Source organism: Ochlerotatus camptorhynchus, unplaced genomic scaffold (genome assembly GCF_037179485.1).
Source record: "Ochlerotatus camptorhynchus isolate MF236.1 unplaced genomic scaffold, CSIRO-AGI_Acam_v1.1 ptg000208l, whole genome shotgun sequence".
NCBI lineage: Eukaryota > Metazoa > Arthropoda > Insecta > Diptera > Culicidae > Ochlerotatus > Ochlerotatus camptorhynchus.
The window spans coordinates 78,338-222,516 of NW_027040698.1; the positions used below are offsets into that span (position 1 = coordinate 78,338).

General features: G+C 38.7%; 7 protein-coding genes and 1 pseudogene across 10 annotated transcripts; 3 read left to right on the forward strand and 5 right to left on the reverse strand.

The window, feature by feature from the left end:
- Window positions 1–8,634: 8,634 nt before the first annotated feature.
- On the reverse strand, window positions 8,635–9,713 carry LOC135703051 (farnesol dehydrogenase-like). Its single transcript, XM_065224158.1, has 3 exons — window positions 9,118–9,713; window positions 8,904–9,038; window positions 8,635–8,830 (listed from the first exon to the last, which is right to left on the reverse strand). Exons 1-3 carry the CDS (start codon window positions 9,691–9,693, stop codon window positions 8,789–8,791), a joined length of 753 nt encoding a protein of 250 aa, XP_065080230.1. The 5' UTR covers window positions 9,694–9,713; the 3' UTR covers window positions 8,635–8,788.
- Window positions 9,714–15,288: 5,575 nt separating this feature from the next.
- On the forward strand, window positions 15,289–16,684 carry LOC135703053 (farnesol dehydrogenase-like). Its single transcript, XM_065224161.1, has 3 exons — window positions 15,289–15,944; window positions 16,017–16,142; window positions 16,289–16,684. The coding sequence occupies exons 1-3, from the start codon at window positions 15,366–15,368 to the stop codon at window positions 16,328–16,330; spliced, it is 747 nt and encodes a 248-aa protein (XP_065080233.1). The 5' UTR covers window positions 15,289–15,365; the 3' UTR covers window positions 16,331–16,684.
- On the reverse strand, window positions 16,458–21,591 carry LOC135703052 (spermidine synthase-like). 2 transcript variants are annotated; one of them, XM_065224160.1, is made up of 4 exons: window positions 21,485–21,591; window positions 21,283–21,421; window positions 16,792–17,389; window positions 16,458–16,728 (listed from the first exon to the last, which is right to left on the reverse strand). In XM_065224160.1, exons 2-4 carry the CDS (start codon window positions 21,408–21,410, stop codon window positions 16,594–16,596), a joined length of 861 nt encoding a protein of 286 aa, XP_065080232.1. In that variant the 5' UTR covers window positions 21,411–21,421; window positions 21,485–21,591; the 3' UTR covers window positions 16,458–16,593. The 2 variants fall into 2 exon arrangements, with proteins under 2 accessions (XP_065080232.1, XP_065080231.1); XM_065224159.1 differs by having other exon boundaries at window positions 21,481–21,585.
- Window positions 21,592–23,793: 2,202 nt separating this feature from the next.
- On the forward strand, window positions 23,794–31,693 carry LOC135703054 (probable pre-mRNA-splicing factor ATP-dependent RNA helicase mog-4; annotated as a pseudogene).
- Window positions 31,694–31,780: 87 nt separating this feature from the next.
- Window positions 31,781–32,745, reverse strand: LOC135703057 (cysteine desulfurase-like). The gene has a single exon (XM_065224164.1). It carries the CDS (start codon window positions 32,728–32,730, stop codon window positions 32,110–32,112), a length of 621 nt encoding a protein of 206 aa, XP_065080236.1. The 5' UTR covers window positions 32,731–32,745; the 3' UTR covers window positions 31,781–32,109.
- Window positions 32,746–34,411: 1,666 nt separating this feature from the next.
- Window positions 34,412–36,503, forward strand: LOC135703056 (GPN-loop GTPase 1-like). The gene is made up of 3 exons (XM_065224163.1): window positions 34,412–34,680; window positions 34,736–35,560; window positions 36,400–36,503. Exons 1-3 carry the CDS (start codon window positions 34,476–34,478, stop codon window positions 36,495–36,497), a joined length of 1,128 nt encoding a protein of 375 aa, XP_065080235.1. The 5' UTR covers window positions 34,412–34,475; the 3' UTR covers window positions 36,498–36,503.
- A 45-nt stretch (window positions 36,504–36,548) lies between these two features.
- Window positions 36,549–87,386, reverse strand: LOC135703059 (nardilysin-like). Of its 2 annotated transcripts, none has more exons than XM_065224168.1 (11): window positions 87,231–87,386; window positions 63,110–63,353; window positions 41,576–41,921; window positions 40,922–41,503; window positions 40,778–40,863; window positions 40,253–40,719; window positions 38,179–38,449; window positions 37,997–38,120; window positions 37,772–37,932; window positions 37,486–37,705; window positions 36,549–37,419 (listed from the first exon to the last, which is right to left on the reverse strand). In XM_065224168.1, the coding sequence occupies exons 2-11, from the start codon at window positions 63,334–63,336 to the stop codon at window positions 36,616–36,618; spliced, it is 3,288 nt and encodes a 1,095-aa protein (XP_065080240.1). In that variant the 5' UTR covers window positions 63,337–63,353; window positions 87,231–87,386; the 3' UTR covers window positions 36,549–36,615. The 2 variants fall into 2 exon arrangements, with proteins under 2 accessions (XP_065080240.1, XP_065080239.1); XM_065224167.1 differs by lacking the exon at window positions 87,231–87,386 and adding an exon at window positions 63,557–63,596.
- A 7,951-nt stretch (window positions 87,387–95,337) lies between these two features.
- LOC135703058 (protein suppressor of sable-like) lies at window positions 95,338–112,134 on the reverse strand. Of its 2 annotated transcripts, none has more exons than XM_065224165.1 (6): window positions 112,045–112,134; window positions 99,660–100,017; window positions 99,438–99,583; window positions 99,074–99,379; window positions 97,165–99,006; window positions 95,338–97,105 (listed from the first exon to the last, which is right to left on the reverse strand). In XM_065224165.1, exons 2-6 carry the CDS (start codon window positions 99,925–99,927, stop codon window positions 96,056–96,058), a joined length of 3,612 nt encoding a protein of 1,203 aa, XP_065080237.1. In that variant the 5' UTR covers window positions 99,928–100,017; window positions 112,045–112,134; the 3' UTR covers window positions 95,338–96,055. The 2 variants fall into 2 exon arrangements, with proteins under 2 accessions (XP_065080237.1, XP_065080238.1); XM_065224166.1 differs by lacking the exon at window positions 112,045–112,134 and adding an exon at window positions 111,532–112,022.
- Window positions 112,135–144,179: the final 32,045 nt, after the last annotated feature.

A 144,179-nucleotide genomic window follows, 5' to 3' on the forward strand; every position in this document is an offset into this window, starting at 1 on the left:
TGTCTATATTTGCTGGAAGAGCAAAATTTTCGACGGTGCCGTCAACGCCAATTGCTCTCAAACACAAACAAACACTATCATGTGCCACTCCTGTATGTATATCTCATTGAGGTCAAATGATACCCTGATGCTCCCCAACCCAGTATTTATTTATATAATGAAAATATATGTAGTGGAGAAATGGATATATAAATATCAAAACATTAAATATGAAATAATGAATAAAAATGTATATAGATAAAATAGTTGATATTCTGCAATGAAAATAATAATTATTTTACATATAATAAGATGCAGCACTGTGTTTCCTCAGCTCACAATATCAAGTGGATGTAACACTGAAATTTCAAGGTTATATTAAGCAAATATATATTTTTATCTCTAATTACTAATAATGTAAGGATGTAAATGTGTAAAGTGTGATGTATAACTAAAATGACTAACAATAAAATGGGATTACGAGAAAAATAAAGGAAAGATCTCACCCGATATGTTGCAAAGGAATCCATGACATCACGATGATTTCGAAGAGCTCCAATAGATATGCTGCCGCTACTTCTTCAACCGGTTCTCACACAGCAGAGCAAACCCCATCAACCACGAAATACACTCTAGAGGGATCTCAGCAGAGAAAAAAAAGGACTGCATCCACTTTCCATCACCAATCACCGGCCGAATCAACTCGCGACCAACGCCGAAATCAGAACCAAACCAGGGATTGTAGGGTACGGTTGAATCCAATAATAAAATAAATAAGTCTAAAACTATTGAATTACAAATTCATCATTCGATTAATAAAAGAAAAAGGGAAAGAAGCTGTTCTATATCACTGAGAATATTTTCTCCTCTGATAGATTGCCAGTACGGTTCTATAACACTGGGAAGTTGCTCTCCTCTGATTGGTTGGAAGTACAGATCGTTTAGGTATTTAAGCGATATTCGTTGCTCGAGTCAATCATTCTATTCTCGGACGCCGAACAGAGCGCACCTCGCAGAGCTACCCATAGCAGAGCGCACCCCGCAGAGCTAACCCTAGCAGAGCGCCACAGACCAGTCGTCAAGTCGGAGTCCATCTATATAGGACGGGCTACCGGTCTCATTCCGTCATTCTATTCTCGGACGCCGAACTGAGCGCACCTCGCAGAGCTACCCATAGCAGAGCGCACCCCGCAGAGCTAAGCCTAGCAGAGCGCACCCCGCAGAGCTAACCCTAGCAGAGCGCCACAGACCAGTCGTCAAGTCGGAGTCCATCTATATAGGACGGGCTACCGGTCTCATTCCGTCATTCTATTCTCGGACGCCGAACTGAGCGCACCTCGCAGAGCTACCCATAGCAGAGCGCACCCCGCAGAGCTAATCCTAGCAGAGCGCACCCCGCAGAGCTAACCCTAGCAGAGCGCACCCCGCAGAGCTAACCCTAGCAGAGCGCACCCCGCAGAGCTAACCCTAGCAGAGCGCACCCCGCAGAGCTAACCCTAGCAGAGCGCACCCCGCAGAGCTAACCCTAGCAGAGCGCACCCCGCAGAGCTAACCCTAGCAGAGAACCACAAACCAGCCGATACCAGTCATGGAATCTGGCAGATCGATGCCAAATCACGACAATGGCGCAGACGGTAGCAAAGTCAAGCCTCCCGACAGAAGGTGAGTTCAAAAGAGCTATATTATAATGTTGAGATCTTATAGGAAAGGAGGATCTTAACTTAAAGTATATTCCAATTGAAATGGTGGAATATATGCATGATATTCTTATGGAAAAGGAAGAATTACATGCTTAATAAAGGACTCCGATAGAAATGGCGGAGAACCTTAAAAGAATAAATGACGAAACTATGATTGAAAAGACGTAGTGACGTAAACAGATAGCTTTATGATGGAACTAATGCTTATTATTAATAATCATACTTACAGACAGACTAAAGGAAAGGCCACGAAGAAACTGATGGACGAGTTATTTAAGGTGGATCCGGTGAAGCCTCCGAAGAAACAGGACGAGCCATCTAAAGTGGAATTGGAGAAAGGAAAAGTTGCGAAAAAACTGAAGAACGAATTGTCGAAGATGAAAGCTGAATTGGAAAAGACACGATTGGAAAAAGAGGAGTTAAGTCGTACACTGGCTGCAATGAGCCCGAGAATGAGTGATGATTTTGGCCAAGCAAGATCGAGTACGATGCGTGAGGAGCAGATCACTGGAAATGAGACACTACTAATGACGATGAACAAAATGTCTCTGGGTGGTCTGAACATTCCGGAGTGTATGCCTGCTGCGGGTGATACCGAGCTAAGCAAGAGAGCTTACGATCACTGGAAAAACGTCTTAAACGCTTCAATGAATCTTGTGCAAGCTGTAGATGAATCGAATAAGATTGATTTGTTCCGTATTAAGGCGGGTCCATTGCTCCTCGAATTGCTTGATGGCATCACCACGCAGCCAGGAATGCCAGACGAAAATATGCTTCCATATTCAAACGTTATTGCTCGATTGGACGCGTATTTCGGTTCACGAGCATATATCCTTTCTCAACGGAGTAAGCTGGCGAACACGGTTCAGAGGAACGATGAACTTAACATCCAATTCGTGAAGAGAGTGGCAGCAGCATCAAAACTATGTAACTATAAATCGGACGAAGAATTCGAAGCCATCTCCCGAACTGTTACCAGAGGATCAACGGACAGCCGTGTGAGAACCCTTGCTTACCGGGTGCTCACTGACGGAGGAACCCTCAACGAGTTGATTGACCTTGTACGGATTCGAGAAGTAGAGCTTGAAAATGAAGAAGACTATCAAAGGCTTCATCAGAAAAGGTCGGCCACAGTAGCAGCAATTACACATCGACCGACCGACTATGAACAGCGACGTCACTATGAACCGTCCAAGGGAAGCGGGAGCCGTGGTAGAGGAAATTTTTTTCGAGGATCAGCAAGAAATCAAAAGCCAGTGCAATCATGCTGGAGGTGTTTGAGCAGCTACCACACCCCAGCAGATTGTTTTCATAGTGATAAGGTATGTCGCAACTGCAACCGCCGAGGACATATCGCAAGAGCATGCTCGATGCAAGTGAAGCAGGAACATCATAAACGCCGATGGACAGGAGAGGAAACTGAGCCTCCGAGCAAGATTGCTGTTATTGAGAAAAAGGAAAATGAAAACGAGCAATCAAAGGTAACAGAACATGATAATTAGTGATAACTTGCATTTTACTATTCATTTAAATGTAACTTTCTTTTAAAAATAATAATAAAAAAAAAAAAAAATAATAATAAGAATATTAAAATAAGAATTTATATACGTATACATGGCAAATGATTTACGGGAATAAATTATATGTTACAGGAAATCCCAACTCAATCAACAGATATGGAAAAGGCAAATATTAACAGAGTAGGATCTTGGGTACCAGAAGAAAAAGCAGCATATGTTGTGGCATATGTCGCAGGAATTAAAATTCAGTTTTTCATAGATTCTGGTGCACAAGTCAATACAATCACTCTGGAATCATTTGACGCTATCCTCCGAGATGAAACAGCTAAGCGTAATTTGCATGAGCTATGTTTTGAATCAGATAAAGTTCTTAAGGCATATGCATCAGAAGGAATTATTGACGTAGTAGCCACTTTTTCGGCGGAGCTCTTCGTTTCGAATGAAAGACCCGTTACTGTAGAAAAATTCTATGTAGTACGTGAAACAAGAGCCCTTCTAAGCTTCAATACTGCTATCAGATATAGTTTGTTATCAGTAGGACTAGATGTACCAGTGGAAGGATTTTCGGATACAGCCTGGCGATGTGAATTTGTTACCGTACACAGCATTCAAGAAACACAATTACAAGAGTTTCCAAAGTTCAACATACCACCAGTAACATTGAGCTATGATGTTTCGATGCCACCTTCAAGAAACGTTTATACGCACATTCCAGCTGCATTTAAGGAGTTGACAAAGCAAAAGCTATTTGAGTTACGTGAATCTGGAATAATCGAAAAAGTGACGATGTATATGGACAAAAGTTTTTGTTCTTCCTTATTAGTGATTCCTAAAGGAAAATCGGACATTCGACTTGTCGTCGATCTACGAGGACCCAATAAATGTATTCACAGAACTCCATTCAAGATGCCAACATTCGAATCCATATTACTGGAGCTACATGGAGCAAAGTATTTTTCCACGATCGACTTAACTAGCGCTTTTTTTCATATTGAACTAGATGAAAAATCAAGGCATCTGACGAATTTTTTCGCTGGTGAGGCGCTCTACAGATGCTGTCGGTTGCCTTTCGGATTAACAAATGCACCTGATATATTCCAAGAGGTTATGCAAACCGTAATACTTACAGAATGTGAAGGCACTGTAAATTACCTAGATGACATCTTGGTTTTTGGACGAACACAGGAAGAACACGATCAAAATCTACAAAAAGTCCTCAACAAACTGGAAGAACATAACGTCAAAATAAACCAAGAAAAATGCACTTTTGGACAGCGGGAAGTAAAATTCTTGGGCTTCAAGCTGTCAGCTAATGGATGGCAAGTCGAAGATGAGAAAATCGGAGCAATAAAAAATGCGCGACCACCAGAATCACAAGCAGAGGCAAAAAGTTTTCTAGGTTTAATAACATTTATTGAACGATTCATTCCTCAACGAGCAGACAAAACCCGTTATTTGCGAGAGTTGGCAAATGCAACTAATTTTTACTGGAATCAGGATTTGGAGGACGAGTTTAACCACTTAAAAGATACGGCGTGGAATCTCATAAAAACTTTGGGATACTTCTGCCGTGATGATGAAACGGAGTTATTCGTGGATGCTTCACCACAGGGACTAGGAGCAATGTTGGTTCAGTATGACGCTTGTTCCAAACCTCGAATAATTGCATGTGCATCTAAGGCTTTGACACTTTCTGAAAAGAAATACCCCCATACTCAAAAGGAAGCGCTGGCAATGGTATGGGCCGTTGAACGTTTTTCAGTGTACCTTTTGAGCATAACCTTTACAATACGCACGGATGCGGAATCAAACGAATTCATTTTTGGTGGACAACACAGGATAGGCAAGAGAGCAGTATCACGAGCTGAAGCATGGGCACTACGACTGCAACCATATAATTTCAAGGTATATGAGAAACTATTGCCGATTGATTTACATTAATTGTTTTTTTTGGTGCACAGGTAACTCGAGTATCAGGAGAGATGAACGTTGCTGATGCATTATCCCGATTAGTTACGGAATCGCAATCACTTCAACCATTCGATGAGTCTGCTGAAAAACATCTTTTGTACTTTTTGGATACCGGCTCGATTGAATTCACGTGGGAAGATATCGAGATTGAAGCGGAAAAAGATGATGAGCTATTACAAGTGTGTGAAGCAATTAAAACTGGTCACTGGGGTAAAGATTTGAGACGATACGAATCTGAAGCGAAACATCTAAGAGCACTAGGAGCTTTAGTTTTTACGAAAGATCGAGTGATATTACCTTACGCGCTGCGGAACAGAGCACTCAGCTCAGCTCATAAAGGACATATGGGTGCAGCTTCCATGAAAAAGATTTTGAGGACTTATTTCTGGTGGCCCGGAATGGCAAAGCAAGTAGAAATATTCGTCAAAGGCTGTGAAACTTGCTTTCGGCTCTCGAAGAAAAATCCTCCTATTCCTCTAACCAGCCGTGAATTACCGGAAGGACCTTGGGAAATTCTTCAGATTGATTTCTTTTCGTTCAAAGGCTGTGGATCGGGAGAATTTCTGGTTATTGTTGATACCTACTCACGATACCTACATGTAATTGAAATGCGAAACACAGATGCCGGCAGTACCAACGAGGCGCTGAACAGAATCTTCGAGGTATGGGGATACCCCCTTGCAATTCATAGTGATAACGGTCCACCGTTTCAAGGAGACAAATTCATCAAAACATGGGAGGACAGAGGTGTCAAAATTCGTAAATCAATTCCTCTAAGCGCCCAATCCAATGGAGCTGTGGAACGCCAAAATAAAGGGTTGAAAGACGCTTTAACAGCTGCGAGACTTGACAACATTAATTGGAAATTGGCTTTGGAAAAGTATTTGCATATGCATAATAAAGTTCGTCCCCTCTCACGACTTGGTGTCACGCCATTTGAACTACTTGTCGGCTGGAGATTTAGAGGAACTTTCCCGTTTCTTTGGGAAACACTAGCTTCGGATCAAGTCGATCGTACAGACATACGTGAAAAAGATGCTGCATCTAAGCTTGAAAGCAAAAGATATACTGATTCTGTCAGAGGAGCAAAGGACTCTGAAGTTACTGTTGGAGATAAGGTGGTTTTGACTCAAAATATAAGGCAAAAAGGTGACCCTACGTTTTCAGAAGATCGCTTTACGGTTTTGGCCAGAGACGGTGCAAAAGTGATTGTCCAAAGTGACAGAGGGGTACAATATTCCAGAAACGTCCAGGATGTGAAGAAAGTTCCTATACTGCTTCAAGGTGATCGGGATCAAGATAATACGGACTCAATGATTGCAAGTGAGTATTCGCCAGCAGCTCAACTCCCGGAGCTGATCACAGAAGAATTACGTAGGGGTAGTGATGTCGTGGATAGACCCAAACGAACGGCGAAGAAACCTTCTCGTTTCAATGACATGGTTTTATATTGCATATTTGATTAAAGAGTACAGAAGCATGGCATTGTAGGGTACGGTTGAATCCAATAATAAAATAAATAAGTCTAAAACTATTGAATTACAAATTCATCATTCGATTAATAAAAGAAAAAGGGAAAGAAGCTGTTCTATATCACTGAGAATATTTTCTCCTCTGATAGATTGCCAGTACGGTTCTATAACACTGGGAAGTTGCTCTCCTCTGATTGGTTGGAAGTACAGATCGTTTAGGTATTTAAGCGATATTCGTTGCTCGAGTCAATCATTCTATTCTCGGACGCCGAACTGAGCGCACCTCGCAGAGCTACCCATAGCAGAGCGCACCCCGCAGAGCTAATCCTAGCAGAGCGCACCCCGCAGAGCTAACCCTAGCAGAGCGCACCCCGCAGAGCTAACCCTAGCAGAGCGCACCCCGCAGAGCTAACCCTAGCAGAGCGCACCCCGCAGAGCTAACCCTAGCAGAGAACCACAAACCAGCCGATACCAGTCATGGAATCTGGCAGATCGATGCCAAATCACGACAGGGATGTGTTCATAATTTATTATATAAATAATGCTCATGTTTAAAGTTTGCCACACAAGTGTATCCGCGGCATTACACTGACCAGCAGACGATCACTTTTGTAAGCCGTAAACTCGCTGATTCACGGTAACGTCGACCACCGAAAAAAACATTGTGTCACATAAGAAACCAATGCAATGACCATGAGCTGCTGAAGGAATATTAACGATAAGTTATAGGAAGCTACTGATAGACCTTATCTTATGTTTCAGACAACATTTTTGACATTTTGAGCTAGTCTAACATTTTTCGAATATTCGCACTAGAGAAAAATATTTTTTTAGACTAAAATAAAATGGACAGTTCAAGTAAGCTTCAAGCATTAAGCCTGCAGCAGATTTTATGTAAAATATGTTAAATAAGATGATTCTTAAGCGAGTGGTCATATAGCCAAATTATGTTCGGAGCGGTAAGTTTCCCGTTAAGACGCATCCTGGCGCACCTATTGATAAAAAACGAGTTTTTTCAATACCTTATTTTGTTCAGTAATGTAAATCGTTTTTTTTTTCTTTGATTTGTTTTCCGTCGATCTTGTTTTTCGTGCTGAGCACCAATGCTACCGACGCCAGAGAGGCAGCTCCCACACCTGGACCCTACCTATCGACCCATCAACTCATGAACCGGGGACCAACGGCTTTACTTCCCTTCCGAAGGAAGGCGTGATCAGAGATGCTATGCCTCAGAAAATCCCGGCGGCGCCGACTGGGATTGAACCCAGGCCTGCTGGGGTGAGAGGTAATCACGCTTACCACTACACCACCGGCGCCGCTATGTACATCGTTAATGAGCATTTCTAGATAGAGCTGGAATTAGGGCGTAACAGCTTTTGTAAACAATGACTTCTCTCGAGAATTTCTATAAATTCAAGACACGCCCACGCAAACCAACATAACCGTTGGATAGAGGAAGTCTTCCCCTACGCGATGGTGATGTTGATTTGCATTGGGGAGCTTTGATTTTCTAGAAATCATCGGAATAAGTCATTGTTTACAAAAGCTGTTACGCCCTAATTCCAGCTCTATCTAGATTTATTTTAATTTCTGGTGATGTGTTCCTGCGTACATAAACCTATCTAATATTGATGTTCTTCATTTGCTAAAAATTCTATACACGACGAAAGTGTATCCAAATCAATTCTTATTTTGTATAAAACATGATTATGGTCATCTTTATTATATAGATTTTCAGTCGTATGCTGGTTCATGTTTTTTTTTGTATAAAACAAAATGAAATGATTATGTTTGTTGTTTGTCCAGTCCAAATTCTGTGCTAAAGTTTTAAGTTACTTAAACGTATATATTTACGACGCTTCATGCTTAAGGTTCAGATTGTTCAAAGGTCACGGGGCAACCTTAAAGTGCTAAGGGCCTGTGAATATACGTAGTACATAACCTAAGGTGGATGTACCGATAGTTGGGAATATTGTTGTAAGTAGTTAAACTAAATTGTGACTGTAGAAACGTATCTCAACTATCAGGGAACTCACTCATTTCTTGTTTTCGCGCAATCATCATTATTGCCGTTTATTTATTTATTTGCGATGCTTCAATCCTATGGCACTTATATACCTAATCGCCTTCATTTTCTCTCTCAGCATTAGAATCGCTCTCCAAGCGGCTTGATGGTAAGCTCTTTGATCTGTAAATAACAACAAAACGTGATTAGTGATTGACAGAGTAGTGATTATATTCTCGAACTAATGTTCGCTAACCTCAACGTGCTTTGGAGTAGAAATCACATGCACTACGCTATTTGCAATGTCATCGGGTTCCAGAAATGGTATTGGCTTCTTCAATAAGTCTGGATCATTAAATATATCCGTCCGTACAGCTCCAGGACTAATGCTCTAAATTAAAAAAAATATTCAAGTTTTATTTAGAGCGCTACATACCAATCGACTATTAAATTTTATTTTTTATTTGTACCGTCAATTTAACTCTGCTGTTTTCATTCAACAACTCAATGCGGAATGTTTCAGTAAGTGCTGTTACTGCATGTTTTGTTGCCGGGTAGACGTTGTATGTGGTCAAAGTACCAACTCCGACCGGGACTCCATGACCTACTACACTATTCATGTTAACAATATGACCATCAACGTTTCGTCTCTTCATTGATTGATAAGCTTCCCGTGCACATACGATCAAACCTATAATGTTCGTTTCAACAACATCGCGGATAATCTGAGTATTACCGGGTTCGATGAGTAGTGCCGTTTTAAGCACCCCCGCATTATTCACCAGCACATCTGCGCCACCAAGTTTATCATCTATCCACTTGAAGGCCGATACTATTTCCTTTTCATTACTAACATCACACTTACAAGCATGGAATCTTCCTTTCAAATTTTCGGCAAGCGTTGATTTGAGTTCTTCCATTCTATCAACACGTCTTGCCATGCCAACCACAATCATTCCAGATTGAAGAAGTCCTTTAGCTATGGCCCATCCTATACCAGCACTAGCTCCGGTTACTGCAGCCACACGGTTCTGCCAACGATCCATTACTACTGGGTAAATTACACTTCGCCACAACTACAGTCTTGGTAATGACGCATAGCTATCGAAGTGCAACTAATTTATAGTTGAATTCCTTATCATTGTTTTTAATAGCCGTTAAATATAGCGCTACTGATTAGAACAATACCAATGCAGCAAAGAGCACTGATATAAATCAGTTGTTGGTCAAGTAGCATCACTGGCAGTATTATCTCATTAATCATTTAAGCTAAAAGTTTTGATGACGATGGTCTCACACCGCTTACCCCTACAAATGTTTGAGCTGGACGATTTATCTTTAAGATAATTAAGTATAACATCTTAAGCAGATCAGCAAACGAAAACAAACTGGTTACAGCTACAGACGTAAGATTCCTCTACAGTTCATAGTTGCTTCACAGCGATATAAATGTGAAAAAGCTTAGGCGTTCACCCTTTTTCCACCTCAAATCTTCATAGCATTCCCAAGCAATCAAGAGTTCATGAATAATCAATAAAGTATCTTATTACACAAGCAACCCCGCAATCTCATGCTATCGTAATTTTCATCAACGTAAGGAATGCTCACAAACCCCCGACATTCAGCCAGAAAACTTACTATTAATTCAAGGCATCTTCCAAATAAGCTTCAACGATCCACTTTTGTTTTCAAATGTTGAATTCAATCCTCCATATCCGTAACGATGCTCAAACTTTTGTAGACTACTCCAAATTACCTTTTTATTTTTGTTAACTACTACTATTAAATCAAATATCCCCTCGCGCTGGTTCATGGCATTGACGGTTCTAATTCAGTTTTAATTCTTTATCATCTTATCTAGGTATTAACTCAATTTTTTTTTTTTTTTTTTTCATTAAAATATTCATATATTTATTCATTTATATTTACATAAAACTATGTTCAACTTCTTCTTCTTGTTCGCATTTCAAGCTTATTGCTTAGCACATATTAGCTTATTGCGTGCTCTCAACTTAGTGTTTTAAATGCACTTCCACAGTTATTAATTGAGAGCTTTCGATGCCAATACCAATGCATGAATTTGTATATTGTGTGGCAAGCACAATGATACTCTATGCCCAGGGCAGTCGAGAAAATTTCCAACCCGAAAGATTCCCTCGACCGGACTGGGAATCGAACCCGCCGCCTCCTGCTTGGTAATACCGTGCCTTTACTGACTAGGCTATGAGGCCCCAAAAACTATGTTCAACTTAATATTGATTGTCATTGTTAGCATATCAGGCATAACATTTGATAACGGCACAAAAGCATTTGTAAACAAACTTTCTAAGGCCCTTTACACGCGAACCAAAGTACACTCACGCAAACCAACAACATCATCGGATAGGAGCAACTATCACCTTTCCAAAAGTGGTATTGGTTTGCGTGGGCGTACTTTGATTCGCGTGTAAAGGGCCTTAGAAAGTTTGTTTACAAATGCTTTTGTGCCGTTATCAAATGTTATGCCTGATATATTCATTAACTTGTTTGCCTGTCTATAGATCTTAATTGTTAAATATTTTTCTTTTTTGTATAACGGCAATCTAGACATATATTTTAGAACGCCTCCAACGTTCATTAAGATGACATGCATGAATGACGTAGAGTATTTTTGGACATGGCTGGTTACCCTAAAATGATACATCATTTATGGATCTTCCTAAATGAGCGGTCGTTGAGAGGTGCATTTTTTTATCATTATTATTTTTATTTTAGCGGTTTATTATTTAATATAAAACAGCAAAACAGGTTATCTTCCATTTAATTCCTCTTAATTAATTTTGGCATCCATGACAGATACGTATTTCGACTACAATGTGCAGTCGATCACAATCATCATCAGGGGTTGAAACAGTTGACGTTTTTTACTACACTCGCTTCGTTGTCGTGAGCGACAGTCTGTTTGTATTCGAACACTCATGCTCTACCGTCGTCTCTCTCACACAACACGAGCGGTAGAATGACATTCGAACTAAAAGAAAATTATCAAAATAGCTATCATATGACATGTGTGATTTCGTTGTAATTCCTCAATTTGGTGTAAATCAAACCATTTCTGATAAGAAATATTGTTACTAGGACATCATTGCTTGCTATTTTCAGAATTCACACAAGCACACCATCAGCAGCTCTTATTATGAGAAAAACTAAAATAAATACATTCGTGACGGTCTTCGGAGACAGTGTCGTATGACAGAGCCTGTCATACGACATTTTAGTTTGGTACTGTACTATTATAGCTTGTTTTGCAAGTGTCGGAGGCAAAGGCAGTCATTTATCACAGAAAATATGTCGACTACCGTGACCGCTTACAAGACTGATCATCATCAGTGTCATTCCCACTAAAAAACTTATCAAAATCTAAACCCCTTAAGTACTCATCCCTAGGTAAAAAAAGTCAAGATCACAGGTATAAAAATGAAACTACAATGTGTTGAATCTGAACCTACCTAACTAATAAAAACCAAAGATTTAAGTAAATTAAAGGAGAAAAATCTATACAACTCTCTAATAAGTTTATTATTATCTCTTTATACTAACAGCTCCTCTCGACGAACTAAGTAGTTTCTTAACAATCCGAATACGATGCCTAAAAAAAAACGTGTAACGGCCAGTTCGCAATGGCATGCCCGGAAAAATTAACCATACAATTGGGTTGTGGGACCATCCTCCGAAAGATCAAAATAATCTACAGACCCTAGGAATTCTAGAAGTACCACAATTTTTGAAATTCATCAAGAAATGGCTAAGCTACCCGACGGTGGTGACGTATTGTACATCTATTGTAATAGTATGTTAAAATTTCGTGTAATTGTATTTTATTTTATGGTAATTGGGTTGTTTAACTTCGAGAAAAATATCTATTTTTATACATCATCTGATAGAGCTTCGTTTTCTGAGCACAACGATATTTTTATCGATCCCGTAGACATTCATCTCGATTCTTAAATCAAGATTTAAATTTTTGATCGTTGACACTAAATCTATTCGTTGACAGCTCACGCCCATACAACGTCCCACCAAGGGTGATGTTTGCTAATGTAATCGTGCTCATTAAAAATAGTTCCAGTGATGAAATTTTGGATTTCGGTTCCATTTTTAATGCAGATAACTTCTTCTTCTTCTTCTTCTTTCTTTTTTGAACCGTCTTCTTGAAAGCTCAAGTGATTTGGGCTAGTGGCTACGACTATATGCCCAAATGCAGATAACGAATATGTATTTATCTCAATACCCCTAAACAACAAAAATTGGCGCTCTTTTTTTATCAAAACAATCACACCAAAATCAGAGATGTCCCATTTTGTAATTACTCGATTAACAACTAATCGATTTGTTTTTGTTCACTGTGCTGTCATTTTTCCACCAATGAGAGTGCAGCACATGTTTGAAACGATGGATGATGATCCTCTGGAGAAGTTAATGCTTATATCGGCATGATATAACCAATTACAAATATTTTACTTTTCAGTTCGTTAATCGATTAATCAACTATTCGAAATGAAAATCGGCCATCACTAGATTAATGTGAAACGTCATTCCAAATATAAGGACCATACATAAATAATGATACAATTTGAAAGGGACCGGGACTAATCACAAATTACGTCCCCACAGTAAACTGAAATAAACACGAGTGCTGACCGGTTGCTTTTATTGTCGGATTCTACTGACACTTTTATCAACAATCAATACGAAACTAACGATTTTAAATTGGCTCACTACTTGAATAGCCTATTTGTCCCAAGCAAATCGATTAACGTACCCCATTCTAGTCGAAATTCTAGTACTACACTATGTTTGTTTTGATTCGCTATGAAAGTTTGACAGATAAAATGAGGGGTTCGTGGATTTTCCTATGTTTCGAGGGGTGCATCGATTAGTTTAGGACCGAAGAGAGTACCAGAGCTGCGGCAAAAAGTTGAGCACGTTTCTTCGGGACCTTCTAGCACAAACGAAGTGACAGACGACTAACTGGCAAAGAAATCAATTAAAATAATGTGGTTCTATGTAATAGAACTTTCTTAAAAGCTTGTGCCATCAGCCACCAGATGGGCTAGTATTTTTTATGTGCAATCAATTGGCGATCTAACGATAGCGCTCGTGGCGAATAGGAGAAATAGAAAAATGATGATGGTCTTAAAATTTTGCACGTTGAGGTATAGGAAAGAAATTTTGAAAAGCATTTATTAACCTCAAAAGCTACAAGGTAGACGTATAATTTCAATTTTTTTTTCTTCTTAGTTTTCGTTTAGATCTTTAGATTTAAACTTTTCTAAGCTCGTATGCACAACCAAATTTATAGAAAATACTTTATTCGTTAAATAAAAGCGTTTTTAAAATATTCTCCCATACCTCGCCGTGCAAAATTATGATACCATCATCATTTTTCTAGTTCTCCTATTTGCCAAAAGTGGCCCTTTAGCTGAAAAACATGGTAGTCTAATCTAGTCTGGGAGTATTGTGGAAAACCCCAAAACTTGATAATTTCACAAATATATAACACAAAACCGAAAAAACACATCGCTGATTTTTTGATATATTATGTAAAAGAGCCTAAATTTTCAAGGAAAAAATATAAACAATATATTGCACCCTCTGTCTACAAACCATGAAAATCATAAAAAAAATACAATCAATGCTTTTCAATACCAAATCCCATTATTTAATATCCTTGTATCTTTCCTAAAAACTATTTTTATTACCTATCATTTGATATTTTGATCCTTGAAATCGGCCCAGTGGCCTATGAATTATAAAAAAAAATTGAAAAAAAATAGATTTGTTGGAAAAACTCTAACATGGTCACCCTAATGACAAAATAAAAAAAAATAAGGAACAAAATGCGATAAGGAACAAATTTTTACGATATTTTGAGAACCACTTTATTGTTTTGCTACATGTGTCTAGTTAAACGTTACTTCACATGAGAATCCAAGCGTATGTAGCATCGCAGTTTAAAGAAGCAAAGATGTCTAATAAACGCTGAATAATCAAATATTTGATCGAATAAGCTCTGTTACAACTCAAGTAAGTCTAATAAAAGCTTCTCGAAACACCTTATACAACAACAAGCAGTTTAATGTAGTGGTTGAATAAATTCTCCAGATTTGTGTGAACAAAGCCTGAACAGAAGTTATTATTTAAAATAGTACAAGTATTATAAAGCATGCAGTTGAATAAAATCGTTAAGAAGTCGTTCTGGGAGGCCGAGAATAATGTATTTTCAAAGAACATGAAGGTGACCCTATAAACAAATTGATATTTAACGATAATGTGAACGAAGTGCGCGGTTAGAATAAAGCTAATAATCGATGCATGTTTTAAGTACCTACCTAACTCTGTACTCATACTTGAACGTTATCACGCTTCTCGATATTTGAATAATAACACACACTTCATCATCGTTGATCACTGTACCGTGCCGCTGTTCTAGTGTTTGCAAATACGTACCTAGCACCTAGCAGCACATTAATATCAAATGTTTGATGACTTATTTGCTTTTTATTCGTTGGTAATGAAGAGAATCTAATGTGTTCGTTCATTGATAGTTCCTACCTAGTTATTCATAAATAAAAGATGACAGATAGTTGATGTGTGGAAATGAATATAAGCCGATTGCGCAAGGTTTCATGATATAGTTGCGGTTTGCAGTATCGTTTGAGGACAGTTGAAATCAAGGATGGAACAGTGGCGTGGAAAGATTGCCGTGGTTACAGGATCCAGTGCAGGCATCGGTGCAACCATAGCTATTCAGCTAACTAACGCCGGGATGATTGTGGTTGGATTGGCCAGGCGTACTGAGCGTACGGAAGCTTTGAAAAAACAAGTGTCACCAAGCTTAAGGAATAACTTGCATGCCGCACGTTGCGATGTGAGCAAGGAGAACGAGATAGTTTCCATCTTCAAATGGATCGACGAAAAGTTTGGTGGTGTGGATGTTATAATCAATAATGCCGGCGTTGTTCGTGACACCAAATTGATAGATTTGAACAATACGCAATCTATACGTGACACATGGGAAACTAATGTCATGGGCTTAGTGCTGTGCAGCCGAGAAGCCTACCAGTCGATGAAACGAAGATCTGTTGCGGGACATATTATCAACATTAACAGCATTGTTGGCCACAGTGTTCCCTATTCAGTAGAAGCTATACTTTCATCTTACAATATGTATGCTCCTTCGAAGTATGCTGTAACTGCAATTACAGAAGTAACCCGCCAAGAGCTTCTGGGAGAAAAATCTAAAGTGAAAATTACTGTATGTTTGTTCGATTAACTGGTATAACAACAAATGGTAAACACCCTTACTATTAAATTAATCAATTTTCAGAGCATAAGTCCTGGAGCAGTGAAAACGGAGATAGCTGATTTCAGTAATGTTGAACTTCCACTACTCAATCCAGAAGACATTGCGCAAGCTGTGTTGTATGCATTATCTACCCCACCACATGTCCAGGTATCTATTTTCTTTCGCTAGGTACATTTATAGAGTTTTGAGCTTACTTACGTTCTCAAAAACGGATTAGTTTTAAGCATACTAAAAGCATTACTTGCTGTTTTCGACAAATCATGTTGCTAAGCTTTGTATTTTGTCTTATTTAGGTTCATGAGCTGATTATCAAACCAGTAGGAGAGCGATTCTAAGTAACCAGATATTGCTGCAGAATATTTGAACTACAAGTTCCAAACACCGACATAACTCAACGAACCGCCAAATTCCGCCCATTTGGATATAATTGTGATATTTTTCAAAAACATAAAAACAAAACTATAACGTTTTGATTAGGTATATTATAAAATATGTAAAACTTGCATAAGACGAGCAAGAATAAAAAGATTCCGAGGTGCATACATTTAAATTGTACCATGTTGGAAATGCTGGTCAACTACCACCCAAGAGCAGCTGTCTAGGACAGATGCTTAGCAGCGTATCTTGGTAAGGTAAATGCAGCTCGATGTACATCCGTAGTGTAGTACCGCATCTTCATCTCGTCGATCTCGTCGTCAGTAAAAATTCTAGTTGGTTCATTCAACTTGGAATTCTGAAAAAATAACAAAGAATCCTCTGATTTATGAAAATTGTGCACATTTTACTCATACTGTACCTCATTCAGACTGGCAATGAAGAATCCTATTTGACCTGTTGGATACGACGGTACCGATGCCAATCCATATCCTACCACCGGGAAATGTTTCCTGCAGTGATCCAGTGTACTTTTAATATGTTCCATATCAATCCAGAAAGTACCTCCTTGAGAGCAGATTATTCCATTCGGTCGCAACGCTTTTTTAGCCAGAGCGAAATATGATTCTTGGAACAGGGACTCGGCTGGACCAATAGGATCACTGCTATCTGTGATGATGACATCGAATTCACCCTCTCGTTGTTTCATATACTCGAATCCATCTCCGATCGTCAGCTTCAATTTAGGCGAATCAAAGCCACATGCCATAAAAGGTAGATATTTCTTGGATAATTCCACGACACGGTCATCAATTTCTACCTGGTGCACTTCCTCCACTAGTGGATGTTTCACAACTTCTCGAGCTACTCCACCATCACCACCCCCAACGATGAGAACCTTCTTGGGGTTCGGATGGCAGCATAGTGGAAGAAATGAAATCATTTCCTGGTAGGCAAACTCATCACGCTCCGTACACTGGATGATTCCGTCCAGTACCAAAACGGTTCCATGCGAATAACTGGAAATGAATTAACAATGAATCTTTGAGCTTTTGTATAATACGCAAGGAATCAAAAATATCTCCAAATTAAAAAAATGGCAAGCGATCAACTAGCCGAAATATAACGCTCTTTGTCAGAAATGGAAATCAATAATGAGATAATATTCTTTTTTTTTCATGACAACCTACCTTTGCCTTTGAAAATCACAAAATAAATATTGAAGCTCATTATAATTAGATTGTGGATAAAATATAAAACATCCAAAACAATACAGTTAAAATAGATTTCGAGACATATAACTACTGGCCCCATTCACCGCTCATGTCGTAGTGAAGATGTTATCTTTTTGAATTGTCTTTCTTTTCTGACCATTTAACAAATAATATTTATGGTTTGTAAGATATTAAGGTATTAGATATTGATTAAAAACACGCCTTTGTTATGAACTATTGGTAGTAATGTATATTTTAAGTTTATTTTTGGAGTGAGCGGTAAAGCGAACCCTTGATAGTTGTGGGTTCTTCATTCACCACTCATATGGATGTGAACAATTTTTTTTATCGGAAATAAGCTGTGAAATAAAAGTGCCGAAGGTTAAATATGATCAGCAGGCATTTTAAACGAGTGTATTAGTCGGTTAAACGCATGTTTAGAACTCATTTTGAGAATTTTTTCAACAAATTTTGACAAAATGAACAACGAATGGAGGTCAAGCTGTGAAGGGGTACCACACGGTAGTAGCAAGCGTTTTGTCTTTATCGTTGGCTGCTTTGCGTGTTTGGATTCCCTGGTAATACATTAAATTAAAATAATATACCTGTGACTGCTTTATGAATTATTTTCCATAAGCAAAAGCTTAGCCAAGAATTCTTATATTCACTTACCATGCCAGTACCATATTTGACGTGGTTCCTAATGGTTACGCACTTGTCTATTTTTAATCGCATTTCAAAAATATTAATGGAAAATAGTCTAAAATGATTGAATGCGTCAAATATGGTGCCTTCACGGTAGTGCCAAAAAGTACTACTTTTCGAAACTCTTTTGAGTGCAATAAATGTTGTATGCAAGTCGTTGCAAAATTCATTTATGAGTAGCTGTAAATCACAAATTAATAATCTTTACTGTTTTATGTAGTAACAGTTATTCATGTACGGGTAAAATTTTACTTTTTAATGGGTAGTCCAATCTTCTCTCAAAAGTGCATACTTTATAGTCATTATTGAGTATTATGCGACTACTGTGTATAATGATATTTTGTACTTGTAAGTTACAAGAAGAGGTTATAAAGTATGTGTTTGACAAATCAAACCTCTCAATTTCGCTTTCAGAGAGTCACAATTTTACTTACAAAATACTCTTACCACAGACAAACAGACATAACGCATTGTGTACTTTTCACTGTAAAACATCGTCACTAAAACACTACCGTCATTTGTTGAATACACTGTAGTGGCACTACTTTGAATAGATGGCGGTAGTGTGAAACGTCAAACGCAAGAAAATTGACTATGCGCGCCACATGTGGTGGCACTACCAACTAACAAACATTTAAATTGACCGTTAAATGCGTGTTTGATAAAAAACATACAAGTGTTATGTCTGTTAGTCTGTTCTCTTACCTTACGAGTGATGTAAAGGTGGTCAAGAACCAGGACTGCTTCCACTCATTTGCTACAAAAAAATGATTTTCTGAATTTTTGAATCATTATAAAGCCTAATGATTTCATAATTCCGAAAAACAATTTTTTATAGCAAGTGATGTGAAGCAACCCTGCAAGTTCACAAATGCCTCCCCAAATTGATTTCATACGCAAGTGATCTGAATTTCGCGAATAAACACGAGGAGGATTTATTTATAACAAAACTTGCCATATACAATCGTCATGGCGTGCAATTTATATACAAGACTATGCTGGAGGTGGCTGGGTTCGATTCCCGGTCCGGTTTACGAATTGTTTCGGGTTGGAAAACTTGTCGACTTTCCTGGGCATAGAGTATGATTGTGCCACACAAAATACTAATGCAAAAATGGTACTGGCATCGAAAGCTCTCAATTTAACTGTGGAAGTGCATCTAGAACACTAACTTGAGAGCACGCAATAAGCTAATATGCGATAAGCAATATAATAAGTTTTAAATGCGACGAACGAGAAGAAGAAGAAGTTACCGAAATTCCTTCTGTATTATTTGCAACAATTGTTTTTTGTTTGTTGGGCCTGTCTCAACTACCTGTTTTGCCGGAGGACCATCGTGCATAGTTCTGTCTATAGTTCCACACTGGCACGAGGACGATGATCAGCCGCCCCTAACATGGAGAACAGACACTGTTTTGAGTTGCCTCTAACATCGAGAACAGGCGCTCGGATCAAGCTGCACACTCCGGAGAAGGATTTTTTTTTCGATTTAGTTGCCACAAAATTTTGTCTAGCACTGAAGGTTATGGTATGGTGGCATTATTTTTAAGGGTAGTTTTTATGTGTTCACTCCCTTCGATTTTTTTTAGCAATCAGGAAAAATGTTTAAAATATTTGAATATTCAACATAAACGTATCAAATTTTCACAGCTCAAAACTTTGAATAAGTAAATCAAATATTGTATTTTGCATTTCTAACTGGACTCGTCAAAGTCGCTTATAAAAGTACGCTTTTACGTTGCATTATTTTGGTGTCTTCTGTGCACTTATTCCTTATGAACCAAGGAAAAGTGCACGGACACCAATACGATTTTACGTAAAAACGAACTTTTATTGGTGCTATTTCGTTTGAACTTTTGTTCAGTTTGATTTTAAGTTGAAATCTCAGTTAAGGGACACTTTTTTCCCTTGATTTGTTTTCCGTGCTTAGCACCAATGCTATCGACGCCAGGGAGGCAGCCCAGACACTTGGACCCTACCTATCGACCCATCAACTCATGAACCGGAGACCAACGGCTTTACTTCCCTTCCGAAGGAAGGCGTGATCAGATATGTTATGCCTCAGAAACATCCCGGCGGCGCCGACTGGGATTGAGTATGAAAACCCGAAATTAGCTAACCATAACGAAATCTTCGCCTCCTTAACATCTATAAAGAAAAAATCTCATAATTTAGAAAAACGTGTGGTTCTGTAAGACTTCTGAATTCAAAATTTCGCTTAATGTTAGAACTATCCATAATCATAAATTTAGTTCTGACCAATGTTTGTCTTGTCCTGATAAAGGGTTCATGTACATGTTTGACTAAATAAATTACAATTACAATCAGATTCAGTGAATACTGTATTCAACAGAAGGATCTGGAAAACAAAAACGTGTTTAATTTTCATAATGCTGTTAAGAGCCAAAACATAAAAGTTTTGTGAAATTTCGAAAAATTCCGTCTTTACCCTTAATATATTACCAAAGTAACCTCACCGAGAGTTAAAGTTTGCTCTGTCCCACTTCTTCCTATGTGATCTTGTTCAGTGGGGATACGCAAAAGACCAGTTTGTCCTAACACTCACTATCAGGCACCCTAGAACGCCGAAAACCATCTACACAAACCCATACAAAGCTTGATAACTGGAAAGGTTCATGTAAAAGTTTTAGTTGGAAGAAAGATTTTTGATATTGTGATCTACAAATGCTCAACGTCAATGAACAAAATAAAATAATGATATCGTCCAACTCTCTGATTTTTGTCTAAAATTACGGATAACTTAGGAAAAATTGGAAATAAGCCCCATTGTTTTATTTGAAGCTGAAATAAGTACCTATACATATTTAATAAAATTTACTACTTTTCAATCTCAATGTAAATGTGTACAACCCGGCACTATCACTCATTATAGCAGCTTATCAAAAAATAATGTCAGTACTTGACCCACAAAATATAGAGCCACGTGTTTCCAAAACTCCTTATAAAAAGAATCAAACAAAAGAAATACTTACGTGTCAAGCAGCTTGATGTCCTGGAATCGGGAGCGTTCTTCGTGGAGAACTTTTTTCACCTTCAGAGAAAAACATTGATTTGGCCATAGCTGTTCAGATATTTCGCTGAACCATTCGGAAGGATTCATTTTGCAGGGAGCTGTATAAACATAGGAAAACATTTAAATTTATTGCAATTAAGCGGTGATCTTCTTTTACTCACGTAATTAAGATAATTATGGGATGAGCAAAAACAGGAATCGCTGGTAAACACGAAATTGACAACTACAGAGCACTGATAGTGAACAAGAACAGCGCTAATCAATCGTTGAAACAGGTTGAAAGTAAACTGGCGACTGGCGATGCGAACCGAACTAACTCGGTTTCAGTTCGATGCAGTGATATGTCAGTGCTCGTGCTTGTTGTTCTTGATGTAATCAAAATCACTGAACTCACCCAAGGCGGGTAATAAAGGTGTCACAGTAGGAAGAAGTGTTAGTTCGTTTACTAAAATGAACAGTGTCTTTACTTATAGCAAAAAAATGAACAAATGTAATTGTGTATAGCAAAATTATGAACATCCTTCTTTGTCTTATACCAAGAAAATGAATACAAGTAATATTGCATAGAAAATAACATGAAGCCATCTAGATTTCTTATAGTAAGAAAATGAACATCTCGGAACATCATGGAAGACTTCCATGATGTTATAACTTATAGCGAATTCGTTTATTATCGGTACGCCATGTGGTACAATCCAGTAGTAATGGTGTTGCCATGTGGTACACTGAAAAATTGCAATAGCAGGTTAGTCACCAAAGTTTTCGAGCCGCTCCGTCTGTCACTTCGTTTGTGCTAGAAGGTCCCGAAATAACGTGCTCAACTTTTTGGCTCAGCTCTGGTACTCTCTTCGGTCCCAAGCTAATCGATTCACCCCTCGAAACATAGGAAAAATCAATAACCCCTCATTTTATCTGTCAAACTTTCATAGCGAATCAAAACAAACATTGTGTAGTACTAGAATTTCGACTAGAATGGGGTACGTTAATCGATTTGCTTGGGACCAATAGGCTAGTCAAGTAGTGAGCCAATTTAAAATCGTTAGTTTCGTATTGATTGTTGGTTGTATCGTCTTGACGCCTTCTGCGCACTTATTCTTCATTCACCAAGGAATATGTGCGATGAAGACACAACAACAATTTAACGTAAAACCGCACTTTTATTAGTGTTTCCGCATTCATAATCTCATAAATGTGCCCAATGCGCGATCCTCGACGCAATCATATAAAATAGCACATTGCGATTACAAGGTAGAGCTTACCACCATTAACTCTTGCACGACTGACATAGCCTCAAATCACTGAAAGAAGTTTTGGCATGCCCTGTGGGCAATGTTTATTTGTATGTAAAACAATGCCCTGGTGACGTTACAGTGCAAGAGTTAATTAGTGTTTTAATTGATTATTATCGTTTCAATTGAAAACCGATTTTACTCTTGTTCTGTACGTTAAACATAACGTCGGCTATAGTGTGCTGTACACGCTAACTTGAAAGTACCTATTAATGGTTGAAAAAGACCCATTTTGAAGAAAAGTGGCTTAACTCATTAAATGAGTAAATTTTTTACCCATTAATGAGTATCTGTTACCCATTAATGAGTAATTGTTAATCATTAATGGGTAACAGATACTCATTAATGGGTAAAATTGTTTAATCATCAATGAGTTAAACCACTTTTCTTCAAAATGGGTCTTTTTTTACTCATTAATGAGTACTTTCAAGTTAGCGTGTATACCGCATCCGTGTATACCGCATCCGTGTATACGAATACACTTACTACCCCTGTTGGGTGGTTTTGCTCCTCCGTTTTTGACAACATTAGAAGGAGAAAAGGAGACAAACTAGTCAAAAGTAGGTAAAAGTGAACTGGCCGTTGGGTACTTTTTTCTTACCGTGTACGAATACAGCACCCCACACGAATAAAGCCCTACAGTAAAAGTATGGACGACTGACACCACAAAACTGAAAAAAGCTGTTCCAATCCAATGACGTTTATATAAGGTCTGGGCCAAAGGGCTTATTGGTGTTAGTGAAATGTGCAAATGGTTAGTGGTGTTCGTATTATATTGCAATGTTTATCTTTTTACACGAAACAGCTGTTGGCAGTGACGTATTTCTATATTCTCTTCTCAGTATGTTGGCAGTGACGTATTTCTATCTGTTCGGAGATGTTCAGCAATGTTTACAACATTTTTGTTTCTAACACCAGCAAGCTGCCTGTTGGCCCAGACCTTATATAAATGTCATTGGTTCCAATCGAGCAAAGCGGTGCATTTTGACGGTTCGATTGGAACAACTTTTGACAGACGTCCATACTTTTACTGTAGGGCTTTACACACGAATTGCCGGCGACAAAGTGACGTCATTTGACATTGGGCGACTTAAAGACTGACGTTTTTAAATTGGTGTGTGTTTTTTTTTGTCGTGCGCTCAGCCATCTTGTCTGGTTTGTTTATAAACAAACTAGACAAGATGGCTGAGTGCACGGAGCGCACCGCAAATTCCTTCACCCGAGCCGCGAAGGAAAGTAGCAACTTTAACAGTAAGTATTCAAATATTTGTTATATTTAGTGTTATTATTTGTAATTTCTCATCAACTAGCATTTTCACCAAATATACTAGAATGTTTTGGTTCTATCTCTTTCACTCTACTCAAAACTGAAATGCATAAAAAAATGACAAAATGATACGCACTCTTTGCACACTGTCAAAGAATCATTGTACACAAAATCAACTTTGTTCAAATCAAAACAAAAAAACTAACCCATCTGGTGGATGATGGCACAAGCTTCCAAGAAAATTCTATTACAGTGAACCACATTATTTAAATGTATTTCTTCGCCAGTTAGTCGTCTGTCACTTCGTTTGTGCTCGATAGGATGCATCCATTTAGCCATCGGCATAAGGACAATAAGATCGAGATGAGCAGGAGTCTAGATGGTTTTATCATTTTATTATTGATGAAGCTCCTATAGAGCTGGAGTGTAGCAAGAAAGTTGATTGCATAATTTACCAAACAAACCCGTAACGTACTTTACTCAGCTGGCTGGCATGCCGCCATGTTATTGAAACCAACATCTGAAACGTCACAATTCCAGTGTGAACTGCAAAAATGGCGTGACTGAATTGTCTTATTTTTATCAAATGAAATTATTTTCCCTTTTATGCCATATAAATGGTTGACTTCGTGGAAGAAAATCAGAAAATAATATTTTATGAGTCCTAAGTTTATTTTTCACAAAATGTAAGCAAAAATATTAAGAATATCCATAATATCAGTCACGCCTTTTTTGAAATTCTGGCTTGAATCTTCTATTTGTTTACAAATTATGAGCTGTCAGTGGGGCCCGCAATTCGCGGGTCCGCAGCGATGTTAGCTCTTTTCAAGGCAAGGCAAACAAGATAGGGATGCCAGCTAGCTGACTTTACTACACTAAAAAAAATGCTAAACGTTGTTCTTATTGTGTTGCACTTGACATGCACTTTTAGGGGGGAGGAGGGTTTTGGAAACTGTGACTACACTCAAAAATATAACTAATCGAATAAAGATTAAAATTTAAACATGTTATGGTTAAGCAATGTTTATGCATAGATCGGCTTAAAATTTGATCCCATAATTCAGTGCCAACATTTCAAAGGGGCGTAATTGCATTTGTAAACAATGACTTTCGTCGTTGATTTTTCGGGAATTAAAGCTCACTCATGGAATTGAATGACACCAGCTGGTAGATGAATGTTTCCTGTCTCAGCTAGCATTGGTAATTTGGAGGGGTGGGCTTTTATTTGCGAAAAATCGACGACTAAAGCCATTGTTTACAAAAGCAATTACGCCCCTTTGAAATGTTGTCACTGAATTATACTAAGTTCGAATAATGGCGAGGAATTCATCCAATGTTTATTAAATTGCAACGTTGACAGGATGACGCTTGCAATTGTTCGGTTAGTTTTTAAGATTACAATTCAGTTTATTTTTTATTTTTAGCAAGGTTCTTAATTTTAGATACTCAGGATCGCTGACATCACCGTGGATTTTATTTCCGCTGGCCAGCCAGTTGCATGCATCGGAAGCATTGAAGAGCTGGATAAGAACTCATGTGTGCGAATGAGCGTTCGCCATACACACTTAATCTAGCTCGGTAAAATCTCCAACAGCCGATTACCTCGGCATTTGCTTTTGCTGATATCACAAACGAAGTGACAGACGACTAACTGGCGAAGAAATCCATTAAAATAATGTGGATCACAGTAATAGAATTTTCTTCGAAGCTTATGCCATCATCCACCAGATGGGCTAGTTTTTTTGTTTTGATTTGAACAATGTTGATTTTGTGTACAATGATTCTTTGACAGTGTGTAAAGAGTGTATCATTTTGTCATTTTTTTTATGCATTTCAGTTTTGAGTAGAGTGAAAGAGATAGAACCAAAACATTCTAATACATTTGGTGAAAATGCTAGTACAATCCAGTAGTAGTGTTGCCATGTGGTACAATCTAGTAGTAGTGGTGTTGCCGTGTGGTACACTGAAAAATTGAAATAGCAGGTTAGTCACCAAAGTTTTCGAGCCGCTCCGTCTGTCACTTCGTTTGTGCTGATATCTCTGCAAAATATCTGTTTGTTAGCTGATATCTCAGCAAAATGTTATTTGTTAGCTGAGTTTCGGCAATTGTTTTACTGAATCTCAGCAAAATAAATTGCAGAATCACTCGGCTGTTGGAATCTCGGCGAAAAAAAATAAGTGTGTAGAGCCATCGACCACTTTGAAATCCCGTCGAATTTCCTGGGAAATTCTCAGCAGTGATTGCTGGTTCGATGTCCTTCACACAGAATCACTATCCGTTTGAGAATGCTGCGAATTTCCTAAGCAACAGCTTACCGGCTGACTTCATTGGCGAGGGAATCGATAAGACGCGTGACTGTTGGTCATTTTAACGGCTTTGTTCAACAAGCCCCCGTTCTAGAACCTGTACTGCACCGGACTAATTAGTGCTGACTAGTATTTTAAAGGTGGTGGTCCACAAGTGCGATGCGGCGATGCGGCTAAACTTGATTAACTCGGTACCATGTCCGGTAGTGAACCGGATTCTAACTCGAGCGGTTTTGTACGGCGCAGGGATCAGAACAATTTATAAATAAATACCCGCATAAGCGCGAACCATAAATTGACCTTACCTAAAATGGTTATAAATTGTTTATAATCCCTGCTAAACTTCAACTGAAATGGTTATGGAACTTTACACGAACGTTTAATGATAAAGTTTTAACCTTAAGTATTATAGTTTTTTGGAAGTGGACCTTACAAATAATGGGTTGTTAAGAACCATTACCATTCAAAATTCTTGTTTTCTCCATACATTTTCGGAAAGAAAACTATACTAAAACCTTTTAACTTATGGTTTGAGAACATTAATGGTAATGGTTATGGTAACCAGTAAGGTCCATGAATGGTTTTGTAACATCGATCAAGTTTATGTGGAATATATCACGAATTGGTTGCCTTTAAATTACTGATTACCAATTCACGATATATTTCACGTAAAGTTGAGCGATAATACAAAACCATTAATGGACCTTACTGACTACCATAACCATAACCATTAATGTTCTCAAACCATAAGTAAAAACGTTCTAATATAGTTCTCTTTCCGAAAATGTATGGAGAAAACAAGAATTTGGAATTGTAATGGTTCTTAACAACCCATTATTTGTAAGGTCCGCTTCCAAAAAACCATAATACAGAAGGTTAAAACTTTATTACACAAACGTTCATGTAAAGTTCCATAACCATTTCTGTTGAAGTTTAGCAGGGATTATAAACAATTTATAACCATTATCGGTAAGGTCATGTGATGGTTCGCGTTTATGCGGGTATCCTTATTTATTTCTATGTTGATAGGTACCTACCGTGGAAGCACCATATTTGACGCGGGTCCAAACTTGACGCACTTTCCAATCAATTCGATCATAACTCCTGTTTCGGTTTGAATTGCACCGAAATTGTAATTTTCTGTCCTTTGTTTACACTCATGCCACCCATTCATAACAAAAAACCTACTTTGTTTATTGCTAATAAGAGCAATCAAAATCAAAACGAAAAAGCCATCTGTCAAATGCGTCATTTTTTTCTCATCGTAGCAACAACGCTAAGGAGCAAGTTTAATGTTTATTGTTAGTTTTCACGCAGAAAATCAGTTTTCGTGTAATAATATGTTACTAACTATTAAACTGTAAGTATTTTTAACGTTTAACAGCTGATTCAGCAATATATAGTATGTTAGAGCACATTATTTAACGAAAATGTTTTGCGTCAATTTAGGCTCACAGTGGCCCTTATTATTTTCTATGTGAAACATGGAGCCCAAGATGCCGAAAGCTTCACGTAGGCGAGCTAATCCTCCTGCTGTCGCTACAAGCGACGAGTATAGAGCGTGGTTTGAAAGGATGGAAGCAGACAAACAGAAGGAAGAACAAATTCGAGCGGAGAAAAAGGCAGCCAGAGAAGCGAAGAAATTGACCACAGCAAAACGTCTTGAAAATAAACCTAAATCTGCTCCAAAGAAGATGAAATTGATTGTTTGATCTTTAATGATTTGTATATTTACCATATTTCATCAACCATTCAATAAACACTTGTTTTTTGTTGAAATTAAGCTATTTTTTTAAGTGCGTCAAATAAAGAACACCTTGCGTCAAATAAGGCACATTACAGATTCTATGCGTCAAGTTAGGAACCCAAAGTACCAAACAGAAATTTATTATAACATCAAGAAATTAACAGATATTTACGTTTTATTTATTTTTCCTACATTCTGTATTTACTGAACTATTACCAACAATCAATACGAAACTAACGATTTTAAATTGGCTCACCACTTTAGGAGCCTATTGGTCCCAAGTAAACGATTAACGTACCCTATTCTAGCCGAAATTCTAGTACTACGCAATGTTTGTTTTGATTCGCTATGAAAGTTTGATAGATAAAATGAGGGGTTATTGGTTTTTCTATGTTTCGAGGGGTGAATCGATTAGCTTGGGACCAAAGAGAGTACCAGAGCTGAGCCAAAAAGTTGAGCACGTTATTTCGGGACCTTCTAGTCTTAGAGTTACCTCTATGCTATTACCATAGAGGTAACTCTAAGACTAGTAGGTCCCGAAGAAAATCATTATTATTTTTGGCTCACTCAGTACCAGAACAACGGTCTCAAGCAGTCCCAAGCTATTTCACTCACCCCTGCATGTTCTGCATGAATCCACACACCCCTGATGTTATCTGTCAAACTTTCATAGCGAATCAAAACAAACATAGTGTAGTAATAGAATTTCAACTAGAATAGGGTACGTTAATCGTTTGCTAGGGACCAATAGGCTACTAAAGTGGTGAGCCAATTTAAAATCGTTAGTTTCGTATTGATTGTTGCTATTACCACAAACGAAGTGACAGACGGAGCGGCTCGAAAACTTTGGTGACTAACCTGCTATTTCAATTTTTCAGTGTACCTCACGGCAACACTATCTACTCATATGTACTAGCTTAAAATATATAGTTGATGCTATTGGCCTTGACGGCGAATCTATAGCTCTTTACTCCTATGGTAAAATCCGTAAGCAAACGTCAGACTGTGCGTGAAATTTACTTTCAAAAACGAAGAGGTTCGCAAGTGGTGCTGGTGCTGAAGAGTATGAACTGCTGTTGGATGATCAGATTGATTTCGTCCAGGCACTCCGACTGGATGGAACTAAAGAAAAGGACCGGAAAGCACCGGTATCTGAGGCGGAAAGGAAGAAGATGGACATTGAGGAAACGAAGAAATCACTTCCAGTTTTTCCATTCAAGGAGGATCTCATAGCCGCTATAAAAGAACACCAGATTCTTATTATCGAAGGAGAAACGGGTTCGGGAAAAACGACACAGATTCCACAGTATCTCTATGAAGCTGGGTTTACAAACGACGGCAAGAAGATTGGATGTACTCAGCCTCGTCGCGTGGCAGCGATGTCCGTGGCGGCACGTGTTGCACAGGAAATGGGCGTCAAGTTGGGCAACGAAGTTGGTTATAGTATTCGTTTCGAGGATTGCACATCCGAGCGGACTGTCATTAAATACATGACAGATGGTACGTTGCACAGGGAGTTTCTTTCGGAACCGGACCTAGCTTCGTATAGTGTGATGATTATCGATGAAGCTCACGAGCGTACGTTGCACACGGACATTCTGTTTGGATTGGTGAAGGACATTGCGCGGTTTCGGTTGGATTTGAAACTACTGATTTCCAGTGCCACGTTGGATGCGGAAAAGTTTTCGGATTTCTTCGATGATGCGAACATATTCCGTATTCCTGGTCGTCGTTTTCCGGTACGTAGTTAGATTTGACTTGCTTTGTGTTTTGCTGTAAAATCTAACTTTTTCTCTTCTAGGTTGATGTCTTCTACACCAAAGCACCGGAAGCAGATTATATCGATGCATGTGTGGTGTCGGTTCTACAGATTCATGCCACTCAGCCTCTTGGAGACATTCTTGTATTTTTAACTGGTAAGTGGGTCTATTTCTATGCGATGTTAAAAAATTACATTTTTTTTTCGTTCCAGGACAAGAGGAAATCGAAGCCTGCCAGGAGATGCTCCAGGATCGCGTCAAGCGGTTGGGTTCCAAACTCAAGGAACTACTCATCCTTCCCATTTATGCCAATCTGCCTTCGGTCATGCAGGCGAAAATTTTCGATCCAACTCCACCGAACGCCCGGAAAGTCGTACTGGCCACCAACATCGCCGAGACATCACTAACCATCGATAATATAATGTACGTGATCGATCCGGGCTTTGCAAAGCAAAATAATTTTAACTCCAGAACCGGGATGGAGACCCTGATGGTCGTGCCCATTTCGAAAGCGTCTGCCAATCAACGTGCAGGTCGAGCAGGGCGCGTTGCCCCTGGCAAGTGCTTTCGTCTGTACATAGCCTGGGCATACAAACACGAGCTGGAAGACAACACCGTCCCGGAAATTCAGCGCATAAACCTGGGCAATGCCGTGCTAATGCTCAAAGCTCTTGGAATCAACGATTTGCTTCATTTCGATTTCCTCGATCCTCCACCACATGAAACGTTGGTTTTGGCATTGGAGCAACTTTACGCCCTAGGGGCATTGAATCACCACGGTGAATTGACCAAACTTGGACGGCGGATGGCGGAATTTCCGGTCGATCCCATGATGGCAAAAATGCTGCTTGCTAGTGAAAAGTACAAATGTTCCGAGGAGGTGGTGGCCATCGCTGCAATTCTATCGGTGAATGGAGCCATCTTCTACCGACCGAAAGATAAAATCATCCACGCAGATACGGCCCGGAAGAACTTCAACCACATGCACGGGGACCACTTGAGTTTGCTGCAGGTCTACAATCAATGGGCCGAATCGGACTACAGCACTCAGTGGTGTTACGAAAATTTCATTCAGTTCCGTTCGATGAAACGAGCTCGCGATGTCCGGGAGCAGCTGGTTGGGTTAATGCAGCGAGTCGAAATCGAAATGGTTTCCAGTCTGCCGGAAACGACCAACATCCGGAAGGCTATTACAGCCGGGTACTTTTATCACGTCGCTCGGCTCTCCAAGGGGGGGTCACTACAAAACGGCCAAGCACAATCAGACGGTGATGATCCATCCGAATTCGGCACTGTTCGAAGAACTGCCTCGTTGGGTGCTGTACCACGAGCTGGTGTTTACGACGAAGGAGTACATGCGGTCGGTGATTGAAATCGAAAGCAAGTGGCTGCTGGAGGCGGCACCGCATTACTACAAACCGAAGGAGCTCGAGGATTCCACCAATAAAAAGATGCCGAAAACGATCGGTCGGGCCACGCTGACCGAGGCGTAGGTTGTGATGAGACGGTTTGGGGTAATTCAAGCGCATTTTTCGCACTATGTATTCAACGGGAATTGTTGTTATTTGCGATGACATTATCCTACCTAGGGTGTCGGGTGTAAATTAGTGATCTTTAGGGACAAATAGGTGAAATATAAGGTTGCTGCAACCATGCTATATTGTATGTCAGTAGAGAGCTTCATAAGGCTAGCCCGTCTAATCCCAGTCGCGCTCCTTTCCGTTTCTTCAGGTCCGGTTAGGTGGATTAGGTATTCTCTGGCACGCCGAAGCCAACTGCAGGGCTGTTACAAGTGTCGCAAATTTTGTGCGGTTTTATAGCTTTTGAAGTGCGGATTTTGCGGAAAGCTTATCGACATTGAACACATTTTTTTAAATGATATTTTAGCTTGCCCAACCAACTATTAATAACTTTACTGCTTTACTTCTTTATTAAATAATAGAAGGTCTTTCTAAACGTAGATTTTCCTGGAGTCTTCAAATAATTAGAATCGAAACTTAGTTGAATTAACCCTAAGTGGAACTAATCCGTGCCAAAGCAAATCTGAGATAGCAGTCCACGAATACCTCAGATTTGCGAATTTAGCGTAGTCGTAACAACGCCGTCCTTGACGGGAACTAACAAAGTTTATACTATTTCAAACAATCGCTGATAGGAAGTTTTTTCGCCAAGTGAATGATGAAATACTCACAATGATTTCACTGTCTTAAGATTTATTGCTGTCTCTAATAGCATATGTAGCAAAGCTATACATTATTTTTCTCTCGTCTCAATACCTACTTACTACCAAAAGTGGATGTGTTAATAACACAATCAATGATTAACAATTAAAAAAAAACCCTCACTGAATTCAACCATACACAGCAGAACATACAAAATCAAATCTCTCTTTAAAATATGCCCCGACCCGTCCGCTCTAATGCTGCGACCACTGGATCGACTTGATGTCGATACCTTCCTGGACCATCTCCCACAGCGGGGACATCTCTCGGAGTCGAGTCACGTGCTTGATGCACTTTTCAGCTATGTAGTCGATTTCCTCGATGGTGGTAAACCGTCCGATGCCAAAGCGAATCGAGCTGTGAGCCAGATCTTCGTCGTTACCAATCGCACGCAGCACATACGACGGTTCCAGCGAAGCCGAAGTGCAAGCCGACCCACTCGAGAGGGCAACGTCTTTCAGCGCCATCAACAGCGATTCACCCTCAACGTATGCAAACGACAGATTGATACATCCGGGATAAGAATGAACTGGATCGCCATTGCGGATGACTTTCGGTAGCGATGCGAAGATTTGGTCCATCAGGCGTTTCGAGAGGAACTCCATCCATTTGTGATCGTACTCCATTTCACGGCTAGCGATTTCACAGGCTTCCCCCAATCCAACGACCAGTGGAGTCGGAACGGTTCCACTTCGAATGCCACGCTCCTGGCCACCTCCGCTCTGAATGGCTTCCACACGAACTCGAGGACGAATGCGAGTTGAATGCAAGAGGCTCCCAAACATACAAACTTTGCTCACGACGTTCTTATGCATAATCTAGTGTGACGTAACGTTGGATCATGCGTAAGAACACCGTGAGAACGAAGGAGTCGACTACATTCTTTCTGCCGCACCTATAGTACCGCACACGGTTCCCGCGCTGACTGTTCCTTACTTTCTCACTCTAATCAAAATTTCCTTCGATGAGTGAGAAAACAGGACCCCGTCAACGCGAGTGAGAACGCGAGTTGCCAGATCATTGCACACAAAACCAACTTGAATTAATTCAAATCAAAAATACTAGCGAACCTGGCGGTGAGCGGCGGAAAGTGGTCTAAAATTCTATTACAGAGAACCACCTTATTTTAATTAATTTCTTCGGAGAAAGTCGTCTGTAACTTCGTTTGTGCTATTACTGTGTAAAATATTGATTGAATTGGTAAGACTCTCATTTTTTAGAACATGTTTGAATTTGAAATTGTCTTAACTGCGTCAAGTATGGTGCTTCCACGGTAGTACCAAGAAAATAAAACATATTTTTGTTAGTTTTTGCAGCATTTTTGATTTGCATTAAAAAACAAAGCAAATGAAACTGACAGAAAAGCATACTCTAAATACAAATAAAATAGCGGTTATGAATCGAATAAATACATTCACTTTATTCTATCTATGCATAAACCATTTTTATACTAAGTTCGTATTCTCTCACTTTATACCAAGCTATGCGTCGGTCAGGAGAGTTGCGATTTAGCGTAACTTTTAATCTATTTTATGTTTGAAAATCTTTTGAGTGTAGTTTTCCATCTCGGAACTCACCGACATTAAAGAGCCTGAATTTATAAAGAGACGACATCTTATCCATTTGACAGGTCTTCTGCTCGATTGGAATCAATGACGTTTATATAAGGTCTGGGCCAAAGGGCTTATTGGTGTTAGTGAAATGTGCAAATGGTTAGTGGTGTTCGTATTGTATTGCAATGTTTATCTTTTTACACGAAACAGCTGTTGGCAGTGACGTATTTCTATCTGTTCTCAGTATGTCGGCAGTGACGTATATCTATCTGTTCGCAGATGTTCAGCAATGTTTACAACATTTTTGCTTCTAACACCAGCAAGCTGCCTGTTGGCCCAGACCTTATATAAATGTCATTGGATTGGAATGACTTTTCCTATGACTTTGACAGACAATCGATTGTTCCAATTTTGACATTTCGCCTCTTTATAAATTTAGGCTCTTTAACCGACATCATCAACAGTTTGCTGATAGATCAGTGCACGGTCCCTAACCTCACTTTTTGCTTCCTATCATTTTGTCTGTGAGTAAAAGAGATGGCAACGAATGGGAGCCAAAACAAACCACCCAAAACTGTCAAAATTTACGGGAGAGGGAAGAGTGCGGCAAATCTTCGTGCACTGATCTATAGCCACAAAACATAGAACGGTGAATTCAAATTTACTTTTTCCAATTATACAGGCTTCCCTAATAAAAATTGTATGGTTAATTTGCTTAACGACGTGTTTTGGGTATCATCCAAACCATTTATGGAATAGTTCAATGATTTGGGTTATCGTTCGTGTATGGTTATTTTTTATTAGGGTTTTTAGTTCTAACCATAAACGAACTCAGCCATATTATGCGGTGTAAATGACTGCGCAGTCGGTAAAATCGGTTTGACATTCAACTTTTTCTTTTAGTTTTAACCTGTTTTAACTTGTAGGTTTGTGAGTAAACATTCCAGTGTGACTGACTCGGGACCATATTTTTGCTGGAAAAATCTTAATTATTATCTTAATCAACAATGTCTAGTGTTAGCGAGAAAATGGATACCGACACAACTGCTACCGTTAAACGTAAGCCAATTTGTATGATAGTTCTTGGTATGGCGGGTTCCGGCAAAACGACATTTGTACGCAAGTTGGCCCAGTACAAACATGACGAACACAATCCGTATCTCATCAATTTAGATCCAGCATGTCGCGAAGTTCCGTACCCTGCAAATATCGGTAGGTTCTCAGCAGATATACGTACTATATAATTTAATTTTGAACTTCCTGCTAGACGTTCGCGATACTATCAACTACAAAGAGGTTATGAAGCAGTACAATCTCGGACCCAACGGAGGAATTGTAACCGCTTTGAATTTGTTCTCCACGAAGTTTGGTAAAGTGATAGAATTAGTTGAGCGAACGCAGGATAAACACAAATATTGTGTCATAGACACACCTGGGCAGATTGAGGTGTTTACCTGGTCTGCATCCGGCACAATTATAACGGAAGCTTTGGCAACAGCATTCCCTACAGTCGTTGTATATGTAATGGATATTGTACGTTCAGCGAGCCCTACCACCTTCATGTCAAACATGTTGTACGCTTGTTCTATTCTCTACAAAGCCCGCTTACCCTTCATAATTGTACTCAACAAGATTGATGTGCAAGAATTTGATTTTGCCATCGAGTGGATGCAAGACTTTGAATCATTCCAGGAAGCACTTGAGAATGAAACAACCTACGTCAGTAATCTGACGCGAACAATGTCCCTGACATTGGACGAGTTTTATCGAGATCTAAAAGCTTGTGGCGTGTCGTCCAAATCTGGGATTGGGTTCGGGAAATTTTTCGAACTTGTCGAAGAAGCGGCAAAAGAATACGAAACCGATTATAAAGCAGAATACGATAAGCTACGGGTAGAAAAGATGGCAGAACGAAAAACGAAGGAAGAAGAACAGCTAACGAAGATAACCCAACAAGGCAAAGGACAGGAAGTACCTCTGATAAATGAGCTGAGCAGTGGCCGTGAAAGGGCGGATATCTATTTGAAACATCCGGGTAACGAAAGCTCCGAGGACGAGGAAGGCCATGAAGACGACGCTTCGGTATGCCCAGGTTAGTGATTTTTTGACTTTGCACCTATGATCAAATACTAATCCGTTATTGAATCCGCATCTAAACATTTCCAGAAATGGAAAATTAAAAAAAAAAACGATGCTCCTTGTTCCAAATATCAAGCAATATTAGTCTACAGTAATTCAATAAACTATTCGAAGAATAACTTTCATCAGTGATGCCACGTATACAGATTTATCTGTAATGGTACAGTTTTTTTTTTAAATTTTCGATGCAGAAATCTGTAATACAGATACAGATTTTCGAAAAACTATGCAAAGTACAGTTTTGGCAGTTAGATATAAATCACTTCGATTGAACTTGGGACATCTGACTAAAATGCTGGCCAGACTGAGCAATTGACATGTTATAAGCCTATTTTTGTTGCCGATAATTCAAACTGAACAGGTTCTAAGTAACATTGATCGATTCTCTTCATCCATTTTCTCTTTCGTTAATAACATGGGTATTGCACCGTTTCTTGTCGTATTAGAAGATAGATAATAGGTTATTTCACCGATCGGTGTGCTGAAAAAAGTGGGGAATAACAACATGGCCAACATGGCTGTGAAAAGACCAATATAATCTGTCAATGTTGTTTAGTTCCTAATGCATTATTCAGCTTGAATTATTATAACACCCTTGTAACATGTTATAATGCTGTAGGCATAAGGGCGGTATCCCTTATGGTTCTTAAATTCCAATCGTCTAAGTAAAACTCAAATCGCCGGTCCTAGTCATATACGTATACGCTTGAAAATGACTCTTGTTTCTGCTATTCATCGAAAATAGCTATACAGACTGCTAAACAGTAATTATCGCTTTGCTTCTTTTTACAGGTGATGACGAAGCCGAGGAAACCAACTTCACCTCATTTGTTCGAAAGCATAAAGAGCTTCAGCAGGAAGCGGCGAAAAACCAATCAGCTAACAAATAAAAGTAAATAAAACTACATTGCGTAACATTCATTGAAGTGAAAAATGTTTACAACAATTTTATTTCAACATTTAACACCAATTAGCAAAACCAGAGGAACAATAATCACAGGCAAAAATTCACGAAAACTGTATCTTCGTTACGGGGTACACTTTGAGTGTCTTTCCAAAGCGTTCGATATCTGTTATGTAGTTGCGCCCTGTATCGTCTGTGGTCAAGTAGTGAATTGAAAATTCCCTGTCCAGATCTTCGGTTTCCGCCTCATCCACTTTTTCGGAGTCCTCACTGTTACAATGAATCGACTTGTCGCTGCATCCAACTACTTGAACGGAAAACTTTCGTCGATATCGGTTATCAAATACAAGCTGATTATAGAAATCTACAATGTTCTGCTTGCTCAAATGATCTATGTGTTCCATTTCCAGCTTGTTTCGGTTGAAAACATACTCCTCGGTAGTAATCTCGGCCCAGTTTCGGTTTACTTCATTCTTCAATTCAGTGTCAACTATTTGCTTGCGTTTCAGGAGTGAACTCTTCACCAATTGAAAATCTTCTTCCGGCATATCCTTCAAAATTTGTACAAATCTTTCGTTGAAGTCTTCGATCCTCTCGTCAATGTGCTGGTACGTGAATTTGTCTTCTTGCGAGTGAATCGTTACCGAATATCCTAATATACCAAAGTTATCCCGGATTGTTATGGACACATCATAGCCGAGCTGTTCTTTGGTCCGTAGTATGTCGAAGAGTGGTTCTTCGATTAACATCACCAGCAATTCCAATTGTGAATTGATCGCTGGAGTCACAGGTCCAGCTTGGTAGAAGGAGGTCGTTACCGTGTTGACGTCTTTCTCACGGAAGGATTTCACCGTCAGATAGTTGTTTCCTAGCGGAATTTCTCGTGCTTTTGATTCAGTGAGAGATTTCTAAAAAAAAAAAGAACATACCATTAGCTTCCTCAAAGTATCTTAATTTTGTGATAATTAACTAACATCGAGTATTTCACCAGTCTCAAGGTTGCTTAACACTTTCGACATAACATCCAAAGCATCCTGCTTCCGAGTGTTTCCCTGTATCAGCGATTGAATTTTCACTTGGCGGAAATATTTTTTGGAAAATTGACTGAGATTGTCAATGGTTAAGTTTTTCAATAAATTGAACCGCTCTAGAGTAGTCCAGAATGTGTCCTGTACCACCTTCAAACGAATATCCCTACAATTAAAAGAATAAATTATTATTTATGTCCTTCAACTATACGGCAGTATGCTGCATTATTACCTGTTTAGTTTACTGGCTTTTATGATTTCATTGTAGTATGCTTTAGCCAGTTTTTTCTTAATGACATCAAACACTTCGGAGTTCATGTTTTGATCAAAATCTCGCATTGCCTTGGTAATTTCATCGACAATGATTGGTAGTTTCTGATTGTACCCATCAACCTGTGGGGACATAAAATAATTGAATTTAATTACGGAGTTACAGATGCATTATTGCATGCATTACCTTCAAAATAATTCCCTTCTCAGAAGCGTAAATTTCATAATTCAGCCCTGCAACCGTGGCGGGATAAAGATCTTCAGCAATTTGAAATTTCAACATCGAAGTGTACAGACTCATAAGAGTAGCGCTGAAATTGTATAATGTCTTGATTATTAGTTCACCAATTAGTGTCACACATCACATACCATTGTGGGTCATGCATTGGTAGTGGCGAAATGAAATAGAAGTACATAAGCGACATAGGCAGGTTGAACTTGTTATCCTGTCGATACCATAGCTCCCTATTTTCGGTCTCCATTATCCTCTCGGGAAAGGGCGAAATAAGGGCCGCATCAGCATCGTCTTGGCTCGCAAAGATAGTGAAGTCCGTACTTATGTACTGATTGCGCTCTTGCAGCCTTAGCTCTGGGATGATAGTGGCATTAGCCCATAAGTTTTTCCATTCTTGTGGAATGTCTGAAATTGGAAATCATATTATTAGGTACCGTAAAATGGGCTGACTACTGGTACTGTGTTGGTGACATCGGATATTATGCAGCAGATAAATTTGGAAACTCATTTTTACGTACTCCACACGACCTTAAGGTCTGGGAAATTTCGCCTACATAGAAGTGTACCATGTACAACACGTTGATAAGACCGGTAGTTCTCTAGGGACATGAGCCGTGGACTATGCTCGAGGAGCACCTGCAAGTAATGGAAGTTTCTAAACGGCTTAGGTCAGGTGGCGCAACTCTACGTCGAGCCCAGTTTACAGAAATTCGCTTAAGCTGGAACGATATAATGGGCGGGAAACGTTGTAAGAATGCCGGAAAACAATCCCACCAAAAATGTGTTTGCTCAAATCTGGTCGGTACAAATCGCAATGGAGCGTAGCGAGCTAGGTGGTTTGATCAAGTGGTGCAAGATCTAGGAAGTGTGGGACGCTTAAGAAACTAGAGACAAGTAGTTCCGAACCGAGACAGTTGACGTTACATTGTACAGTATAAAAGAAAGACGTTTGACCGCTATTACAGTTAATGGACGCGCTTTTCATGCTTTTCCTCATGTAGTGGTGTAAAGCGCTAGTTCGTCGTAGTCGCCCATTTCCGTTCTATCGAGCACAAAACATCAATAATGATTTCAACGTGCACAATCAATAATACGTTGGTTCCTATGCGTTACACTGAACAAACGGGAAACGTAATTTTAACCTGAAAATTCAGGTAACCTCTACAAAATAGCGATCCAATCAGATTAACGTGCCACACATAACATTCAATAGCATGTGAATAAATTCCACTGGAGTTAAGTTTAGTAATGTTAATAAATTATAATAATTTATAAATTAAATCTTCAATTGACGAACTACAATCTACAGTCCTACGGAAAACGGGCGTTAACTTAAAGATCAACAGGTAAATTAGTTAGTTATATTGTTTTCTAGACTGCCTGAGTAAAAAAATAACATTTCTCAAGAATGCATTGCTCTCATTCATTTAATGAAACAAATAACTTGAAATATTTATACATCTAATCTATCATCAATTCACTTAACCATCGAGCATAAATGCGAACCATTACTTGACCTTCCCGAAAATGGTTAAAAATCATAAATAAAATGTTTCCAATATAATTCCTTTCCCAAAAATGTATGGACAAAACAACTATTTTGAATGGTAATGGTTCTTAACAAACCATTATTTGTAAGGTTCACTTCCAAAGAACCATAATACAAAAAGGTTAAAATTTTATCACACAAACGTTCATGTAAAGTTCCATCACCATTTCAGTTTAAGTTTAGCAGGGATTATAAACAATGTTTAACCATTTTCGGTAACGTCAAGTTATGGTTCGCGTTTATGCGGGATTACTACACAATCCAGTAACATGTAGTTGCAATTTTTCGTAATTTTTAAGTGACGCGAACTTCAACGATAAAATTTACGTGAAAATCACTTGATTTCTATGTGAATCACTTAACTGTAATCTCTCCCTCAAAATACGTAATATTCACCTGAATAGTACGATGAAAAATATCTACGTGCCATTTCAGGTGGATATAACGTGAATTTTATTTGCAGTACAGTTTACGAAGATTTACCGCACCTTTCTTTCACCCGTAAATTTGGACAGTTTTGGGTGGTTTGTTTTGACTCTTATTCGTTACATCTATTAAAATTACTAAACTATTTGTGACTCTTTATCCAAATCGAAAAAGAGAGGTAAGGCGCGGGTTGTGCTTACTAGCATGGAAATTAGATCAAAAACGCTACATACCTCGCTCTGTGTATTCCGTGCCGAACCATTTCTCCTTCTTGTCATACACGATTCCATTGTACGGCTTAGATGACGATATCATTATGTTGAAATTAGGCTGATTTAGACTATCGATAACCTTCTGAATTTCATCAGCATCATAGTGGTCGTAAAGCTCGGAACCCGTGATGATGTCCTTTGACGGATAGTACCGCATATTGACTACCAGCTCTTCTACGTTGTCACTGGCCTCTTTTTCCTTGCGATAACGGAACGAGGTGTCTTCTATCTCCTTCAGTTCATCAAACAACCATTCTACTGGTCCACTTTCCTTTAGGAGTCGCATATACGAGTAGATAGCTTTCAAAATCTCTTCGACGTTTTCCAATCCTTTGTCAGTCATTGTCACGGATACAGCGAAAAGAGTATAGAGGGAGTTCTTCTCGAAACCATAGCTTGATCCAGTTTGTACATCAAGTGCAAGGGTTCTGAAAAAGTTTGGATTTTACGTTAACTGAAAATTAATTCTACAGCTGTTTTAATTACCTGTTCCTTAGATAGCTGGTTAAACTATATTTTCCTTCATATCCAAGAAGGTAGGATAAATAATCCACTGGTTTCACCTTGTAATCCTAAAAGTGACATACGTTTGAAATTTTGATACTACATAAGAATTCTTTCGGTAATTACCTCAACGCTGGGTGGCAAACACCAAGTCACGTCCAACCTACAGATGTTCGATTTGGGTTTGACATAGTACACTTTATTAAAGAAATCCGGTTTGAATGCGTTCATGTCATTAAAGGCAGAAAAGTCTTCTACAGGCAGGCTGTTGTTTGGGATATTGTTCAAATACTTCACCGTTAGCTTCTCAAGCTCATCCAGACTCATTCTTGCTTGTACAGCGAAATGCATCCGATGGGCTGAATAATGCCGCTTTTGAAATTGGTGCAAAATTTCATGCAATTCATCTTGTGTCACATTGTCCTTCAGAGTCCGCAGATTGCCCCACGAGAACAAACTACTCGGATGATGCTCTTGACCCAATGAAGCTAGAAGTTGTTCTCGCATTGAAGAGAAACTATTAATGTTGGTTTGAAATTCCGATTCAACGGCATCTCTTTCACGCCCGATGGAATCTCGCAGCATCAGTGGTGAAGCGAAAAGGCTAGAAAATCGATCCAAAGCACCGTCCAAGTATTCCTCATCGATCTCGAAATAGAACGTCGTTTCTTCCAGATCAGTTACAGCATTGTCAAACCCACCACATTTCTGTTTAAAAATAAAACTATTCTCAAATCCACCTCAAACACAATTAACTGATAAATATATTAAACTACTTACGCTAATGTATGCATCATACTCATTCTCGGTTGGATACTTTTTGCTGCCCATAAAGATCATATGTTCGAGAAAGTGTGCCAATCCCTGTACTGAACGAGGGTCGCTGAACGAGCCAACACCGATGCACAATGCGGCAGCCGCTAGCTTTTCTCCGACCTCTTCTCCTCCTGTCTCGCTTGCGTCATCCTCGCTTTCACTGTCGCTTGGCTCCTCTGTAGCCGATGTTACACTGGCCCCATCATCACTCTGGTCCTCTTCTTTACCTGTGGTGTTCTGTTGTGCCTGTGATCGTTCCGTTGGGTCGGATATCAACAAAGCATGCAGGCCATTTGGTAGCACAAGTGACCTAAACGTTGATGAAAGTGAAATTTATTTTCTAGGTGCCACATATGTCTTATTATGTTTGAAGATAAACCCCGATCTGTCCATTACATCGCTCACCGTCGTTCAGCCGCTTGGGGCCGAGGCAGCAGCAGACTTTTGCCTCAAATATAGTAAAAAAAAAGTTAGATTATCGAACGGAGCAATCATTCGATCTTGGAAATTTTCATCGAGAGAAGTTCGACATTTGGATAATTGGCGAAAATGACCAGACGGGTGCACAAGCATACCGCAACTTTCATAAAAGCACTTTCCATTCGCTTCAGGACGCCCGATTCACCAAATCCCTAGGAACACGTTACAGACGATTAAACCGAGCACAGCACGAAGAAATAACTCCAGTTTCGGGTAGTGAACGATTGGACATAGACATTGATTTGAAAACCAGAGACAAAATTTGGAGCACGAACATAGAAAAACTCATAGGATTAAAGATTTAAAAAAAGTTCAATAGACAAAAACGATCATCAAAAATTCATTTTAATTCGGATATTTTTGAAACTCTCAGGGAATAAATAAACACATATTAGCTATGTTTTTGCAAAGTTGGTTTATTCAACCTCTTCTCCTTGCCCGCACCTTGGACTTAACACTACCCAGCAAATCCTGTGCAACACTTGCGCCATCTTTCTTGCACACTTTCATCCACTCTTGCTTAAAATCCTTGTCGTTTTTGAAGGTCTTCCCTGTTTTCCGGAGCTTGTCCTCATAATAGCGAAGTTCTGCCAAGTTTGGTGGATTTACCTCCTTCGGCACAAAAACAACATCGTTGGCATCACCGGTTTCGCGTAATTGCACGATGCCAGATCCGGCCAAAACAGAATGTCACCTTAGTGGGACCGGAGGAAGGACAGCAGGTGCTTCTGGAGGCATTCTTCTTTATATATTTGGCCGTTGATGGTGCCGGTCGTTATGTATGGCTTGCAGAATTTGTCGCATCCATAGATCGCCTGCCACACTAAGTACTTCTTGGCAAATTTGTCGATCTTCTTCTTCCGGAACTTCTCCGGAACATCCAGGCGTGACTTGCCGACGAAAAACTCCAGGTCGGGGATCTGCTTAGCGTCCGCTTTAATGTACGTCTCGTCGTCCATTACGATGCATTTCGGCTGCACCAATCACTCGCGGTACAGCTTCCTGGCTATCTGTTCGGTTAGGCGCCTTACCTTCAGGACATGTAGTCCAGCCCGCTTCATTGTCTGCTGGACGAACCAGACGGTAGAATTGACCTTTTTGGCCACGTCCCGAATCGAAAGGTTCGGATTGCGCTTGAAGTAATCCCTCACCTTCCTTGCGTTCAAGAGGTCGGTCGTTTTCGCTTCGAATAAATTGGCTCACACTGGACCATCCTATTGGTCCCAAGTACATCGATGAACGTATCCCATTTTTGTCGAAATTCTAGTACTACACTACGTTTGTTTTGATTCGCTATGAAAGTTTGACAGATAAAATGAGGGGTTCGTTCGTGGATTTTCCTATGTTTCGAGGGGTACATCGATTAGCTTGGGACCGAAGAGAGTACTAGAGCTGAGCCAAAAAGTTGAGCACGTTTCTTCGGGACCTTAGAGTTCCCTCTATGGTGTTAGCGCAGAACAAACTAAAAAACCCGAATTTATCCACCTATTGTGTGATCAGACCCTTCTTACTTATTCAAGTTTATTTATTTTATTGTCATTATCAGTGACCAAGCCCCCCACCCCCGTGTCATCCAGTGACGCTACGCCACTGCCTGGGGGTACCCGGAATATATCCGGGGTTTTTTTTTTTTTTTTTAGTTCTTTATTAAGGAGATTTTTAGCCTATGGCTAGTTCATCTCCGAATACATATATCCGGGTGTAGTCTATTTGGTGAGGCTACCAATCACCTTATCATCGTATTTTAATGTGATTTAATGGGTTTTAATTCAATTCATATTCAAGCAACTTCCCCAGGGTACCCGGAACATGTCCAAGTGTGTCCAATGTGGTCTGGAATACTTAACACGACTTGCATTGATCTTATTTTTGAATTCTGTAGTAATTTGATGTGTCGCATGATGGTTTTGATACGTTTTCCGTTAAATCCAGCGTGAAGGCCCATATTCACCGGATCTTATTCCGGCCATATCTCCGGAACCGGTTCACCGATTCCAAAACCGTTCAATAGCGTTCAATGGGACCCCAAGACCTATCATTTGGCGCCGAGTTTGTCCAAATCGGTTGAGCGGTTGCTGAGAAACGTGAGCGCATTCATTTCGTAACATACACACACACATACACACATACACACGTACACACACACACACACACACACACTCACACACACACACACACAACACACACACACACAACACACACACACACACACAACACACACACACACACAACACACACACACACACAACACACACACACACACAACACACACACAAATGGTGAGTTGACAACCTAGCTGAAGGAAGGACCGTGTCAACCCTAGCATGGCCTCCCTGCTTGCATAGATAACCATGGGATCACGATAGGCGACTACATACAACGAGTGGAGATAGCGGCCCGAAGGGGGGACCCATCAGAATGGATAAAATTGGAGAAAAAAACAAAAATGAAGAAAATGAAAAAACCAAAAAAAAAAATATGAAGAACGACGGCAAGACGCCAGATAGTGAAAACGGAGGAGCGAACGTGTTCGCAAGAAGCGGAAAGTTGCAGAGATCACCAGCGTCGAATCAGGTAACCACAGCGAGTTCCAGTAGTAGCATACCTCAAGTGGAACAGCATGGATCCCAAGGAGAGTAGCTAGGTGCGGTGCCATGCCAAATATTCACACCGAAATCCAGCAGTTGCAAACAGCAAGAACTGCCACTTGGGAGAACCAAATGACGGAGGTCAGAAGGAAGATCGATGATCTCTATGTGTTCGTAAAGGATAAAAACAACGTACACAAAGAGATCAAGCAACTTGTTACTGGAATCAAATCCGGCATAACAGTGGCAGATCGGGAATTCCATGAGTGGAGAAAAAGAGCCGAAAATGCCGAAAAGGCTCTCCGGGAGGCCAAGGAGAGCATAAGACTGGCTGAAGCACATGAGACGCCGAAGGGATCCACAAATCCACGTCCTGAAAAGAGAGATAGGGACACGCCAGGAGATGAGGAGGAGCCCAAAAAACGCAAGGACGAGGAAGGCATCAAGGAGATGGGAGAAATTGGTGGGTGGCGTAAAGTCGAGAACCAGAAGGAGAGGAAGAAAAAACAGAAGGAAGATGAAGTGAGGAAGAAGGAAGAGGAAGGATAAGGAGAAGTCTAGGCCTCGTAGGGAGAGAAGCAAGGGTGACGCTCTGGTTGTTGAGGTGAAGGACAAAACGTCCTACGCAGCACTCCTCCGGAAAGTGAGAGAGGATCCGGAGTTGAAACAACTAGGCAAGAACGTCGTGAAAACCAGGTGAACCCAGAAAGGCGAGATGCTATTTGAGCTGAAAAGGGATCCTACGGTTAAGAGCGCAGCTTTTAAGGAGCTCGTCGAAAAATCTCGTAACGACGACGGCGAGACGGCGAACGTAAGAGCCTTATCCCAGGAGGCAGTGGTCGAGTGCAGAGATCTGGACGAGATCACAACAGAAGACGAGTTGAAGAGTGCGCTGAAGGTGCAATGCAACCTGGGAGACGTACCGATGGCAATTCGGTTGAGGAAGGCGTATGGTGGCACGCAGACGGCGTCGATACGACTTTCTTCGGACGCAGCTAACGAGCTGCTGAAGACAGGCCGAATCAAGGTTGGGTGGTCAGTGTGCCCGATGAAAGCTATTCCTCGGGAATCTAAGAAAATGGAGAGATGCTACAAATGCATGGGCTTCGGTCACCACGCGAGAAACTGCAAAGGCCCAGACAGATCTGATCTGTGCAGGAAATGCGGAGAGAAAACAAAGTGCGACGTTGCAATCATTGCAGAGTCATATCGAGTCCCTCTAAATAATGGTAACTGGGTGGCGGATAGAGCAGGAATGGCGGCCATACAAGTCATGGGCAGGTATCTCATTCAAAAAGTGGTGGCAAGCTCATACGAAGGTTTCGTGATCGCCAAAATCAATGGAATCTATGTATGTAGTTGCTACGCACCCCCGACATGGACAATTGAGCAGTTCCACCAGATGCTAGATGGGTTCACCGGAGAGCTCATTGGACGGAGACCAGTCGTCATCGCAGGAGATTTCAATGCAAGGTTTGGGGGAGCAGATGTATCAACGCAAGAGGGTATAGCCTGCTGGAAGTTGAACGTCGGTCTGGCTAACTTAGGAACTTTCAGCACCTTCCGCAAAGATGGTAGGGAATCCATTATCGACGTCACTTTCTGCAATGCGTCGCTAATAGTAAATATGAACTGGAGAGTGTGCGAAGAGTACACAGATAGTGACTATCAGGCGATCCGGTACAGTATCGGCGAACGGACACCGGTGGAAATGCGGAGGACGAAAGTAAGCGAGCAGAAGTGGAAGACGAAGGCATTCAATAAGGATCTCTTCATCGAAGCTCTAAGGGTAGACAGTAGCGTCCCGGGCCTAAGCGCGTACGAGTTGACCGAATCATTAGCAAGAGCATGTGACACAACTATGCCGAGAAAACTGGAGCCAACGAACAGGCGGCGTCCAGCTTACTGGTGGAACGAGGAAATTAGCACCCTCCGTGCTACTTGTCTTCTAGCCAGAAGGCGTGCTCAGAGAGCAAGAACAGAAGCAGACAGAGAGGAGCGCAGGGTGGTGTTCCGAGAGCCCAGGGCTGCACTGAAACGAAAGATAAAGCTGAGCAAGTCAAATAGTTTCAAGGAGCTGTGCCGCGACGCCGATGCCAACCCCTGGGGCAACGCATACCGAGTCGCGATGGCGAAGATCAGAGGTCCAACGATGCCGGTTGAAATGTGTCCCAACAAGCTGAAAGTCATCGTGGAGGAACTTTTCCTACAGCATGACCCAACGTACTGGCCACCTACACCATATGGCGAGGTAGATGAAGACAACGTTGAACAAGTCTCCAACGAGGAACTCATAGCAGCAGCGAAAGGGTTGAAAGCGAATAAAGCTCCCGGCCCGGATGGAATTCCCAACGTGGCGTTGAAGGTGGCGATCCAGACGTTCCCGGACATGTTCAGGATGGTGCTGCAGAAATGTCTGGACGAGGGTCAGTTCCCTGATAGGTGGAAGGTACAAAAGCTTGTGCTGTTGCCGAAGCCCGAAAAACCGCCGGGGGATCCTGCATCGTATAGGCCAATATGCTTGCTGGATACTGTCGGAAAGCTCTTGGAGAGGATCATCCTGAACAGGCTGACGAAATGCACGGAGAGTGAACACGGATTGTTGGATAGGTAGTTTTTATTCCAGAAAGGGAGATCGACGGTGGATGCAATTCGGACAGTGAATGACAGAGCCGAGAAAGCTTCCAAACAGAAGCGGAGAGGAAATCGATACTGCGCCGTGATTACGATTGATGTGAAGAATGCATTCAATAGCGCCAGCTGGGTGACCATCGCCAAGGCACTCCATAGAATGAGGGTTCCAGACTACCTCTGCAGGATTCTAAGTAGTTACTTCCAGAACCGGGTCCTGGTCTACGTGACAGACACGGGGCAGAAATCGCTTAGAATCACGGCGGGAGTTCCACAAGGCTCCATTCTAGGTCCTACGCTGTGGAACGGAATGTACAATGGCGTGCTGACGCTCAAGCTGCCCAAAGAAGTTGAGATCGTTGGCTTTGCGGACGATGTCGTCTTGACGGTAACCGGTGAGACGCTGGAAGAATTGGAAATGCTGGCGGCCGAGGCGATAGATACGATTGGTAACTGGATGCAAGGAGCGAAGCTGCAGATAATCCACCACAAAACAGAAGTGATGTTGGTCAGTAACTGCAAAGCAGTGCAACGGGCAGAAATCACCGTTGGAGAGCACACCATTGTTTCGAAGCACGTGCTAAAGTATCTGGGAGTGATGATCGACGACCGGCTAAACTTCAATAGCCACATCGAATATGCCTGCGAGAAGGCAGCGAAGGTCATCAACGCAATAGCCAGAATCATGCCGAACAATTCTGGTCCAAGCAGCAGCAAGAGGCGTCTTCTGGCTAGTGTGTCCTCATCGATACTAAGGTACGGAGGTCCAGCCTGGATTGAAGCGATGAAAACGAAGCAGAACCAAAGGAAATTGAACAGTACGTTCCGGCTCATGGCCATGCGAGTCGTGAGTGCGTACAGGACCATTTCGATGGAGGCAGTATGCGTTATCGCCGGTATGATCCCAATCGGCATCACCTTGGCGGAGGACTACGAGTGCTATATGACGAGAGAAACCAGAGGAGTACGAAAAATTGTGAGAACGGAGTCGATGGCTAAGTGGCAGCAGGAGTGGGACGCAGCAGAGAACGGTTGATGAACACACAGGCTAATACCGATTCTTTCGACCTGGGTGAACAGGAAGCATGGAGAAGTCAACTTCCACTTGACGCAGTTCCTGTCTGGTCATGGATGCTTCAGGAAGTACCTGCATCGGTTCGGACACACAACGTTCCCCCTCTGTCCGGAGTGTGGGAATGTGGAAGAATCACCAGAGCACGTGGTATTCGAATGTCCTAGATTTGATGCTGTGCGAGAGGGTATGCTCGCCCTTAGCACGGAGAATATCGTCGAAGAAATGTGTCGAGAGGAGGGCACCTTAACGCCGTCAGCAGAGCGGTAACGCAGATCATGTCAGCGTTGCAGCGAAAATGGCGAGAAGACCAACTAGAAAGTAGTAATGTGCTCACACAAGTGCGAACTGAAAGCCGAAGCCGGTAGAACTCTCCGTCAGAGTAGGCTGAATCCACCACCGGCGATAACCGAGTAGAACGTGACGCTGGGAGCTAAATGACTCACAAATTGGAGAGACGATCAGCGAACTGGAAGCGCCAATTAGCTGAGGTAAAGTGAGGTGCGAAATGCACGACCCCCTCCGAAGTAATACAACAAGTGGTTCCGGGGGAAATGGGCAAGGCGTCCAAGAAGGTTTTAGTGCGGTAAGAATCCCACACACCGTGTCACCGCGACTGTGCGCCCAGTCGTCAAGCGGTGGCACGATGGCCTTTTTGAAGGTTTCCTCCTTGACAAAAAACACGCACACACACACACACACACACACACACACACACACACACACACACACACACACACACACACACACACACACACACACACACACACACACACACACGCACGCACGCACACACAACTACACAATATTTTTAAGCGTAATATTTGTTTTCAAAAATGGTTGGATTTGAGTTTCAATATTTAAGTTATCATTGTGGCTACATTGAGTCCTGTTGATGTTGTCAAATAAATAAATAAATAGCAACAATGAGCAATGAATTTTCTTGAACATTAATGACCCAATTTGATCAGCTCCTTTTTGAACATCTTTTCTGATGTTCTACAAAACCCATGCGCTTTTTCAGCGGTCTTATGGTCTTATTGCACCAAAGTATATCATAAACATCCATCTTGAAGATGAATGAGAAAGATTTGAAATTACGTTATGTGAAAGATGTATAACCACCGACTTTACATTTGAAACTCGCATAACATAAAGCACTTCTCTAACCTTTACATAAATTGCACGTGTGCAATATGGACTAAAGAACCTTCACTGAAAATTTCAAGTCATTTGGTAATATCGTGGTGAAAAAGCTATAAATGTTTAAATGTGCGAATTTTTAATCGTGGAACAATCTTCAAGTGCTACTTTGCATAAATGGAATTTCCAGAAACAAATGCGTAAGATGATTCGTACCTCATTTGCATTTAAGAAAAACAAAACTGTTTTATAGCAGTAGATCGTATGGATCGCATTTCGCATTAGAATAGAACTAGACAAAATGTGGGAAAGAAGTACTTAACCCTTCCCTTCCCATGACAGCACAAGTGATCCACAACTTTTCGGTCCGTCTCATAAATGATAATTCAGTGTTCAATAGTCAGCATTTATTTAAGCTCCGTGTGTGCTCGTTCTGTTCTATATGTAGTCTTGAGAGCTCAACTGTGCAGCTATTGGAAAACAATCAAAATACTATTGCTTCTAATCTAATCTAATCAAATATAATCTAATACTAGCGCAGCTAGTACGAGAACACAGCTAAGTAAATTATTAGGTTAGATGACGCCTTATCATTTTTCTTGTCAATATTGATGTTTGCAGAATATCTGAGATATGACACAAACATCAAAACGGCCAGGGCTACTGCGTTGTATTTGCCGCAAAAATTATTCACCGAAATTATTTGAGTTCAAATAAAAATACCTATTGCCAATTCAGAGAAAAAATAGCATTTGGTGTCAGATTATCAGCATGCTGATTGTTATTTCATTGTTCCCCTTAAATGGCAATATTCAAACAACGATGCATTTCGTGAATCTACAGGGGTGGAAGAATGCGTGAACATACCGTACTGTATTATAATAATAATTATTAGAATAGCTCTTATGTTGGCCTATGGATCTAAAGATTTGGTCCATCTATAAAAATCTCCTGTTCTTTAATTTTTCGTAGAACAATGTGGCATCTGGACAATACAAATGGGATATTTCTGGTTGCTAGTGACACATTGTAAAAAAATGCTTTCCATCGAAATTTATGTATGGGCCCAAAATTAGGGATGTCACTAGCAACCAGGTCTCACCATATGTATCGTATTATACCTATAATCACATCCTGCCGATTGCAGTTTCAATGCCAGAACTCTACAACACGGATAACTGAACGATCACGGTACCCCTCCTACTCCAAACGTAGACAGAAAATATGCTGGCATGGTGAAAAACGCTCACATAGGAAAAAAAAAGAGTACACTTCCGACGGAACCGAAATCAGCGGCAACCCGAATCACAGATCCAACGACCGGAATCCCATTGAAAATATATCTGGAAATGTCCTTACTTTGGCCATGAGATCCTGCACTCGCGATCTTCTCTAAAAAAATGTTATCAAGTGGCAGAGCACCTCCGAGCAATAATCGAAAAAAAACGCGACTCAAACAAAATACAAGATACCTACTATTGATGTATTTGATAAATTTAGCACATTTTTTCGAAATCGAAAATTCTTTCTTCATTTGAAACCAAAGTTTTTGAAACTTTGGGAGTTTCTGTTGAAACAAAATTTGGACAACTTACGTTTATAGCTGACTATTTGCCATTCCAATGCGTAGGTCAGCAAAAGAATTTTCTCAAGGGTTACCTTCAGAAACTTATCAGTCATAGGTCTAAATTCTTCATTATTGATGATTTTAATGCAAAACACCGCTCATGGAATAACACTCAAAACAATTCCAATGGCAATATTTTGTTTGATGATTGTTCTGCAGGTTATTACACTATTCAATATCCAAACAGCCCAACATGCGTTTCTTCAGCAAGAAATCCCTCAACCAGGGTTGCTTCCACTTACTTGCTATAAAAAAATATTTTTCCGAATAATGAAATCATGAGATGGTATAATGATAATTAGTACTTGTAAGTTACAAAAAGAGATCGTGAAGTATGTGTTAGACACATAAAACCTGTCAATTTTGCTTTCAGAGCGTCACAATCAGCGATCTTAAGATTCGTGAGCGTTCACTCAGAGTGAGCGCTCACGAGTCGTAAAATCGTTGATTGTGACCCTCTGAAAGCAATACTGACAGATTTTATGTGTCTAACACACAGAGGTGACAACAGTACATTTTTTGAAAAACCATCGTCCAGAGCGAAACAAAACCGCCAGCACACGGGCGACCGTGTATAACTACATTCCAAACGAACAGCGGAGATAGATAATAAATAAAATCTCGCAGCCTGATTTTTCCAAACAGTTTATTGGAATGAAATTTTAGCTGCAGGCTTGCGTGTGACAGTAAATTACCAACTCCCTTATTTACGCATAATTTTAACATCAATGCTTATGAGTGGTCAGTCTTCATTCTTATCTTTTAATTCCATGCAATAAACATCAAATAAATGCAGTAATTAGCCAGAAATCAGCAAAATTCTACACGACATAAATTTATGTCGCGCGCGCCGCTGGTCTTGTCTGCTTCTTTGTGCGAAAATGTTCTGTCGCTGGCAGAAAACAGTTTAGAAATGTCATGACATTTTTGCCGCTTGCCAGTTTGTTTTTGTCGTCACAATGGTTATCGCAAAATGTATCAAATGTTAAGGAAAAAATGTTAAACTCCAGGACTCGTGCCACCACTGCTAACACATACTTCACGATCTCTTTTTGTAACTTACAAGTACTAATTACCATTATACCATCTCATGATTTCATTGTTCCGAAAAATATTTTTTTATAGCAAGTGAGTGGAAGTAACCCTGCCCTCAACTATTGATTTGGTCTTAACTGATTCATGTCAACTTTGTAGCCAATTGGTTACCCATGCTGACTTCGACTCTGTTCACCTTCCAGTAACTTTTGAAATATCCCAATAAATAATTTCTAATCCAAACAGCTCTACTTTCAATTAACATTGAGCTGATTGGGAACAATATCAAACATTTATGAAATATAGCTTTGATCCAAACATTCCTTTGAACTATAACTAAAATGTTTCATAATATGAAAGCTCTAAGTAATGATGGAGTTTTCTATATCCTCGTCAAAAAACTCCCTGAGAGTACCTTGTCCTTATTGGTAATATTTTTTAACAGATGTTTTCATTTGGCATACTTTCCTAATGAATGGAAACATGCAAAAGTTGTTCCAATTTTGAAGCCGTATAAAAATCCAGCTGAAGCTTCTAGCTACCTCCAATAAGTTTGGTTTTTTCAATAAGTAAACTTTAAAAACATAAATTGAACGATGCTTCACATCAACTCGAACTCATTTTTTGCAGATTTTTGCAGTTTGAATTTCGCCAACTACTCATCAACTCTTAAGAGTTACCAATTTAATTCGTCCAAACAAATCTGAAGACTGCTCAACTGGAGTTGCTCTTTTAGACATAGAAAAGCATTCGAAATTAATTAAATTAATTTTCCACTCTATATTATGAAATTAGTTCAAAATTATTTAACTGACAGAACTCTGCCCGTAAATTATCAAAATTCCATATCTGAGCTGGAGTTCCTCAGGGTTCTTGGGCCTATATTGTATAGCATTTTCACTTCGGACCTCCCTTATTTGCTTTAGGGTTGCCACAAATCTTTGTTTGCCGAAGATACAGGCAATTCCGTTAAAGGAAGAAGTCTTCGTGTTATTTGCAGCAGACTGCAGAAAAGTTTAGATATTTTCTCTTCTTATTTAAAAAAAATGGAAGATTTCTCCCAATGCTTCCAAAATTCAACTTATAATATTTCTACATAAGTCTAGAGCTTCCTTTTTGAAACCTAGTAGTAGTCATATAGTCACTATGAACGGAGTTCCAATTTCCTGGTCAAACCAAGTGAAATATCTTGGAGTAGTACCAGACCAGAATTAACTTTTAAATATCACATTGAGGGCATTCAAGCCAAATGTAACAAATACCTATATAAAATGTTTGTATCCTCTTATAAACAGGAAATCCAAACTTTGCCTGACAAATGAACTTCTAATATTTAAATACGTTTTTTAGACCGGCCATGCTGTACGCTGTGCCAATATGATATAGTTGTTGCACTACCAGGAAAAATACATAGAATTGAGACTTTAGAACAAATGTCCAACAAAATAATTAATAATTTCAGGCAGAAATCGTTGCAATTTTCATTCAGATTTAGTTTTAGTTTTTAGTTTTAACATGACAATTGTTTTACCGACATGCAGGTATAGAAAACCAGTTTAAAATACTGAATTGCCAAAGCAGGAACAATGTAAAAATACTTATTTCCATTCCTTTATTTAACGTCGGCCTCTGTTCCGCAATCTAGTGCCAATCACCGACGGACATCGATTGCTATCCATTGACGGCAATCGAATGTGCAGGAAGGCAGCTTCCACACCTGCGTAGGATATCGCACTCATTCACAACACACATGGGCCGGGACCAACGGCTTTACTTCCCTTATGCCTCAGAAAAATCCCACCGACCTCGGCTGAGATTGAACCTAGACTCATTGGGGTGAGAAAGTAGTCACTACACCACCGGCGCCGGCATAAAAAACACTTAGATATATATCGTAACAATTAAGGCTGATACGTTACTGTAGTAGCTGGAGCACCTAGGTTAAAATGAAATGTAATTTATTTTGAATTTGGAACAAATAAGCAGTTAAAATAAAAGAAAAGGAAAACACCAAAGCGAAATCGCAAATTTCCACTGTCCTTAACCTTAAGTATAATACACACCAAAACGCAACCTATGACTTTAAAAACAGATGGTTACAATCAGGGTTGCTTCCACTCACTTGCTATAAAACAATGTTTTTCGGAATTATGAAATCATTAGATGATATAATGATATAATGTACTTGTAAGTAACAAGAAGAGGGTGTAAAGTATGTGTTTGACTAATAAAACCTGTCAATTTCGCTTTCAGAGCGTCACAATCAGCAATCTTATGATTCGCGAGCGTTCACTCTGAGTGAGCGCTCACGAATCGTTAATTAGCTGATTGTGACGCACTGAAAGCAATATTGACAGGTTTTATGTGTCAGCCACATACTTCACGACATCTTCTTGTAACTTAAAAGAACTTATTATCATTGTAACATCTAATGTTTTCATAATTCGGAAAAACATTTTTTTATAGCAAGTGAGTGGAGTAACCCTGGTTACAATTATTTTCATTAGTTGTGAAATTATAACAAAATGTTTTTTTTTTTCTCAAAAGAGTTGTTTCTTTTTTGTATTTTATCCAATTTTGTGCACTAAGGAAGCATATGGTGGCCATTTAGAGTGATAGTATAGCAAATCCCGGTCACAAATTAGTTTTCCGAAACATTTATAGCATTTCATCTTGCCCCACTTTTCTACTCCATATGCGGTAAATCCTGGCACAATTTTTCGCACACATTGCTCATTTGTTAATAATTTTGCACTCACGACAAAATATGATTTTTCTAGAAGAAACTGATAAAAAAACAGTTTGTGGTTCATAGAGGTAGGGTTATGATCTGATTGCTGTCATACTATGCACAAACCGCACTTTATCTCTCTCTTACAATCGGGTTTTTATCAAGTAATGGAATGTTTCTATCAACAATGCACATACATAATCTTCTAGTTTTACTAACATTTATCCATTGGAAGTAATATTTTGATGGCTGGTGCATAGGTGGATTGAGATTAGGGCGACACCGCTGATTCCGTCACAGTCACAACACATTGAAACGCCATTGAATTCACTTCGGCATAATTGATTCGCTTAGATGTAAATAGTGGTAAACGCTAAATGGATCCCTCGATTGAGGTTGGGTCTCCATTCACCTCATATGGATGTAAATAAAAGTTATTTTGTTCGGAAATAATCAGTGCAGTAATGTGTAGAACGTTGCAAATCATTAGCAGGCATGTAAAATGAATGTAGGTTACTTTATTAAATAGACTTTCAGAATTAATTGGTCGATAAAATGTATACATATACATATACATATACAGGGTGTTTGGTTCCGGGTTTTACATATTTTCAGGGTAGATAGGGCTCCTAAAGTTATGAAAAAATCCTCATGAAACATTGGGTCGGAAATGACTGCTAAGTGAGTTATTCAACATTTTATGTTTTTTTTTTATTGCCAACTTTGGTTAGCTATATTTTTTTAATCTTCATGTGGATTTCTGATTTCAACATAAGGAAGACCGCTACTTCGTCGTAATCGCCCATTTTCGTTCTATCGAGCAGAAATCATCAATAATATCAATGATTACACAATGCACAAAACAATCATACGTTTGTTCCGATGCGTTAGTTCATTAGCTACAACATAAATCCTATTATGCATATTTACGCTCATTGTTCTCAAAACAAAAGAAGCGCTCCTAGCGCATCCCCTTTTTCTCCGTTTATCCGTAGGCCGAAGAAAATCTAATGGCGTTTCAATGCGTTTGGACGGAATTGAAACGCGTAGGACGAATTTAGAAGCAACAAGCAGTGTTAGATTTTTAATAATATCTCAACATTGTTTGACTCTTTATCAAATCCAATGGTACGTATGGAAAGGTGGATAAATTTAGAAGTTATCTTTGATGAAAACATTCCATGTTTTGTTCAAACCCTTTCCAAAAAGCGTGGTAAAGTGCGGGATGTCCTTAGTTAGCGTTAGCGTTGTTATGATATACTTCGTAGATTGGATACTAGCGACACTCACGTCTCTTCTGAAATTCTCAGTTAGACTACTTTCAGGAATAATGCTGAGGAGTAAACATTGGTTCCAATCTAAACAAGAGTAACAGAAGCATGACTGTCGCTATTCCCGGCCACGCCCATCTTTACCATAACTAGGGATAATGAAGGAAATGTTGATGTAGTACTTACTTAACGAGAGGCCACCGACTTAGCGACACCCTCATAAGTGCTACGGAGTTGGAGGGTTGGCTAGGGTATTCGGTTAGGATTCACCTCAAGTTGGCGATGCAACCAAAAGTATGTATTGTTTATTTGTTGTTTATTTAATCTCTCGATAGCCGGCTATCGAAAGAACATATTAATTTTGTTTAGTGATAATGAATTTTAAGAGTCATGACGGAGAGCTTGGGATTAAACCCATAATTTTCTGCTCAGTAAGCAAAAACGATCCCTCCAGGGTCATCGAGCATCTCAGAACCATAACGCTTCGCGACAATACAGGACTACGTTTTCGCTTGATATGCAAATAGTTTCCAAGGTTAATGTTTAATATCAAATATACACATGATGGTGGCGATTTATTGTGCTGTTGAAGAGCTTGGGGTTAAATCTATGATTTTCTGCTCAGTAAGCAAAATCGATCCCTCCAGGGTCATCGAGCATCTCATAATCCACAGCGCTTCGCGTCAAAGTACGAATATATGGATGAACTATCTATTATTGAATAACTATTATTTACGATAATTACATGAATAAATAAAATATAAACTACAAACAAAACGTGACTGTTAAAATCTCAAAAAGATATTCTCACAAATATATTTCACGCCACCAGGAATCTCAAAACCAGTAGACGTTATAATGATACTCTGCACATGTTAGACACAAGAAAAGGCCAAAAACAAGCGTCCGAAACACAAAACCCGTCAAATCCACTTGCAGTCACAATCAACGATTCTACGAATCGCGAGCGCTCACGAATCATAAAACCGCTGACTGCGACACTCTGAAAGCGAAATTGACAGGCTCTATGCATCAAACACCCGCCCTCCAATCTCCACCCGCATCCAACAGCACAAATCTCCATTACAACATCTAACGAATTCAAAACTCCGAAAATCACTCATCTATAGCAAGTGAGTGGAAGTAACCCTGCATGCAACCATTCTTAATGATACACTTGTTCTGCCTATCTTTCTATTAGGCCTGTGGACATGCGTTAGCTTCGAAACTTCTAACCAAACTGGGTAAATTTTCAGATCACAAAAAAAAAACTTAAAAAAAAAACTTAAAAAAAAAACTTTCAAAGGTAATTACAAGTAAGATAAATATTGATTATTTTACGCGAAAACGAGCAAGTAATATTAAATCTCTTGTATCATATGCTAATGCAAATTGACTGTAACAAAAATAATATGCTTAAATAAAATAAAATATTAATAAAATTAAATGCAAAATTTACTAGAAGATCATTATTTTATTGGTGATAAGTTTCTAATAAGCCCTCCCAGTTCCTCTGTATACAGAACAAATCTGACACTATAATCAGAATTGCTCAGTCTGCATGAAGCAGCCGATTTCATCAAGGAAGTTCTATTAACAACTAAGAATTAATCGTTTGAGGCATACTGAAGCATTAAGAAGGTGATATGTGTCACTATAGGAAATCATCAACGTTGCAATGATCAGTGAACGGGCACCATATGGTACATTTTCTCACCATGAACCTATCATTTCCAGCCTATCTGAACTATTTAATAAATAGAAGCCATAACATGGGTTACGCTCCCCCTAAGCGGGCCCTCCGCATCCTGTCTCTGTCTTTATCTCAAATACCAAATGCCAATGGTATGAATGTATCTTATATCTGAAAAATCCAAACCTGTTCTAATCCACCTGAAATGACTAACGAATGGAAGACTTTGACTACCCAGCCATGCAATAGTCTCATTCCGTGCCTAATGGCAACTTGATGATTCTATTGCGCTCATCTTTTGGCACCACCCAGGGGAGACTTGGTCCTGTACCCAATGCTTAACTTATCTCCATTCCACTCAGCTACTCGCAATTTCTTGTGATATAGTGGGCGGAATATTATTATATGAGACAATTCAATGCAGACGTCTTTCCAAATTTGGCAGATCGACAGGTAATCGGTGAGTTACCACGATAGTTGCTATTCAACAACTCGACAACGTCCCATCGTCAACGCCTGCTATGAGAATTTCCCATTGCAGACGCCAACGAAATGATGTCATCGAGCTATCGATCAACTACCCTGGTTATCGCCTGGTACCTTATAGCACGATGCTAGGAGGCGAACCGGAAGAATCGATGAGCTACCTCCCCCGTAAAGTGCGGGATGTCCTTAGTAGGACGGAAATTAGATCAAAAACCCTACCAAATGAAATATTTAAGTCTTACCTATCAATGCTCTTTAGAAAAGAACTCGATTAAAGTTGATTGTCATACATTGATATTGAAAAAAAAAAAACTGGTGAAATGTCATACATTTTAGTGTTTTTAAGTTGAAAATTTTCATTACTGTGAATTTAGTTGTTCTACAAAACTATTCCCCATGCAGTTCCCTAGATTTGTGCCTTTGGAAGTAACCTTGTAGGCTTTATGGTTTCTTCGTAATTATTGATTTAAAACAGCCATAAAAACTTGTGACGTTTTCTTCAAATGCGCTATAGTCACCCTATTCGTTCGTACGTTCGGCTGTTGCAGTGGACTACGCACATGAAAATTTGGTAGAATGTTATTGTAAATGTTGAGCTACATTCTTAACTTTCGATCAAAGCACATCTCCTGCGCCGAAAGAAAACATAACTGCGCAGATGTTTCGCGGTATCGAGTATTGCTCAGTCTCAGCAGAACACGCAACGAGTGACACCGAATTGACCACTTTGTCAAGCTTAGAGATGAACTAGCCTAAGGCTAAAAATCTCTTTAATAAAGAATTAAAAAAAAAAAAACTTTGTCAAGCAGTTTTGGCGTGAATTTCTACCAGCGATTTCACAAAACTGGACCAAATAATTTATATTTTTTTAAGAAACGCACAAATGTTGGCTACTTTTCTCGAGGTTCTAGAAGAAAAAATATCAAAATAATGTTTTATTTCAAAGTTCGAGTGGTAGTAAACGTCATTTTAAGTGCTCGAATAAAGTGGTTAATTGGCGAATTCTGAGAGCGGAAGGGAGAGAAGTAGGTAGTGGTAATAAGTCGATGTCCCTTTTATTTCATAGCACTTCGCAGCGTCGCAGCACAGCTGCGGTGCTGTTTCGATGGAGGAGTGTGCAGCTCCGCTACTTCTGTATACACACTTAGAATTTTTTACAGAATTCAGTATTTTTTTACAGAATTTTTTGATTACTGAAAAACTCGGTTGAAATTCAAATGACTGTTATTTGTAAAGATTGGATAAAATCGACAAATTTTATTTTTCATCATTACACGGGGTTAACAGAAGTAAGTCTGTAAATTTTCGTAACACATTTTCTAAACTTTAAATTTTTCACAGATTTTCTAAATTTTATCGAAGAGTTCCACAATTCAAAAACTCAGTAAAAATTACTGACTATATAAGTGTGTACTGATGAATGGTTGGTGAAGAGGCTAGCATCTGTAGTGTAGTTACCAATTTTCCAAGTCATAGACTTCAGATAACTGTTCAAAGTCCCAGATTTATTTCAACGGAATCATGAACAAAAAACCAAAGACCACTATGACTATGACAAACACGATCGATCTGAAGGGATCTTTGGCTGACTAATGAAATTGTAAAAAACTGATTTGAAACACTTCTACAATGCTCCAATCTTCTCTAGTGAGATCGACTATTGTGGGCAACCGCTTTTTATTCGGTAACCTTTCTACTTGAGCTGCGTGTTAAACAGCTGTGCTTTCATCGGCAACTCGAAATCAGCAGCATTTTATAGTGCGTGTGTTTCATTTCAAGAAAATCCTGCTAGATTGCTTTTTCTCAGCGGTACAAATATAATCAAATTGAAGCTGAAAGCCTAAAGAATAGTTTGAATGCATTCAGCGAAGTGTTTTCTTCAGAAAATCCAGTGATATTAGCGTTTCAATTTGGGTTTCCGAAAATAGTCTGTCATCCCAACAAACATTGAATGTTTAATAAGAGCTTATTTAGGCAAAAATAAGCTTCTTCAGCTAAAAAATGGCTTATTCAGCTGTTAATCAACTCAAATTGTTTGTTGGGATGCCGAAGCCGTCATTTCCCCTATATTGGGAAGTCCTTCACCTGTTCCATTCAGTTCATCTCTCTTAGCGTTTCATGTTAAAAAGCAAGTTATTTTTTAACCATGGAAAACAATTTCAAATGTTGTAATCCTTTACCTAAATCAGAAACAAGAAACTTCTCAGATGGAGTTATAGAAAAATTAAAATGTTTTGGTTGTAAAATACTTCTGGATAATTATTTGAAAATTTGTAGTAGATGCCGTCTTCAAGTTTATCGTTTGCCAGGAAACAAAACGCCTTCGTATGACGGAATGCAGCAAGGTATGGAACAACCTTCTACCAGTGGTGTATGCTCAATAGCACCCGTAGATATCGGGAGTGAATCCATTGTGAATATCATCTCATCAGCTACGTCTCTGACTTCATCGACTTCAGCAGATTCTGTTGTCAATAGATAATATTGAGACATTCAACCAAGGCATCATGGATATCTATGTATCACCGATTAAGACAAAGAGGCTGAGAAGTGCGTGTTATCCTCAACAGAAAACAAAAAAAAAAAAAAAATCATGGATGGGGTGTTAAGCGACACATATTCGACCTTTCGGAAGATGATGACCAAGAAATCCTCACCATATCTGAGAATGAATTATTTGTTGGAAACCATGGAAAAAACATCTCGTTTATGGACATCACGACTAACATTTGGAAATGGTATAAAATTTAAAAAATTATTATTACTATTATTATTAATTAGCATTAACGAAAAAAGTAATAATGTGTAAATTTATTGAAAATTAGGCGCAAAACTCAAATCAATTATTATTTATATAAAAAATGTAATTTCATGAACTTTAAATATTTAAAAAAAAAATTAGATTTTTTTTAGCTAGTTACCCCCCCTGTTTTAAGATAATCAAAGTTTTACGTTTTTTTTATATTGATTAGCTAAGTTTTTTATTTAAGTGTATTTTTTCCTTAAAGATAATTTAGCTACCTACAACTTTTTTCAGATGTCATTTTGATCAGATCAATAGTTTTCATGTTATGATTTTTTGAAAAAATATTGTAATTTTTTTTAATACGGGCTTTTTTAAAGTTACTTGTGTAGAAAAAAAATCATATTTGAATGAAAAATACAACTATTGATAGCAGCGAACATGTGAGCAATGTTTCATTCAAATCGGAAGCGGTTGAGGGGTTGGGCTGGAAATGCTCTACTGCAACATAGTGTGTACTAGTTCTCCTATTATCGGAAAGAAAATCTAGGCCAATATCTCAAGACACTCCAGAGGTACTGGTTTTTTAAATTTATTATGCCAAAACATTCTGGCGGGAAAAGGTTAAATGCATTGGAAAATTTGTATGTTTTCGAATGAGAAATATTATTTTATCCAATTTAGTTTAAGTTTAGTCCACCTCCCCAATATGTAGTCAATTGTCATTTATGGATGGCCCCTAAGAGTAATGAGTAGCAAGTTGGACCATCCTGCTACGCACGCTAGTGTTTCGCAGTGAACATTGATTTGCATCATTGACCATTGATCACCCGATCAAGACCTTGCATTTGGAAAGTCGGCAACGGTTTATGTACACGCCGGGTGGATGCAGCCAAAATCCTAGAATTGTGGTGAAGTGCAGTACCAGGACCGGACGAAGCGTGAGATCGCAGGCAGCCAGGCCAGCGAAGGCAGTTGCGTGCCTCTAGCACCGTGAGTAGACTGAGGCAACCATACTAAAGAATTCTATAAGAACCACTTATGTCTTTCCGACACAAGCATTAGGCATGAAAATTATATGTTTGACTTATGAAACATAAAACTTAGTCAGCTTATGAAATTCATAAGTCAGTTTATAAAACATAAAAACATTATACAATGTAGAAGATTGGAAGCACCTTGAGCGTTAAGATTATTAATTAAATGTAACTCCGTGATTTGCAGGCATGAGAGGCGTATAAGATCCACTCATAGTATCTCGTACCACGATAATTATTCAAAAGTCGTGCTTATGGAATGCATACTGCCGGTGGAAGCATGTTTTTCCCATGTGTATATAAAAGTTCAAGACGCATGGGACAATATTGCGTCCACTGGCAGCATAGCCATGTCTAGAGAATTCATACGCACCAGATTTTGACTGAAAATCTCAGGTATAAAAAAAAATCATAAGTCATATGTATACATATATTTTGCAAGGGTCATAAGTCATGCCTTGGAATTCTTAATTTTGTTTGGCTCAGTGTATGGTGTACGTTTTGAGACAAACGATAACGATGGTGGACACAAGGATTAGTGTCAATTATCATTTCACTGGCACTGGGATTTCGCTCAATTGTCTAGCTATTATTATTTTTCATGTTGATTTTTTTTTTCGCTTTCCCTGAGCATAGTGTTACATTGCTCATACTACACAATGTAAACAAGGTACAGGCTTAGAAATCTCACAACAATGGAAGTGCTCAAAGGACACTAGTTGGGGACGTAATAATTGAAGATATGCTTGGTTACTTTTTGTTAATGGCACTACCGTTTTCAAAAAATTCACATTTCCCATCATAAAGCGATTCATGAAATTTTAAATCATCATTGACGCATTGCGCTTGCAAATTATACACCAAACACGACAAGCTTAGCAACAAAATCAATAGAAATATGAATATACAGATTACTTGGTGTCATTCATCGTCGCATTGACTGCCTATAACCATCACTTACCGGTATTGCTTCTTGTCTGAAAATGATTTATCCGGTACCTCCAGATAACGGATGCCACTTTCTCCTGCGGCATGTTGAGGTATCTCTTCTCTGGCGGGCATCTTTAGAAGCGCGTTTGAAACTAGTTTCGATGCCGGTGAAAGAGCTCGCTTGCGTGTCATCAGTTGTCCGACCTGTGCTGATCTGCTACACCCGTTTTTCGCGAAAATTGTGAAGCATGCTATCATAACCAACAGCACATTACCTAAGCGTTGTTGTTGATGGGTCACATTGCGGCAAAGAAATCAGCATCAGCACGTACATAGCATTAGCGACGACATGGAGGGGGAGAAAAAAATACGACTATCGTTAATAAAAAAAAACCTCAAAACATGTTTGCAAAACAATTTAGCGAGCAAAAATTTGATACAACGTTATACAAAATCGAGCACTGTTACGTATCATTACATGAGTGAGACCGCATTTTGGGTTGAACCACCTTCCACGATCTCTGAGACGAGTGTCTGCACTACGCGCGCGTCTTCAGCGGACTGAAATTCTGTTGACCAACACGTCTCAAACACTGCCCCCTGACGATTGTCGTCATCGTGTGGTTCTAATGCACGTTCTTCGTTTGTATATACCGGTCAGTTCACCCTCTGCGGTGGCTAAATTATTTATTCAAAATGAACCAATCAATCGGCCCATTAACCGAACTGTCTATTGTTAGTATTTCCCTTTGTTGATAAGTTTACTATTTCCCTCCGCTCTGTACACCATCGCAACGTTGTAACTATGAAATCAAACTAACCGACGAACACTAATAGTGAACCGTAAATAACAGCTCTAATAGCACACCCAACTATATGCAACTCTTGTTGAGAGAGTTCCTGTCCAACGAACGAACGGAACGTCTATTTTCACATGAATAGAGCAAGGAAATGCTTTGGATCGAAAACCTCAGTCAAGCATATACTTTGAAGCATTCTGGCTGAATGATTTAAATATTGATGCATGATTTTGAACTTTGTATGAGTTTTCGTTACTACCATTAGGGAGCATGCATTAAGTACGTCACGCGAAATTTAGTCAAATTGACTCCTCCCCCCTTTCGTCCCATTTTGCATACACACATATTGTATCACATTTGAAACCCCCTTTCCCCCTTAGAGTGTGACGTACTTAATGGATGTTCCCTTACTAGCACGAATATCGTGCTAGTTAAAACAGCAAAAACAAAAACTTATGTTCGAAGGTCGTTTTTGAACATACTAATTCTGGAGTATAACAGTTCCAACCATTTTTTTTGTATGCAGGGGTAGTTAAGCCAGTTTTGGTATTAGTAATGAAATCTCCCGTCAACACTTGTAATGCCCCTTTCGCGCGATTCGAAGCTCGCCTATGCAAACCAGTAGCACCATCGGACACCGGCAAATTATACCCTCCCGATAGTGTTCTTGGTTTGCGTGGGCGTATTTCGGTTTGCGCGAAAAGGGCCTTAAAAGTTTGTTTACAAAAGAGGCAGTTTCAAATGTTAATACTGTGGAGTGCAGCCTACAACCTACAGGTATGATGTTGTTGAAGAAAAGATCAATTTATGTGTCATAAGCTGTTGTTTTGATCTGAAACGCGGGTAAAAAAACGTTAGGGCTATGTCCGAAGCACGATCGCATGGTAGATGTAGGACTTATTATTGTTGCTGCTCCATCCAATAATATAAGCCGGCGCCGGTGGTGTAGTGGTAAGCGTGACTGCTTTCTAACACCCCGATGGGTCTGGGTTCAATCCCAGGCGAGGTCGGTGGGATTTTTCTGAGGCATAAAAATCTCTGGTCACGTCTTCCTTCGGAAGGGAAGTCCCGGCCCATGTGTGTTTGAATGGGTGCGATATCCTACGCAGGTGCGGAAGCTGCCTTCCTGCACATTCGGTTGCAGTCAATGGATGGCAATCGATGTCCGTCGGTGATTGGCACTAGATTGCGGAACAGAAACCGACGTTAAATAAAGGAAAGAAGAAGAAGATCCAATAATATATTAATAACAAAATAAATTGTTTTGAGATTTAACTTCGAAAACAATTTATCATTCCAAGTTTGGAAATTTGGGCGGTTGTTGAATAAATCCTAAAATTAAGATTCGATTTTTGAAATTAGAAAATCGGTTCTCAAATAAATTACTTATGTTAGCCATGGTAAAACAACTGTAGAAATCAAAGTGCGCCTGACATCACAAATCTTTATATCAATAGCATGGATTAATCTCCATACATGTAGTTCTAGTTATAGTTATAGTTTTCATAACTTTCATTATTTTTTGTTGTTCTATTTTCTTTCGTAGGGGAAATGGTGCTAATGTTGGCTTATGGAACTAAGATTGGGCCCATCGCTAAAAATCTGCTATTTATCAATTTTACCTAGATGAACGCGTCATTGGGACGGCAATAATGGATTTTTTGGTCGCTATTGAAAATTTAGTCGATTGCTGAATTCATGTATGGGCCCAAATTAGGAGCATTTAGGCCGCATCCATTTCCCGTATATCGTGACCATCGGTTCGAAAGAACACAAGAATATGGGCAATTAACAAATTGCTGTTTTGTGCTTTGTGTAGTCACCATTTCTCAAGTAATGGCAAATGTAATTAAATTTAAAGGCAGATGCATAATTCCAGTTGGAACGTAACAATATAATTCGGAATTTGTTGTATTGATCTGAACAACTTTTCCAGAGACAGAAACCTTCTAAGTAGCAGAGCAGTCAATTTAAAGCAAGCAATCAGAAGTCAAATAGTACATAAGCGCCGACATATATAAGAATTCTAATCTGAGCTGTCCAGTATACAATAGGTCTTATTCATCTGAATAACTTTATTAAAGACAGCAACCTGCTATCTAGTCGAAACACTGGAAATAAAACTAACTCAACGAGTGAGTCACTTTTACTCATTCGTATGGAGAAATTTCTAAAGGCGTAGGTTACGCTTTTAGATTTTCTTTTCCGATTGTTTCCATTCGAATGTGTAAAAGTGACTCACTCTCTGGTGTTTGTTTGATTTCAGTGTACAACGCAACGAACCCCCCCCCCCCCCCCCCCTTTACAGCATTCGGCGGTGAAGCGATAACTGCAGTCAAATTTTCTACGTTTCCCTTACTTACTTAAGCATTAAGATTAGCATTCTAAGCCCCACATTTTCTTCAGTATTTTGCTGAAATAGGTCAATGAATAGAACAAAGCAACCGGAAATCAGCTCGTCTCTCTGTTCTCTCAATAGTCATAGCAAGCGAGCACGTGATTGGTTGATTACGGCTAAAAACTTTGATCAATTTTCTATAGTTAACCATGTAACGTTCTCCATTAGTTCATAATAATATTTTTCTCGTATTTTGTAAATAAACACCTCTTTTGTTTTGAACTCTTTTCCAATTCAAGATAAACATGCAACATCTTTTTTTTATATTTAAAATCCAATCCATCGCATGCTACAGTACCCGATTTTGTCAGCCCCTTCACGCATCAGACTTTTATTTTTCCATGATTTTACATAACCGTATTTCCAAATCATTCTCATTCATCTTCAAAATGGATGTTTATGATATACTTTGGTGCAATAAGACAACTGGAAAAGCGCATGGGTTTCGTAGAACATTAGAAAGGATTATCGAAAAGGGGGCTGACAAAATCGGGTCATTACCGTATAATGTTATAGCAGTTTTAAAATTTAAATATAATTTCCGTTTCCAATGCAATAGCTAGTGGTGCCGGTGGTGCAATGGTAAGCGTGATTTCCTCTCACCCCAAAAGGCCTGGGTTTAATCTCACAGTCGGCGCCGCCGGGATTTTTTGAGGCATAAAATCTCTGATCACGCCTTCCTACGGAAGGGATTACTTCGGTCGGTGGTCCCCGGTCTATGAGTTAATGGGTCAATAGGTAGGCGTCGGTAGCGGGGGAGGTAGCTCATCGATTCTTCCGGTTCGCCTCCTAGCATCGTGCTATAAGGTACCAGGCGATAACCAGGGTAGTTGATCGATAGCTCGATGACGTCATTTCGTTGGCGTCTGCTATGGGAAATTCTCATAGCAGGCGTTGACGATGGGACGTTGTCGAGTTGTTGAATAGCAACTATCGTGGTAACTCACCGATTACCTGTCGATCTGCCAAATTTGGAAAGACGTCTGCATTGAATTGTCTCATATAATAATATTCCGCCCACTATATCACAAGAAATTGCGAGTAGCTGAGTGGAATGGAGATAAGTTAAGCATTGGGTACAGGACCAAGTCTCCCCTGGGTGGTGCCAAAAGATGAGCGCAATAGAATCATCAAGTTGCCATAAGGCACGGAATGAGACTATTGCATGGCTGGGTAGTCAAAGTCTTCCATTCGTTAGTCATTTCAGGTGGATTAGAACAGGTTTAGGTTTAGGGTGGGCGTTGGCCAGATTTGGATTTTTCAGATATAATCCTAAATAGGACCTAGATTATTTAATACACTAGTAACCTCAACTTCTGTCACAATGTTTCATTGTGACTAATCAACACTCAATGGGTAAAATATCAAATTTGCGGTAAATTTGAAAAAAGGGAACTTGGAGTGTAGAGTGCACTGCCCACTGGACGATTCTGAAGCCTGACCAAGTGAGTGGCTTACGGGTTTATTTGATTGTACGTCATTTCCAAGTTATATATAGATACATTCATACCATTGGCATTTTGTATTTGAGATAAGACAGAGACAGGATGCGGAGGGCCCGCTTAGGGGGAGCGTTACCCATGTTATGGCTTCCATTTATTAAATAGTTCAGATAGGCTGGAAATGATAGGTTCATGGTGAGAAAATGTACCATATGGTGCCCGTTCAATGATCAAAATTAGATTCAAATCGTCAGGCCCTGCCCTGGAATAAGGGAATTGACGATGATTTGTCAAGTTTCATTTTGCATTTGCATATAATTGTAAGTTTAGGTTTGCTTTTGTAATTGTAAGATAGATAGTTTGCCTCAATTGAAACATTGAGTTAAACATGACGAATCATACCTCTAAAATAGTAGTAGTTACAGTGCCGCATTATCTAACTTTTGGTTTGTTTGTTTACATATAACTAATACTAATACCTCCTTGTTTTCTCTCTAATTTGTCTACTATGTCCCACCATCACGATGAGAGATGAGCTACCGTACATGGTACACGCTCATGTACACTCCCAAAATAGTATGCCGCAAGTAAGTATATCACAGAGGCAACTAAAGATCCAGAAACAAAAACCGAAAACGCTGAACGGCAGATTGGTTTACAGTGGTCGACCAGGGTGTGTGCTGATAAATTACAAAATTACAATTACATCATTATTCCATACATCACATCATTTACTGCACTACACCACCGGAGCCAGCAAAGTTCAACAATCCATCGTTGCTTATGCCTTTGTTGTCGTTTGGAACCAGTTTTGCGAGGTAGGTGACGATTGTGCGTATTTCTCGCGTAAATTTTGAAAAGGGCCTAGCCTGAACAATACGTAAAGAGCAAATTGAAACATTGTACGTCGCGTGAAAGTGGAACTTAATGAAGGCCTAAGTACTTTTTCGTAGTTTTTAGTTTTCGGATTTGAAAGATCGTCGGTTACAGTGGCCTGCTTACTGAGCAGAAAAGCGCGGTCCCAGGTCCTTACATATCAAAGAGATTTATGGTAAAATCGCTTGTGTATCGTGTATTTTGCGAAACTCGTTGTTGTCGTTGGTTCCGGGTTTGAATGGACACACAAATTTGAGCAACGGTATTATGTGATATGAGGGGCTCGGTGGCCTTAGAGCAACCGTTTTTGCTTACTGAGCAGAACATCATGAGTCTATTCTCAGGCCCATCCACAATCAAGATTCGTCAATCGTTTTATTTGTTAATATGACTACATGGTAATAACAGCAACTCGGTGATTAAAAAGGTGCTCGTCTGCCTAGTGGCAAACGTTTTTGCTTACTGAGCAGAAGACCGTGGGTTTAGTCCCAAGCTCCTTCGCGTTATATGATCGTTAGGACATCAATTCAGCTTATCGTTTACCAAAACGAACCCTGCTGCAAACCCAACCCTCTTATCCAACATCCCAGTGATTCCTCGTGGAAGTGCAGAGGTGTTCTCGGCTTCCATCAAAGCGAGTGTCATGTCAACACAATCCTTCCCATTCCTTTCTTGACCTGTGTTCGGGCGCGGCCGGCGCTGGTATTGCCTAATTTAAGATCACCAGTTTTTACACATTGAGGATGATTGCTAGTCCCAAGCATCGTCTATTGGTTCTCTGTGTAATTACAGCTGATCTGGCAATAACAGAGTAGCAACCGTGGGCGGTCAATCAAGCTCAAGCTCAAGCAATAGGTAGGCGTCGGTAGCATTGACACTCAGTACGGAAAACAGGATCGACGGACACAAATCAAGGATAAAAAATGCAATAGCCCTTTTTTAGTTTAAGGTTGAATCAGTAGATAGTCAATAGGTGAACTTGTCCAAAATGATTCAATGAATATTGAATTTGAGGGTTCGAGAGTTCTTTAAAATTAATTTCTCGTTGACTTTCAATAATTGTCGGCTAGAGGGCAGAAGTTAGTCTAGTGATATTCTTTTGGGTTTTTTTCCTTGTTAAAGTTGTTTTTTAACAATAGTTCTTTGGTGTGGTACGATCACAAAGGCGAATACTCTGCCATTGTGCTTTGTACGTATTTTTCAAAAGCAAGCGTCATTTTACGGACGTTTTTTATACGGGCTAGAAACCCGTTGGCAATCCCTCGGTTCTTCCGGCTTCCGTACACGTAGTGTATTTCCGGTGCGACTGCTCTGTGGCCAGTTTCTGGCAGTTAAACGGGGCAAAAGGATTTTCCGTTGGCCTGCTTTGCGATTCCTGATGTGGTAGATTCATTCCGTTCCATAGTGGTTGCGTAACAGAATCAGAGTACGTGAAGGCCACTAGGAGCACGTTGGCTACCTCGAACGGATGATCTGGTAGAGTACCAACATCCATCGAATACCTCCCCCGCACCTTTAGTTCGGCCGTTGTTACCGTGAGCATCCACCGTCGAAGCTACATCCCTGCTGCTTACAGTAATATCGATATTTGTGTTTCATTAGCCAACCATAGAAGTCTAAATGAGGGGAGATGATTGATTTGTATAACTGTTTTAATTGTTTTTCCAGAGACATAGAATTCCATACTTCTTGGCATTTTTCTTGATGACATTGTCAATATGAGAATTGAACTTGAGTTTGTCATCAATAATCACGCCAAGATATTTAATTTCATGAACGCGTCATCAATAACAACAGATACGTCACGATTCCGCGAAATTACCAAGGATTTAGTTTGACTTATATTCAATTTCAATAGCTTATACTTCAACCATCTACTTAGAGAACGCAAATCGTCATTCAAGCGTGAAACGGTTTTTTATAAATCTTTGCAATGAATAATACGTCAGCAAAGAGATTAATATCACAAAACCGTAAAACTCGTCGCATGTCATTAATATACATAATAAATAAAAGGGACCCTGATACACTTCTCTAAGCCAACGGGAGTGGATACAAAATCATTAAAAACAGTCCTTTGTGTTCTGTCAGCTATAGCTTTCAAACCATTTGTAATGTTGGGTTCTGCATTCCAAAGCGCTTGATTGTTTTTTTTCCTTTGATTTGTTTTCCGTGCTGAGCACCAATGCTCCCGCGCCAGGGAGGCAGCTCCTACACCTGGACCGTACCTATCGACCCATCAACTCATGAACCGGCTTTATTTCTCTTCCGAAGGAAGGCGTGATAAGAGATGTTATGCCTCAGAACATCCCGGCGACGCCGACTGGAATTTATTTATTTATTTATTTGTCGTCAATCAGTGTAGACCGTTTTACCACAGACAAACAGACATAAGACATTTAATATTTCTCACTGTAAAACATCGTCGCTAAAACATTACCGCCATCTGTTGAGTACACTGTGGTGGGCACTGCGCTGAACAGATAGCGGTAGTGTGTAAACGTCAAACGCAAGGGAATAGACTATGCACGCCACAGGTGGCGGTACTACCAACTACGATACTTTTAAATTTTCCGTTAAATGCTTGTTCGATTAACTACTTGCGAGTGTTATGTCTGTTTGTCTGTGGTTTTACAATTGTTGTCTTAAGGTTCAATTTACTTTGATGCTTTTCGGAAAATTTCGAAAGCAGTTTTTTCCAACGCATTATTTCAGATTGCAAAAAGCTCGCACTATTCGATTCCTTTTGATATTTTACACAAAATGACGCGAGCTTTTTGCAATATAAAATAATGCGTCGAAAAAAACTGCTTTTGATTTTTTTAAAAATGCATCAAAGTAAATTGAACCTTAAGTGCTATTTTTACAATTTTGTCTTTGTTTATATTTTTTATAATATGTCTTGAAAACAAGTTTAAAAAAAAACCGTCCCGAAAATAAAAAAAATATTTTTGCCACGTTTTTATTGCTCTAAAAACATTGGAAAAAATGATCAAAAATCCAAGAAAATCAGTTTCTTCCTTAGATTCTTGAGAAAATTTACATGTAAAAATAGTTTTTCTATCTCATCATGAAAAAATATCGGACTCTCAGTAAAACCGAAAAGTTGATGTTTTGTGGTTTTTAGTTCAACTTTATGCCATAATAAATTTAAAAAATATTTTTGCACGAGAATTTTCTTTAAAAAATAAGAAAAAATGTGATAATATGTTAATAATAATTTTAGAAAAATTGAAACTCAATTTTTTTTTTTCGGATCGGTATGCTTCCCCTTAATTTGGTTTTTGTCATTGTAAAGTCAATGTTATCGCAGTGCTTATTATATGTGTCCATCATTTGGTTCAAGGGTCCAAATTTGGCATAATTCGTACGATGACGATTTGTAGCAAATATATTTCTATTTCGTAAATGCCTAGATGGTGTATATACATTTAAGGATGGAAATAGCTCTATTGAATCAATGTGATACGATATCGTTTACGAAAGAAATCATAGCAAATTCACGACGCTCTTTAAATGTTTTGATATTTATGAGCATACACCGAGCTGTGTAAGACTGCAGAGGAAATACAGTCCAACCTAACTTGCGGCGTGCATACAATAGAAACTGCTTTTGAACGGACTCTATTCTTTCTTTGTGTGTGATTGAAAAAGGAGATCAAACTATGCTGCAATATTCTAATATCGATCTTACATAAGCAATTTAAAATGTTTTTATCGAATACGGATCGTGAAAGTTATAACAGAAACGTTTTATGAAACCAAGCATGTTGTAAGCTCTGTTAATAATTATGTTATAATGATCTGTGAAAGTAAGTTTTGAGTCCAAAATAACACCTAGATCCCTGACTCTATCACACTTTTCTACGATCTGGTTTTCTAAAGTGATTGTTATATCGGGTAGGATTCGTTTTCTACTAATGGTAATTGAGTTACATTTTTTTTATATTTAATGGTAGCAGTTTTTTGACACCAAGTATGGAATATCTGTATTTCCTCTTTGAATGTGATGATGTCTTTGGCATCTTTTATTTCTAAAAAAAGTTTAATGTCGTCAGTATGGATTCAAACTTTCAATTTCTTAATAATGAGAGATATGTCATTGACGAAGAGAATAAATAAAAGCGGACCTAAATGTAAGCCTTGAGGAACTCCTGAAGTGACATCAACGGGATTTGATGTCATTCCTTTGTATTTTACTATTTTTTGGCGGTCAGTTAAATATGATGCAAGCCACTTGAGGAGTGCGTAATGAATTCCCATTTTTTGAAGTTTAAAAAGAAGCATGGGTATGTCAATTCGATCAAACGCTTTGCTGAAATCTGTATACAACACTTCTACATGGTTTCCGTTATCCATTGCATTCAAGAAATAATTAATTAATTCGAGCAAATTCGTAGTTGTTGAACGGCCTTTAAAGAAGCCATGTTGCATAGTAGTTATTCAGGCCTGCTGGGGTGAGAGGTAATCAAGCTTTTACCACTACACCACCGGCGCCGCTGGGACATGAAGTAGTTCGCCTCCTCGTGGTGTGCCCTGGAAAAGTTAATAATCGAACCCAAGGGAGAGATATTGCGGCTAAACGAACTACCGCAGAGTAAGGACACTGGAACCCCATCCAGCTCGTCCCAGCAGGTTGATAAGCCCTGCACAAACCCTCGTTGTGCAAAGTGACACCGGGTTCTTATAGTGCTTAGCACACGCAGCTGGTAAGCGGTCACATCTGTCCTGTTTGGCCCTGGACAGTTGGCTGGCTATCACATCTGCTCTAGAACTCAGGCGAACAACTAACAGCGAACAACAAGAGGAAGGCCCTGCACAGCTGCTCACTGTGCAGTAGCGAGTGTCACGTCTGACACAACACTTAGTGATGCGCCATAGCGCAACCGGCCCCCTCCCATGACGTAATGCTTTCGGGCGGTTCCGGGGAGGGCAAGGGCCTAGAGCACAGGGTAAAGTTTAGTGGGTCGGGAGTGCTACTTCTCCCATCCCCACACCCTGAGTTATCTTCTCAGGTGTTTGGGAGCAGATTCCCTCCTGTATAAAAAAAAAAAAACTTTCCGAATTTGCGGCACGTGGCCAGATTGCAATGATTGATTAATAAGGTCCAGCAGAGTGTATCAAATGACATGAAAGCAACTTGAATAACTCTTGCATTCACATTATCTACTCCAGCCGTTTTTCCTAAAGAAAATCAAATATGTTTAAGTTTATCTAATGTAATTGGGTAAAAAACATTAAATCTACAGTTACTATTAATTGACTGTTTTATTTCATCCGGTTCATAGACCAGTTCAATAGATTGATTGATTAGTAAAACGCTCTTCACGAAATAATCATTAAACTTAGAAGCTATTACTGGTTCTGACTGTTCTAATATGCCATCGAAAGCTATGGAACACAATTTACAATTACTAGGCTTCATCAAAGATTTCCAAATTTCCATAACTCTTTGCTGTTGTTTTGATGCTGATCAATTTTCCTCTGAATACATTCACATCGAGTTTTCTTTATCGATTGTGAATATTTATTACTCGTGACCGTGTACCTATTCCAATGATTATCGCTATTAGATCTACAAAACTTTTTGTACCATTTGTCCCTCTTAAGTTTAAGATTCAAAAGATCCAAAGAACCAGCTGTTCGAGTTTTTCAAAGAAACACACTTTTGCTCAACTAGTTGATTAGTACGCGTTTTCAAAGCGTTAGTAAGAACAGCTGCATATTCATCTAAAGTCCCACCAACTAATGGAAAATCGACGCTTCTCTCAACAAGATTCGAAACAGCCTGCTTCGAATATTTCCTCCTGCACTTACAAAATTATCGTTATCATTAACATGGTCTAAGACATTAATCTTTAAAGTTTCATGATCGGTTATTTTCAAATAAGCTTGAGTAACTGAACTGACAGAACAAAAATTAGAATAAACATGGTCAATCAAAGTTCTACTGTGCCGGGAATTACACGTATATTCATCTACCGTTTGTTTCAAATTGAAAAAAAAAACCAGCTAAGCGCTTCAAACGATTCGAATTATAGTTGTCACGCCAATTAATATTAAAATAACCAACTAATATAATTAATTTACTAGAATTAAGGAATGTATCGACCCAGTTCTCTAAAACTTCAACAAAACGCTGGTCAATAGACCTGGGATAATGATAAAAAAACACCATAATTATCCAACTTTATACCACGTTCAACTGCATTTCCTAAGAACCAATTGTCATCAATAACTTCGTTGTGGCGAAGATTGAATTGAACTGATTCTTTGACATAAAAAGCAACACCGCCAGTGTGCCTCGAATGTGACAAACAAGCAGCAGCTTCATATCCCGGAATTGAACCAACTACCAATTAATTTGTTTCGAACAATTAGAGGTTTGGGACTGTAGTGCCGGATACCCATTATGCCCCACCTATTCAATATGCCCCTCTCATTCCTATATATGAGCTTTAATAGGGCTGTGCAAAACATAGTTTTATCGTTATCGATCGCGTTTGGTTTTAATATCAGTTTCGGTATCGTATCGGATTTCAAATTATCGATATTGTATAGAAAACCTTTGTTAAACGGCATAAATTCTTTGAAGCACTTCACTTTCCAAATGAACAATGCCCGAAAAAAAAATTACAGTGAAATTTTCAGTGGAAACAATGCTCTAACATTAATATTTATTGTCGACAGTAAAAATGATTGTTATAATGTTGCACCCTTCCGAAAACGGCAAAACTGCAACCTAGCTGTTTAATGAATGTATATAATAAAATGTTGTTACAATGATTTTTATCGTATTTTTCATTTATTTTTATTGTTAACATGATTCAACCATGAACAATAATGAACAAATCTATTACAATAAAAATTGTTGTTACATTAAATATTGGTGTGTTTTCATTGTGGGTTACTTCACGAACAATAAAAATAAATCTTATTGAAGCATGCAGAGAGGGTCAGCAACACTGCCAATTTAATATAGATAGGCGCTGCTCGTATGGCTCTGGCTTTGACAGTTCGTTTGGCTCAAAACCTGCCAGTCCGCGTCCGCTCATCTCTTATCCTAGACCCTCTCTAAAGCTGAGTTAAGATGGTTCAATTCAGCGTTCAACTCACTTGAACTGCGAAATGAAAGTCCAGAAATCTGACCGATATCGGACTTGCTCTATTCGTTGCCAAGTCAATTGAACGCCTACGACCAGATCGGTTTGAGTTGAATTCAACTCACCTGCCTCATCTAAATCCCGCTTAATGCAGACCGTTTCCGTGCAGTCAATAATCATACAATAATAATAAAAAAAAATCCACCACTTGAAGATGTCAGGAAGGAACTCTCAGGTGGAAGCATCTTTCATGGGCGATTCTCTCCAGTCGAATGCATTAACTAATCAACGACGCTCAACCACCAAGGAGACGTGACCTAGGGAGATCGATCGCAGGGGAGTAGGCCTGCATTTCTCACAAGTTCCGGATCGAATCTCAATCCATAACCAGTAAAAAAAAGGACACCCGTAAAAGACAATACCACCCCCCCTTCCCTTCCCGGGGCGATGTTTTATTTTTTTCAATTTCTCTTTAAAGTCGATAAAGTAGATCTGTCAAGCCAACACATACATTCTAAAGTACACTGTTATTTTTTTTAATCAATAAATTTTCCAACCAACAGTAAATAACAATAATATATAATGTTATTGAAAAAAAAATTATATGAGGAAATCTCGAAAATTTCATTGTTAAGATACTTAACAACCCCCCTTTTTTATTGTAAATTTTCCATTTACCATGAAATTTACTGTTTAGTACAACATAAATCAAGGTAAATTTATTGTAGACGTAACAATATAAATCATTGTTAGGACAATAATTTTCGTCTTGTTGTTACATTGTTTTTTAATGTATTTTTGTTGTTATTTTTTTTCGGGTGGTTACTAGAGTGATGCAACATTTGAAATTTTTGCTCCACAGTGCACTATGGTTCAAAGGAGGCCAAAATGATTATATTTTTCTTGATTTAAATCCAAAGTTTTAAAAGAATCCAATTAATTCCGATTTAATTCTAGAGTTTTTAATGGAACGTGGAGCTGGTTTTTCATGAACAATTGATGTATCCATTAAATAACACTAGTTTACAGCATATATGAACTTTGTACGCTGATGGTCATTCCCCATGTAAAATCGTGTGTTGAATCCAAAAATGTAGCCAGAAAAATCTCAGTAGAAGAGTTTTCAAGATGCAGCTAAACATGAAATTTCACTGAAAAAAGTTTGTTTAAAATACAAATATCTCCGACTACAATTGAAGCAATATCAATTATTTTAACACCAAATTAAAGGTAAGAAAATTTGCTTTCAACATCATTTTTCATGGGCCCTAATTAGTCTCCAACAAATTGAACTTATTTAGTTTAAAAATGGCTGTGCACAAACCACTTACAGTTTGTATGGGAATTATGGGGAAAGCAAACTTTTTGTACTACCATAGAGGTAACGATTAGCTTGGGCCCGAAGACAGTACCAGAGCTGAGCCAAAAAGTTGAGCTCGTTTCTTCGAGACCTTCTGGTCTTCGAGTTACTTCTATGGTATAAGAGAGGAGCAGATTCAAAACAATCTGCCTTGGCAACCTATGCCTGGGTGGTTTCTAGCAACACTGCCAATGCAATCAAGATAGACGCTGCTTGATGGCTCTGGCTTTGAGAGGTCGTTTGGCTCAAAACCAGCCAGTCTTATACTAGAACCTCTCTAGATAACACCTAGAGGAAGAGGCGACAACTGGCTTCTTACTCTTTTATCTTTATCTCTATCTCTATATTACGCACTTCAAATCGGCCAATCACGAGCTGGTTCGCGTTTGACAGAAAAGTGGTTCGTTTTCGCTCCCGTATTGTCTACTTTTCTCTTAGGATAACACTATCAACAATAGCCTTCAGCTCAACTTACACCGAAAAAAGTTTTCTCATAGTTTCTATTAGGAACGCATATAATATTTTTCCAATAAAAAAATACTGATTTTTATCTGAATATCACATAACATAAGAAATTCTATGTGAGTAAGCTTATAGATTTAATTGGACACATAACGTTCATGTGATTTAGTGGTGCAATTTCCAATTATGGGATCACATAAAAGTTAGGTGAAATTCACATGGATATTTCCCACTGGTTGTGATTTATTTTATGAGTGTTGAATGTTTATTTCTTGGCCTGATGTATAGTTGTCTAATTGGCAGGTTCGTGTTTGTTAGAAATAAATTGCAAATTGCGGGAGTAGAATGACCACTAGTTTCTTACCCCTACATCCAGACGACAGAGATAAAACGAAGTCACCTATGTATATTAAATCATCTTGTATTTTGTTCCCGCATAGAAAATAACCATTTCTTGAACAGTTAAAACTTCACTGACACCTTACTAGCTACTTTAACGTTATACAAAATAGTTTTGATATGGTTTACTGAATGTAATAAACATAAAAGAAACACTACTTTCTACTGTTACAGTTTCTGGTACACAGATAAAAATTCTGAATTTTAATAGTAACGCTACCGAGCAACTTGTAAACAATTTTGTTTACAACAATGGGCTTTTGTATACAATATTTGCTACATTGCATTAAATGTCTCAAAACTTTACATGATATATAATGTAAACTTATATGATATGTGACGCTCCATTTATGTGCATCATACTAAACAGAAATTTACACTACTTTTTCGAACTGTGTATGTTCTAGCTACATTTTGTTACGGTTGATCAACTATTCGAGACTATATTAAACTATTACAAAACATTACGAATAAAAGTTGTAAACAACTTGTACGATTTCGTGTTTCGCTTATGGTTGCTTTATGTTTTCACATTTGGCGCAAATAGAAGAAAACGCTTTTGTTTGGAACGGCGGTCGTGATTTTTCAGAGTTATTGCATTTTTTTTTATTGGGTATCAAGCTGGAGCTGCGTGACAGCTCAGTTTTCAAGACTTGACCCATTTGAATCAATTTTGCTTCTATCTTTGACAATACAGCAGAAGGACTAAAGGGTGATACGGTCAAAATTTGGTCAATATCAACTTGACGTATTTCTTTCAATTTTGCATTTAAAAAACCTGAACACCCCTCATTTTGAAGGTGTGTGTGTGTAGAATGTTGCTCCTATTTTGATTTTGGAATTCACTCTTCAGTTGTCAATATGCCGTCCAAGCAAGAAGAGCAGCGTATCAAAATTTTGCTCGCGCATCGCGAATATCCGAGCTACTCGCACGCAAAGTTGGCAAAATCGCTAAAAGTTGCCAAATCAACCGTTACAAATGTAATTAAAGTGTTTGGGGAACGTTTGTCGACAGCCAGGAAGTCTGGATCGGGGGGAAATCGAAAACCGGAAGCCGCTGAGACGACAAAGAGAGTTGCCGGTAGTTTCAAGCGAAACCCTAACCTCTCTCTCCGATATGCCGCAAATAAGCTGGGTGTATCGTCTACAACCGTGCATCGAGCCAAAAAACGAGCCGGACTATCGACTTACAAGAAGGTAGTGACTCCAAATCGCGATGATAAACAAAATACGACGGCCAAAGCGCGATCCCGGAGGCTGTACACGACGATGCTGACGAAGTTTGACTGCGTGGTAATGGACGACGAAACCTACGTCAAAGCCGACTACAAGCAGCTTCCGGGACAGGAGTTTTATACGGCAAAAGGAAGGGGAAAGGTAGCAGATGTTTTCAAGCACATGAAACTGTCAAAGTTCGCAAAGAAATATCTGGTTTGGCAAGCCATCTGTACCTGTGGCTTGAAAAGCAGCATTTTCATAGCTTCCGGGACTGTCAACCAAGAAATTTACGTGAAAGAGTGTTTTAATAAACGTCTGCTGCCTTTCCTGAAGAAACACGGTTGTTCCGTACTGTTTTGGCCGGATTTGGCATCTTGCCATTACGGTAAAAAGGCCATGGAGTGGTACGCCGCCAACAACGTGCAGGTGGTTCCCAAGGACAAGAACCCTCCCAACACGCCAGAGCTCCGCCCAATTGAGAAATACTGGGCTATTGTCAAGCGGAACCTAAAGAAGACCAAAAAAAACTGCTAAGGGCGAGCAGCAGTTCAAGGCAAACTGGCTTTCTGCGGCGAAGAAGGTGGACAAGGTGGCTGTACAAAATCTGATGGCAGGGGTCAAGCGTAAGGCCCGGCAATTCGGATTTGGAAAAGCGGAAGCCTAACTGAATATTTTTCCTGAATTTTATACTAATTGAACTTGAAAAAGAAATTTAATTTGATTTTTTAAATAAACGATTTCACCGATTTACACGCGTTTTCCCTTGACCAAATTTTGACCGTATCACCCTTTAGCCTATGTTGGCCGCTTGAACACTGGATTCCGTATGTATTGTTTCAAGATAGTTATAGAAAAAATGCTGTGACGTGTGCGCGTAGATACATCCGCGTAGTAAACCGACTGAATAAGTTAATCCGTTTCGAACGAAATATCTAAATTATGTAAGTTACGAAAACCGTGCGAATTCCGAAAGCCGTGCGAGTTGATTAATTTTGGTTTCCTTAAATATTCTACTTATTTTACTGTTGAGCTTTGTTTCAATTTAGTTATTTTACCGCACGTATTAATCATTTCAAGATTTTGCGACCGTACCGAACAAATTCTATACTACAGAAGCTCAAAAAAACTTTTGGTGAGCTCTACCGCATTGCTAATCACTTCTGCGTGAGCTCCGTAGACGTAGGCGCGTTGATTCCGACAGCCGCGAAAAGTTAAACGTACATCAATACCACATAAGGAAAGATCGATTTTACGTAGGGTTTAGTTCATAGATTAACATTGACTGCTGTTTACAAATGTAAGTACTTGAACACTAAGAAATAAGTTAACTCAAATGCTTAAACCGCATTTATAAGAGATTTCGCGTATTGAGAGAATAATATAGTAATCGAGTACAACAAACTCAGGGGAATACAATACCTCCAAAAGTTTAAAAGCTATTAATTGTCACATACCTCTACTTTTACTTATTTCCTCAACTATTCCTCTCCTTGTTAATCTGCTTAATGCTATTGGTCTGCTTGCGTTTTCTTATTAAAGTTCAATACTAAATAAGAAGATTTATTCTACAACTTTAAAGGTTAGTTGCCTCCCTAAGCGGACCCCCCCCCCCCCGCATCCTAATTCTTTTGTTAATCTACTTAATGTCATTAGACTTTCTGAAGTTTCTTATGTAAGTTTTTTTTTAATGATTATGATATCTCATTAGTCTAATTTAATAAATCATTAAAAGCTCTAATTCACCTAATCAACCATAACCCATGCTTTATTAAGTGCACTTGTGCTTATAATCTAAAACTAAACGTGTTTCAAGTACTTTTAATTTTGACCTATACCTATTTATTATATCGTAGTTCAACACAGGTAACACCTTCATGTGACTAAAATGCTTCATTTTGAAGTTAGTTTCCTAACTGATTTTTAAATTATATAGGGTATATGCTCCAACTATGCTCACACGCTTCCACTATGTCGCACTACAAAAATACGTATGGGTATGTCACAATAGAAGCACGCCACAGTGGGAATCTCGAGCCATAGTTCAAACACTTATCCCAAATCAACATGAAGCACATATAAGATTAGTTACAATACCATGTACAAAAATGATGTTTAACATTGTTTCCTGAGTAATACCTCAATGAAAACAACAATGAAAGCTTGTCACGCAAATAGAAGGAGCACCGTTGGGCACTTTCGGAAATATTTCAATATGTAGTATACATAATTCCCTTGCAAACCCAAATAAATCTATCTGCGTAAAAATAAATAAAATAAGAGTGATTTACGGCTAAACCCGCCAGTATCACACCCAACGTCAGTGCCTATACGTAAGCGTACTACGACGCGGCTCTCAATCAAAGGAGTAACAAGTGTGATACTATCACTGCTAGACTAGATCTTTGGTTCTTTCATGCAGTGGTTTATCAGAGAGGGGAAGCTTAGTAATCCCCATTGCCTGCCTATGGCGCCATTCTATCGCGGCATGAGCCAGCAACGCCGACCATAAACCTACCGTCTCCAACACTCCACTAAAAAGCATGAAATTAAGCCCGCCCACCAGCATCAAGGTGCAAAAACTAGCCAAGGGGAGGATTTTTCAGAGTTATTGCATTTTTAAACCCTTACTCCAAATGAAAAACCTGTTTTAATCGGTTTTAACGTCGAGAAAAAATAATAACGTAAGTAATATCAGCTTACAGTATAAAGTATTCCTTAAAAGTGCATGTATTTTCCACAAACATATTTAGGGTTTTTGACAATCCCAACCATGATGGCTAACAGCGGTCTACATGCGAAGGGAATTTTGAAAAAAGGAAATCGAAGCGGGTTCATTTTACCGGTGCATATTTATCAACTAGAAATAGAATGGAGATTTGTTTTGCAGTGTGTAAACATTTGTTTATTCCATTTATCTTTAAATCAATAAAAAATCAGAATTGGTTGGAAATGCTATCGAATATGAAGCTTTAGTGTGATAATTTATTAGCTAGAGAATGATCTTTAAAAGACGGTAGGTGGATAGTTCCCGCTAGAGTACGGCAGTATGACGGGCCATTAATGCGACAGTACAAAGTCAAACGCACACCTTTTGCCTAACACGAACGATGTACGCGGAGATTTGAAGTATGCCTTTGCTCATTACTGTCTGCGGCTGTGAAATAGTTCTAGCGACGTTTCATCACTACCGTAAGCCCCACGTTGCGAGAGCATTTCCAGTCGATGATGTGTTATAACACTTTGAATGCAATAAAAAATAATACCGAGAGCAAGGGAGGTATCCACAAAATGAAGTCTTGCCAATCACATTAAAATTAAAGAACAACCCATATCTGCTGTATTCAGCATATGGTACAACAGTATTATATCATCAATAAGTATCGTAATTTCTACCCGCACATAGTATATCTTGAAGTTATCAACAATGGTTGGTTCTAAACCGTACTACCTTATTCGAACGATAATGGGAATAGGATTCACATATCCAACTAGAACCTTTTCTGATGTGGTTAGGCTATAGTTCCTTTGCAAAAAATGTATGGGAAAAAGTTAGATTTCGTATGGTGAACGTTCTTAGCAACCCATTGTTCGTATGGTTGAGTTTTCAAAAACTTTAATCAATATGGTCAAAACCAGGCATACCAAAAGTACCGCCTCATGACAGTATTCCAACGGCTGTCACTTTCTTTTCCCTACGACAGCCTTGAGATTGAACTATAAGCGACAGCCCACAGTGAGGCTGTTATACGACATGCAACGTTGCCGTCTTGTGCAGTACACGACAGCTCGTTCTTAGTCATGTATTTTGTTCGTTCGGCTATGACAGCCTCGGATGGTCATTCGTAACGTTCCTCGTACATACAACAAGCAGTCCGTCGAACTGCCGATTCGTTGCTGCTGCCTTTGAAATTTTGTTTGTATGTCGTAAGACTGCTACTACACTACCAGTGTGGCGCCGGAGCTCGTTCGGTTGCTATCACGTTCGTGCTGCCCATTGCAAAATTTTCATCCGATATTTTTTTAAAAACGCGCGGTCTCCGGCGAAAAATATAAGCCTACCCGACACCAACCTGACTTCTACCAAACCCCAACCCGATGTTGGCCCGACATTGACCCGACATAAACACAAAATTGACCCGACATCGACCCGACATTTGGCCGACGTCGACCATAAATTGACCTTACATTGATCCGACATCGGGCCGACATATCTGTTCGGGATCATTCTTCTGGGTTTCTTCCATACTCCACTGCCGTATATCAATTGTATATAATGTCTCGTGACAGCCTTTTCGTAACAGCCACTTGGGTAAGCTGAGGGATGTCGTCGGTTTGTGAAGGCTGTTATGACGACAGAAACATTGAGAACCTGGTCATAAAGAAATGTATAAATACAGCCCATTCGGTTCACTACGTTCCAAGCACGATGATTTTAGCAAAGCGGGTATAGATGCGACTGTTCTAATACAGCTTTCATTCGTTCGTGCGTGCGCTGTTGCCAATACACTTCGAATTCAGATCTGAACGTACGGTAGCAAGCGGCAGTAAGCACACAAAGCAACTGTCAATTCAGGTATAAACCAACTGTCGCGAGGAGGCTGTACTATTTGGAAGCCTGGTCAAAACTTTATCTAGGTATGGTTCGATTGAAGTTGACTGAAACATTTTCATTATGGTTTTCACAGGAAGATAAACCATTTTCAATATGGTAATCGTACGGTTGTGATTTATTCGGGTAGTAATCCTGGTCCCGAACCAAAGTGAAGAGGCGGTTGAAGAGCCTGAAGAGGAAGTAGAAGAAGAAACAATTTACGAGGACGCTGATGACGAGAGTAATTTTTTTTTGTTTCAATGATGAAAGTATTCACGAATCTGGACAACAGATGCAGAGAAGAGCACCGCGCTCTACGCGAGGTGTTCTTCCAAGAAGATATGACGATTTTGTGGTCTCACGATTGTCGGATTTCCCAGATTTCTCCATCTTTTCAATCTGTAAATTGATACACACAACTGAACTGAACTGTTCTTGTTCACGTCTGTCTCAAAACTCATCAAGTTATCCTCTCTCAGCTCTCAATTTCCATGGAAGCTTTCCCGTTTGCGATGCTTTAGCTACGTGTTTTCTCAGAGACGTACTACAATTCCAGCTCTTAATTTCTATGGAAGCTTTCCTGTTTGCGATGCTTTATCTACATGTTTCTCTCAGAGACGTACTAGAATTACTCTAGCGCTTTTGAGAGATTAGTGCTTTCGCTTTATTTCTCCTTTTCACTCTCACACTCTCGCGTTTCTGAGAGCTAAGTGCTTTTGTTTTATTTATTTTATTCACATTCTGTTTGAGGTAGCAGGCTACTAGGCTACACACGATTTATTATTATCACATGCATTATTATTTTTTGAATACACTAGAACTATTATTACTTTTAATTTATTATCAACATATATTATCTACAACGATGAAGAACCCGAAGACTATCGGGAGGCAATGGCCTTGCCAGAGTGGATAAATGCGATGAACGATGAACTCAAGGCTCACGAACAAAACGAAACGTGGGAGCTTGTGAGATTGCCACCTGGAAAGAAAGCGATAAGTGCGAAGTGGGTGTTTGAACTCAAGCGCGATGAAAACGGAAAGGTGGTGAAACATAAAGCGAGGATTGTTGCCCAGGGCCAGTTTGTAAGCGGTCAACGTAGTCGACACATTTTCTGTAATAATCGACTGCCTTTGCTTCCGACGCTTGCAAAACAAGTTATCAAATTACAGTACCAAACTAAAATGTCATATGACAGGCTCTGTCATACGACACTGTCGCCGAAGACCGTCGCTAATGTATGAATTTTAGTTTTTCTCATAATAATAGCTGCTGATGTTTTGCTTGTGTGAATTCTGAAAATAGCAAGCAACGATGTCCTAGTAATAACATTTCTGATCAGAAATAGTTCAATTTACACCAAACTGAGAAATTAGAATGAAATCACACATGTCGTATGATAGTTATTTGATAATTTTCTTTTTGCTCGAATGTTGTTCTATCGTTTGTGATGTGTAAGAGACGATGGTAGAGCATGAAAGTACGAATACAAACAGGCTGTCGCGCACGACAACGAAGCGAGTGTAGTAAAAAACGTCAACCGTTTTATCCCCTGCCCAATGCTACTCGCAAATGTTTGGTGTTGACTATATACGGATGTTTTTGCCCCGGTGACGCGTATTACTACGTTGCGTGCGTTGCTGGCTGTTGTGGGCAAGAAGGGGTTAGTGCTGAAACAGTACGACGTAAAAACTGCGTATTTGAATGGCACAGTGGAAGAAGAATTCGACAGTGAGCATTCATAAGGGCGAATACGCGATGATCGATTCTCTTCATCGATTTTCTCTTTGCATTGCTACAGCTAAGCGAAACAATTTTCAAGAATTTGTTCAATGCAGAGTAGTAACAGGTTGTATTGGCTATCAAAAGCAACAGCACACGCTCCGAGAAACGTTAAATCTAGCGAGTTATTAACAAAAGAAAAAATCGACGAAGAGAATCGATCATCGCGTATTCGCCCTTATGCATGCTCACTGTCGAATTGTTCATGCGTTAACCACCGGGTTCCGGGGAACCTGTCTGTGAACAATGACAATAAGCAATTTCCGGATCAGACATCGTACCGTAGCCTTGTGGGAGCTCTTTTGTATTTGGCTGTCAATGCTAGGGCAGATATTTCTGTCTGCGTGGGATTGCTTGGACGAAAGGTAGCCGAACCAAATCAAAGTGACTGGTTTGTGGCTAAACGTGTCGTGCAGTATTTGAACGCGACGAAAGATCAGAAGCTGACATTCGAACCGGGACAGGAATGGAAGTTGATCGGATTTTCTGACTCGGATTGGGATCGGAGAACCAGGCGGTCTACTACTGGTGTAATATTTTTCTACGGATTTGGACCGATATGCTCGATAAGCAAAGGACAGGATTCGGTCGGTCGCTCTCTCTTCGTTGGAGGTGGAGTATAACGCACTCACCGTGGCGTGTCAGAAGACAATCTGGATCAAACTGCTGAATGATCTCGGTGTACCTCAAGCTGATGCGATTACCATTTTTGAGGATAATCAAGGGTCCATCTGCTTTGCGAAGGTCGAACGATCGAGTGGAGGAGTGAAGCACATCGACACAAAGAAACACTTCATTCGTGACTTGTGTGAACGGAATATAATCGTATTGGTGTATTGTCCTTCATGTGAAATGATTGCTTTGACGAAGCCGTTGGGTCGGCTTATGCTCAACAAGTTCATCGAACGGATTGGACTATCGGCTTTGGCGAAGTCGGTGGTCATTCAGGAGGAGTGTGGGAGTAGAATGACCACTAGTGTTCTACCTCTACATCCAGACGACAGAGATGAAGTCACCTATGTATATTGAATCATCTTGTATTTTGTTGTTGGTGACGTTTTCATACTACTCTTCACTTAGCCTACACATTCTGTAACCGAAAGACGAAAATAACAGTTGTATTCCTATTCTCCGATATTTCGCGTGTTTGATCGTTTGTCCGAGTTATTTGTCCCATTTCCGAGGTTTCCAGTAGTGCTCTCCTCCTTCAAAAATTATAAATTTAATGCTTTGATCGTAATCAGGCTATCTTCACGCATTATGCTTCCTGCAAACAAAAACTGGCCTTCTGCAACTAACTATTTAATTTGAGCAGTCGAAATAAACATATTTTCAGATTATTTTTCTTCTTCTAGTACTACGAGCAAAGTAGACAGAAGTGGTGCGTTTGATAGTAATTTGTTGGCCCAGTTTTGTAAAATCGCTGGCAAACTGCTTGACGAAGTGGTTCATCAAATGCAAGTTTCCGGATAAAAACATATAATTCGTTTTTCTGGTATTATGGTGATCGCCTGTTCTACAAATGAAATATGGGCTTGACAATGGAAAATAGGCATGGACTAAGGACACTGAAGAAGTAAGAGAACATTTGTATTGTTCTGCAATTATTGGACTGCATTTTCCTTGACCTGAAAATATGTACAACCTGGGATACAAGCAACAGGATCTTAGATTAAATAAATTATACTTGGTCGTGTTCTGAAATGTTTTGGTTACTTACCGTGACTACTGAAATGGGTCAATCCCACGATGCTGGATAGCGATCAATAGAAAACAACTAAGCTCACTGTTATATCGATAACACTAATTTCAATTATTTTCACGAAAGACAAACGGAGACCCACACTCGACCATTAGAGCCAGAACAGAACAGAAACTGACTGGTAGCACAGAACAGAAGTGGAACTTCGGATCAGAAAGTGGCTCCACTTTTCATTGACGAACACTAGCGCACCTTGCGATAGAAGGCCTATTGTGCCTGCAATTAAGACAGGAAGCATGCTATGATAGTGTGAGTACACATAGAAAGGCCGCGTGGAACGCTACCACAACGCATCGTTTGTATACAATAGAGCAGAAAAATGTACAACTTTTCAATTCACCGATTTTTATGCACTTACTCTTCTGTTCTGTGCTGGTAGCCTCCTCTCGACATCAGCCTTGGATACCTCACACAGAAATTCAAAACAACCCAAAATTAAGTTCTTTTCACTCATCTCCCATGTTCCGTACGATAAGCCAAATTTGGATAAACCAGCTCAAAGTAGTTTGCATTTAAGCACGGCAAAAAAAAATACCCATCGCTAAGTTATTTTCAATTTTTTCTACCCAAAATTAAGTTCAATTAACTCAAATTTGGGTATATCGCATATTACTCAATTTTGGCTTCTCGTACGGAACTAGACGATTGAGTCGAATCTTTCGTTCTATTTTTGACAACAATAGCGAGAGGAAATGAAACGGGCAGAGGTCAAATAACTCAAATTTGAGTTTAAAAAACCCAAGCGGTGGGTAGTTTTGTTTTTCTGTGCATGTATTTAAGATTGATGCGAATACCCATGTGCAAAAATTGTCAAAAACATCTGATGTGCAAGACATCATGATATCGCGGGTGAATATATTTACACCACCATTGTAAACACCGCTTATATGTGGCTGCGTGCTGGTACACAGTGAACCTTTTATGAGTAGATAGTATACACGCTATTTCAAAACTCCAAATTTGGGTAGAATCCACCCAAATCGGTCAAAACTGAACCTACCCAAAAATGGGTAAACTGTGTTGGGAGTGACAAGTTTACAAATGAACAACGTCGAAACGATTCATGTCAATGTTGTTCATTTGTCAACTTATCACTACCAACACAGTTTACCTATTTTTAGGTAGGTTCAGTTTTGACAGAACTAGGTGGATTCTACCCAAATTTGGGTAGTTTTGAAATAGCGTGTAGGTTTATAGACCTTCCCGCATAAACGCGAACCATCACATGACCTTACCGATAATGGTTATAAATTGTTTATAATCCCTGCTAAACTTCAACTGAAATGGTTATGGAACTTTACATGAACGTTTGTGTGATAAAGTTTTAACCTTATGTATTATGGTTTTTGGGAAGCGGACCTTACAAACAATGGGTTGTTAAGAACCATTACCATTCAAAATTCTTGTTTTCTCCATACATTTTCGGAAAGAGAACTATATTAGAACGTTTTTACTTATGGTTTGAGAACATTAATGGTTACGGTTATGGTAGTCAGTAAGGTCCATTAATGGTTTTGTATTATCGCTCAACTTTACGTGAAATATATCGTGAATTGGTAATCAGTAATTTACAGGCAACCAATTCGCGATATATTCCACATAAAGTTGATCGATTTTACAAAACCATTCATGGACCTTACTGGTTACCATAACCATTACCATTAATGTTCTCAAACCATAAGTTAAAAGGTATTAGTATAGTTTTCTTTCCGAAAATGTATGGAGAAAACCAGAATTTTGAATGGTAATGGTTCTTAACAACCCATTATTTGTAAGGTCCACTTCCAAAAAACTATAATACTTAAGGTTAAAACTTTATCATTAAACGTTCATGTAAAGTTCCATAACCATTTCAGTTGAAGTTTAGCAGGGATTATAAACAATTTATAACCATTATCGGTAAGGTCAATTTATGGTTCGCGCTTATGCGGGTTTCTGACGTTTAATTGCCTTTCTCTATCTAGCACACATTGATGAATGCACTGTTTGTTTTCCCACTAGTCTGTTTCCCTCTTGCTCGCACTCGTTCGATTTAAATGGTGCAGTAGTGTGCGCGGATTAAACGTCAAAAAGCTCTATAGAGATTAGTGATGTTTAACGCACGCACACTAGCGGGTACATCGCCGTGTGAAGTTGTTTATTATTTTCCTCTGACTTAACCTAAAAAATGTACGAAATTAGATCTGTCAAATTGAGTTTGACAGCGATTTAATATGTATCTAAGAGAAGAGGTGCCAATACGGGGGCAAAAATGAACCACTTTTCTGTAAAACGTGAACCAGCTCGTGATTGGCTGATTTGATGTGCGTAAGATAGAGATAGAGAGAGAAATTAAAGAGTAAGAAGCCAATTGTCATCTCTTCCTCTTAGGTATGTATTTGCCTCGGATTTTCACGAACCATCTCTTACATATCGCACCAATACAACCAACAATCAATATGAAACTAACGATTTTAAATTGGCTCACTACTTGACTAGCCTATACGTCCCAAGCAAACGATTAACGTACCCCATTCTAGTCGAAATTCTAGTACTGCACTATGTTTGTTTTGATTCGCTATGAAAGTTTGACAGATAAAATGAGAGGTTAGTGGATTTTCCTATATTTCGAGGGGTGAATCGATTAGCTTGGGACCGAAGAGAGTACCAGAGCTGAGCCAAAAAGTTGAGCACGTTTCTTCGGGACCTTCTGGTCTTTGAGTTACCTCTATGACACAACCGGACGTGAAAATCACAGTGTTTAAACTACCGAAGTCGGTAAAATTTTACTGGGGTTTTAAACAGCTGGGTTTTCAGTAATCCACCCAGTAGTTTTTGCTTTTGCTCAAAACTCCATAAATCGCAGACTCTCTGAACTGTCAAAAATAACCAAATGCTGTAACTGTTTACACGGGCCGCACGTTGGGCAGCGCTGCACTAAACACGGAGTATACCACCAAAAAAAGCGAAAACTGTGTAGCGATTATTGGATAACCGGGAAAAGGTTGAGTAATGCTTTTCACAATCACTCACAACTATAGCTATAGGTATAGGGTAGAGAACTACTTCGACCTAATCGCCCATTTTTGGCCTATCGAGCAGAAAACTTCAAATAAATCCATGATTTCAGAATTAACAAGTCAATTATGCGTTTGGTACGATACTTCAGTTAATAATCTACGGAACGAAGTCAGTGAGAACGCGTGATACAAAGGTTTGCACCCATTATTCTTAAAAAACAAAAGAAGCGCTCCGACCGAAGCCATTTTTATCTTCATCCGATAGGCCGAAGTGAATTCATTGGCGTTTCATTGGCGTTTCAATGCGTTAGGCCGAGTTTAGAATCCGTAGGCCGAGTTTGGTGTCAAGAAGCAGTGTTAGACTTTTGACAATATCTCAACGATTGATTTCTCTTTATCAAATCTTATGGTACGTACGGAAAGGTAAATAAATTTGGAACCCATCAGTAATAATAACATTCCGTTTGGTGCTAAACTGCGCTAGATTAAGAAAGACTAAGTGCGGGTTGTGCTTAATAGGCCGGAAATGGGGTAGTTAACCCTACCCAACAAACAATTCAAAGTCACAAATAAGCATATAGGGGAAATGCAGGTAATGTCGGCCTAAGTGTCCCTAATTTGGGCCCATACATAAATTCAGCAATCGACTAAATTTTCAATAGCAACCAAAAATATCCATTAGTAACGTCCCAATAACGCGTTCATCTAGATAAATCTAATAAATAGCTGATTTTTAGCGATGGGCCCAATCTTAGATCCATAGGCCAACATTAGAGACATTTCCCCTATGAATGAATAAAACAGGATGTCGAATTATATGCTGAAAAAAGCTCATTGAGATCGATTGATGCGCCTTTATTCCGCTATTCGCTCTGAAATGATTAATTTACTTATTAAAAGCTTTATCAACGTTGACTGTTATCCTGATTCAGAACCAGAAGTTTGATCTAATAACAAACAGAGTAAGTGTAATTTGCACATACATTGACGCTTTCGACTGTTTCCAATTGATTTAATAAAATCCTTTATTAGGCGTCTTATATTAGATTTCATTGGATTACTCTATAAAGGTGAATACAATCAGCAAAATAGCTCTTATACCACTATGCGTCCATGTTTTAATTGCATGCTTTGTAAATGCTTTATAAACGACGCAATAGATTCATTATTCCACAACACTGGTTCAGCCTTACTACAAGACGAAATCAGTAGAGTAGTGGTTACCGTTTCCGCTTTTCAAGTAGAAGGTCGCGAGTTTAATTTCAAGCTCAACCCTTTTTTATATTAATTTGTGTTCTAAATCGTAATCATTGATCACATCACTCACGACAACAAATTCATTGATTTAGTTTAATAAATAACCCAGCATCCTTTCCTTCACTCAAAAAAATCCACACGTTCCATTCATGTGTTTTCAAATATGAATTTTGACATGGACATGGATCACATCATTCGAGCAGTTTAAAATGACGTTTCCTACCACTCGAACTTTAACGTGGAACAATATTTCAATATTTTTTTTTCTACAACCTCGAGAAAATAGAGTCTTATTTGTAAAATGCTTGAAAAATCTGAAATTGATTCTTTCATTTCCGTAAAATCGCTGGTAGAATGTCGTCCCAAAACTGCTCGACAATAAGATTAATTGGCAGTCACCATGATATCATGTGAATTTCATTCGCATTTCATGGGTCAATGTTCAAAAATCACATGTCCTAGCTGTCGGTGAAATCAAAACAAACCACACCATAATGTTGTGTGTTTACTTATTTATTGAAATTCATGGAATCTCAGTATAGGATCTGCGCTACCGTTTTCTACTATCGCATTTAACGTGTATGGCACATGGGTTTCTTAGTCTCTTAGCAGAACGAGTGTCATGCAAAATATAATTCTCGAACTTCTTCTCACTAGCGGCACCTGGTCACAAAACGCTGTTAACACTAGCCAGGTGTATGGTAAATTGCAAATTCATTATTCTGGTTTTATATAACGTTGTGTATGCTTCAAAAATGGATGATCAAGGCACATACAAACAGACATACACATTGAATATTTCTCACTGTATAACATCATCGGTAAAACATTACGGTCATCTGTCGAGTACACTGTGCATTACGCTGAACAGATGGCGGTAATGTGTAAACGTCAAACGCAAGGGAATTGACGATACGATACTTTTAAATTCACCGTTAAATGCTTGTTCGACGAAAAATTTGCGAGCGTTATGTCTGTTTGTCTGTGATATAGGCTTCAAGACTTTTCAGAAAAAAAAATACCGACCCGTTAGTTAAAATAATTAAAATAGCAATTAAATTGCGATCACTTAAAATTTAACAGGTACGGTACCCTTATACAGGTACGTAGCGTCATTGGGCACCAATGTAGGGGTACTAGTTATACAAATTCTAATTAACCGCCACTTAAATACAATTTTAGCTATTCAAACAAACGGGCACTACCAATAACCTGAGACGCTGCCTTTTTTTTCGTACCAGCATAAAAACGCCTATATTTTTCAAAATGGCATATCTGATATTTTTCTATAATTCATAGCACGAAAACGTCTCAACTAATAAAAATAATGTCTGAAACAGAGTTGTAGGAAACTGGATTGCCTTTAAAAAAAAAAAATATCACAAATTTTCGTCCAAAAATGAAAAAAAACCGTTTAAAAGTACATTTTAAAGAATTTCTAGCTTATCAAAAATGCCAACGTTTCTGAAATGGACACAACGGACACTTCAAAATGGACTAATATCGTAGAACATAAACGTAAGTTTGAACATTTAAAAAAGGCACTTTTGTGTTATTGAAGTTTGTTTAATTTTTGATTTTTTTCAGTGTGTATTTATTTACGGAAAACCATTCTATTTTCCTAAAACTTTGTCTCAGGCGTCATTTTTATTAGATGAGTCGTTTTCGTGCTATGGGTTATTGAAACACGTAATTTTGAAAAATTAGACTGTAGTTTCATGGGATTCTGAGCGGCACAATTTAACATTTGTTTAGTTTTTCACTATTTGGCTGTAGTTTTATTATTAGAAATGAAACTCACTCATAAAATAAATCACATAACCAGTGGAAAATATCCATGTGAATTTCACATAACTTTCATTTGATTCCATAATTGGAATAATGAAATCATATGAACCTTATGTGTCCAATGATTATTCACATATAATTTATTATAATATGTGATAGGGTAGAGAACTACTTCGGCCTAATCGCCCATTTTGGGCCTATCGTGCAGAAAACAAAATAATTTCATGATTTCATAGTTAACAAGTTTATGAGTTTAGTTATTAACTAAAGTATCGTACCAAACTCATAATTGACTTGTTAACTCTTAAATCATGAAATTATTTGGTGCTACCGAACGAAATCAATGAGAACGCGTGATGTGAAGGTTTGCACCTATAATTCACAAAAACAAAAGAAGCGCTCCGACCGAATCAATTTTTAGTGAATTCATTTGCGTTTCAATGCGTTAGGCCGAGGAGTTTAGAGTCCGTAGGCCGAGTTTGGCGTCAAGAAGCAGTGTTAGACTTTTGGCAATATCTCAACGATTGGTTCCTCTTTATCAAATCTTACGGTACGTACAGAAAGGTAAATAAATTTGGAAGCCATCAGTAATAATAAAATTCCGTTTGGTGCTAAACTGCGCTAGATTAAGAAAGACTAAATGCGGGTTGTACTTAATAGGCCGAAAATGGGGTAGTTAACCCTATTCCTACATGAAACGAAAATTAATTATTTTATTCATGTGTTTCACTCATACATTTTTGCCTAAACATCAGCCTTATACATTCCATAAGACAAAACACATAGGACATAAGAATGTATACACGGTAGGGGGAGGAGGGGCATAGTGAACAGGTGGGGCATAGTGAGCAACCCGCAGTTTGGCTCTGGATCTCCAGCTGCATGAAACAAATCAACTGGTAGTAGGTTCAATATCATTATGATGTTGATCCTACCATCAACCAATTTGTTCCGAACGGCCGGAAGTCCAAGCTGGTGCACGGGATGCTCACTATGCCCCTCTTACCACTATGTGTGGCCATTTATACATTTCATTTGACTCATGATCTTCTTTAACTTTTTTGCAAGGCGTTGACTTATACATTTTAAGAATAATCAGCAATAGAAATTTGCCAAAGGTATAACTTGATTTCTATCCGTGCAATAGAAACTATGTGAACACTTTTTTCAGTGTAGGTATAGGGTGCGGCTCCATTTCGGCATACTCCCTTACATATGTCTCCCAAACAGCCCCGTACAATATTTGTACAGCATTCGTAGATCTGAGCAAAAAATGTGATGCATGAATGTTGGATGTAGCTGTTTTCATTATTTTCGACGCATATGACGGGAATAGGTCCCATATGTTGAAGTAGTGCTCCACCCTATACTTCAGTACTAATCGATAATACCAGTCACAAGTAGTCGAATTTAATGCGATTCAGTCATAGATAAATCAGATTAAATCCTGAAGAACACCTCGTTATCTCAAATATTTTGTGAGTGTCCTTATGTGACTTATGTTTTTTAATGGTCCTTGAGGTGACGTTAATCGTGACCAAAAAAACCAAACGTAGGAAAAGGACTGTTTGGCACACATATAACTTTCCATGACTCCCAAGTATGATTTTTGTCCTACTCGTGTTTGGCTCGTTTGGCTACCGTAAAGGATACTTAAGGGTGAATGATTCAAACTGGAATCATGCCGCGACGAGATACCTACCCGTTACATCTGCAAGTTTTCACCTGAAAGAAAAAGCATTCATTTTTCATTTTGCATCTCTGGCATCAAATGCATAGCATGTCATCTACACGAACTTAGTTGTTGAGCATATTTTTGCTGAAAAGGTATGAAGAAAACTTTACACGTGTCATTAGTCGTGTAGGTTTTGCCTAGGCTTAAAATAAGTTTACGTGCAATAAGTAAGACTCGCAGCCATGTGATCAACACGGACGGTCAAGCGATCAGAATTAGGGTGAAGATGTGAACATTGGTTGAATGGTGGTTGTAATAATAGTAAATGAAACAGACAAAGTACATATTGCGTGTAAACTTTTGGATCTTTGACTTTAAGAATAATCTCTTCATTTTGCTACTAATTACAATACTTCTTATTGTTACATGTTGACTGAAAACGTAATAGTATCCTTATTAGTATATTTCTCCATTCGGCTTCATCAATATTGCCAACTAATTTCGTAGTGGTTTGAAGCACTGTTTTGCTGCTTGAAATTGCAATTTTTCCAATTAAATTAATTTTTCAGTCAAACCTTGTATAAGTAAAAAGCCGAAGAAAAATTAAAGCGGCGAACTATAAATACTCATTGGGATTAAATTGTCTTACGCTAAGATTTCATAATAAATTTTATTCATTTGCTTTTACGTTCGAAGTTTGAGTAATATTCCTTTCCGTACGGTAAACTATCAGTTTAGTGGTGAGCCCTACTCATGTCCTATCAACAAAGAACATCTATATTTACAAAGTAGCCCTTTAGTAAAATAAACAACACAAATTTTAAAAAAAGGAGTCAGGAATGGAAGCTCGTCGGCAGCTTGCTTGCAATCTCACTAATTACGGAGAATTCAAAGCTACCACTAGGGAAGATAAACGCATGCCAACAAGGGCAGGCGACACTAATAATACAACCGGTATTGTTAAGTGCCTTCCAAGTTCAAGTTTTCCTGTTGTCTCCAATGTACAAAAAAAAATCCACAAAAAACTGGGATTTACCAAACACAACTGCTTACTAGAGTAAGAATTATTTCTTTTTGTCCATCCGACGATGATTGTTATTATTCCGACGATTAGGATTGTTACCACCTCCGGAGTTGTTCCAACGTTCATTATTTCTAAAGTTACCCCCTCCTTGTCGGTTGTTATTCCGCATAACGTTGCCTCGCATGTTTCCGAAATTGCTCGGGTTGTTTCTCTCAAAATTAGGAACAAATCCAGCTCCGCCTCCATCATTGTAGTCATCGACCCATTCATCCAACAGGGGTGGCGGGTTGTTGTTTTTGTTGATTTGTCCCATCGCTAGGAATTGCTCAAAGGGCATATTGGGTGCTACGCCCAACAATCCAGGTCGAACTTCTGGCGGACAATTGAACCTGGGTAGATCGAACAACGACGGTGGTTTTTGTATGGGTGGAGGAATATTCACTGGAGGAATATGACCCATAGGGGGCATTCCTAGGTTGGGAGGTGGTACCGACATTAGTGGCGGGGGCTGAGAAGGTACCAAAGGTACTTCACAAAATGATACCGAATCGTCGACATATACGTTCAAGTTGGTCAGGATAAACTGCAGCATCTGGTTGTTAGCCAACTGATGCATAAAATCTGCCAACTTATCGGTGGATTTGTCGGAGTTGTGGTACTTTTTCATTTCCGTTGTTAGTATTGCCAGCTGCTGGTTGACCATGATCTTGTGTTTTGAGCTGAGATCCGTGTACCAGATCGAACGCTGCAGGATGGTTTGTACGTCAAGTTGAATAGGGTTTATGTTGGGATTGTTTGTACCACTGCTGCCACTGCTGTCATGACCAGGACTTTGAATTTTACTCTCTTGAATGCGCTTCGTTCGAGGATCTACACGGGGTGCAACGGGAACCGTTGCCAACGAGGATGATACTGATTTAGGGGACCTTAAACCAGTTAGTAAAAAATCCGATTTGGAATTATTCTCGCTGTCGCCTTCAGTGTACATTCCAAATATCCGCCTGAGTCGAGGATCCTTGGTTCGTTCTGGCCTGGGCGTATTCCGTCGAATATCTTTATAGTTTGGCTTAGGAACGTCAACTTCGTGAACCTGTAATTATAAGAGCACGTGGTAAACTGTGGTATGCTTGTAGAGAATCAAATAATTACCTTATAGACGATTGGAACATGAGAGGTAATGGAGGCATCAATTTCCGTTGCCGGTATATAGTTGGTCATGATAGGTTTGAAAGGTAGCCGAAGATCAACGTCGGTATTTCCATCTTCTCCCATCTTAGCATCCAAGGAAAGGAAGTTCAGTCTCATATCTTTATCCCTATCCGCGTACAGAGAGGCTTTGGATTTAGAATCACTATCACCACTATCGTCACTGCCATAAGGATCATCATAAATCGATGGTCGTGCAGGTTTATTCGACGAGGGCACCGGTTTGCCAACAGTGGCAGTAGCCGTACTGCCCCCCGTTGGTGTCCATCCCACGGTTGGAGTGCTGGCAGGGGAATCCGTCTGCTTATGCGATGATGGTGAACTGTCACCGGTGTTTTCTGGTATGTTGACATTACTGTACATTGACGTTCGACTTAATAAGTCTGGTTTCTTTTTAACCGTGGGCTCGGAATCATTTCCATAACGATCGAGTATACAAGAATCACTAGGCTTTTCGGGTTCATCATCTGCTGCCCTATACATTCCGAATGGTTTCGTGTAGTCAATCTTTTGGGTGGTTAATGGTCGACTCACAAGCTTTGTATCAAACACTGCCGGCTGCAGTGCACGAGCTGTGCTATTTGCGTTCTCTTGATCCTTGCTGCTGCTATATTTGCCATTATCATACTGTTCCTCGTCTTCGATACTGATCTTGAGATTGTTTTCTTCGTCATCATCATCATCATCATCGTCATCGTCGTTGGCTATTAAAAGATTGCCAGCGTTCTCGGTATTATCCATATCGTCATCGTCGTTCAGGTTGGAATCCTTGAGATACTGGGAGTAATCAACTGTAGGCGTTTTGATGAGACTGGTTAGAGATGTGGATACGATTTCCAGGCTATCCTCCTGACTGTTGGAATTGTCACCTCCAGTAGCTTCATGTCGACCAGTGTTGATCATTGGAAGGAATCTCATGTCCACATCCTGCCCTCCTAACGCAGGAATATTAGACGTTTCTTTGGTCGGCAGCGATGTATGAGAAGGAGTTACTCGCATGTCCAAGTCCTTACTACTTCCCAACGATACTGCTGATGTTGACTCACCGAATTCCGGTCCATATTCTGGGTCATCCGCTTGCAAGTTTTGCTTTGCTATGTTTTCCCGCAATTTCTGCATATTTAGCGCATTCAACTGCAGTTCGTGAATTTGGGTCACACTTAATCCAAGTTCATTCAACTGTGCCACAGTAAGCGTCATGATCTGATTCAGATCGTGAATACCCATTCGCTCGAGATTATCGATTTGATCCTGCGATATAACTCCAGACAAATACTTCAAACTTAAAAATTCTTCACCAGCATTGGCATTTCCTGTTGGTTTACCACCAGCTGTTGAACCAGATGACTTATCGCACCACCTTGATCGGCGATTCTTACCACCCTGTCCTACCATATCCAACAATGAAGGAATCTTACCGTCTGCAGCTTCACCTTCAGGTCCAGTTTTGTTAGTCATTCCGTATTTTTCCATCAGCTTACGGTGGGTTGCATTTACCATATTGGCTGCACTTTCTCGCCCGATACGGGGAAAATCACCGAGAATTTCTTGAGGAGCAGTCTCCAGATGCTTCATCAAAATAGCCCTCAACTCATCCGAGAGTGGTTCACCATGGCTAAACAGGCACTTTTCCTTTTCCTTGCACTTTAAACCCAAATAGTAATACTTGCAAGGAAAATCTGAGTGCATGTATAGACATTTCTCACGCTTTGCGCAGCAATCCATCAGATAAAATTTGCACAGTTCCATCTTGCGTGGACCGCTGTTACGGTGATGCTTTTCATCCTATTAAATAAAAAAGGAAGTCTTATTTCCAATTAACACAACAATCTACCAACAACCAAAAACTTACATCCGAATCGTCCCGTTTGCGTTTCCTGTTGTCACGATTCGCTCTATTACGTTGTCGATTCTTGCGCTTCCGGCGGTTATACTCTCGGTCTCGCTCCCGGTCACGATCCCGCCGTTCCCGGTCACGTTCCCGCTCTCGATCACGGGAATCGTCAGATGAGTAACTGTCTTCGGAATCACTTCGATCTGGTTGGCTACTACCACCTGCGCCCAGTGTTGGTCTTGGACTGCCACCTCGGACGTTCATCATTTCATACTCCAAATCAATCTCTTCCAATTCTTCCGGTTTTTCAGTACCAGATTTTTTCTAAAAGCAAAAAAGGTATGAACTCCAAAACACGTCCCTAATTTTCATTCCCACAAACCTTTTGCTTCTCCCGCCGCTTCCGCTTTGATGGCCTATCGTCGTCGTTATCATCGTGACGGTGGCTGATTGAGGGCATCGGAGGTTGAACACCGTCTTTCTTGAGTGCATTGGCAATGGCAGTTTCCACACTCGTTGCCCAATCATCTGAAAGAAAGGTAATCAAAAAAAAAAATGGTCAACATGTGCGAGTATGCAGACTACATATCTGTTCGGAACATACCGACTACCGGAGCGGGCTTGCTTCTTTTGGGTGCTTTGGGTGGCGCGAGTTCATTAATAAGTCGTGCCTTGGTATCGTTAATGTTCTTTACATTCTGCACCTTTTCACTAATTTCTTGTGCCTTGTCCCCCTTGTCCCAATCTTCATCATTCGGTTGTGGATCGGAAATGGAAGGAACGGTTTCTATGATCACCACTGGTTTTGCTATGACTTCTTCTTCTTCATCATCTTCAATCTCTCCGTCTTCTAGATCTTCGTGTTCACTCATTCTGTTGTTGGTTCAAACTTTATCGAAAAACAACTGATTTCCACTTTTTGCTTACACACTACGTATAACAAGATCCGCGGGTAGTTTGTGCTAAAAATAAATAAAACTACGTGTTTAAATATCATTAAAATATAATATAAATGCAGCTTAATATATTTAGGGACCACTCTTGATTCGTTTAAAACTGTTTTAGATAATGGCCGTCGGTATCTGACGATATAAATACCTAATCTATATCGACAATTAAGGCAATTTACAGCGTCTTAAATTAAATTGATATACTTGGCGCATTCAATAATTTAGCTGAGTTATATGTTTTTTTTTTTTTTTTTTTCTTTATTTTAGAGATTTTTAGCCTGAGGCTAGTTCATCTCTTCCTGAGTTATATGCAAAATTTATATCTGTCTAATTTAAGGGGAAATTCACCAAATGAAACACAGCCTGGCCAGGCGCCCACTGGTGTTGCGGCGATGTGGCATCTTACAAGATGTCGAAGTCGTGTGGCGTGTGGCGAACGTCGTCATGTTTTTATGCTACTAGATGATACACCTCTGATGTGAGTGCCTGGCCTAAGCCTATGAAAATATTGCGCACTTTGCAGCACTGCATTTTGCACAGTTCAAGGCCAGAAAATTCAAAAACCGACTTATATGAAAGACGTAGTAGCTTTAGAACAGTGTTGTCAAGCTACAATAATGAATTCGTGCTCTAGAAAGCTTTTTGAAGCTCAATATTTATTTTAAATTTATTACCAGCTTTAAAAATGTTACTGTGTACTTATTTTTAGCGCAGGTTCGAAATCTGCAACTCTTCAATATGTTTTATTGAAAAGCTTATGAAAACTGCTAACTATTGTGAAATTTTCCAGTTTACACTTAGAAATAAACAAAAATCGTAGAACATCAACTTTTGGTAAAATGTTTGAACATTTTGCGTATACAATTTATTTAGTGAAATTTTACGCAGAAAACAATTTTAAGTCCAAAAAAAAAAAGATTTCAATGAAAAATTTCTCGAAAAAAATCAATAAACAAAAAATAAAAAATTTGGTAGAGTTGCCAGTTTTCTTGATATGTTATATTCGCTTAAAGCGAAGACAACAAATCAAGTAGACTGGAAACTCTTCCATTTTCTCATACGAACGCTATGAGACAGGTACAAGGCCAGGTCGCGTCATCTGCCGCTCAAAGGTAAATGCTTCGAACGAATTTGATAGCAAAGATTACACCCTCAGAAGAATGGTTTGAGCATTTGTTCATTTTTCTATGCTTTGTTTCCACTTTCACTCAAGCGCAGCGCTATAGTATCTGTCACTTGGATTCCGGCAAAGTTGCCAGTCTTTTTGATATGATGTCTTCGATGTTGCTTAGGACCTAATGCAATGTTCAGCTTGATATGTTGTCAATTTAAATATTTTTATGTGAATTCTCATCGTTCTTACCCTTCTCCATAATGATTAACGGGAATGTTTGCTATCTGATTTTATCAGCTACAGCGTTACTGAGGCCTTCTTTTTTATTAGACTGCAAGATAATTGCAGACAGATTCACTTCGTCGACTTTCTCTTTGCATCCCCACGGCCATGTAAAGACATTCCCAGGTATTTTCAGCACATAGATCGATAAAAGAAGCTTTTATCTAGCATCTAATACGACAAACACATCAATAAATGGTTCTGTTATTAACGAAAGAGAAAGTCGACGAAGAGAATCGATCAATGTTACTTAGGACCTAATGCAATGTTCAGCTGGAATTGGTTATTAATTTATGTTGTAGCCATCATTGACGGCAATCGAATGTGCAGGAAGGTCATTCAACACACATATGGGCCGGGACCATACATACATACCATTGTAAACGGCTTTACTTCCCTTCCGAAGGAAGACGTGACCAGAGATTATTATGCCTCAGAAAAATCCCACCGACCTCGGCTGGGATTGAACCCAGACCCATTGGGGTGTTAGAAAGCAGTCACGCTTACCACTACACCACCGGCGCCGGCACCAATGTTGTCTGCTGAGTAGTTGATGGATCATGTCAGAAGAACATCATCTTCGTAATCAATTGATTACTTATTATTCTGACGTTCAATTAATATTTTGAACCATCCTGATGTACATGGACACACACATTTACACGAAAAACGCAAGAGAAATCTATTAGTTCCGATAAATTGACATTTGGAGCCATTCTGTACAAGAGTACTTACTCCGATTTGGATATTTGCTAGAGGTTTGTTCGATTGGATTGGAACAACTCACTACGCTATAAAAAAGGTTTTTCGGAATTATGAAATCATTAGATGTTATAATGATATGTTTAACTTGAATGTTAAAAGAAGAGGTTGTGAAGTATGTGTTTGACACATCCAACATATTATTTTCAGAGTCGATGTTATAATAAGAGTCCCGCTAAGAGAAAATGCTGCGAACAATCAGCACTGTTTTTGATTTATTTTACGTCAGAGTAAAGGGCAACCAGATTTTAAGCGTTAGCATCGGATGACTTTCATTCACAAGTGAAAAATGTCCTGTCGATAATGGAGCTTCTGGGAGACAAAAACGATTATAGAACCTGAAAAATGTTCAAACAAGTGTTTGGTATAACGTATAAATACCACAATATACTAAATAAAGCGAAGTAATGTTTTTCTTTTAAATAACTAAAATATTGTCAGTAATTAATGCAATACTTGTAGTTCACTGGCTGTGGGAACAATAATGTTTGTTTACTTTGCTTGTTTGGTACCCCGCTTGACAGTTTGATTGGTTCTTCTGGCTTCACTCTTGGCGGTACTCTTATTGTAACATTGACTCTGATTATTTTAACCTTCAGAGAGACAAAATAAGCGATTTTACGATTCATGAGCGTTCACTCAGGGTGGGCGAATCATACAATTAATTGTAACATCCTATGAGAGATAGGACATAGGTTGATACATTTAGAACATGATACAAACTGGGAACTTGAGTCAAGATTTCGAGAACGAACATAGAAAAGTTATCAGGATTGAATTTTGCAAAAATTCTGCGACTTGGATTTTATTTTAATTTTTGGACAAGGAATGCTCTGTATATTCTCGTTTCGCAAGAGTATGCTTTATTGTAATTGAAAGCCCACTTGGGTTATCAAAACTGTGCTGGTTTTTAAGCTTCCTTCACTGAGTGTTGGTGTTTCATCGTTGAGATTACAAATAATAGTGTCATAATGTGTTCCAAAAAATGTTTGGTTCCTTTCTATGAGATGACAATACATGACAATATATAAGAATAGTAACAACAATTTTGGCTTCCCTTTGACAGCCCACATTGGCTCCCAGTTGATAAGCATATTGAGTGAGTCCGCAGTAACCATCTTAAGATCTTAATACTATATTAAAAATCATAAATTAAAAAATATGTTTTTGAAAAAAAAAACTTCTTTTTTTAAATGACTTTTTTTAGAGTAGGAATTTTATTTTTTATAAAAATTCACACAATTTTTTACAATTTACTCGTTCCTGATGAATGTGGGCGTCTTAGTGGAATACCTGTATAATGAGAGAGAGAAGGATTAAAGGAAATACTAATCCTTCTCTCTCTCATTATAATTTACTCGTTGTCCACATTTTTGTAGGTCTTGATTTGAAAAAAGTTCAGCCGTTTTCACACTCAATCCTGCTCAGGCTCTTTAGGTAACATCTCCAACAGCCGACTACCTCGGCATTTACTTTTGCTGATATTTCTGCAAAATATCTGTTCAGCTAACAGAGATCTCAGAAAAAAATCTAATTTATTAGTTGAGTCTCAGAGATTGCTTTTCTGAATCTCAGAAAAATAAATTGCAGAGCTACTCGGCTATTGAAATCTAGACAAAAAAAAAGTTTCAACATCAATCAACGTAATCCATGCTATGTAATGGTATAAAGCAGATACAATATTACATACATGGATGAAATTTTGTTCACAATTTCTATAGTAAAATGTAATGTTACACTACCGATGGACCTGGTTTGCAGCAGTTTCGATATACCGTGGACCCTCGGTAATGTGACCGTTCTTAATCTGCACACTTGATCAAACGTTATCTAGCACATGGAACAGAGAAAAAACGAAATGGGACGTTGCGAAACAGAACGCAGAATCACAACAAAACATGAAATAAGGCTACCAGAAACTCGCGTAGGGTTTTTGATCTAATTTCCGTCCTACTAAGGACATCTCGCACTTTACCACGCTTTTTGGAAAAGGTTTGAATGGAATGTTTTCATCAAAGATAACTTCTAAATTTATCCACCTTTCCATACGTACCGTTGGATTTGATAAAGAGTCAAACAATGTTGAGATATTATTAAAAATCTAACACTGCTACTTGCTTCTAAATTCGTCCTACGCGTTTCAATTCCGTCCAAACGCATTGAAACGCCATTAGATTTTAGAACAATGAGCGTAAATATGGATACAATGCGCTCTAATAGGATTTATGTTGTAGCTAATGAACTAACGCATCGGAACAAACGTATTATTGTGTTGTGCATTGTGAAATCATTGATATTATTGATGATTTCTGCTCGATAGAACGGAAATGGGCGATTACGACGAAGTATAGCGCTCTTCCCTATCTGATAGTCGTACACTAAGAAAATGTCAAAGATTGTTTTTGTGTGTCCCACATGACTTTTTTCAATGTGATCAACATGATATCTATGTGTCGGACACATATTTAATATGTGTACACATAAAAGCCATGTTTGACCACACATACTATTTATTTGATACATACATTTCATGTGTACTTCTGAGTGAACTCTGTGCATGTGTGGTCACATGAAAATCATGTGTAATTTCACATGGAAGTTTGTCAATAAAAATTTGTGGAATTTTTTAAGTGTAGGGTTACTAGAAGCGCAGACTAACTACTGTAAAACATCGTCCTTAAAACATTACCACCATCTGTGGAGTGCACTGTGGTGGATAGTATACTGAACAGATGGCGGTAGTGTGCAAACGTCAAACGCAAGAGAATTGACTATGCGCACAGGTGGCGGTATTACCAACTACGATACTTTTAAATTTACCGTTAAATGCTTGTTCGATGAGCAACTTGCGAGTATTATGGCTGTTTGCCTGTGCTAGAAGTTCAAATTAAAAATGAGCTACGTTAATATGCAAGCAGTGTCGTTCAGATTAACAGGGGTCCACGGTAATATTGTTATGTGAACTCAGCTTGTGCCAGAATTAAGTCATTTTATAAATTTTCGTAAAAAAAAAACATTAACAAAATAAGTACATTTTAAAGATTTTTTAATTTAGGTCATTTGAAAGATTATCAAAAATGTTAACTTTTCTGAAATGGAAACACTTCAAAATTGACCAAAATTGCAACTTTTTCTTTTCACGCAATATTTATGTGATGTATGCACAGGAAACGATTTTCTGGACAAAAACATGTTTTATGCATAAAAAACGTATTTGTGGAAAAAAGTTCAAAATTTCTACTAAAGGGCCACCTACAATGGATATTTTGCGTTTGCGTGGATTTGACAGTAAATCCATGTATTTATTAAATTTACGTCAATGAAACGCAAACGTATTTATTGTGGATGGCTCTTAAAAGTTTATGTTCTAAGATTTTGGTAAATTTTTAAGTGTCATTAAGTCCATTTCAGACGAATTAGCATTTTTGATAAACTTTCAACTAAACTTAAGTTTGAAAATCTTAGAAATGTACGTTTTTGTTATTGAAGTTTTTAAAGTCTTTTTTTACGAAAATGTGATTTTTTTTCCTGAAAAAGCAATCTAGATTTCTACAGCTTTGTCTCAGACGTCATTTCAATTAGATCAGTCGTTTTCGAGCTATGATTTACTGAAAAATATAGAATACGCCTTTTGAAAAATTAGGTGGAATTCAAAATGGCCGAATTCCAGCACAAACTTGGTTCATTGCCCATATAGCGAATAATTATACGAAGTTTCACGGAATTCTGAGAGGTAAAACTGCTTTCCATCTCAATTTAAAAATTCTCGCATTTTTACCGAAATACCGCTTCAGCTAATGTTGTAAAGTTATAATCAATAATTATTAGCTAAAATCATCGATGGAAATGAAAATTCCGATTATGTAACATCGTTTGGATTTTACGTAAGTCACGGGGAAATTAGAGAAGTAGAGTGCATGAATGGTTTCGAGATTATACAGGTAGCATGATCGAGAAGATTTTTTCAATGTAGAAAAGTGTTGATTCGCAGAAAGTCAGAGTATCAACAACCGGTCAGCACTCGTGGTTTCTTTTTAGTTACCGAGGAAACGATCAAGTCAGTTGAATGGCATGGTTTACACTTTCAATTCGTGTTCAAATCAGTTGAATTCAACTGAATTTATCAATTGTCTTGCCTTGTATAAACCCACCTTAAGGCTGTATCCCAACAGCCGGGTTAAATTTAACTCGTAGTTAAAAGTGACAGACAAAAATTATCGATTAACCCTGCTATCCGAACACGGTTATTTCTAACAGACAAGAAGTTAGATTTTGACAACCGTGGCTGAGTTCTTATCGAAAAACGGTTGATCGATAACCCAGGGATTTTCGGAAATGGAACATAAATTTCAAAATGTCACTTTTAACTCCGGGTTAAATTCAACTGAAACTGTTATGGTGGTAAGCGCCAACCGGTATTATCCTCGTATTAAATCAAAAATATATCCACCAGCTTTGATGTCGACATCAGAGTTAATCAATACGACTCTAAGCAAATAGTTGGCAGATCATCCAAACAGGGTAGGAATCAAAAGTTAATCCGAGATGAAGCTTACCACCATTAAGGCCCAAACGCAATGTGGGCGGAAGCGGAACGGAAACGGAAAGTTTGACAGTTGTCACTTATGACATCAAGATGCCTAACCGAAGTCGATTTGGATCTAACTAGTTTTCAATCCGACAAGTAGGCTTACTCAGATCGGGCTTTTCCGCTGCCGTTGCCGTTCCGCTTCCGCCGTCATTGCGCTTGGGCCTTTAGAGTAGAATTCACACTACCGTGGATCCCCGTTAATCGGGGGTTAATCGTTAATCATGCATAGTAACGGGTGCATTTTTAATTTGAACTTCTAGCAACCCTACGACCATAAGAAAAGCGAGTTTCTGGTAACCTTATTTTTTGTTTTGTGTTGATTCTGCGTTCCGTTTTGCATCGTCCCATTTCGCTTTACTCTATTCCATGTTCTAGATGAAGTATGAGCAATTTTTAGTTTACATGGCATGCAGATCAGTTGGGTTCAAACTAAAAAGTGTTCAGATTACCGGGGATCAACGGTTTTACAATCGAATCCCTAGGATAAAGTCCGGTTAGATGATTTAATTAAGCGTTCAATTAACTTGAACGTCCAGAAAGCTGGTCGATGTCAGACTTCCACTATTCGAGGCCAATTCAATTAAACACCGACTACCAGATCAGGGTTAGTTGAATTAAACGCACTTGGCTCGTCTAAATTCGGCTTAAAAATGACCAACTGAAGAATATAGATTAAACTTTACCATCTCCGAATAGAGCACTGCACACAAAAGCTAACTTGATTTTTTTTGCCAAGAGGGTAAATGAGAAACGAACGGGAATCAAAATAAAGCCGGCAGAACTGTCGAGATTCGCGGGTGAGGTGATTTAGGTTAGATTGCGCGCAGTGATCTATTCCATGAAAGTAAACACTTATGATAATTGCGTTGAAAGTTTTGCAAAAAAAAAGAGTTTTTATGAAACGAATTTTCCAAAAATACGGGAAAAATAAATAAATAAAATATAATAAAAAAATCTGCTGAAATATAATAAATATTAGTTTTGGCGAGGGCCATGTGGCAGTTTGGCCACCCTAAGAAAATCAACACTAATGATACCAAATTCAGTGAAATTTTTTAACCAAGTGAATATTTCCAAGCCCCATATACTTCTGTTATTTGCATAATTATACCATGGTCCTTAAGGATTGCATAGAACATGGGGCAGTTATGCGTATTACGGCAATATACATGAATAAAAGACGAATATAAAAACTAAACTCTTGAAAAAAATATTTAAAATATGTTCGTTTTTAACCGAAATCTAGCGTTCGTAAACTATAAGGGCCTAACTACGATGATCGATTTTCTAAATTGTTAATAACTCGGCTTGTTTAACATCTTTCGGTTTCATGTTGCTTTTGCTAGATAATACACTGTACTGGAACAATTTCGGAAAAGTCGTTCACTTAGGCCGTGGCCAGAGTAGACGCGACAGGCGACGCGACGCGACCAATTCAAAAGAATCTTATTGGTTATTATTAATTCTTGCGTGAGTCGCATCGCGTGTCGCGTCTACCCTGGCCGCGGCCTTAACTGTAATAATGCGAAGAGTAAGAGTAAATCGATCATCGTTAGAACGTTAGAAATACAACCGTTGGGGTAAAATCAGGACCCTATCGGGATGGTTTGAGTTCCTTGTAAATAACTGGAAAGACTATTCTGTTCTCATGAATATTTATGAAGGGTCAAACCTGAACAGTTTTAATATGAACATATTAAAAAAGAAACAGTAATTTTCTGTAAATAAATTAAATTTAAAAACTACTGCCTATTTATGGCTATTTTTTTAATCCATTAAATCAATGATTTTATACCAAAGCAGCTGCTTCAAAACATGATTCCATGATGGGAGAGTTTAAGTAGATAATGTCTGAAATATGTTGGGTGCTCATATTTCCCAGAATGGGCTACAGAAATATTTTGACATTTTGAGCTATTCTAATAGTATGTTCAGATTGTAGCTGATATCATCTAATATACACACTAAGATTATTTTACCGAAATCTCAACGGCTGAACGTTCGGTAAGCCACCGAACTGTTTACCGAACGAACGAAGCTGTTGAGGTTTCGGTAAAATTTCACAGATTTCGATAAAATAATCTTAGTGTGTACTGCCGCTATTCGCATAACAGTCCCATGTCTTGTGGATTTCCTATCTACATGGGACTGTTATGCGAATAGTGGTAGTGTGGGCTGTGCGGCAATGAGCACTGATACGGCCAATAATCACCGGAAATCTTAGACTTACATGATATCTGAACGTACACGGTAAGAAAAAAGTACCCAAAAGTAAATTCTTTTCACTCATCTCGGCACTATAATGCCGCTCTTTGCATGTCCGTCCCATAGAGAAAATCGGCAAGCCGAGAAAATCGCGTTTTAAGTATGCTTCGTACCATTGCTTCTTATGTGATGGGACAACCAATGTGACTGTCTTGCAAACCTTTTCAGAACAAAGTTGATGAGTTCATCCAGTATTATGAAAATATGGGTAGTAAGCTACCATTTGCATTGAACTCAGTTTTGACAAAAAACAACAATGGGACCGACATGCGAGGAGCGGCAGTATAGTGCAGGAACCCAAAAGTTGGTAAAGCGGGTCAAAGTAGTTTTCATTTACTTGTGTGCAATTCGTATGGAATTTTCCACTAGCTTTCTACCCAAAAGTAAGTTAGTTGTACCTAACAGTAGGTAAATATGATTATACTTAACGTTGGGTTCCCACACTTGACTACCCCTGTTGGGTGGTTTTGCGCTTCCGTTTTTGACAACATTAGAAGAAGAAAATGAGACAAACTAGTCAAAAGTAGGTAAAAGTGAATTGGTCTTGGGTACTTTTTTCTTACCGTGTACTATAATACTTCAAGTTGAACAATGCATAAGGTCCTAAGTAAAATTGACAGATTCTCTTTGTCGATTTTATCTTTGCATCCTCACGGCCATGTAAAGACATTTACTGCTATTTCTAACACATAGTTCGATAAAAGAAGCTTATGTTTGCCGTTTTAGTTAAAGAACCGTATCATCGTATCGTATCATGACAAGAACCGGTTTTGTAGCCAAGTTATTAACGAAAGAGAAAGTCGACGAAGAGAATCGATCAATGTTACTTGGGATCTAATTTATTGTTCGGCTTGATTTTTCGCACTAGAGAATAGTATTTATTTAGACTAAAATTAAATTAATAGTTCTTCAAGTATTAAGCATGCAAGAGATTTTTGTAAAATATTTTCTATTAGTTGATTTAAAGGGGGGTGGCCACATTACCCCAGTTTCCCCTAGCTGATTAATATCGTTGAATCTTTCTTGCACGTAGGAATGTGTTCCAATATTTTTAGCTTGCAATGTTCTTTCTCCTCCACCCCGCTCTGCCAGACGTCCCAAGTATATAGCGAGATACATAAACACATAAACACATTCACATCGAACCAGGTTATATGCCAGCAGCTACAACAGAGCGATACAGAAATGGTACGTTTAGTAAAACTGTTAATCGAAGAGTGTCCGATTGCAAAGTTCAAAATAATGTTTTTACTACTTACGAATTCTTCTCCATCCAAATAACAAAAAAAAAAACGTTGATGTTTTTAATTTAAATTTCAGGTCATAGAAACTCTATAACTCATAGAAAATGCATACTGCCGCAAAAATGAACGTTTGTTGGGGTCAGGGTTTGATTTTCAGCTAACTTATAGATATTTTGTTTATTATCCAGGTTTGAACCAGTGCGAAACCGGGCTTTTTGTCAGTGCGAACCTCCATCTGAGGTTGATTTTAAAAACAAACTGACGTTTGTCAGAAAACAGATAGGAACTGACTTCCTTGGGGCATTAAGTATCATTTTTGATTGCCACACAATATACTAAATTGAGACGGCAAAACGTTCCCGACCAAAAAGAAGGAAAGGATATTCATGTTTTTTTTCTGGATTTCCTTCTCAATCATAGCAGAATCGTAGTTTTTATATGGATACTATTTATGCATAATAAGTAATGTTCAACAGAAGTGGTGATGCCGTTCAGAAACTATTTATTTCTAATGAATGATGAGAAACATTGCTAATAAAAATACCTAAGGCATTTTTTAGTACCATCGAACATCCCTCATAAAACGGCGATTCTTGTTATTGATTTAAATTACAGTGAGACCATTGTGCACTCTCTCCAAACATACAACCTTATCAAACAATTTTAGCTGTTTTTTTGACAATCCATTCCATGATTTCGGTAAAGGTTCAATCACCTCAATGAAGTTTCTAAAATACTATCATGGTATCTCGTATGTATATATTTATAATGTATACATTAAAAAAACAATTTTGCAGTTGGTCCCCGTGATGTACTTTGAATTCTCTATTAAATTTTGTTTAGTCGACGTATGATTATTAGGCTCCATAATGTAATACATCGAAGAGCAAGGAATTTAATTTCTAAATTAGATAAAACCAATTTTTTTTTCTCGCTGGAATGCTGTGCTAAACGAGCCTCAAAAATATGTTTAACAGGGTAGGGTGAACAACAGTAGGTATATAACGCCTTGAGGCGCGGTAGTACTCAGCAGAGCGGCGGAGATACCTCTATACAAAAATCCTCATGAATGGTCTTCCATGTATTGGTCACTAGTGTCTTGTTGTGTATTTATCACTCGTCATTATTTGGGGTTCCGTTCCAATGACTGTGGTTGGTAAATAAAGGCATATAGAAGGGAACCCAATTACTACGCATTTCGCATTGAACGCTTAATTAATGGAATTTGTAAAACTCCACATGCAAATAGCAGATGTTTAATTACTAACCGTTCCGGAACATTTCTTAAATACGAATATGAGCCTCACAGAAGTCCGTTTCACCAAAATATTCACGTTTCACGATTTTACCGACTCCGCGACGAAAGCTCTAGGTATCTAACTCACACAAGCACAATCCGAACTGCGAATAGGTCGCTGTCTCAATGTATAATAGCAGGCGGGCATGTATATACTTTGTCTATCTCCGCAGCCGCAACGAAATCGATTTTCTGACTTGAATATTGAAATTCAAAGATGGCTGCCTTTTTCTTTCGGTGAAAAAATCCCTAAGCTATGCGAAAAATTGCGACTTTCGCTATCTAAAACAGGATTATTGACGACGTAACCGAAACCTTGAACCTCGTGTCCGATTTACTTTCACTTAAAACGCGGTTTGTCGGTGCAATTAATTATCCAAACCCTGCCATCATGGTTCGAACTGGAAATTTCGACGTAACGCTCCCAAGAGTGGTGCAAAATTGGCAAATATGGAATAAATGACGAAAAATCAAGCATACTAACGATGTTTGCGATTCGTTTCTTTCCGTTAATTTCCGCTTACTGGTGCCTCATAAACAGGATACTCTCCGTTTCTATTAATAATCACTTGAATACGCCTTGATGATCATCAATTACATTTCTCATAGCATTTATCAAGATCAAAAAATTGGATTAGCTTTTCAATAGCGAATTAATAAAATACGACTGCATTCTTCCACGTACAGAACTGAAATGATTCACTAAGGCGATGAGGTGTGTACATAAAACGCGAAAATCGCTTTCTGGCTGGTACAGTCGTACAGTGCAGAGCTGCCAGAACTATTTTTCGAATATCAATATCATGTTTTCACCAACGTTAAATAAAGGAGAGAAGTAGAACAAGAAGGTGTTTCGATTTATTTACTAATATTAACTAATGCTGGGTTTAGACTAGGCAAATGATCAACTCAGTTGAATTCAATTGGCTTGAAAAGACGAGCCTGGTTCAACTTTTTTCAATTCAAGTGAGTTGATCAAGTCAGTTGAATGGTATGGTTTACACGTTCAATTCGCGTTCAAGTCAGTTGAATTCAACTGACTTGATCAATTGACTTGCCCTATCTAAACCCAGCTTAACGGTGATGAAATCAGATAGATGTTAGGAACCCTAATAAACGGGTACCGAACACAAACGATATCATAGATGGAGTTTCCGAACTTTATATTAGTATGTTATGAACCTACGTAGGATATTATTATTTGTATAAAACCCCGACATTTTAAAAACATAACGACATTTTGGTCTCATGACTACACGCTAAGATGCACATACCTCAAAGTCAGTAAAAATTTCCGATAATCGAAGAAAGTGTACATACCTAAATTATCGGTATTCATAGATTACCAAAAATTAACGTTAAATTTTTCCTAATTTATTAGTTAAAAGTAGCATATTTAGAGTAAAAAGTAACGATTTTTTATCGGTATCTCGGTAAAAATACAGATTATTTTTTACGATATTTTTAGGTAACCGTAGCTTAGAGTAAATACAAACTCTCATAGTTTGATTTTTATTTCTGCTTATTGTAAACAAGTGCTTCTGTAAGACCATATGAATTCAAATTTTCGCTTTATTTACTTCAGAAATGTCCGTAAGCTAACGAATTTAAACGAAATTTTCAATTTCCGGAAATAACAATCAGATAAGTGGTAAGCGTGATTATCTCTCACCCCAGCAGGCCTGGGTTCAATCCCAGTTGGCGTCGCTGGGATGTTCTGAGGCATAACATCTCTGATCACGCCTTCCTTCGTATTCAACTGAAGAATCTGGCCCGTAAAACTATTTTCCGCATATAAAACTTTCACAATGATACTGTTTTCATAACCACAACATAAAAGTTTCGTGAAAGTGAGAAAAATTCCGTCTAATACTCATTGGCGTAACTTAGGAAAAATCCTAGGGGAGCTAAATTTATTTTTTGAACTTCTCAATTAGACAATTAGCTAAAAATTTTGTTATGTAAGATAAATAAGTAATTGTAGATAAAATTCTAGATGAGGTTTGAGGTAACATGAATCCTAGGGGGGCTATTAACTCCCCTGGCCTGCCGTAGTTACATCAATACTAAACCGCACTGCTCTGTAAGTTGGATATATGACCTCAATTATTTTTCGGCATAGACCTCAAAAATCTGTAGTGTTGGCAACGCTGGTATAGAGTACAAGAGTCCTAGGAAGCACTCACACAGCACAAGCTACTTTATATACTGCGTAGGGTAGGGTAGAGTATGCCGCGCGGGATTACACCGTCGTTAAGCTCATAGCGCGCTATGAACTTCACGACGGTGTAATGGCGCGTGAATTGCGAAAGCTCAGAGCTTTCACATTGTTTGTGCTCACGGTCGATCAGAGCATTCAAAATTAACTCGAGTCGACTCAATGTAGTAATAGTGGATTTACAGTAATCCCCCCATTTATGCAGTGGATAATACAATCGCTGTTTATTGGCCGCCTTCAACCAATACGTTGATTGTTAGTTTGTGATTAGTGTCGACCATAAACTAGTTATCTACACAAAAAATCAGCTTAATTGGATGGACACCCGAGAAATAACGGTACCACCCACTGCAAAAATGGAGAGGTTGTTGCACACTCATCCAGTCTGTAATTTTTACCAAGTTTTTGAATTGCGGAACTGTTTGGAAAAATATAGAAAATGTGTGAAAAATTCAAAGTTGAGAAAATGTGTTGCGAAAATTTACAGACTTTACTTCTGTAAACCTCGTTTAATGAGGAAAAATAAAACTTGGTCGATTTTATCGAATCGTTACGAATAACGGTCATTTGAATTTCAACCGAGTTTTTCAGTTATTCAAAAACCCAGTAATTTTTTACTGGGTTTTTGAATAACTGAAAAACTCGATTGAAATTCAAATGACCGTTATTCGTAACGATTCGATAAAATCGACCAAGTTTTATTTTTCCTCATTAAACGAAATCCAACGTGAGATCAATTTTCCGGCTATTCCAGAATAATTATTTTTTTTAATATGAAGAAAATCGAAAGAGGTTTCACTCAGTCTATTAGACATTCTTGATCGGGATTTATTCCGAGGATAATACCGGTTGGAGTTTACCAGAGACGTTGATAGAGTCGCGCAATGAAAATTTCTGTCGAAACCGCAGCACGGTTTTTGAGGGATCTTTTGACAATGTCACTGGCAACCATGTTTCTTCGAGTGGCTTCAAATGACTTTCATACAGTACCGCAATGCTGTTGAGAAAATTTGAACGTCCGACCGGAACTGAATAAAAATGAAGTGCGCGGCAACATTTTGCACAAATAAAGCGAAGGCGAGAGATGACAGTCGCTCCATGAAAGTATAACTGTTGTCATATTTTACTGTTTTGCTTGCAGCGCAATCATTTTTGTTACCACAAAACTAAATAAAACGTTCCGATTCGATTTTTTTTATCACTATTTAATGTTGTATTTGATTGAATCAACAATAAATAAATAAATCAAGCGTAACTATTCAAATCGACGTATCTGATTTTGTAAACAATCACTTCAATCGACGATTTGAGGCAACTGCTAGCTCACTCACAGAAACTAACAACATCAGCTAGTAGGGAAAAGATGGTGTTTGTTTGCGTGGGTGAGTTAGCAGTTAAGACACATCGTTTATTGAAGTGATTATTTACAAAAGCAGACACGTCGATTTGAATAGTTACGCTTGAAATAACAGATATCAAATATTTCATGAAAATTATTAAACACCTTTATCATCATTGAGAACAATACTCCTTTCTGGTGAATTGAGCGAACAGTAATGTTTATTTACTTTGCTCGTTTGGTTCAGCGTTTGACGGTTCGTTTGGTTCTTTCATGCCGATCGGTTCAGTAGTTTCCGAGTCTATAAGGGTCAGACATACAGACAGAAATTCATTTTTATATATATAGATTTAAAAATAATAAAATTCAATACAGGAAAGATTATTTCGAATTTAATTATGCATGACTACTACCGAAGTAATCATGACTCGGACCTCGTCGGACTCAATAAGGTGAAGCGGGAATCTGCATACTTTTTAATTTTATTTTATTTAATTTATCTTTGAGTGTACGCTTTTAGAAATTTCTCCATACGCATGAATAAAAGTGACTCACTCTCTGAGTAAAATTAGTTTGCAGTGAAAATTATGTTTATCTATCTACAAAATTTCTGTTTTTTTTGTACTTCCTAAATAGAGATAATAATAATAATTTCTATGTTTTTGACAGATCCGATCGTTGCACATTTGATTGGCCGTTAAAGATTTTCAAGCAAAAGTCGAGGGGGGCGACTCTATCTAAGATGCAGGAAATTTATTGCTTTGCTGTTGTGAGATGCACTCGCGCTTAATAGATAGAAAAAACGATTGTGATTTTGAAGATTTCCTGCAAAAAAGGTGGAGAGCGATGCGAGTAGATGGGATTAGATGCGAGAGATGAAAAAAGATTTTTCGTATACTTCCTAGACTACTTCTACCGTTGTGAATGAAACCAAATCCAATCCCTGTAATAGGTACCTACATCTAGACCTACATAGAATATTTGATGATGAGAACTGCGTATTCGAAAATGAAAATCATACGTTACTTACGTTTAACTCCCGCCAGTCGGTAATGCGTTCGAATAACGCGTCCCAGCCGCAAAGCCAACCGGATCATTGCAGGTCATCGATGAGTTTGTCCTTTGCTATCGTTTTGAGTCTGTTGGTGTTGTAGTTTTATTCTGCAACCTGAAGTATATGTATTAATGGGCAAACAAAATACTCACTATTACTATATAATTACTAATTAACAGTTCTAGTAACTCAATTTCTCCAAAACTATGTGCGGAAGCGAACTGTTATCTTGCATTAGCGCCGTTTTTGTTTTGTGTTTATGTTTTGCTTTTGATTTTTATGCGCATATGAACGAGTGCACCGATGAATTTGAGTTCATTCACTCGAGAAAAAGTGACAAGCTGCGGGCAATGTTTACTAATCATGAACACTAAATGTTCGTTATTCATTATTCATGAACATTTAGTGATCATGATTAGTAAACATTCTCCGCAGCTTGTATCACTTTTTCTCGAGTGAATGAACTCAAATTCATCGGTGCACTCGTCCATTGACGAGTGCACGGATGGATTTGAGTTCACTCACTCGACAAAAAGTGACACAACAGCGGGGCCCTGTTTACTATAAATGAACACATATGTGTTCATTATTAGTAAACAGGGCCCCGCTGTTGTGTCACTTTTTGTCGAGTGAGTGAACTCAAATCCATCCGTGCACTCGTCAATTGTTTTGTTTTCTATATCAGTGCACTTCAAATTCAATCAATGCATAATGTTACTTAAAAGTACCACACATATTTTTTATAAGTCGCACATAAAATGTAAATTTTCTTCTGTGCTTACAATCTATGTGACGCACATGAAAAATATCAGTCATTTAATTTGAGTGTAGTATTTACTATAAGTCGTTTTCATCCAACGTCAAGTTCAAACTACTCAGTATTAAGTTGTACACCATTTACTCAACGTTAACTTGGTGCACTGAATACCCCCGCTAGGTTGTTTTGCTCTTTTCCTAAGAGCGAATAAGAGATACCCAACTCAAAAGTAAGTTTAAAAAATCCAACCGTGTGTTATTTTTTTGGCACTGTACTTTTTGTGCGATTTTGAGTGGAAAACCATTAAATTTTGATTGATCTCATCTGTCGTGTATAATAATTTTTTTGTTCAGAATAAATCAGACACGAACCACAACTTATAATTTCGCATGATTACGGCCGATGAGATCAACTCACAATTGAGTGGTTTTTACTCAAAATCGCATAAATGTTCACTGAAAACGAAACTACTGAGTCACTTTTACTTGTTCGTACACAGCAAAAAAAAAATGTTATATCGATCAACGTAATTCAAGCTGATGTATGAAATAATGATGTAATAGCAAAAAGCAGATACAATATTACATCAATAGATGTAATTTTGTTCGCAAAATCTATGTACATCGTACAACGTAATATTACACCACCAGCGGAATGACCTCTGTGCAGCTGTTTGGATGTAATATTCAACAACTTTTTTTACTGTGTATGAAGAAATTTCAGAGGAAATTTCTAAAAGCATACACTCAGAAAAATTAAACTAATTAGCTGAGTACAGCGAACTAACTCTAAATGCTTGTCATCTGGGAGCCAAGTCAAACTGTCAAACGGGAGCCAAACATTCAAAAGAGCTCATAAGTCACGTAGGTAGTTACTGTTTGAACCACAAGTAAAGCTGTTGCCACCTACTGAAAACAAATTAAGAATTATAATTATGAAACTGTCGAAACATCAACCTTAGTAGGCGGATAATGTAAATCATCGAGCGTGATGCTCGAAAAAGTGTTTTTATTTAATATTAATAATGCCAAAACTGGGTTGCTGTAACAAGAATGTAATCAAACTTTATAGGAGTCATGTGAGCTTTGTGGGCAGGTGCACTCCCATCACCATGTATACGTTATTTCTGGAGCAGAGGAGGAGGAGCCAAGAGTATATTTGACAGCATGTATATACAATTTCGTGAGCTGTTTCAGCAAAACAATTTGAAACGTCGGAAGATTTTCAAGATGATTTCTAGCTCACTTGAAAAATAAAATCGGTTGAGTTCGCAGTACTCAGCTAATTAGTATAAAAGCGAGGACAACACATCAAGAAGACTGGCAACTTTGCCAGAATCCAAGCGACAGATACAGTGACGCTGCGCTTGAGTGAAGGTGGAAGCAACGCATAGAAAAATTATCAAATACACAAACCCTTCTTATGAGGATGTAATCTTTGCTATCAAATTCGTTCGAAGCATTTACCTTTGAGAGGAAGATGACCTGTCTCATAGCGTATGAGAAAATGGAAGAGTTACCAAGTTTCTTGATTTGTTGTCTTCGATAAAAGTCCCCAGGCTACGTTTAGTTGCCAACAAAATGAGCCTAGTATAAACTTGAAGTATAAGGGGTATAGTATATACACAGACAAACAGACATCACTCGCAAGTTGTTCATCGAACAAGCATTTAACGGTAAATTTAAAAGTATAGTAGTTGGTAGTAGCGCCACCTGTGGCGCGCATAGTCAATTCACTTGTGTTTGACGTTTACACGCTATCACCATCTTGTCAGCGTACTACCCACCACAGTGTACTTATCAGATGTTTTATAGTGAGAAATATTAAATGAGTTATGTCTGTTTGTCTGTGGTATATATTTTGACTACTCATTTAATGCTGGTTTATTCCAGAAACGATCTTCACGCCCTCAGGTTGATTTTGATTGTAAAAAGGATCATAAATATGATGTTTTGATTCGCTATGAAAGTTTGACAGATGAAAAGAGGGGTTATTGGTTTTCTCTATGTTTCGAGGGGTGAATCGATTAGCTTGGGACCGAAGAGAGTACCAGAGCTGAGCCAAAAAGTTGAGCACGTTATTTCGGGACCTACTAGTCTTAGAGTTACCTCTATGATTGAAGTGCATCCACTGTGATGTGATATTAAAACTAATTGTTTTTTATGTGTATGGATCAGTAATCTTAATTATTTATTACATATAAAATAAAATATTCTTATGAGTTTCTGCACCTATTCTTCTTGTTGTTTAAACAGCACAAAATAACAAATTAATGAAAATTACAGCGACAGCAAAACCTAAAAGCAAATAAATACCGAGTATGCATCGAAAGAACACATACGATTTATACCTTCTATGCATAAACAATTTGTATATCAAGTTTGTATTCTCTCCCTTTACACCAAACTTCGCATCGGCACTTAGAGTTGAGATTTAGCGTAACTTTTAATCTAAGTAGATTTTATTATCGTTACAGTTGAAAACCGGAAAACCCTAAGCATCCGAAGATTTGGCGCTGCGTGGTTTGATTGTTTTTTCCCGGACCAGAAATTTGTGGCATCGCGAGTGAAAAAAAAAATTTAATTTCTGTTTATTTACGCGGTGATGAGAACGGCGCTGATCTATTGTTAGGGTTTTGCGATGTGCATTGCTTTTGTGCACGGAGTGACTTGAAAAAGAAAAGTGAAGAAAAGTGATATTTGGTTGTTGTGTGGTTGGAGTGGAGAGCAAAATATGCGTGGAAGGATCGGGAATGCGCTCCCGGGTAAAGTGATTTGGTGAGTACGTTCCAGTTGAAGACTGTTGACAAGTGTATTTGTGGTGATGCAAATTATGGTTTAGATGACGCATGGCTTCAAACATTTTGTGTAAATAAATATTACATATTACATACTAAATACGCACAGGGCATCGTCTGCTGACCATTGCCGCGGGTATATCGTGGGAGTCCCAGGTACCCGGTTCAAGCTTTAGTTGGCGGCGGTGGCTCTTCTTGACTTTCTACCCCCTGAGTAGTTAGTGTGAATAAGGGCGTCTATGTGATGTTTTGTTGTACCTGTTGTGCACATCTAGTGCATCCTGTTCCCTTAACTTGTTGAGGACACCCTGTCTTGCCTCAAAAGTTACCCTTTTTGAAGTACTAGTTTTCACAACATAAAGGGCACCATTACGGAGCATGAGATTTGATCAAATTATTCGCAGTTCTACTTGTCCAACGCCCCCGGCTGGGTGAGGGATAGAGGATGACACACACACACACACAGTTGAAAACCGGAAAACCCCACAAGCGACAATCGATTTTACTCTTGTTCTGTATGTTAAACATAGGGAAGAGTAGCGTACCTATTCGAAATAGGTACACTCGAGCTACCCTCACCGCTGTTTTCTCTCGGAGCCTGCTCCGGGAACGCTGTCTTCCCATCACGCGATGCGACCGCTACTACTGTCGACGCAAATAAACGCGCAGTAAAACCAACAATCAATACTTGACTAGCCTATTGGTCCCAAGCAAATCGGTTAACGTATCCCATTCCAGTCAAAATTCTAGTACTACACAATGTTTGTTTTGATTCGCTATGAAATTTTGACAGATAGAATGAGGGGTTAGTGGATTTTCCTATGTTTCGAGGGGTGAATCGATTAGCTTGGGACCGAAGATAGTACCAGAGCTGAGCCAAAAAGTTGAGCACGTTTCTTCGGGACCTACTAGTCTTAGAGTTACCTCTATGGTAAAACCAACAATCAATACGAAACTAACGATTTTAAATTGGCTCACTACTTGACTAGCCTATTGGTCCCAAGCAAACGATTAACGTATCCCATTCTAGTCGAAATTCTAGTACTACGCAATGTTTGTTTTGGTTCGCAATGAAAGTTTGACAGATAAAATGAGAGGTTATTGGTTTTTCCTATGTTCCGAGGGGTGATTCGACTAGCTTGGGACCGAAGATAGTACCAGAGCTGAGCCAAAAAGTTGAGCACGTTATTTCGGGACCTTCTGGTCTTAGAGTTACCTCTATGGTAAAACTGTGAACGTTTAGAAACTCATCGAGCAACTCGACAGTGCGAGCAAAAACCGAACTGAACTGCTTGACGGTCAAGCAGAGAATGCACAGTCAAATGTCTTACGTTTCCTCATTTAGATAAGCATTCTAAGCCCCACCTTTTTTTTCTGTATTTTGCTGATTTAGGTCAATGAATAGAAAAAAGCAAAGAAAAAAAAAATGGCATTTAGCGAGTACGGATTGGTTGATTACGGCTAAAAACATTGATCAGTTTTTAGTAGTTAACCATTGATAAACAACTATCATCTTTATACCAATAGTTAGCCATTGATAAACAACTTTTATTTTTATACCAAACATAACTTACATTCAATCTGAATAAAATGATGAAATTAAAATTGAATTTCATTCATAAATGACCATGTTATAAGCGTTCAAAACCTGACACTATTTCGTCACACATTTGCTTTTATTTGCACCCCAGCATAGTCCACAAAGACGTAGTCTTACGTAAAAATAACTAATATTAATATAGCAACACCATTTTTACAACTGTTGGATAGTCAGCTTACCTCCTTCGATTTGTAGGCAGTGGAGCATTTGGGTCGACTCCAACACTGCTTGGGGACCGAGTAATTAATTACCGGCTGCTGTTGGTTTCCCTTGGCGAAGTGGGGCTGCGGGGAATCCAAAGATGTAGCACAACTTCACCTATTTCATACAGTGATATTTCCAGGGGTATATCTTCCTTAGGCACTCAACAAACACGTGCGGATAGTGTAAAACACAGTGTACAGAACTACAATCTAATCGACTACATTACATTTAATGACACTTAACAACAACTCAAAGGCTAACAAATTAAAATATTCATCCCCGATGGGGGCACCTCCATTCTAAATGCCTACCGAAACCAACTAATTACTCGATCACCGATCAGATGGTCATCGGTTGACCCGTGGTCGCTTAGCCCAAGTGCACCATCTCACGTTCCAGGAAAACTACCTACACACACAAAATAGTCGTCATAAAAACTAAAAAAAAAAACCCATTGGTAAAATTAAAAGTTACCTTTGGTTCTATTTGGAGGAAAGTAATTAATATTCAAAACTAAAGTCACTTGACTTTCAATTCAAAAGTTGATCTCCCTCTACTTTTAAAAGTTGAAACTTTCAAATCGAATTGTAGAACCATCTTTGGTTTCATCTTAGTATTCATCTTTGGATATACCGGCGGTAGAAAAATGCGGTAATATAAAAGACACAATTGTTTATTTTTCACGCTTTCAAATTTAGCGGCAAACAAAGGTCAAACACTGCCAACATTTTCGCAATTTCGAAGTATTTTTAAAATTAATGCTACTTTTATTTTAAAATTTAGCACTTTTAAATTTACAAATCAAAATTGAATGAAGCACGTTAAATCCAAAAAAATAATTTTCATTTTGAATATTTTTGTTATTAAAAGTACTAAATATGATAAACTTTTAATTTGAAGTTTCATTATTTTTATAGGAACAATTTTTGTTCTTAGTGTGTACGATCGGCGTTTCTAACGAGGTTTCGAACAGTTATTCTCTGATCATCTCATCTGTCGCTCTCGATGTCGGTCGACCGTAGGTATGCACAGAGAAAAAATACTACCCAAAATTTGAGTTCTTTTTACTTAATTTTGAGTAAGGCCTCTCACTTGCACTCGTTATTGTTGTCAAAAAAGGAACGCGATATTCGACCCTACTATACACGGTAACCGCAAAATACCCAATAATGACTACAAAGTAAGCATTTTCGATGGAAACTGGGACTACCTATTAAATGAGTAAAATTTTACCCATTTATGAGTACACTGGAGTCGCTTTTTACGTGGTTTTTTTTTACACGGTTTTTTTTTACGTGGTTTTTTTTTACGCGGATTTCGGAATTTACGCGTTTTTTTTTACGCGGATTCCGGAATTTACGCGGTTTTTTTTTACGCGGATTTTGGTTTTTTTTACGCGGATTTCTGAATTTACGCGGTATATCGCTTTTTACGCGGTTTTTTCTTACACGGTCTTTTTTTACTCGGTTTTTTTTTACGCGGATTTCGGAATTTACGCGGTTTTTTTTTACGCGGATTCCGGAATTTACGCGGTTTTTTTTACGCAGTTTTTTTTTTACGCGGGACGTATCACCCGCGTAAAAAGCGACTCCAGTGTAATTACAACTACAAAAACAAGTAGTAAGTATTCATTTTTGAATAACAAATACTCATAAATGGGTAATATTTTTACTCATTTAATGGGTAGTCCCAGTCTCCCTCGAAAATGCTTTCTTTGTAGTCATTATTGGGTATTTTTCGGTTACCGTGTATAGTAAGCAAGTAATTTTTTTCCTGGTGTTATACCCCGGACAGACTATGGCTTATATCATGTAATATAGGCTGGCTTGCAATGAGCACTCATATATAGGATTTCCAGTGAAAACTAGATGTATGAGTGCTCATTGCAAGCCAGCCTATATTACATGATATAAGCCATAGTCTGTCCGGGGTATTAAATGTAAACTACTATATGGGATTTACTCAAATTTGGGTTATTGGACTGAACCCGGGAATTGAGGGAAAAGTACTTAATTTTGGGTAGTTTTTCATCTCCGTGTTTGATTGCTGCTATCCCTTGAGTGAACCCCGCATGGTAAGAAATATTGTCATCTTGTATTGTATTGACAATAATATTGATGATAAATATTGTCAATATCAATGTATTCACGTCAGTATAAAATGTATTGACAATACGATTATTATCAATAAAAATTGTCGTGTAGGGTGCACTTTAAGCAACCCCCACACGTGTCAATATATTGACGTGAACGGATATTATTGATAATAATATTGATGGTGTGAATATAGACATATTGTTAATACCGATGTATTGACGTCAATATAGAATATATTGACAATACAATTATTGTCAATAAAAGCAATCGTGTTGGGTACACTTGTGGAGACCAGAAAATAGCCACGCTCCGTCTCGTAGCGTATTGCAGAGTTGCGACCTATAACAATCACGATCGTCAAACAGCTGATTGTTGTAACGCTTGGTACATTCCTATAAATGTGCTTGTCGAAGCACTCTTCAAGACCATCTATCAAGTTGACGAAAGAAGTAAACAGCAACTGATGAATGTGGTGATCCATCATTGATCTGGTCATTCCTGACAATCACGACACTCATCTGTGCTCGTTTTGAAGCAGTTGCAGCTTTGCTTGCTTATGTGAGTGTGTTGGTGAGTGAGCCCAACAGCTTCCGTTTCATTTTGCCAGCTTTGCTAGCAACTCACACAGTCGCGCGTGCCGAGACGAACTTGGAATGCGTAAGCATTGTTTTCACTTTCTTCTATCGTATTGCTTTTTCTCATCATCGTACTGCAGAAGTCTTCACTGTTTTCGTTGTGCTTTCCATCATCAGCAGCGAGTGTTACGTTTTGCCTGTGCGCAGCGACCATTACTGGTGATTGTTGTTTGCCATTGCTCTACCTACCTCTCACTGCGTGACAAAACGTTCTGTCAGCGATAGTCGGTTGATGCGCTGATGAGTGTCGAGTGAGTGTCAAGATATTTTGCATCACTGGCGTATTGTCTTTGTTCGCTGCAGATCAGCTGTACACCGTTCGAAAAATTCATGTAATTCATGATTGGTCCGGCTGGTTTGATGTCGACATCAGAGTTTTTTTTTTTTTTTTTTTTAACTCTTTATTTGTTCCAAATTCAAAATAAATTACATTTCATTTTTAACCTAGGTGCTCCAGTAACTACAGTAACTTACCAGCATTAATTGTTATGATATATATCTAAGTGTTTTTACATTGTTCCTGTCTTGGCAATTCAGTATTTTAAACAGGTTTTTTAAACCTGCATGTCAGTATAGCAATTGATAGCTTAAAACTAAAAAACTAAAACTAAATCTTATCTAAGTATAAAGGGAATTAATCGTTGCAATTGAGGATTGTAACGATTTTTGCCGGAAATTATTAATTATTTTGTTGGACATTTGTGCTAAAGTCTCAACATTCGAAATTCTATGTACTTCGGTAGTACTGTACCAGGGAGGCAACTTCAAAATCATCTTCAGAATTTTGTTCTGAATCCTTTGAAGTGCTTTTTTCCTGGTAGTGCAACAACTAGATTTCCTGTTTATAAGAGGATACAAACATTTTATATATTTGTTACATTTGGCTTGAATGCCCTCAATGTGATCTTTAAAAGTTAATTTTTGGTAAAGAACTAATCCAAGATATTTCACTTGGTTTGACCAGGAAATTGGAACTCCGTTCATAGTGACTATGTGACTACTACTAGGTTTCAAAAAGGAAGCTCTGGGCTTATGTGGAAATATTATAAGTTGAGTTTTGGAAGCGTTGGGAGAAATCTTCCATTTTTGTAAATAAGAAGAGAAAATATCTAAACTTTTCTGAAGTCTGCTGCAAATAACACGAAGACTTCTTCCTTTAGCGGAAATGCCTGTGTCATCAGCGAACAAAGATTTGTGGCAACCCTGAGGCAAATCAGGGAGGTCCGAAGTGAAAATGTTATACAATATAGGCCCAAGAATGCTACCCTGAGGAACTCCTGCTCTAACAGGTAGTTGATTAGATTTGGAATTTTGATAATTTACCTGCAAAGTTCTGTCAGTTAAATAATTTTGAACTAATTTCATGATGTAAAGTGGAAAATTAAACTTTTTCAATTTAGCAATCAAACCTTCATGCCAAACACTGTCGAATGCTTTTTCTATGTCTAGAAGAGCAACTCCAGTTGAGTGGCCTTCAGATTTGTTTGAACGAATTAAATTGGTAACTCTTAAGAGTTGATGAGTAGTTGAATGCCCATGGCGAAATCCAAACTGCTCATCTGCAAAAATTGAGTTCGTATTGATGTGAAGCATCATTCTATTCAAAATTATTTTTTCAAAAAGTTTACTTATTGAAGAAAGCAAACTTATTGGACGGTAGCTAGAAGCTTCAGCTAGATTTTTATCCGGCTTCAAAATTGGAACAACTTTTGCATTTTTCCATTTATCAGGAAAGTATGCCAAATGGAAACATCTGTTAAATAATTTTACCAAGAAAGACAAGGTACTCTCTGGGAGTTTTTTGATGAGGATATAGAAAATTCCATCATCACCTGGAGCTTTCATATTTTGGAATTTTTTAGTTATAGACCTTACTTCGTCCAAATCAGTCCCCCAGGAATCATCAAAAATATTTTCCCGAGAGAAAATATTCCGAAAATCCCGAGCAACATCTAGTGCTTTCCCCAGGAACCGTTCACGGCCACACTGCCCATAGGCGTAGCCAGATAGGGGCAGGGGGGGGGGGGGAGACTGCCCCCCCCTAAACTCGGCAACACAAAGGCTTTCGAGGAAATGGCGTTCGGTGAAATGGCATTCGGCCAAATTTTCCATGGTAATTTTTTTTTCGCCCCTCCCTAGCTCGAAACCCACTGCCCGTCCAGTCTTGGGCGTATCCAGCGAGGCATCCTTCAGATTACTTACAATCTCCGACACTCAATGCAAATCGCAGGCACACTTACGCTAGTTACAAAAAAAACACACCCGTGCAAAGAAACGGATCAAACGGTCACTCTCGCGAAAGCACACCCGTCGTCGTCGAACGGCAAAAAAAAAATTAATCGGTGGGCAATTTTGTGATACGGATTTCCAAAATCAACCGGGAATGCACGAATTTCACCACAACCAACTACGAAACACGTTCAGAAGCACTTTTGGTACACTTTTTCAAAAATAGTTGCGAGTGAACCAACATCATCACCGCGTAAATAAACTGAAATTAAATTAATCGCTCGCGATGCCACAAATTTCTGGACCGGGAGAAAAAATCAAACAACGCAGATAGCGTCAAATCTACTGTTGCTTGCAAACATGATGAATCATGTTTTCTTTCTCCATGATTAGCCTCCCAAAATTTGAACTCATTTAGTGAGAAACTGACTTGGCACAAACCATTTGAAGTTTATATGGGAATTACTATGAAGAAACCATAATTTCGCAAAATTCACCAGTTCACTCTACTTTAGAAAATGATAGATACCGTGCGGGACCGAAATCCGTACAGCACCGAAATCCGTACACCCTGTTGAATTTGTTTGTTTATATGCATCATAACAATGTAAATATTATACATGAATACATATTCATGTTCATTCATGCATCAGCTTGATGTTTACTTCAACAATTAAGCAGTATAACATGCAATTAAAATAAGAAAAATAAAAACCTTATCACGTGTCGGGCATTTCTGTCAATCGGTTGAGTTCTTAACGATTTTCTAAGAAAATGTCTCGGATTTACTTCCAGTTGTTAAGCGTATTTAAGTGATTTTTGCAAGTAGTTTCCTGAAGGTCGATCGGAAAGGTAAGTGTTTATCGTTTTATATCTCAATTCTAAGCAATGGATCGTTCATATGGTATTTATTTATCAAAATTAGTACTGTACGGATTTCGATCCATATATAACAGCTGATTCTAAATCCGTACACTTGTGCATCACTAATGACGATTCTACTTTATCTAATGTTTTTCAGCAGATCATGGAAACTAAATACACGCCGGAGGATTTGGAGAAGACTGTGGCAATGATGCGTGCGGAGAAATCTTACCGAGAAGCATCCAGGGATTTTGCCGTTCAATTCACCACCATAAGAGATGCCGTATTGAATCGCTACTCTCTTATTTTATTCGTATTGTAAACGTTATATTATTAATATCTTTTAATGAAGAGCGTCAAGAACCAGCCGAAAAGTAAAACAACGCAGCTCCCCTACAGGATATCACCAACACGCATATACAAATCAGGGACCATGCATAAATGACGTAGCATTTGAGGGGGGAGGTGAGGGTTTCAGAATTTGTGACCGGCCATGTATTGGATATAGCCAAATACGCTACGAGGGGGGGGGGGAGGAGTATAAAATTGATCAAAAATATGCTACGTCATTTTTGGATGCTCCCTTACAGAGAGCAGACAGAAATGGGCCAGAGAGCATTCCCAGCTACCAGCGAGGAATGACCGGAAATACACATGAAAGTAGTGCGGGCGAAAATTGATAAAGAGAACGCAAAGAAACAAAGGATTGAGGAACGACAAAAGAAAAAGGTTGAGCGAGAGAGGAAGAGGAGGAAGAAAAGGAAGAAGAGCAAAGAAAGTTCCCTAATAAACGATACCATGAACGAACTTTATCCCGGATGGGTAAACTTTCCCACAAATGGTTTGGATGATACCCCAAACACGTCGTTAAGCTCTCTATTATGGTTATTTTTATTAGGGTTGGAAGCAAGAAAGCATTATAACTTGAAAAGGCAATGGTAACAATGGAGAAGAAGCAGAAGAAAGCTGTGGAAAAGAAGCAATGAAAGATCTGTATTTTTATGATTATTACTCTCTTGACGTATTAAATTAAATTAAGTTATAGTCGTTATTTTACCATTTTTAATTTTCATGCACAAAACGAAAACTAATCCTTGATGTCAGTTCATTGTCTTTTTTTGTTGGTTTCTAAGATGGTTGTATTTTTCTTTTACTTATCCGCCATTATAGGGCTACCATCTTAGGAACCGGTTAATTTATCGCTTGATACCAGTGGGTTGGTGGAGTTCCAAAGTATGGCGCATCTTGCACGTTATCACATGTCAAATTTCAAAAACCTCGAAGTTTTGATCGGAGGAAAACTCCAGTAAGAATATTTAACCCAAAGCACTGGTATAGAATAAAATTTGGAAGAAATTAATCCTTAAACATGATATTAGTTAGCATAAAAATCCAGAACAGTTACCTTCTTAAATACAAAGAATTCAGTTACCTCTCCTTTGAATCGATTGGAGCATCAATTAATCTAACGCTGATATCATTAGTAAAAAAAGTAAAAGTAAAAAAAATGAACTTGAACCTTTGAAGAATGATTCTTATGTAAAATCGTGCACTGAATTCAACAATGTAGTCGAAAAAATGTCAGTAGGATAGTTTTTGAGATACAGCTAAAAATGAAAATTCACTTTAAACAAGTTTGATTACTATAATACAAATATCTCCGGTTGTAATGAGATTATATCAATTATTTTAACGCTAAATTAGAGGTAAGAAATTTTTTCGTTCGATCAATTGAACATCAATTGTCAGTGAGATTGATGGTATTGTTGTTAGTTAATAGTTTGTTTTTTAAGTTTTCCTAAGAAAAATTGAATTTCTGCTAAGTTTTTAAGCAATGTTAATTAAAATGTTTATGGTGGTTCTACCATTACTCTCACGGAAAAATAGTGTTATAACGATCGAAATAAAATTTTATCACGTTTAATTTGGCGTTAAAATAATTAATATTACTTCATTGCAGCCAGAGATATTTGTGTTTTAGTTTTTTTAACGTGAGATTTCATTTTTTAGCCATGGGAAGGAGGGGCATAGTGAACAGGCGGGGCATAGTGAGCATCCCGTACTTTGGCTCTGGATCTCCAACTGCATGAAACAAATCAACTGGTAGTAGGATCAATATCCTTAAGATATTGATCCTACAGCCAACAAATTTGTTCTGAACGGCCGGAAGTCCAAGCTGGAGCACGCGTGATGCTCACTATGCCCCACCTGTTCACTATGCCTCTCTTACCCCTATATCTCCAAAACTATCCTACCGAGATTTTTTTTGACTATATTTTTAGATTCAGCGCACGATTTTACATGGGAAATGACCATCAGCGTACAAAGTTCAAATATGCTGTAAACTAGTGTATTTAAACGAATATAGCTGTTTTGGACTCTTAGCCAAGCAACTACAAAAAAAAAATACTTTATTCAAGATAGCAACACGTTTTTTTTTTCATTGAGTTGGATCGATTTACATTCATGTACGGATTTTGATTCATGACTGTACGGATTTTGATTCATCCTCAACACAGTGTACGGATTTCGATTCAAAACTGTACGGATTATGATTCAATCGTAAAACGCTGTACGAATTTTGATTCAAGATATGTGCAATTTAAATCCTTTTTTCTAATAATTGAAGGTAATTTTAAGACCTGGTGTTTGCAAATATTGGAAAAATAAAGATAAATGTAAAGGAAAAAGATGTGATACAGAGCATAATGTGATAGCATTATTTAGTATTGACCGTTAATGATTCTCTCGTGCTTAGGTGTACGGATTTCGGTCCCGCACGGTAGCTAAGCTACAACTTTGTTGAAGACCACTTTTCGATCAAATGCAAGGAACAAAAATTATTAATGGTTCAAGTCACTGATGTCTTATGATAATGCTCAATCAACTGTTTAGCAGGCAACATTGATGTTTATGGCGCGTAGAATAGAGAACAAAAATCATGGCTACTATGTCACACTGCAGAATACAGTGTTGCCCACAATACAGTTGCTTAATCTTGCCATAAGATTATCAATCTCTTAAACAATTAATAACTATTTAATTTGAAGTTTGGCTCAAAAACGATTTTTTTTAGAATAGCAATGGAATTTGTTAACAGTATAATATGTAAAAAAGGCTAGAAGACAATGAACAAAAAGTTTTGTTTTCCCATAGTAATTTCCATGTAAACTTCAAATGGTTTGTGCCATGTCAGTTTATTTATTATCAAATGAGTTTAAACTTTCAGAGGCTAATCAGGACCCGATTTGAAACCGTATGAACACTGTGGAGCGAAAATTTCAAATTTTGCGTCAGTCTAGTATACACCCTCGTAAATGCGTAAACTTCCATTACACACCAATTGACCTTGGTATTTTTACGATAGTCCCCCTTATTCTGCGAGTCACGTGACTCTCTGTCACCGGTGAGGTGACAATTGTCACCTCGTGTGAGGTGACAATTGTCACCTCACCGGTGAGAGAGAGTCACGTGACTCGCAGAATAGGGGGGAGTGTGTATGTTTACGATGCGCATAGTGAATACCCCTATTGTGTTTTGAAGTGGACGAGTATGGGATTGAACCTATGATCATCTGATCCTTGCGCAGAACGAACCCGCTTTGCACACTTCCATAATTTGTTCTACACCAATGAGTCACAACTTCGCGAGCCACATGGGTTAAACTGTGGAAATATGCTTCAACGTTGTTCCGCCTGTTCTCAACTAGAAGAGATGCCGAATTTGGTATGTGTACCCAGTAGTGCGGTTTATTTTCGGAGTGTGGTAAAGTTGCCTTTATTATGTATTCAAATGCATTCTCCATACGTTGTGTGCGGCTTACGAAGGTCCTAGGCTAAGCGGATATAAAATATGCATATACCAGTGCCGCTCTGTGCACGTACACCCGCAAGAGGCGCTCGAAAAATCTGCCCGTTTCAGATTCAATCGTGAGGAAAGAAAATAGCAACCACAAATCCTCAAAAATAAATTGATTCTCTTTTTGTTTTTTATGGAACGTTTTCTGCTGCCACAGGCAGGTAAGGATGCTGTTGGCGCTGTCAGTTTTGGATAGGTCATGGATGGTGAAAACCGAATTTCAAACAATGCAATGATTCGAAACAGCATGCCGTAAAGTGGATTGTTTGTTTGTGGATTTGTTTGGCAACTGCTAATTGAATTATTTGTATATTTAATAATTCATTTCCACACAAAGAAGATACAAATTTGCGAGAAATACATTGTATCAAAACAAAGACTTTGGAATACTCCTAGCTTTCATTCAGCAACTGTCTCTGTTTAAGTTAATTATCAACAGCATTTATGCAAAACAAAGCCAACCATCTGAAATTCAGGGTAAGAATTGATGTTCATCGATACGGGAAATATCAAGATCACATGAAACATAAAGACCATGTATACATATGTGCGCATAAAGATTAGAGGAAAATTGCTAGCACGACTGGCAAAATCAAAATGGATAATTTCGATGGAATATTTTAAGCCAATTAATAACTCATTAGGCAAATCTCATTATTATTTAATTGCCATTATATTATTCACAATTATTTCTAGTGGTGGTCAAAAATTCGGTCATTTGGAAAATTGTGATGGTAAGTCTCTATATAGAACCTTCCGGCGGAGTTCTATTTTGCAGAACGCAGTGCGATATGAGCGTGCCATAGGCGGCTGTTGATGACGTCCGGCCACCGAGCTAGCAGTAAAAACACGCACCACAGCGAGCCAATCAGCCTGGCAGCGGTCACCCTCCGATGCTCAATTAGCTTCCGAAAATGGGATTCCCGGTCGTTTTCTAAATAATTGATGCAAAAATTTTCAGTAAATTTATCCTTGTAATTTAAATTGCATAAAGTGCGAGTTTTGGCTAATGTGCGGCTGTACCTATCTAAATGGGTTTTGGGCCGAAGAGCGTGTTGCAGCGATATGGCATTTTATTGATTTTCGTCAGTCGTATGGAATGCCGAGTACGAAAAGCTTTTCTAATTAGCACTAAATTGAGGGGACACAATTTATGCACACACACATGGGAAATTCAATTCAACCGCTTCGAAACAATAGACGCATTGGACCACGTGCTAAATAATAAGCAAGAAAAACAACATCAATTTAGGTAGATAATGTGAATAAATCATCGTTATTGTTATTATAAAATGATTCGAACAATCGTTATTAATTTTGTTTCGTAATTGCTATTATCGATGGAGAAAATTTATTCCATGGATGATTCTGGCTGCCATCCTTTTCGGTAAATTGATTGAAATAAATATTCTGCTCGGTTTTTGCTTGCTCAACGATGACTGCAGGGTATACTTAAATTAGCATTATCTTATGGTGTTAATGATTATTTTTCGAAATTATTTTTTTCAAGTTATGTTGGTACATCCTTTATGGGGTGTTTACACTTGTGCTGATTCACGTGCTGGTGAGACTTTCGTTCGCAAACTCATGGTTATTAGCATGATGTAAACAGTTTTTCGCAGCGCAACAATGTCTGGTACAAACTGGGCATTACTGAACATAATTAAAGGTCTCATTTTTATAGGATCAAGTAGTATGTTCAGAAGTAGGTATGAAAAAAACTGATGATTATTCTTGCATTCTAAACCGAACTTCTTGCCATAAAAATGATAAACACAACCTCCATTAAATTTTTTATTACAAACGCTGGATTCAAAAATGTGCATACAATGAATTTTTCATCTACTTTTTTCTGTTACGTTCCAACAGGGACTTGCCTGCTCTCAGTTTAGTCTTCCATAGTTGTTAGTTTAGAACTTTCCAAGACTATCATTTGTGCAATCGTATATTGCGGAAAGTACACAGGGAAGTCGAATAATTTTCTTATTTTTTGTTTATTTTCTGTCGCTCTCTGTTTCGCAAGTGAGTGCCAATCACCGACGCCAGCGAGGCGATGACTTCACACCTGAGCCCATCAACACATTACACTGTGGTTCAAAACGGCAAAAAGTGGAACTTTATTCCTAGAGCCTAGCCTTTACATTTTAGCCATATAGTGTCTTGGAAAAAAATGTTTATATGAATATCTTCCATAATATAAAACTGCCAAAAATTAGTCTACTAATTTTTACTTACTAAGCAAAAAATAAAAAAAAATGACTTTTTCTTTGAGGATATAGGGGAACGATATCTTCAGTAAAGTTGTAGACAATGTAAAAACAAGCAACTTCACTCAAGACGTAAAAAATCTAAATCTTGTTTTTTCAGAGTTATGGAGCTTTTTCTATGGAAGTTCCCTTAAATTTTGTTTTTCATACTTAACTTTTTTAAATTTCAATTTTCAAGTATACAATATTCTTATTATATATTCAATATTATTAAAACAATCAGAAGGAGAATGTGGCAATGGGAACACAGCATCATCTAGCCTTCTTGAAGCTTGAGTACTAAAAAGCTATGCAGATTCAACTTCTACTCCTATTTGAGTATGACAACTTTACTCTTTTACATATTTTCTTGTTTTTATAGAAAACTTAATATATTGAACATTCGCTGCAATAAAATTACATGTACTGACGCGAATAGCATAACAGATTGTAATTAAAGGAACAAGCGTAAGTGTCGGAAATATGAATCAAAACTGAACTTCATAATTTCTCTATAGTGATGGAGTAATACAAAATGCACTAAACACGGGATATACAACAATAGATTAAATTACTGGTCACAGTAAGATCGACGGAAAACAAATCAAGGAAAAAAAATGTTTCACATGCTCAATGTTCGGGGTTTTTCTCCCACTCTAAAATATTCAATCATATAAGTTCTCGTCTTTTGTCTCTACAGTTGAAATTTGAAATAGCTTAGCTTCGCTTAGATTGACTGCACATATCAATGGTTGCTACTCTGTGATTGATCAGAATCAGTGAAATTGTACAATGAATCAATAGAATGGGGCTGGAAGTGACCGTCCATTCTCATTGTACAAGTTTCAGTGACTCTATATTTTGTAGATCAATAACGGCGCCGGCCACGTCCTTGCAATCAGGTGGGAGTAGGGAAGGAATATTAGAGTGACCTTTGTTGTTTGTGGGCCGTGTTTACCTCTGCACCCCAACAAAAGACACAGGAAAGGAGATTTTGTTAGTAAGTTGGGTTCGTTGGATCAGGATTCACCTTGATAAGTGATGCGACCATGGTTTTAAATGAATCAGTGTTATCATGCATTATACTTGGTTTTGCCCGAAGCCAAAACCAAATGGTGTATCAATGGGCCTTATTACGGGTGTCACTACACGGTGATAAGCAAGTGATACTCAGAATAAGAGCCGTGATTAGCGTACAAATCAAATGGGAATCACTTCACCGTGACGACAAGTGACAACTTTTCACCGTGATGTGACACCCGTAATAAGCCCCATTATAATATAAATCTGAAGACGTTCCATCATCGAAATACTCAAAATATTTAAATCAATAGATCCAGTCTGAATGAAGGCTGCAAAAAGAGAATAATTATACAGCAATGACCCCATTTTGTCAGCTAGCAAAGTATGTGTACCTTAAACATTCATCTTGAAAGAGGAAGGTATGATACTCGGAGAGGTTGACAGGATCGGGTCATAACTGTAATGTGAATATTAGGAAGATTTATCATCATCAATTTATTCTGGAATTAACCTGGAAGAATGCTTGTGAATAATTGTTATACAGATAACTTAAATTGATAAACTAAATGGTTCACACAACAACTCCAGCCTGTAGAAAAGCTGAAAATAGGGAATCTTTACAATATGGATCCCCCACGGTCTTCTACTCAGTAAGCAAAAGCGGCAGCCACCAGGCTAGTCGAGCTGCTCAATTTAAATATTGGGACCTTACTTTGTGAAGTTCTTAAGAATACCGATTGAAACACAATGTAAAAAAATAAAAGTTAAGAGTCTCATCCGAATCAAATGATTCCAAACGATACGCATTCATAGAAATTAAGTTTAAATAGACAAAAGTAGAAAAAGGGAACAATCTCACCAAATCAGTCCAACTGAATCCCTTGCAAGCAGCTATGTCACGCTTGGTGTAGTAGCTCCGATCATAGACCCGCCCTACGGGGATCAATCCTCTGGTCGAATGTAGTCGATTGCTCCATGACGCGAACACGAAGCGACCGCTCACAAAATCATACAACGCGTAAACAAACTGAAATCAAAAACTATGACTCGCGACGCCAAAAATTTCTGTAACGGGTGCGCAAGCGAAGAAAAAAACAAACCTGTCTCTACAGTTGAAATTTGGAATAACCCACTAACGAAAATAGATTTTACTCTTCTTCTATTCGTTATACGTAGTTGTGGTGCTCAGACCTAGGAATCACTCAGCGCTGTTGTTGCCTTGTATGAGGAAATAGTCTTAAACGCTGTCCAGACTGGAGAGTTATAACATGTTATAACGGTTGTCAACTAATTCCAACACAGAAACCACCATCAAGATAGCGCTATAACATGTTATAATTCTGTAGTCTGAACGTACTATTACCTTTGCGAACGCTGAAGATGGAAAAACCAAGTGCGATGGCGGAATTTGTTTTTGATTCAGTTCCAACCTAGATCGGGTGCCAAGATTGGTTCGGCTGGTCTGTCAAACGTCACTGTAAACGTTTGTTTTTGTAACCTGACTTGGGTTGAGGTTCACACTGAAAATAAGCTCAGGTTCGCACGGGTTGGAACTGGTTCAAACCTTTCTAATAAACAAACTCGCTATTAGTATGTGGAAAGCTAACTCACACAATCTTGTCAAGCTCCCGACGTACCCAATTCGAAATATAGCAAAAAAGTTGAAAAGTGTCGTTTCTACCGTGGGAGATGATCTCAAGTTATATCTGGTCACCACACGGGGTGATGTCCTTAGCAAATTCAAGTTTGTTAGAAACTGATGATCTGGCAAGGAGCCGGCGCCGGTGGTGTAGTGGTAAGCATGACTGCTTTATCACCCCAAGGAAGTAAAGCCGTTGGTCCCGGCCCATGTGTGTTGAATGGGTACGACATCCTACGCAGGTGAGGAAGCTGCCTTCCTGCACATTCGATTGCCGTCAATGGATGGCAATCGATGTCCGTCGATGATTGGCACTAGATTGCGGAACAGAGACCGACGTTAAATAAATGAAAGAAGAATAATAAGAAGATCAGACAAGGAATTTGCAGCTGCGGATGCAAAACCAAGCTTTTCATCACCATGGACTCTATGCTATATGTATAAGTAAAAGTTCCTGGAGAAATGTACACAGCAAAACATAAACTTTAATATTACGTCAATCATGTCGGAAATTTCATGTATTTTTTATGGTCACAAGAATAAACAAATGCAGTAAAAGCAGCGTAATGTCAGTTCAAGCACTATATTAATGATAATTTTGTCCTTTTTCGCAAGTAATATTACACCATATTTTCGACAAGTGCTTTCGATTGAAGTGTATCTACTTAGATGTGATATCAAAATTATTTTTTTTACTGTGTATGCTACCTTTCATTAAGGTCCAGTGACGTTCTGGCCAGATATGGCAAGCTGCCACTACAGCCTGGAGTTGCTACAGTGGTACCGCGACAATAAGGTGTATTTCTTCGAGAAGGATATCAATCCACCTAACTGTCCGCAATTCCGGCCAATCGAAAAGTATTGGGTAACTTTAAAACGGAAGTTAAAGAAAACAGGAACGACGACTCAAGACGCTGCACAGATTGCTCGATGTTGAAAAATAAAGACCGCTTAGGTTGGCCAGTTCAGTGACATATGATAGCGGAAATTCCAAGGAAAGTTCACGAGTTCATCCGAATACCATCAGAGTAATTTTGCAATTTAATTTATGAAAGTTCATTAAAATAGCTGGTTTTAGGGGCTGTTCATAAACTACTTAGACAGTTTAGGGGACGGGGGGGGGGCGGGGTTGTCAATTATCCACAGCCCATACAAATAAAAAAAAGTATGGACAATTGTTTACGCATGGGAGAGGGGGGAGGGTCAAGAATCCCAAAAAACTGTCTACGTAGTTAATGAGCAGCCCCTTGTGTGTCCGGATTCTAAGTGGACCAGATTTTACTTCTGAAACTGTGTATAACGTATTGAATGAGAGTAAAATCAGTTTTCGCTAGTGTGTTATTCCAGTTTTCAACTTTAGCGACATTAATCTATATGGTATTTACTTCTTGTATAAATAGTAAAATCGGATTTCATTGGTTGATCATAAATATTCCTGTTAGTGTTTTAAGTATTAGAGTCTCAACATACCAGTACTATATGCATCATATATACTGTATATTACTAGAACCTAGATGCAGGATAACAGCCTATTCACGCGCGAACTATCCTACTCCGTCGTCACGTTTGCACTTTGCTAATGTGCATGCAAGTTAACATAAATTCTACAATGTTGCATCATATAAGTAATTTTTTTTTCTTTATTTGTTTTCCGTCGATCTTGTTTTCCGAGCTGAGCACTAATGCTACCGACCCCAGGGAGGCAGCTCCCACACTTGGACCCTACCTATCGACCCATCAACTCATGAACCTGGGGCCAACGTCTTTATTTACTAGGCATGAGGCAGAGATGTTATGCCTCAGAACATCCCGGCGGCGCCGACTGGGATTGAACCCAGGCCTGCTGGGGTGAGAGGCAATCACGCTTACCACTACACCACCAGCGCCGCTATCATACACTTGATGTTTTGACTACAATGTTGTCATTGCCGTTCCAAAATCAATTTGTCTTTTGATTAATAATTGGTTAAACTCTAATTGAAGATGTGCTGGATTTGGGACGTTTCTGCTTCAATGAGTGTTCCAATGAATATAAGTTCCCCCAGTGGCATCCAAGACGCGTCTGGGTGAGAGCGAATGTATAAATAATAACTAAGTTGGATACCATATTAGGGGCTTACAATGTTTTACAAAGTTGTTATTCATTAATTTCTGAAAAGCTTTGTTGAAGATTGGAAGGACACCTTGAACCCTTATTAGCGATACTTAAGTTAATAAAAATTAAATAGTCCCCTATATCAAATATTTAAGTATCAATGGCAATGTAGTTTTACAACACTGTACGACAATGAAAAACACTTGCCATCAAAAGCATAGTAAGCTGATAGACAGGATTCCGGGCGCAACTAATTCTATCCAGCAGAATATAATTTTCCGAACGATTGACTACATCAATTTCCCCTTTATGATGTTTATTTTACGTTCAGTGAATAGCTCAAGTTTTCTTCCGACACCACAAGAATCTGCTCTTTCTAGCAAGTATCGTTAAACTTTTCTCCTCCCTTTCCTTTGCTTTTTGCCAATTTTGCTGTTTTCATTGATATTTACATACATAATATATAAAACACTCTTTGCGCAGCAAGGTTCCGGATTCCACTGATAGAAGGAAAGTTTTATTTTCTTTATTCTCAGTTAAATAGCTTCCCGTATAATGCCACTTTTAACCTTAAACGTTGCAAATTTTACTTGTCAATCCCAGCTGCATAATTCCTGGTAGATGTTCGGAACGTTAAAACTCACCAGAGACTGGAGTTATATCAAATTTATAATCACTCATTTGTTTGGCGGTCCATGCGTATATTATGTCACGCTGTAAGAAGGGTTAATATTCTGTGACAAACAATGCATTAGGTATAGGAAAAATTTGAAGAAAGGGGAGAGGAGGGGAACATTTGTCCACAACTTAGCGTGTACAAGTACAAAGTACCACTAACTACCCGAGAGCATGAAACTACGCGGTATAATTAAATATAGTAGCGTACCACTTCGACTTATGAATTGCGGCGTCAAATTTCCACTATCGGCAAATGAAGTTCCAGCGTTGCCAGCAAAAAATCCGCTCCTGTTTTTAGCCATAAGTACAATAAATGTTAATCACTTATCATGACACAGCTTGGAAATAGTATTTAATGCCTCTGCTCTACGATTTTTCTCCAAACTGTGAAAACCATGAATTTATGTCACCATAAGGCTGTTAAACTTTCCAATCGGTAATATAAATCGTATAAAATTTAATCGGACCTAATAGTCGGTTGGTCCTTCGGTTAGAAGCAAAGATTCCGTATTTAGCTCGTTTGAACGGCACATAGCATCAGAATATGGTGGGTGAGCCAGTAATGGAGGAACTATATAAGATATTTTATTTATTAAAACACAAATAAACGATCTTCCAGAATTTTGTCAATCTATAGCTTCAAATCTCTATTTTGTTGGATAAATATAACATTGTTTAGTGATGAACCTTCCCACGGCTGGTAATCACTTTAATAAAGTGGTAGTTCGCATAATAGTGGAACGCATTGATTTCTAATGGATTCCACTAAGTATTCTAGGAATAGTACTGCAACTATATGCGCAAAGGAGTCGAAACCTTTAGGATAATTAACGATATATTTAGACAAATTTATAGACTCAAATACACAAATCTACATTATTTTAGGAGGGTTACCGATGAAAATGAAATTTATCGGGATTTCCACCATTATTTCGGCATAACCCCTTTACGGCCACTATAGGGACACCACTATTACTGGAACACCTACCCTAATGTTATCAATAATTGATAATATCGAACAAACGCCTTTCATTGCCCAACGATGTGTTGAGCTACATAAAATGGAACCGATAATAATTAAGGATATGAATTATTGATGCTTGGTCATTAAGGGCAATCATTTAATCTAATTAAAATATTAAAATAAAAAACCACCATACTACGCAACCAGATAACTTAAAGACGGTGTGTTAATGTGTAGGGTCAATATAAGACGGTGACGGTGCGTTAATGTGTAGGGTCAATGTTGGGCTGGTTCCAGCTATTTTGCGAATGATATGAGACTGATTTAGGCCCATCAAGTTTAATTAATTGCTTGCTGAGAACAATCTGTCGTATCCTATGGCTTACCTTCCTTACTCACCTTTGCCGTCGCATTTATGTAGGATCGTAGAGTTCTCTGTGTCTATATTAACTCCTACGTTTTTTTCTTTTACATTTCAAATACGGTTTAGACCAGGCAATCAGGCATGGAAAATCATTTGCAAACATTTCGTGCATTCATTTACATTCATTTGCCTCTAATTTTTTTCTTGAACAGCAATCCGCAAAATGATGTATAGAGTTTTTGTAGGTTTTGTTATTAGCTACAACTTTTGTAAACAAGTAAAATTCGTATCTCTTATGCATGACGAACCAGATCGAACAGAAGCCACTACTCTTTTTCAGTGAATGTATTTTACATTCACTGAAAAACAGTAACAAGTTCTGCCCGCTCTAGTTCGTGGTGCATAAGAGATAAAGATTTGAGTTATGACCAAAAGTTGTAGCTAATGACAAAACCTACAAAAGCTCTATATTTCATTTTGCGGAATGCTGTTGATGAAAAAAGTTAGAGGCAAATGAATGTAAATGAATGTATGAAATGAATGCAAATGATTTTCCATGCCTGGTTTAGACCTTTTTCGATGGTTCTCACACAAAAAAAATGAAGTTTAGTTTAGTTTTCTTCAAATGAAAAACAACAGCAACAGCTTTGTCGAAAGTATGCGGTACTACTTCACCACAGAATTTCAGCGCAGCAGCGTCGCGGAGATGAACTGACCCGTGACTAAAAATCTCCTTATTGATGGATTTACAATGTTAATGTGCCATTTGATGTAAGATTTGTATGTTATTAAAATTATAATTGATTATCAATTGTAACCAGTGGTGTGTCTGTCTGTCTGAGATTAGTGAGATTGTCGCAATTAGTGTTTCGTATTTTATGTATAACAATATGCCAAGGAAAGGTTTGACTACAAGCTACGAACACCACCCATCGCCCACAAAATCACCCACTGGACAGTACACAGCCACACCACTAAACGACAGGAAGATCCTCTACCTACCACCAGATGGCACTGTTTACTGGATTTGGAGACCATTAGGAGGTGGCATAATGGGGCCATGATGAGGCGAAATAGGGCGGAAGGACGATGGCTCATCGAGGAGGAATCAGCCGCCATCGTTGAGAATCATTTGATTGGCGATACTCAACAGCGATACTTCGTAAAGCTAGTTCAAGCAAGTTCGAAAACTAGTAAAAAAACCGTGAGGACGTGAAAAAAAGTGAAGAAGGAGAGTGAGGTGCAGAACCATCCAGGACCCCGTAGTTTACCGCTGGCAATTCATCCACGGCGTGGTCAGACCCCGTAGTGTCCGTCATTCAGCATACGGCGCGGTTAGACACGGAGCATCTTCCGATACGGAGGTATCCGGGAATACAAACCAACGGCCCATCGCCACGAGTATAGTGAGGAGAGAGAGAGAGAAAGAGATCGAAGAGCCGTCGCGGAAAGTACCGAAGTACGCGACCGGCTTGCGAACCAAGTCGAGGGTTCAAAGTCGAAGGAAAGCAACCGACTGGGCTGTGAAAAGTGCCCAGAAGGAAGCTGAGGAAGGTGAAGGAGTGGCTGTCGAAGGACCAACAGCGGGCCCGCGCTGAAGAATAAGAAGAAACGTCAGGCGAAACGAGATAGGAGATAGCCAATAAGAAAGTGGGACGAAAGTGGGAACAATAAAGGTACCTATAGCTAAACAAGTGTTGTGTGTGTTGGATATTTGAGTGTTTCCTTGGCCGTGATATTCGAGCGCGCATGCCGACCTTGAGGTAGTGTAGAGGGGGTCTCATTAGTGCTGGGCAGGGAGTACCCCATCTGTTACACTTGGCGCCCAACTGAAAATTTGCGTAGAATATCAGTGCTCGGGTACACTTGAATACCATTTGCGTGTCTTTGCAGAAGTCTCTGGGAAAACATCCAGACTTCGCGAATAAACTTAACCAAAACACACAAAATAGGTAACCTGGTTGATGAATAAAAATTCAACATAATTTGTTCATTAAGAGGGGTCTTGGATGTCAGTCAATGGTATGAATAGCTACCAACATAGAAAAAAACTTACTAAAACAATATAAGTTGAATAAATAGTTGGAGTTTTCGCGGTAAATTCCGGAAATATATCAGTGTTGTGTGAATTTCGACTGTTGAATAAAACACCAAAAAAAAAACGTTTATTGAAAGAAAAAAACAGGCTAAAATTAGGTTTTTTTTAAATTATTTGCATCAATAGGGAGCGTGAACAAATTTTAGGATTAAAATTTTTAATAATCTGCTTTCAAGCAACAAAAGTGTGCAACAATAGGATTTTTCAATTAATTTTGAGTGGTAGCTCCACTTGAGCAATATTTTAGGTTCTTTTCAATTTTTATTCTACGATTTTGCTGTGTTGTTGAATGATCATGGCGGAGACTAGCATGTCTCTTTTGTCGGCACAGTACCATGCGTTGAATCCTGGCCATCTGACGATAGATGAGCTGGAACACGAGCTGAGGATCCGTGGTCTCGCAATTGTATCTTCACGGAGCGCATCAGAGAGAACACTGAGAAGTCATCTGAAAGAGGAAAAAGAGAAAGTAGGTGTTATGATTTCGTCGGTTTGTGAATCGGTAGTAGACGAGTTAGAGGTTTGTGATGATAAGCTGAATGGAATAAAAAACCATTTGGAAAAGCGACGATCGAAGAAAGCCCCAGATCAGCTGTACAAAAGCAGACTGATTCATATTCTCTTTCGAATGCAGCGGTTAACTCTCAACGTCAAAGAAGAAGATGAATTGAACAGTCTAGCTGTGATAGCCGGAGAGTGTGTGAAATTGCTCAATGTGTACTTTTCAGCAACCTCCCATCTTCCAGAAGTGAGAGAGGCTGAGTTTATTTTTTATAATTACTTTATTTGTACAGGCTCAATCGAATAAACTTTACAGAGCCGAGTTATCCTTTGCGTTATACATTATTACTGTCTTAAATTTAAAGTTAAAGGAACTGGACCGAGTACTCGCAGTTGTCTCGAGGTTAGTGGAGATTTACAATTTTTTGGATGGGAAAAGGGAAGAAGGAGGTTTGAAATGTGGTTTACGATACAACTATTTAATTAATCCTAAAGCATGAAATTATTTCTATTCATCTTGAAAACAAACATTGAAAAAAAAACCCCACACGTACAAAATACAAACTAAACACAAGGTTAATCAAACTTACAATCTAAGGTTAATATCCTTAAAGTAAACATATATGAGTTTCATAAACTCCAGATCGCGTCTAGCCAAAATATCCCGAACTGGAACATTAGGTTGTCTACCTCGAGCCCGAAGGGAATCATAAAAATGTGATCTGACTCCACGATACTCCGCACAAGACCAAAGGATGTGATCAGCGTCCTGGTAACCTTGTCCACATTCACAGAGATTGCTGTCTCCCAACCCCACACGGAACAAGTGAGCGTTTAGACAATAGTGATTGGACTTGAGACGAGACATCACGCGTATGAAGTCTCGACCCAAGTCCAACCCTTTGAACCATGCAAACTTCGACACCTTAGGGATAATTGAATGTAGCCATCGTCCCAAGCTCCCTTCACTCCATTGATGTTGCCAGCTAACGAGCGACTGCATACATAGAGAAAAATTCAGTATAGGCGATTTGTCGATCATAAATGTCGCCTTCCATAGCGCCCACCTTCGCAAGTGAATTCGTCTTCTCATTGCCCAAAATTGAACAATGCGAAGGGACCCTCGCGAAGGTGATGATGAAAGAGCGCACGGATAAAGCACTAAGCAGTTCTCGTATTTTCAAGAGAAAATACGAGAAGTGCTTTACCGGCCTAATGGAACGGATAGCCTCGACAGAACTGAGACTATCCGTAAAAATAAAGTAGTGATGTGGAAGAAGTGAAGCAATAGTTTCCAAAGTGTAGTGAATTGCTGCCAGTTCAGCCACATACACAGAACAAGGAGCTTCAAGTTTTCGAG

Excerpts from the sequence above, each read along its gene's own strand:
- LOC135703051 (XM_065224158.1), bottom strand. The coding sequence starts at position 9,693 with ATGGATCGTTGGCAGAACCGTGTGGCTGCAGTAACCGGAGCTAGTGCT. Across the intron at positions 9,039-9,117 it reads ACAGCAGAGTTAAATTGACG|AGCATTAGTCCTGGAGCTGT; the intron begins GTACAAATAAAA and ends TTTTTAATTTAG. Across the intron at positions 8,831-8,903 it reads CTACTCCAAAGCACGTTGAG|ATCAAAGAGCTTACCATCAA; the intron begins GTTAGCGAACAT and ends TGTTATTTACAG.
- LOC135703053 (XM_065224161.1), top strand. The coding sequence starts at position 15,366 with ATGGAACAGTGGCGTGGAAAGATTGCCGTGGTTACAGGATCCAGTGCA. Across the intron at positions 15,945-16,016 it reads AATCTAAAGTGAAAATTACT|AGCATAAGTCCTGGAGCAGT; the intron begins GTATGTTTGTTC and ends ATCAATTTTCAG. Across the intron at positions 16,143-16,288 it reads CTACCCCACCACATGTCCAG|GTTCATGAGCTGATTATCAA; the intron begins GTATCTATTTTC and ends TGTCTTATTTAG.
- LOC135703052 (XM_065224160.1), bottom strand. The coding sequence starts at position 21,410 with ATGAATCCTTCCGAATGGTTCAGCGAAATATCTGAACAGCTATGGCCA. Across the intron at positions 17,390-21,282 it reads GACATCAAGCTGCTTGACAC|TTATTCGCATGGAACCGTTT; the intron begins GTAAGTATTTCT and ends ATTCATTTCCAG. Across the intron at positions 16,729-16,791 it reads TCATTGCCAGTCTGAATGAG|AATTCCAAGTTGAATGAACC; the intron begins GTACAGTATGAG and ends TTATTTTTTCAG.
- LOC135703057 (XM_065224164.1), bottom strand. The coding sequence starts at position 32,730 with ATGCATAAGAACGTCGTGAGCAAAGTTTGTATGTTTGGGAGCCTCTTG.
- LOC135703056 (XM_065224163.1), top strand. The coding sequence starts at position 34,476 with ATGTCTAGTGTTAGCGAGAAAATGGATACCGACACAACTGCTACCGTT. Across the intron at positions 34,681-34,735 it reads TCCGTACCCTGCAAATATCG|ACGTTCGCGATACTATCAAC; the intron begins GTAGGTTCTCAG and ends ACTTCCTGCTAG. Across the intron at positions 35,561-36,399 it reads CGACGCTTCGGTATGCCCAG|GTGATGACGAAGCCGAGGAA; the intron begins GTTAGTGATTTT and ends TTCTTTTTACAG.
- LOC135703059 (XM_065224167.1), bottom strand. Across the intron at positions 37,933-37,996 it reads AGAAGGGAATTATTTTGAAG|GTTGATGGGTACAATCAGAA; the intron begins GTAATGCATGCA and ends ATGTCCCCACAG. Across the intron at positions 37,420-37,485 it reads AGACTGGTGAAATACTCGAT|AAATCTCTCACTGAATCAAA; the intron begins GTTAGTTAATTA and ends TTTTTTTTTTAG.
- LOC135703058 (XM_065224165.1), bottom strand. The coding sequence starts at position 99,927 with ATGAGTGAACACGAAGATCTAGAAGACGGAGAGATTGAAGATGATGAA. Across the intron at positions 99,380-99,437 it reads AGCGGCGGGAGAAGCAAAAG|AAAAAATCTGGTACTGAAAA; the intron begins GTTTGTGGGAAT and ends TTTTGCTTTTAG. Across the intron at positions 99,007-99,073 it reads GCAAACGGGACGATTCGGAT|GATGAAAAGCATCACCGTAA; the intron begins GTAAGTTTTTGG and ends TTTATTTAATAG.